The 144,179-nt window shown below is 42.6% G+C and overlaps 2 protein-coding genes and 1 non-coding gene across 13 annotated transcripts in view; 2 read left to right on the forward strand and 1 right to left on the reverse strand.

Moving 5' to 3' along the window:
- Nucleotides 1-558: 558 nt before the first annotated feature.
- Nucleotides 559-97,545, forward strand: LOC129011221 (phospholipid-transporting ATPase IB-like). The gene is made up of 13 exons (XM_063650989.1): nt 559-823; nt 960-1,104; nt 57,168-57,267; nt 57,732-57,830; nt 59,121-59,166; nt 60,126-60,166; nt 64,828-64,901; nt 67,132-67,201; nt 68,740-68,867; nt 70,111-70,222; nt 78,166-78,331; nt 80,628-80,755; nt 96,415-97,545. Exons 1-13 carry the CDS (start codon nt 559-561, stop codon nt 96,502-96,504), a joined length of 1,464 nt encoding a protein of 487 aa, XP_063507059.1. The 3' UTR covers nt 96,505-97,545.
- Nucleotides 44,829-44,935, forward strand: LOC129011968 (U6 spliceosomal RNA). Its single transcript, XR_008493484.2, has one exon. It is a non-coding gene; the product is annotated as a U6 spliceosomal RNA (small nuclear RNA).
- Nucleotides 97,546-126,062: 28,517 nt separating the features above from the next.
- The window catches only part of LOC129011396 (nuclear pore complex-interacting protein family member B4-like), a 21,675-nt gene continuing 3,558 nt past the window's right edge, over nt 126,063-144,179 (reverse strand). For 2 of the 11 annotated variants that reach the window (XM_054446250.2, XM_054446249.2), the window contains exons 2-10: nt 140,151-140,279; nt 136,665-136,764; nt 136,363-136,501; nt 132,206-132,266; nt 132,061-132,096; nt 131,924-131,985; nt 131,712-131,806; nt 130,473-130,543; nt 126,063-128,706 (exon numbers count right to left, since the gene is read on the reverse strand). In XM_054446250.2, coding sequence (XP_054302225.1) covers nt 127,210-128,706; nt 130,473-130,543; nt 131,712-131,806; nt 131,924-131,985; nt 132,061-132,096; nt 132,206-132,266; nt 136,363-136,501; nt 136,665-136,764; nt 140,151-140,279 — 2,190 coding nt within the window. In that variant the 3' untranslated portion in view covers nt 126,063-127,209. Of the gene's footprint in view, nt 128,707-130,472; nt 130,547-131,711; nt 131,807-131,923; nt 132,097-132,205; nt 132,267-136,362; nt 136,502-136,664; nt 136,765-140,150; nt 140,280-144,179 lie in introns of all 11 variants that reach the window. The other 9 variants (XM_054446247.2, XM_054446248.2, XM_054446256.2 and 6 more) reach the window with 6 other exon arrangements.

A 144,179-nucleotide genomic window follows, 5' to 3' on the forward strand; every position in this document is an offset into this window, starting at 1 on the left:
TCAAGCTGGGCAGCCCCTTCTAACAAGGGATGCTGCCTTGGAGTTGGAGATGAGGTTAAGATCTATGTGCGGGTACCAGTTTCAGTAATAACTGGATCCTTCTCTAGGTCTAGGCTGGAATGTCTCAAGTGAAGGTTATTGGGGGGCAGGGGTTTGGGTCCACCCAAAAAGTCTTGACCCATAGGACTGAAATCAAATCTTGAGCTAGGCTGGCTTGCCACGTAACCACTGAAACAGTAATTTAAGCAATAAAACGAAAGCTCGCGCGCTGGTCCAGAGCTGGGGTTGGGACAGCTACTGCACTCAGGTCTCCAGGTGCATGTAGGGAGAAGAGCGGCGGATCCCTTGCAGACAATGGTGGGAGCGAGCTCTTCACCCTGGGGTCTGGGAAGCCCATTTTTAGCGCCCAGAGGTGTGCTTTCGCCATCTCCTTCTGCGGTGGCTGCTTGCAGGGCGCATTCCCATTGCTGCTGTCTCTGTTCCTAAGGAAGATCAAAGGATCCCAGAAAACCCAGTTCCAGAGCTCAGTTCCCGGGACTAGAGGGTACGCTCGGCCAGATGGCTGGGGGTGCCGCTGGCCTTGGCGACCCCGCCGTCCCCGCGCGGTCGCCCTCCCCAGCCCGGCAAGCAGCTTGGGCGTCCAGCCCGGCCCAGTCCCTGCAGGGAGGGAGCGCAGGAGCTGGGGGCCGCTCTCCCGGGGCGGGGCTTGCTCCACAAGCGCCGGGGGCGGCGCGGGGCGTGGACGTGGGCGTGGGAGGGGCCGGGGGCGGGGCCGGCCGTGGCTGCGGCGGGGGCGGCGGCGGCGTCTCCAGTGGGAGCCAAGGTACGTAGGCGGCGCCCGCCTCACCCGAGCATCCTTCCCCGCCGGTGGCCGCCCGCCCGCGGCCCGCGCTCGCAGCCTCCCGCCTGGCGGTTGACTTCTTTGTGTCGTATTCTCTGCCTGCACCCTGTCTCTGCAGGACCTGTTCGTTCTTCTTTGGGCTATAAGAAGGCAGAGGATGAGATGTCCCGGGCCACGTCTGTTGGAGACCAGCTGGAGGCACCCGCCCGCACCATTTACCTCAACCAACCGCATCTCAACAAATTCCGCGACAACCAGATCAGGTAGGAGAAGGCGGCCGCTCGCGCGGAAGGCGGTGGAGTCACAGCTGGGAAGGGGCTCGTCCTCGTGCGCGGGGCTTGGCCGCGCACCGGGCCGGCCCCCATCCATCTCCCCCAGAGCCTTCGCCTGCCCCCTCCCCACCCCACTAGCCCGCGGTGCAGCCCCGCGCTTCCAGTAGGGTCATGCGAATGCAGCCCTCACCGTCCTCTCCTGCGCATCCGTTCTGCGCCCAGCCTGCCTCTGAGCCCTGAGAAGTTTTCACTCTAATGTCACCGACAAAAATGAGGTCTCTGCTCTTTTCATCCCTGGGCTTCCTTCCCGGAACCCCCTTCTAGCCTTGTTTTAAGCCAGTTGATAGCCCTCTTTAGCAATTTTTAGACCATACTATGGGGGACGTGCTTCATAAGGGAATCCCACAAGTCACAAGGACTCACATTCAGTTCTCAGTGGTCCACAATTGTTAAGAGGTCTTCATTTGCTGGGAAATTTTGCCCAGAGTTAGCAGAAAGATGGACAGAAGCTAGCGTTTAAATGTCTACTTTTGCTGGCCGCTATGTCACACACCCTAACTATAGCAGCTTAGTGAATCTTCATAACCTCTTGAAGCAGGCCAGGAGACTGGAATATAGAGATGCTAAATAATGTACGTATCGTCATACAGCTCCTAAATGGCAGGGCTGGAAATTGAACCCAGCCCATCTGACTACTAAGGGTAAAATTTTTTTCTGCTGTGCAAAGCTAGTTCTTTAGCACGGGTGTTCGTACATTTTCAAATTTCATTAAACTTTCAGGCTTAAACAACTTTGTATCTGGGAGAGACTTCAGAGGATGTAGTTCTGTGAGCTGCTCAGAACACCATGCTTGGGTATAGAGAAGTTCAGTGATTTATCAGGTTACACATAGATTATTGACAAACCTGAGTTCCAATCCAGTGTTCTTTTTTGGAAGACAAAAACTTTGTTGTTATATGTTTAAGTATTCCACTACTGCACTAACACTTGTACAAATGACTTAGCCTGACATCTTCATTTAGAAAGGTCAGGCTGTTGGACATTATTGGGGTATAATAATGGTGCATATTATATGGAGGTGGAATTTTCACTTATTAAAGGAGTGTTAGATTATGCAGCTTTATTTTGGGTTTTAAGAATGACAGTTGGGCATATTTTATACTTAAAAGTGTAACTTGGAAGAATAGCTGAGTCCCCATTTCAGAATGTGTGGGCTTCGTTTAAGATACAGAGCATCAGCCACAGTGAGTTACCACTTCACAAACTAGGGTGGCTCCAATCAAAAAGACAAATAACAAGTATTGGCAATGATTTAGAGAACTTGGTACCCTCATGCATTGCTGATGGGGATGAAAAACGATGGAGCTGCTTTGGAAAACAGTAAAAATGATGGAGCTGCCTTGGGAAACAGTTTGATAGTTCTTCAAAAGGTTCAATGTAAAGTTACCATATGACCTAGCCATTCTACTCCTGGGTATATCTCCCCAAGAGAAATGAAAACCTACCTCCACACAAAAACTTGTACACATATATTTCACAGCAGCATTATTATGAATAGCCCCAAAGTAGAAATAATCTAAATGTCCATCAGCTGATGAATGAATAAATAAGATGAAGTATATCCATACAGTGGAATATTATTGGGCCATAAAAAGGAATGAAATATTGACACATTCTACAACATGGATGAGACTTGAAAGCATTATGCTAAGTGGAAGAAGCCAGTCACAAAAGGCCTCACAGTACATGATTCCATTTATATGAAGTATCCAGAAGAGGCAAATTTATAGAGTTATGAGGTAGATTAGTGGTTCCTGGGGCTGAGGAAGAGAGAAAAGGTTGGAGGGAAATGGGGAATGACTGTGAATGTGGATGGGGTTTCATTTGGGGTGATGGTTGCACAACTGTGAATTTACCTAAACCATTTGGAATCCTGCACTGCTCATGTAGTTCCATTTCTTCACACCTTCTCATATGTGTTTCTATTGAATTGCTTTCAAAAAGATGATTTTCTAAAAGATATGTACTGTATAAGGATATGGGATTTGAAGAGCTACTTTTCTTTTTAAACTTTAGCGTGTTTTCAAGTTGTATTTTTGCTTAATTTCTATTAATTCCTTTAATTTTGTTATCCATTTGTGCATGCTTAAGACTGGGAGAAAAAAAATAGAGGCCTTTGTTTTTCTCTAAATTCTTTTGTTTTAATGGAAGGTAAAGTTTTTTTTTTTTTGGAGATGGAGTCTTGCTCTGTCCCCCAGGCTGGAGTGCAGTGGTATGATCTTGGCTAACTGCACCCTCCGCCTCCTGGGTTCAAGTGATTCTCCTGCTTCAGCCTCCCAGATAGCTGGGATTACAGGCGCCTGCCCAGCTAATTTTTGTATTTTTAGTAGAGACGGGGCTTTGCCATGTTGGCCAGGCTGGTCTCAAACTACTGACCTCAGGCGATCCACCTGCCTCAGCCTCCCAAAATGCTGGAATTACAGGCATGAACCACCATGCCCAGCTGGAAGGTAAAGATTTTTAAGAGCACTGATAATGGAGCTTTACTACCTGTTCTGTAATCAAGACTGAAAGCTGACCCAGACTGATTGTATTATTAGTCAGAGGGATTCCGAGTAGCTGCCTGCTGTGCGGTTTCATCTGTACTGTTTTGAGAGAGGCAGAGTAAGTTGGGGATGTACAGTGGGTTGGTGAGGAATAAAGTAGGCAGTTACCAACTATTGTATTTAAAGCTTTATATAAGTATATAATTGAATTAGTTGAAATACATTAAAATTCATATAATTTCTGAGTTCATGGCTTATACTGTGAGTGTAAGTTTCCGCATGCACTGGATAGGGTCTAAAAAATTAAAATGTGGTCCTTGATGTTCTTTAAAATGGCCTTTGAGTATTTGGTTCGCCTTGACTCTGTGTCTAAATAGGAATTACTAATGGTTATCAGTGACTTGTAGTTCATTAAAAAATTGATTATAGGCCAGATGCAGTGGCTAACACCTGTAATCCCAGCACTTTGGGAGGCCAAGGTGGGTGGATCACTTGAGGCCAGGAGTTTGAGACCAGCCTGGCCAACATGGCAAAACCCCATCTCTACCAAAAATACAAAAATTAGCCAGGCGTGGTGGTGCTTGCCTGTAGTCCCAGCTACTCGAGAGACTGAGGCACAAGAATCGCTTGAGTCCAGGAGGCAGAGATTGCAATGAGCCCAAATCACACCACTGCACTCTAGCCTGGGTGACAGAGCAAGACTCCGTCTCAAAAAAAAAATTGATTGTAAAGCTTCTTAGCATTATGGTTTAAGGATTTTAGAAAACGTCAAGCCATGTTATTTTAGCACTTTAATGTTACCAAACTCAAGTTTTATGACAATATTGATTTTTAAAAATAAGGCCTTTTATCTTGGCCATGAATGTTTGCTAAAAGTTAGTGAAGCTATTCAAAGGAATATTTTTATAAAAGGATAAATAATTTGTTTTTTAATATAATTTTTCTGGAGAAAAGGTTAATGGTTTTGTTAGAGTCAGGGGCATGGAGAGTTTATCCCAGTTCCTTTGCCCCTAAATTGAGCTTTTGGAAAAGAAGGGACCACATGGGATAGATGAGGCTCAGACTAGTCTGCTGACTCAAGGCTGTCTGACTTACCTTGTTGTACCCCTTGGCAGGCCTGTCCTCTCTGGAACAGAGTTCTCTCCCCTACTTTCCTCAACCCTAAGCCAGTTTTGGTTTGAAACCCTCTGGATTATAGCAGTTGCTCTGTGCTTGCCTTTCTGGGCAGCTGGCGTTTGACTAGGAGTGGGAGTTTGAAGCAGAGGAAGGGAGGGCAGTGAGGGGCGGCATGCTATCATTCAGGACAGGAATTCTATGGGCCAAGGTTACTGGAATGGAATTGACGTGACTGAAGAAAGAGGGTGGGTCTGGGAAATGCCTAGAAAGCAGGAGTGAGGTCCCCTCTGGGGTCCACTGTGGCCTTAGCACCCCCAGGGGAATGCACTACATGAGAACTCCAAATTCTGGCCAATTCGTTGAATTTTTGGGAGGGACTGTGCTATGTATATAGATGTCTCACCAAACCTTGTTCTTGTTCTTGACACTGAAAATACCACCAGTGTTTGATCTGAAGTCTGTGGTAGGTTTATTAAGTCTTTCATTATTGAAGTCAATGAATTCAGATTACCATCATGATGGAGAATTATGAAGTAGTCTTTTTCTACTAGGGATTGATTTTCTAGGACCTTAACAATGAGGATAATAACTTCCTTCATCCTCTAGAAATGAATAGTAATTAATGGGATTCAATGTTTATATACATATGTAAGATTATGTATGTGTCCACCTAACAAGATCTCCTTTTCCTGAAGTGTACAATCTTATCTCCTTTCAAATGTTTTAAAGGTTTTAGTGCATAATTCAGCCATCTAAAGTATACAATTCAGTGATTTTTAATATATTCATAGAGTTGTGCAACTATTATCACAGTCAATTTTGGAACATTTTCATCACCTCCAAAAGAAATATTATACTCTAGCTATCATCTCCCATCCCTTCCTCCACCCACCCCTAAGGAACCACAAATTTACTTTGTATTTCTGTAGATTTCCCTGGACATTTTGTATAAATAGCCTCATATCCTTTTAAGTTAAATATTAAATACTTACAAAAGCTCACTATTTAGAGGAAACTGGTGGTGAATTTTTAATTTTATATATCTAAATTTTCAAAAATGTTTAAAGTTATAATGTTTTTTTCCCCCAGAAAAATCTTGAAATAATGTGCTGATCAAAGGAATGAGCAATACTTATGTCATCACTATCAGACATATGTAATCTTTCTATGTGATTATCAGCATACCATTTGAAATAGTGAATTTCAAAGCCATAAGGCAGTTTTCTTCAATATTTGAAATGAGATCTTCAAAGCTAGTTAGGAATGTTTACAGTTACTCAGTTTTGAATGACTCATTCATTTCAGGTGGGCGTTTTAGCTAGCAAAAACTTCATTACAGTGATAACTCGAGCTTTGTCAAGTTACTGCATTTCTTCAGGTTGGTTTGCCTTAAAGGAAAATTACTTCATATAAATTTTTGATACATTTTTGTTGGCTTTGCCAAGGTAAATTTTAAATAGAATATTACCTTTACAGGGCCGGGCGCGGTGGCTCACGCCTGTAATCCCAGCACTTTGGGAGGCCGAGGTGGGCAGATCACGAGGTCAGGAGATCGAGACTGTCCTGGCTAACACGGTGAAACCCCGTCTCTACTAAAAATACAAAAAATTAGCTGGGCGTGGTGGTGGGCGCCTGTAGTCCCAGCTACTCGGGACGCTGAGGCAGGAGAATGGCGTGAACCCGGGAGGCGGAGCTTGCAGTGAGCCGAGATCGTGCCACTGCACTCCAGCCTGGGCGACAGAGCAAGACTCTGTCTCAAAAAAAAAAAAAAAAGAATATTACCTTTACAGAAAAAGGAATTGAGCACTGTATGCTAGATTGGTACAGTATCATTGTTTATAATATTAATGCTGAGATCCTAATTTTTTTTAACCTTGTTTTTTGGTTGTTTTGTTTTAACTTATATTTTAGGTTCGGGGTGTGTGTTCAGGTTTGTTATATAGGTAAACTCATGTCATAGGGGTTTGTTGTACAGATTATTTCATCACCCAGATACTAAGCCTAGTACTCAATAGTTATCATTATTATTATTATTATCTGAGACATAGTCTCACTCTGTCGCCCAGCCTGGAGTGCAGTGGTGCAATCTCAGCTCACTGCAACCTCTGCCTCCTGGGTTCAAGCCTCAGCCTCCTGAGTAGCTAGGATTGCAGGCATGTGCCACCATGCCTGGCTAATTTTTGTATTTTTAGTAGAGATGGGGTTTCACCATGTTCGCCAGGCTGGTCTCAAACTCCTGACCTCAGGTGATCCACCCGCCTTGGCCTCCCAAAGTGCTGAGATTACAGGTGTGAGCCACTGTGCCCGGCCTCAGTAGTTGTTTTTTCTGCACCTCTTCCTTCTCCCACCCTCCACCCTCAAGTAGGCCTCAGTGTCTGTTGTTTCCTTCTTTGTGTTCGTGAGTTCTCATCATTTAGCTCCCTCTTGTAAGTGAGAATGTGCGGTATTTGATTTTCTGTTCCTGTTAGTTTGCTAAGGATAACGGTCTCCCCCTCATTCCATGTTCCCACAAAAGACATGATCTCATTCTTTTTTATGGCTGCATAGTATTCCATAGTGTATATGTACATTTTCTTTATCCAGTCTGTTGTTGATGGACATTTAGGTTGATTCCATGTCATTGCTATTGTGAATAGTGCTTCAGTGAGCATTCGAGTCCATATGCCTTTATGGTAGTAGGACTTATGTTCCTCTTGGTGTATACCCAGTAATAGGATTGCTGAGTTGAATGGTAGTTCGGTTATTAGCTCTTTGAAAAACTTCCAAACTGCTTTTCACCATAGTTGAACTAATTTACGCTCTCACCAACAGTGTTTAATTGTTCCCTTTTCTCTGCAACCTCACCAGCGTATGTTATATTTTGGCTTTTTAAATAGCCATGGTGGTGGTGTGAGATAGTATCTCATTGTGGTTTTAATTTGCGTTTCTCTAATGATTAGTGATAGTGAGCATTTTTTTCATATGTTTGTTGGCGGCATGTGTGTCTTCTTTAGAAAAGTGTTTGTTCATATCTTTTGTCCACTTTTTAATGTGGTTGTTAGTATTTTGTTCCTATAAATTTGTTTCAGTTCCTTATAGGTGCTGGATATTAGACCTTTGTCAGATGCATAGTTTGCATGTATTTTCTCCCATTCTGCAGGTTGTCTGTTCACTCTGTTGATAGTTTATTTTGCTGTGCAGAAGCCCTTAAGTTTAATTAGATGGGATCATAATTCTAAAAGAATATTTTTGTCTTAAAGAATAAAAAGAACAAAATAATCTTCAATAACCAATTTGTCCATGAATAGTGGGGAGAGATTATATATGTGGTACTAGATCCAATGTCATTGAGTACTGTGAGGATGAAGAATTCTCCTCTAAATGTTTTAATGCTACAGAATTTATGTAGGATCTGGTCTTAATGCACAAGCTGCTTACAATTTAGCAAACAAGCAATACCAGCATCCTAGCTAGAATCATAACTTTTTTTTTTTTTGAGATGGAGTCTCACTCTATTGGCCAGGCTAGAGTGCAGTGGCGTGAACTCCACTCACTGCAAACCTCTGCCTCCTGGGTTCAAGCGATTCTCCTGCCCCTCAGACTCTCGAGTAGCTGGGATTATAGGCACCCGCCACCACGGCCAGCTAATTTTTGAATTTTTGGTAGAGAACGGGGTTTCACCACGTGGGCCAGGTGGTCTTGAACTCCTGACCTCAAGTGATCCATCTGCCCTGGCCTCCCAAAGTGCTGGGATTATAGGCATCAGCCATGACGCCTGGCAGAATCATAACTTTTTTTGGTTTATGTAAAGATCATTATCTTAAAAACCAAGGTTACATAATCTCTGATTTGAGACTGCTGTCTTTATCAAGTTTGGCAAAGGTAAAAGTATTCCTTATCAAGAGTAATTGCTGATGTTGAAAACAATCTCAAGATTTTCCTTCTGGGTGTGCTGCTTTTTGTTTAGAAGCAGATATACTTGGTTAATTTCCAAGCCAGGCACTGTATTTTCTGAACGTGAATGGCACAACAATCCTGAGTTCTTATTTTCGATGTACCAGCAGCAATTAATGCCATAGAAGAGTCTTGTAATGAGAACTGTTATCAGCTTTACACCCCTGGACAAGTCTTTTGAGGAATCCTGCAGACGAAAATATTGGAATTGGGGGAGCTTTGGCATAGTACATTCCAGGTAACCATTGAATGTGTGAGCTTTCTTGAAGAGTATTTTTAGAAACAGAAAAGCCTGTCAGCATTGGGCCAGTTTTATATTTGGTGTTTCTAAGGAAACGGCAAATGTCTAAGAGGACAGACTTTCATGGTGATTTCTTTATCAAGTTGACCCCTGTGTGGGTGGATAATGGAGCCCAGTTTGAATTTGACCAAAAAAACATCTGTGCCATTCCCCCTGTTTAAAGTAGGTAAAGGCATTTGGTTTGAGAATTTTGGTCAGTAATTTATTTCTCCTCTCTCCTCTTCCCAAATTCTGTTAACTCTTATTGTCTGCTGTGAACTTGGAAGCATTGATGATTCTTTGATTAAAAAGAATTAAGCATCAGGATTTGTGAGACAAATTAAAATTCAACCAGAATTGGAAGAGACCCAAGACGTGACAAGTAAGTACTGTGTTGGTCCCTGAATTGGATTCTGGAACAGAAAAGATACATTGGTGGAAAAACTGGTGAATCTTGAATAAAGTCTGTAATTGGATTGGTGTTGTGCCAGTATTACTTTCTTAGTTTTGAGAATTGTGCTGTGGTGATGTAAGATGCTAACATTGTGGGGAAACTGGGTGAAGGATAGATGTCAACTCTATTATTTTTGCAACTCTTCTATAAGTATACAATTTTTGGCCAAGTGTGGTGGCTCACACCTGTAATCCCAGCACTTTGGGAGGCCAAGGCAGGCAGATCACCTGAGGTCAGGAGTTCCAGACCAGCCTGGCGAACATGCTGAAACCCCATCTCTACTAAAAATACAAAAGTTAGCCAGGCGCGGTGGCGGGTGCCTGTAATCCCAGCTACTCAGGAGGCTGAGGATGGAGAATCGCTTGAACCCAGGAGGCGGAGGTTGCAATCAGCAGAGATCGCACCATTGCGCTCCAGCCTGGGTGAAGAGAGTGAAACTCCATCTCAAAAAAGAAATAAGTATACTATTTTCTCAAAATTAAACAAATCTTAAAATCAACTAGAAGTATCTGAGAATAGGAACAAAATGCTAAACTCTTGTTTTTCTGTTGAGTACTTTAGTAAATGTTTGGGTCTTTAATTGGAAACAGACATGATTTTGAAGGGAGGATGGTCAGAGGAAAAAAGGATCAATATCTTCATATGTTTGTTGTAATGAGTAGATGGGAAAACCCTTGCTCTCGGGGCATCAAAGAACATTCCCTATGCTCACAAACAGCACCAAGGGTTTGTTTGCATAATGTCTGATCTAGTTGCTTAAATTGAAAAAGTAGGTAGCTGTTTCTGCTCAGTTTAGTCATGTGAACTTCTGTGTCCTTATCCAGAAAGTTGCATCTAAGTGTTTGTTCTACTACTTATAGCTGAGTCACTCAACAGACAGCAAAAGCTTACTCAGAAATGCTAATCAGCAACCCTTTCAAGAGGAACAATGCTTAGAGAGAACAAAAGGAGAGGTCTGACCATTGTGGGGATGTAGGGATGTTTAACAAAGAAATTTCCTGAAATCCATGAGGTTGGGTTTGGTCATTCAAATGCTGACCCATTCTTTTCTCTTAAATGAAAGCCAGCTCTTCAAAACTGAAATCACAGGTTTTAAGCCTTTACTATTTTCTATTAGATGTCATTAAAAATGATTTGGGTTGAGTTTGGGATGGTGTTAGTCACTCTGATGGATTATTCTATGTATCTTCAGTCTATGTATAACGTATACCATATGAAAGGCTTTTGGAGAGTGTTGGCAGGTTTCAGCTTAGAAAAGACTTCGGCTTGAGAGTGGACCTAACTCTCATGTAAGTTCTCTGTCTATATCAGTGGTCTCCAAAACTTTTTCATTGGATGTCCCATTTGTAACACTTTTTTTTTTTTTTTCTTTTTGGAGTCTTGCTGTGTCGCCAGGCTGGAGTGTAGTGGCGTGATCTCGGCTCACTGCAACCTCTGCCTCCTGGGTTCAAGTGATTCCCCTGCCTCAGCCTCCCAAGTAGCTGGGACTACAGGCACGTGCCACCATGCCCGGCTAATTTTTTGTATTTTAGTAGAGACAGGGTTTCACCATTTTGGCCAGGATGGTCTCGATCTCCTGACCCCATGATCTGCCCTCCTCGGCCTCCCAAAGTGCTGGGGTTACAGGCATGAGCCACCACACTCAGCCCATAAAATTTTTTAGCGTGAACCTTTGATATGTATATTTAAAACATTCGTATACATGTGCTATCATTGTTAGTTATTATCTGAAGACCCAGTATGTATTTACCAAGATTCTCCGTTAAGAGTTGTGGATGTAAGTACATATTGTTCACAGTCTTCTCTATTATTTTGAATGCTTTTGGCCGATTTGTCAGATTTGATTAAATTACCCTAATGTTTAACCTAGTAAAATGGTTTTAAAGAGCTTTTACTAGGAATGTGTCAATTCTGCTGCTTTTTATTCTCTTGTAATTGCATTATTAATAAGTATAATTTCCAATTTGTGGTTTTGTTGTATGATTCTTAAGCCATTTTTTTCTTTTGGGAGGGTTAATTTAGTTTAAATTAGATAAAGTGATCCATGACTCCACCTAGCTGGGACCTGGAAATTGAAATGTGTAGTAGTAAGGAGAGAGACAGACAGGGAGGGTACCACTGTTATCCCTGTATTAGCTCAGGCTGCCATAGCAAAATACGTAGACCAGTGGGCATAAGCAGGTGTTCATCTTCTCATAGTTCTAGAGGCTGGAAGTCCAAGATCAGGGTGCCAGCATGATCCGGTTCTGGTGTGGGCTCTCCCCTGGCTTGCAGATAGCTGTCTTCTTGCTATGTCCTCCCAGAACAGAGAGAGTGAGCAAGAGCAAGAGCAAGAGCGAGAGTGAGGGAGTGACAGAGTGAGAGCTCTCTGTCTCTAATAAGGGCACTAATCCCATCTTGAGGGTCCCACCCTCATGACCTCATCTGATCCTAATTATCTGCAAAAGGGCCCAACAGTGGCATCCCATCACATTGGGGGTTAGGGCTTCAACATATGAATTTTAGGAAGGACACAGTTCAGTCCATAGCACCACCCACCCTTCCCATTTAAGGAGGTTCCTCTCCAGCCACATTACGTAGAATTATGTTGGGACACCAGTGTCAGTGCATTTAATAAATGTTTCTGAAAGCTTATTTTTTGGAGGTATATATAAATATAAGCTCTGATAGTGTCTTCCCAAACCCCACTTGGGAGCTACCTGCTTTAAATTCAGTTGATTAGGGCCCGCCTTAGAGGAAAGCCATCTGGTCAGACCCAGTCTTTTACTTTAGGCCCTAGGAACTCTGAGACTGATCGTGATCAGTACTATTCATAATCGTATATTTGGTATATGTGAGGTAAGCATTGCAGTCCCTCTCTGTCAAGAATTGGGGGTGCGTGGTTAGTGGCAGCACTGCAGGAAAAGTAGAAGGATGGGGCAAAGCTGCTGGTAGAGACCAATAAGCTGGGCCTGAAAGATGAGTAGGAGTCAGCCTGGAAACTTGGGTGAGGCTTGGTGGGGAGGGCAGGCCAGACATGGGGAACCCCATGTGCAGAGGTGCAGAAGAGTGTAATGGCCAGGTGTGTGTCTTTCCAGAAAAGATGTGGAAGAAGAAAGTGATGTGGTTTGGCTCTGGGTCCCTACCCAAATCTCATCTTGAATTGTAGCTCCCATAATTCCCATGTGTTGTGGGAGGGACCTGGTGGGAGATGATTGGTTTCCCCCATACTGTTCTTGTGGCAGTGAATAAATCTTATGAGAGCTGATGGTTTTATCAGGGGTTCCAGTTTTGCATCTTCCTCATTCTCTCTTTGCCTGCTGCCGTCCGTGTAAGACGGGACTTGCTCCTCCTTGCCTTCCACCATGATTGTGAGGCTTCCTCAGCCATGTGGAACTGTAATCCAATTAAATCTCTTTCTTTTGTAAATTGCCCAGTCTGGGGTATGTCTTTATCAGCAGCGTGAAAACGGACTAATACAGAAGGGGGATGATGGACAAAGTGCTGTGAAAGGCCAGGCTACTGGAGACGGGCTGCTGTAGTCGGGAAAAGCTTTTATGGGCCAAGTGACAAAGGCATAGTACTTGGGTTTGATGTGCACAGCCACCTGCTCTGCATTTAGAATAAGCACATGAGGCTGCCGTCATTGCCCAGGAAGAGGTACAGGGCTATACTGCTGCAGGAGAAGAGAAGCACTTGGGATGGTTAGCAGTGGAGCTGTAAGTGGACAGAGCACTAGGCAAGTGTAATTTCCAGGTTCCAGTGTTAGTGACGGAGAAGGTGTTGATGCTATTTCTTGTGTTTCTGAGTTTTGTTTTGAACTATTTTGAACTGTGGATTGGGGCAAGGTGATTGACCTCAGAATAGCAGAAAGCCCCTTTCACCCCAGTATGAGACCACCCCAGAGGAGCAGAGATACACATGTAGGGGGTGATCTCTGTTGGTTGCGTCATGATGGAGCTCCTTCCTCCAGCAAGGTGGGGGCAACACTGGCTCTCTTGGAGAGACACCAAACTTTTGACAGATCTTTCCCTACCTCTAGATCTGTTTGGTTTCAAGATACTGCAGTTAGTAAACTGGAAGTAGAATAATGTCATAGCTTATAGCATGATGAGAATTAGATGAGAACAGCTGGGCACAGTGGCTCATGCCTGTAATCCCAGCACTTTGGGAGGCCAAGGCAGGAAGATTGTTTGAGGCCAGGAGTTTGAAACCAGCCTGGGCAACATAGTGAGACCCTATCTCTACAAGAAAAAAATAATTAGATGAGAATGTACCTGTTTAAGGCCACACTGTATAAGAGCTCACAGACTCACACAGAGTTGCTCATTGACACTAGTTATCTGGTTATTACGGATGTTGTTCTTCTTTGCCACTCATTTTGCTTTCTAATTCTTTGATAACCAAAACAATCAATTATAAGCTGTAACTTGGGGAAAAGGGAAGTGGACTTGTGTATTACTCTGCCCAAGAGTTACACATTGCCAAGGGGAGAAATGTGCAGGCTGAAGAATCACAAGGTACGTTTTGGGCATTAGGGTCTTTTGTACATATATGTTTTCTAGCCTGTAACTGCTAGGGACAAGCAGGCTGGACTGCGAGCATAAGACGAGTCTAAAACGTGTTTGAGAGTGTGCATGTGTGGATTGGTGTTAAATCAAGAAACTGGCTTCTCCTTTTGGTGTCGTGAAAGAACACAGTTGCATATAAATTCACATTAAATTCACTGACACCTCCTCCTGCAAACAAACACCAAGATTCTTTACCATAGAATGGTTAAAACGTTAAACTTGGTCCACATGTGTGACTAGAGTTGTACTGAATTGTGACTATAAAGTCTGCATCTGTATCTTTCTACCCTCCCTCCTTTTTTCCCTTCCATCTTGTTTGAGACCATCAACTTTTTGGCTCTGTGGGGCTCTGCTTTGAATATCTCTGAGGAACTTGGCACTGTGCATAATATGGAAACTGAATACTTAACTGTAGATTCAATGATATAAAGGAATATTTTTTATTTATTTATTTTTAAAAATTTTTTTCTTTTTTTGAGACAGAGTCTCGCCGTTGCCCAGGCTGGAGTGCAGTGGCGTGATCTTGGCTTACTGCAACCTCGCACTCCCAGGTTCAGGTGATTCTCCTGCCTCAGCTTCCTGTGTAGCTGGGACTGCAGGCACCCACCAGCAGGCCTGGCTAATTTTTTTTGTGTTTTTAGTAGAGATGGGATTTCGCTATGTTGGCCAGGCTAGTCTCGAACTCCTGACCTCAAGTGATCCGCTTGCCTCAGCCTCCCAAAGTGTTGGGATTACAGGCATGAGCCACTGCACCCGGCAGGAATATTCTTTAAATTATTGAATAAAAAATATGACTCTTTTGTTTTTATTCCAGTGAAAGGTGGAAGTTTTGAAAGTATTGCTGTCTAGCATATGAAACATGTTACCAAGCTCTGATAGTTTAAAAATAGAGCTCTTTATTTTAAAACAGTAAGGCCATTTGCTGAATAGTGTCACAATTATTTCTCTAATACTCAGCTTTGTTAAAACTGCCTCATAGTCATTTTTTACTGTTACCTTTACAAATTAGAATGCATTAACCGTTCTAACATCGATGTACCAGAGTAAATTGAATAATTTCACATAATGACGATGCCTTGGTAAGGCAGAAACGTGAACTTCTCTCAGTATCACTGTTTTGACTGTCAGCTGTCATGCAGTTTCAACACTACACCTATTTCAACAAAGTTTTGTTCACTGTATAAGATTAGACATAGCAGAGGAAGTAATTTTAAGTACAGGATAGTGCATGTGTGTGTGTGTGTGTTGGGGAGGTACCACCATTATTCTCTGTACATGGGTTAGTCATATTTGTAAGCCAAACATTGTGGACATTGGAAAGTCAAAAAACTCCAAGACAGAAAATAACATAAGGGAAGATTTCTTTTCGTACTTTTACCAGCCTCCTTCCACTGCTTGTCTAAATGTGTACACACATAGGCGCATGCCATATATTTTAACGCTTATAATTCACTGGGCCTACACATGAACATCTGTCTTCCTGGGGGACACACCATTTCACCTGGAAACCATTCTAGTCCACAGTGAGCTGGTGTTGAAAGTTCTTCCTCTGAATCGAGGCTTCCTGTGAGTCCCAGACAATGGTTCTAGACTGTGGCCAACACATAAGCGGCAGTCGACCCATAACAACTGCAAACATGTTTAATCACTATAACAAAACGTTAATTCTCACATTATATTTGAGTTAGTATTGGACTGTCAGGAATTTAGTAGTTCTCTTCATGTTTAGTTTGATAGTCACAGACCCATTTATAGAGATGACTCTTCAGGGCTGTCCCAGGGAGCATATGTGGCCTCTTCATATGTTGTTGGGTCTTCTATCACATCGTTGGGAAAGAGTGAATTTTCTTATTTCACCAATTGACAACATTGCTCCTATACTCAACAAAAATTTAAATGAGGGTCGGAAAAGCTTTCAATTTTTTGCCCCTAAAATTGTACCCCCAAACTCCAATACTCCATATTAGTATGTACGAACTCTAAGGAAATGCTGAGAAAGCTGGGGACTATCTGTTACCTGCTGACAGTCTTTTCCTGTGTCTAGTTCACTTTCTGAGGTCCTTCTATGTCTAGTTTTATGGTCCCTTTGCTAGTATTTTGTATGGATGGTTGATGGGTGCAATGTGCAATGCAGTATTCCAAACATTTTTTTTTTATCATGTGTCATGCACTTAAGTAGACAAGAAGCTATTCTCAATTCAGTGCTGGTGTTTGCTATAGAGTTAAATACTTTTTTTATAGAAATCAACCTGTGATATTTTTAAAGATTTAGAATAGTAGATTATAAGACATTTAACTGACTTGGATTTTAAACCATAGTACTTTTTATATAAATAGTTTAAAGATATTGATTTAGCATTCTTCACAGCCAAGTATGTTTTCTTATATACCCTGAAGATAAATTGATTATGCGTCATTTTTTTGAACTATTATGTTAAGGGGCATGATGAATTTTGATATTTTGAGATACTACCATTAGAAAAAAATGAAGACGTCAGAATATGTAGTCCTTTAAAAGAAACTTATGTGCTGCTTACTGTTTGAAATACATTGAATATTTTAAAATTAGGACAGCATCAACATGGCTGCACATATACCCGTGGAATAATTGTTACAACAAATAGAGGCTGAGCGTGGTAGCTCACACCTGTAATTCCATCACTTTGGGAGGCTGAGGCAGGTGCTTCGCCTGAGCTCAGGAGTTCGAGACCAGCGGAGGGCAGCATGGTGAAACCCCATCTCTATCAAAAGTGCAAAAAATTAGCTGAGCATGGTGATGCATGCCTGTGGTCCCAGCTACTTGGGAAGCTGAGGTGGAGGATCGCTTGAGCCTGGGAGGTGGAGGTTAAAGTGAGCTGAGATTGCACCGCCGCACTCCAGCCTGTATGATGGAGCAAAACCCTGTCTCAATTAAAAATATTAATAGTAATAATATAACGAATAGAGCTGTGGTTGAGTTCTGCAGAAGTGATGAGCTAAGATGTATGATCTGCTTAGTAAGACTTGAAAGACAGTCTCTAACTAAAAAGGTGAATTGTTTTGTAAAACCTTTTTGCCAAGGTTTATGTTCTCCGTAAAATTCTCAAATACAATTTTGCGGAGTCTTTGCAGAATGATGTCAGTGGTAGTATTTACTTGTGCTTTCCAGTTCTCGTTCTTGGCATGTTTGTATTCCACAGGCTGTCATGTACCTCTCATTTCCTGTTTTGTGCATATAAAGGTAACTTGGTTGGCGAATCCATGATATATAGATCAGGTATTTTAGTTTTAGCCTTACATTGCATAAGAAAAATCTAGGTTCATTTCGTCTGGGGCAGGCTCTGATTTCTGTTTGCAGCCAGCACTCCTGGGGATTTTGTTGAAGATGGTCCTCATTTGTCACCCTCATGCAACAATGTATAGTTCATAGGAATTTTTTGAAGATTAAATGAGTTAATATGCATGAGGCACTTTAAACAGCACCTCACTGAGTGATTTATAAATTTTGCGTTGCTGTTGTTGCATTTTAGATAGTGTGTTTGACAATAACTCTCCCATCAATTTTGGAATGTACCACTTGGGTTTTACAAAAAAAAAAACAACAGGTTTTGACTTGCATTAGTAGAGATTAAAAGGTAAGGTGCATATCGAATAGGAAGAATGCGTTTTAGGAACAAACTAGAAATGTTTTCTTTTTGCACTAACCTGATTTTGAAGATTAATTCTAGTTTGCCTGAGGTTATCATGGAGAACTTTAAATTATTAAACATGTAATGGAAAAAACTTGCAGTGTAATCTTTCTCTTTCTTTTTTATTTTTTTTGTAATAGCCTGAGTGGGAGGGTAATTAGCTATAGTATAAGGAACAAAACATAACAAGTACACGAGTCTTGGCTCTACCAGGGACCAACTGAATGACCTTAGGTCAAGTACATGATTTCGCTGAGCCTGACTTTCCTTGTTTGTTTGATGGAAACACACTTCCCTAGAAAGCATGTCGGGAAGCTAAATGAGATTTCAGATGCAAAAATGCCTAGGACACAGTACAGTGGCCGTAGACATCATATATCCCATCCTGTTTGACAGGTTGGGTAGGCTTGTTGCTCTTTTTTCTTTCTTTTTTCTCTTTTTTTGTGGTAAAATACACAACATGAAATTTATCTTCTTTATTATATTTAAGTATACGAGTCAGTAGTGTTAAGGATAGTCACACTGGTGTGCAACCAGTCTCCAGAAAGCTTTTCATCTTGCAAAACTGAAACTCTGTCCCTGTTAAACAACTCCCTGTTCTTCCTGCCCCTGCCCCTGAGAATCACCATTCTACTTTCTGTCCCTGTGTATTTGACTTCTCCAGGTCCCTCATGTAATAGTCTTATTGCTCGTTGATATAGTAATTACAACTTTACCATTACAAGGAGTCTTGCCTGGGCATGGTGGCTCATGCCTGTAATCCCAGCACTCTGGGAGGCTGAGGTGGGAGGATTGCTTGAGCTCAGGAGTTTGAGACCAGGGCAACATGGCAAAACCCTTTCTTTATGAAAAATACAAAAATTAGCCAGATGTGGTGGCATGCGCCTGTAGTCCCAGCTACTTGGGAGGTGGAGGTTGCAGTGAGCCAAAATCATGCCACTGCACTCCAGCCTGGGCATCAGAGCCATACCCGTCTCAAGAAGAAAAAAACCAAAAGGAGTCTTAGTACTCTATCACACGGTCATTTTTGGTGGTGTTTTTGTCCTTTTTCTATGCTTTATCTCATGTCTTGCTGTGTACCACAGTAAGCACCACTTTTTAAAAAATAGGTATAAACGTTTAAAGGAAATTCAGATGACTCCCCCACCCCCCACCCCCCATTTTTGCTGTCTGGTTGACTTTACCATTTGCATCTTTCCCTGACAACCCTGGCTAGGTTGGGATACACCAGGACCAGGGTACAGAGTCATAGTGCCCAGGAGGATGCTTGGTGGGGTGGGTATAGATTTTAAACCAGATCTACTTTTTTGTTGAGTGGATCATTTTCATGGCACTGGTGCTGGTTCAGTCTCTCTTGTCTCCACCTGTAACAGGGTTTCCCTTTCACCTTCCCGATTGCTGGTGGTTATCGTTCTAAAACAGCCAAGGCACTGTGATTCTCCCTGTTGAGGGACCATCGCTACTTCTCTTTTGTCTCCAGTAAGATACACAAGGCCACTCTCGTTCTATTCCCGGCTTACCGCACCATCTCCCCAGGCTCCTCTTCCTGTGTCTGGCTGCAGCCTTTAATCATGGCACTTTCCCTGGAACACTGTCTCCTAACCTACTCAAGTTTGTCCTCCTGGAGGGCCCTGTTTTTCAGGCTCAGGTCGCATCTCTGTAAGCAAGCATTTTCTTCCTCATCCTGCATCTCCACCGTTTGCAGGCGGAGGCAACCCCTCTGTGCCGCAGCATTTCTCAGACTCTTTTGCTCTGGAACTTAGCATGCTGCACCACATCTATTTTTATCCATCTCTGACTCTCCTACTCTGCTGTGTCATCCTTGATGACAAAGTCTGTCTGTTTCCCCTCGCATCCTCCCCAGCACGACGCACAATTCCTGCCAATGGGAAGTGGAAAACCTTTGCTGAAGGACTGCGCTCTGCAAGCGAAGGTCAGAATTGAACAGAAAATGCGAATTGGCTTAATGTGTTGTTCTCAGATATCCCTTCACACTTAATTGCTTATTGAACAAAGTAGAACCTCCATGGTGATGTGCAGTTACTTATGCCTCGGAAATTGATGTATTGTGTAGTGTTGATATTGTACTTTCATATGTAAACTACTCCTAAAAGGGGGCTGCCGAGGTAAATGCTTTTAATGCCAATTTCTTCAGACTTGGCAGATGGATGTCTGCCCTCAAATGGAGGTACATTTGGGATTTAATGTGACAGCTGGCATCCTTAGTCATTTATGTTGGTCAAGGTTTAAAACTTGTGTGTCAGACAAATTCATTTGTAGTAGCTAGTGTATACTGTCTTGGTGCTTGGTGTTGCGGCACAGTGGTAGAAAATCGAGGGCTCTGCCTGCAAGGTTACTCCTTAGCTTTTCGGGTATATTTGAGCAAGGGAAGTGTAGTAGAACACACATGTTGAACGATCCATTTCCATGGCTAAGTTCGTGGCCCCTTTTTCCTCCCTGCTCTCTGGCTCATGTCCTTAGCCTCTTAAAGAAGAGCTACGGGAGAGAAACTCTGAGCAGCCTCCTGACCTGTTTTTCCTGAGCCATAAGGTGGGTGCTTCACTCTTCATAGGGCTGCCACCGTATAGCTTTAATTCCCACAGCACTTTCCTTAGAAGCTCTCCTCGCAGAGCACACCACGGACGGACCAGGAGCCGGGGCTCCCACACCTGAGGCTGCAGTCCTCCAGGAGCCTCAGATGTGAGGCAGAGCCAGTCCCAGCTGGCATCTCCATGGCACAGATAAGGACACACACCAGAGAGAGTTACATAACTTGCCTGAGTTCGTACAGTCGGTGAGCATCACAGGCTGTGTGGGATGCATTGGGGAGTGATCTGCCTGAGGTGCAGGCAATAAGAAGGTCCACACAATTAAACCCACTAAAAGTCCATCTGCTTTTAATCATCCCCATGTACCAGCAGTAACATTCTCTTCCCTGCAAAAGCCTTCATTTGGACTAAATTCTAAATAATTGCCATGACTACTATTTAGTTGTTGTTGTTGTTGTTTTTTTTTTTTTTTAGAGCGGAGGTCTTACTCTGTGGGCCAGGCTGGAGTGCAGTGGTACAATCATAGTTCATTACAGCCTCAGATTCTCCCACCTCAGCCTCGCAAGTAGCTGGGAATATAGGCACACGTCACCATGCGTGACTAATTAAAAAAAAATTTAGAGACAGGGTCTTGCTGTGTTGCTGTGTTGCCCAGGCTGGTCTCAAACTCCTGCCCCTAAGTGATCCTCCCACCTCAGCCTCCCAAGTTGCTGGGATTACAGTCACAAGCCTGGCTACTTTTAAAGATTTCACATATGTATATAGCAGATATAGTGTGTATATATATAAAATATACACATATTCTTCAATGTAGCACATATTTATTTTATTTACGTTTTCTTTTTTTTTAAAGTGCTGTTGGACTTGATTTATTTCTTTTAAGTGACCATTATATTCTACATGGAAATTCATTAGGAGCACTCCCAGTTAACCCTCTGTCTCCATTGCCCACAACCAACTGAACTGTATGTGTGCATTTTGAGAGCAAGGTCCTAAGAGTTAGGACAGCTCCGGAGTTCCCTTTGGACACAGTGCTCTCCAGGAGCCCCATGGTGCTACATATTCTGGAGTTAGTTAGTTTATGTACTTATTTATGATTATTTCGTAGAGATGGGGTCTCGCTATGTTGCCCAGGCTGGTCTTGAACTCCTGGCCTCAAGTGATCCTTCCAGCAGAGACTCTCAAAGTGCCGGGATTACAAGTGTGAGTCACCATGCCCAGTGCTTGAGTTTAAATAATAGCGATGAAATAGTGACAGTACAGCGTTTATAAACACTAAGAAAGTAGAACTTGAGTGACTTCGATTCTGTCATTTTATGTGACCACGTGGGGGTTTTTACATCTAACATTTAAGACAGCAAAACAGAATATGAACTGCAGGGTATGATATTTTGTTTGGTAAGCTCACATTTTAGTTTGGTAAATTTTTCCTAGATTCTTAAAATTGAAATTCATTCATAATTATTCATTGTTTTAAAATTGAAGACCAAGTCAAGAAAAGAAAATGTGACATTAGTGGTATGATTTAGTAGATGTTTATACCTTTGACAGAGCATTGGTTTTGTTAAATTTCACTTATTAGTTACTTGCCAATTAATGACATAAATATTGTATCAGTCTGTAACCAAAGGATCAAAATTCAAGTTGTTACATAGATAGATATGAAAACCATTGAATAAATACTTGTGCTTTTTTCTCTTTTTTTTGGACTGTAAAAATTTTTATTATTTTATTTACTGGCATGATTAGATGCAGTTTTATTTTTTTGTTTTTGAGACGGAGTCTCACTCTGTTTTCCAGGCTGGAGTGCCGTAGTGTGATTTCGGCTCACTGCAACCTTTGCCTCCTGGGTTCAAGCGATTCTCCTGCCTCAGCCTCCCAAGTAACTGGGTTTACAGGCACCTGCCACCATGCCTGGCTAATTTTTGTATTTTTGTAGAGATGGGGTTTCACCATGTTGGCCAGGCTGGTCTTGAACTCCTGACTTCAGGTGATCCACCCGCCTCAGCCTCCCAGAGTGCTGGGATTACAGGCATGAGCCACCGTGCCTGGCCTAGATGCAAGTTCAATAAAGACTATTTTTGCTGTTTGTTTCTTTTTTGGTCAATTTTATGTTCTTTATAGTTATCACTGAAAGAAATTTTGCCACATAGAGAAGGGGGTTGCTTACAAAAAAAATTCTCTTGGTGTGAAACACACTGGGGACATCACCGCCCTCAGCCATCATCACAAGATGCCCAGCCTTGACCCCGTCTGGACCCTCCCACTGTTTCTAACCTTTGAGTGCAGCTCCTCCCACCCTGTGTAGTCGTGTTTCTGTAGATGTAGCACTGTGTCTTACAAGCCCTCAGTTTCCTACTGTGTGAAGGGAAGGGCTTTAATGAGAGTTTTCAAGGTTTCCCTCAATTCTGAAATCCTGTGGTTGAATGGACCCTAAGCTGTGCTCTGATCGTGGTGGGGAAAGTGTTTCCATTACCTGTTGGCTCATTATTACAGTGACCGCAGCCCCTGCTGTTTGAAGTGTCTGAGGCAGGTGGGGCCCAGTTTCCTTTGGCAAAAGAAGAAACTGGCAAGACATGGAGGTGGTCCAAGGATGTGGGGTCCATTCCCTGTTGCTCCAGTGCCTGCACGAGGAGCGAGGGACTTATTCCAGGTTTCCCTTTGTGCTTGGAAGGAAGATGTATTCTCCATAGGCTCCAAAATTCATTTGTTTAGACATTTTAATTACATTTTTTGAATCTGTATTTTTAGCCTGTCCAATTAGTCAGTTTGATAATAGCATCAATCTCCTGTTACAGCTTTCTTGGTCCATTTGCTTGTGAATGTTGTTTTACATGTTTTCATGTAAAACATAATTTACATTTTGAGTAAAATTTAATTTTATGTAAAATAAAGTGTACCACACTGGTGGTAATGTGGCTGTAATTTTTACTCTGGCCTTATGCTCATTAATTATTTCTGTCTTAAACTTGGTGGTGATGTTACTATTTTAGCCTTTCCTTTCTTTTTGCTCATGTTTGTGTTATATGACTACTCATAACTTTGTTTTTAATTTTTTGAAGTTACATAAGAAAATCCCCACAGAGATCCTTTTTCATTTGATGGGGACGCTTAAACCATTTGTTGGTGTAACTTTTTGGTAGGATATTTTTTGTTTTATGCTTCTTATTTTTGCTTCCTTGGTGTTTTCTCAACTCTTTGGCTTGGTTGAGAAAGCTCATTGTGGGATTACTAAACATACGCAGGAACCGGAAGTGAAGACATCAGTTGTCATCACGTTGATCTTGCAGAGTCTGTGGACATTCAGGTAGGTGTATCCAGAGAAGTTAAATATGTTGGTCTAGACAGAGCTTGTGGTAGACATCCAAGCTGGGGGTGAATTTGATAACCCATTTGATGAGTACACTGGTGCTAATTTCAGCCATACATGGAAAAGATGGTTCAGTGCATTGAATAAAGACCAAAGGCAGAAAACCTCAGGGATGATCTCTGTTTCAGGGTCAGGAAAAGGAATGTGGAGGGGAGGTTGCACAGGGGCCTTGGGAGGTGTAGGGGCTAACCAGGAAAGGAGGGCTGCCAGTAGGTGAGCTCAGGTGCAATGTTAATTGATTTGGGCAAGAATAAGAGAGACTTCTTTGTCAATAGGGTGGAAAGAGCTTTGGGAGTCGGTTTGTGTGTGTGGGTGTCAAGGTGAATCACGTCCACTCTAAAGCTTCAGTGTACCCCATGAAATGGGGAGGAGGCAGAGTGCTCAAAGTGAAGGGGCTGGGGTAGGGTGGAGAGTTTGAGGAGAGAGAAGGGTTAGAAGAGCCAGGGTGGTGCATGGGAGAGGGAGCTGTCCAAGGTCTGTGGCAATGAGAACCTAGGTGACATCAGAAAACACATGTGGGTCAATGTCTGTTAAGGGACCCACTTAGAATTGCTGTGTTGAATAATGTACTTCTGTTTCTTAATCCTTTGGTGATTAAAAAAATTACAAGGAAAAGATCAGTCTGGGTCTGCTGCATTTAATTGTGTGTATAGTAGATGTAATCTCCAAGGCGGGCGGTGGGGGTAGTTGGAGGGATCGCTTTGACCTTTCTGCCACTGCAGAGACTCCTGCTGCCAACTCTGCTGCCAATATTGAAACATTCATAAATATCTTATTAGGTTTCCTGGGAACAAAGCCATGCTGCAAAGTGTATGAAAGCCTGTTTGGCAGGGATGAAGGTAGGAAGGATTATATGAAAAGAGAGGAGACTGTGGGGACACAGCCCGCTTTTCTGTTTGTTTGCCTGCTTGTTTGTTTTTATGAGGGGCAGGCTCTGTGGTATCTGCATCTATATTTTAGAAGTGCTTTGCTGTTGTTCTGATATTCACAGGGCCATCATCTGTGTTTAAAAAACTGAAAACATAAGGATAAAAACTGATTTGAAGCTTCTGACATTTTTATAATTGTTTTCAAACGCAGTTAACAGCATCTTCCCTTTTACTGTTTTGGACACCTTCTGTCCGAATCCTTCTAGCTGTGAGCGAATTCGACTTTGTAATAATTTCTTTTTTCACAGTGATGTCAGCAAAATCACACAGACCTAGGGGTCTAGCCCGGAGCTTTGCAATATCCTTCTAGTTCCCTGGAGGCCCTCTGCTGGCTAGCAGCCCTTGGGTGACAGCTTGCTTTCTCTTCACATCTCTTGCCTCTCAAATCTGTTTAAGATTCTGCTTCTTAAACTGTCTGAATTAGGTGTCTCTGCAGATTTCCCTGTGGCCAACTACCTCCCAAACCAAACACCTATGTAAGCCCACCTTGGTTGTTGTTCCTGAGCACGTTGAGGACATTTGGGCAAACGCAACAAGAACAGGAAGTCGACAACGTTCCAGTTATAACCTCCTGCTGCTGTCCTTCCAGGGTGGGGCTGGACTTCTTCCAACCCACTTTACCACCTGTCTTTGTTCAGGAAAGGCCAGAGTGTGCCATTGCCTTGGAAATGGCCTGTGTAAGAGGCTGAGAAGGGGTTTGAATGAGTCCAAGAAGCAGCAGAATTGGATCTGGAAGGGTTGATGAGGACTGGGTGAGGTGTTGTGGGGTTGTGAGTCTTGTGTGGAAAGAGCTGGAAAGCACAGATGGAGGTGGAGGGACCCTTTCTTACCTTTTCTCTGCTCTCTCTTCCCACCTATCTGGTTTTTTGGTTTTATTTTTGCTTTTTAAGAGACAGAGTCTTGCTCTGTTACCCAGGCTGGAGTGCAGTGGCATGATCATAGCTCATTGCAGGCTCCAACTCCTGGCTTCAAGCCCTCCTCCTGCTTCAGCCTCCCAAGAAGCTGGGACCACAGGCATGCACCACCATGCATGCCTTCCTTTTTTTTTTTTTTTTTTTTTTTAAGAGATGGGGTCTCACTGTGTTGCCCAGTCTGGTCTCAAACTCCTGACTTCAGGAGATCCTCTTGCCTTGGCCTCTGAAATTGCTGGGATTATAGACATGAGCCACTGCTCTAGACCCCTGTCTATTTTTATAGCTTAAAGTCACTTTTGTACTTCCCATGGCTGTTCTGACAGTTTCATACTGTGTATACCTTGATCTGAGCTGTACACCTCAAGCTGCTTGGTTTGAATATATTTCATCTTTCTGGATTAAAACCCTTTGAACAAAGAGAACAGGATTCTTGTTCATCTTTATACAGGCAGCACTAACTGAGCAGTTTATCCACCAGAACTGTCATCACTGGGGCTCATGCACATTCAGGCTGGATGCTCCAACACTAGATGTTCCCCGTGAAACACCCGAGGGTAACCTGGCTGTATTGTCTGACTTCTTTGAAAGGTGCTGTCCTGTGGAAGGAGTGAGGGTGTGGGCTTTCTTTGCTTGACTATTTTATCAAGTTTAATTGTAGGAAGCCATTCCTGCAATTGATGACTTTATGTAATTATGTAATTAAAATGAATCATTGTTGAAGAGGAGACTGGGTGGGAAAAAAAGGATTGGGAGCATCTTGGCACATGGAAGCAGCTCTTGGGAAACTGAGAGTCTCACACCCCTGGCTCATGTGCCACCTCCAGCTTGGATGTTAGACCACCTGATCATTTTCCTATTGTGTCTGGCTTATTTTGAACCCCTGCATGAAATCTACATTGAAGAGGAGAGAGTACTTTCTTTCTTTTCACATTATAGTTAATTGCTGAAAGAAACAGTTTAGTTAGGAAATTTGAAAAAAATAAATAGTGACTTAATCTAAATGGGCCTCGATTTCCTCACTGGCAAAAAGGAGTGGATATTTGAAGGCTAAATAAAGGATGCAGAAAAACAAAATACATGTGAACAAACACATGATGAGCGTAGTGCCCAGAACACTTCGGGTTTTCAGGAAATGTTGTCTTCCTTATCAGTAAATTGAAAGGTAACAGGGCTTGATGATTATCAGGTGCTCTGATCTCTAATAGCCCAGGATTTTAAAGAAAAGTCCTGTTTACTAGAGAAACACTTTGTTCTCTTAGAGAGGCACAGGTGGAGTTGACCTTTGTATGCAGGTCACATTTTGGATTAATGCATTGCTGTGCTTTTGTACTAGAGTATTTAATATTCTTATTAAAATATCAGGAGGAAATGGGAAATCTCAGTATTATAATCTGCTTGCATGGGTTGATGTGTTAATTCAGCCCTTTGGATGTAAAGCTGCTCTGGGCATGGCTTATGTTTGGCTGGCACAGTGCTGAAGTGTTGAGACCATCGTGCTAATGAGACCAAGGTGCAGGGTCTGACTCCCTCGGCAGGCTGCGGGGCCCTCAGAGGACCAGTCACCTCCTGCAGGTGCGTGTTCTTCATGTGAACAGGTGGTGGGGCGTCCACAATATGTGATGTATCATGATCAACACAGGTTAATCACCTGATTTGAGAAATTCTTTGAAGTTTGAGGTGGGCCATTAGTAGTATCAAAAACAGAAGGAATATTATGTGTGATTAAAGTCGTGAAAGGAGCTATTATTTCTGTGAAATTTGTAGGCTTCATATTTTACTCCAACACATTTTAGACTGAGTTAAACACAGAGTAGTTTTTAGGTTTAATTTAACCATTCAAAAGAATGGTTAGTTTTAGGACTGATTGCCTATTAAATTCCTGACTATTGAGGGAAATAAAACGTTTAATAGCTGAATGAAAATTGAGTTTGCACTATCTAATTTGGTTTAGATAACACTTTTTCAGATTTCAGGGGAAAATAAAGGCTGTTTTAATGTATGAATGCGCATGAATGTTTATTTGATTCTGCAGTGTTAGTTTATTTTTCTGTTAATGGGAGAATTTGAAGGTGTTTTAAGCCAACCTAAGCAAATATCTATCATTTAGACCACTGCTTTTTCCTAGTGTATCTCCCTCTTGAAGATAACTATTTAAAAATAGGATTTTCAGCCGGGCACGGTGGCTCACGCCTGTAATTGCAGCACTTTGGGAGGCCGAGGCAGGCGGATCACGAGGTCAGGAGATCGAGACCATCTGGCTAACACGGTGAAACCCCGTCTCTACTAAAAATACAAAAAATATATATATATATTAGCCGGGCATGGTGGCGGGTGCCTGTAGTCCCAGCTACTTGGGAGGCTGAGGCAGGAGAATGGCATGAACCCGGGAGGCAGAGGTTGCAGTGAGCCGAGATCGCGCCACTGCACTCCAGCCTGGGCAACAGAGAGAGAGACTCCGTCTCAAAATAATAATAATAATAATAATAATAATAAAAGTAAGATTTTCATTGTCTAGCACTTGTTCATTATAATTGTTGCCTGTCTCACCTGATCCGTATGCTGTATACCCATATATGTGGACACACGTGCTCCAGATATGAGTTGAAAATTTTGGGCACCCAATACGGGGCAGGTGTCATGCTCGTTGTTAGGATTTAATGGTCAATAGGGTGAGACTTGCAGTGCTGGAGACATGAACAGGTGCTCATACTATGAATGATGCATATTTGTGAGGAAAACATCAGTATCAAGGCAGTAAATACAGCAGCAATATTTGTGTGCCTGCTTGGATTTTCACATAGTGGATTCTCACTAATAGAATTTGATATTTCACCTTTAAAATTTCTCATGATAGAAATAAATCAGTAAGCTCTGCCTTATAAAGGGACTCGAGTCCTTCCATGATCACCCATTCTACAGAATGCTTGTTTTACATGTGCACATCTATTTCTGGTTGTCACAAATTCTCCAATGATACTACACATTCAGTCTGTCAGACGTGGAGTCTACCTTTTTCTTGCTACTGATGATGTGCTTAACAGGTAAGCTCGTCTTTTTGGTCATGGAATTGGCCAATGTGGATAATCCTGTTAATACCCTACCTCCACCAAGCTCATAGGATGATATTAGATAGCATGAATCTAGTCTGAAAAGTTTTTTTTTTAACACCCTGCAGATGTATTCAAGTAAAAATGAAGGTAGGGGTTTAAATAATATTAGGAAGAGCTAACATTTGTTGAGAACATACTATGTCCCCAATGCCATTATAAACATTTTATTTCTATTAACTCAATATTTGACTTCCGTTTTGCAGATGATGAAAGTGAAGCATGGACTGATTAAATAACAAGCCTGGGGCTCATGGCAGACCCAAGAGTGCAGTGGCAGAGCTCATGCTTTAGCCACTGTGCTTCATCTTCGGTGGCAGGATACTGAGTCCTGTACCCGGAGACTGTTTATATACAGAATAGTGCTAATGTGTTTTCCTAATCAGTACATAGGAGGAAATGGACACTTTGGTTAAGGAAAGTAAAACCGAGATTCCTTATATTTGACAATAAAATAGAATCTCCGTGTGGCAGGGGATAACTGCCCCCAAGATCCATTCTCTGTCCTGAGCCCATTGTTGCCCTATATTCTGGCCTAATTACCTGTTAGTACTCCCTCAGGCCAACTATGGGCCCAGACCCTAGTGTATAGTAACCCTCACTAAATTGAGTGCAGCATTTAAGGAAGACTTGGCAAAGGTGAATGTGTTACTCACAGAAACAAACCTAGAGGGAGGTGAGTCTTGAGTGTGACTTGCAGGTAGAGCTATATATAAGACCCTACTTCACAAATAATGCCTAGTTCTGAATCTGTATCCGGTGGAATGTTTCAGAACATGAGATCTGGAGCCAGACACACTTGGCCCTGATGACACAGACACCTTGGTGAACCATGTGTTGTCATGTTTGGGGGGTTGAATCTTGGTTTAGCTATTGCCTAGCTACGTGAGCCTGGGCCGGTCAGCACCTTCTTCGAGAGCGTTTCCACCTCTGTAAGTTGGTGCTTATCTAGCAGATTTGTTTAAAGGTCAATTGCCTGACATATATTAATTACCAGGTTGGATGCCAATAATTTCTCGTTGGGGACATCATATTCTATTCATTCAGGAATGGTGTGGCTATTACCTCAAACTCTGCCAAGACACGTACTGGTTCTCCTCTCCAGTGTACTCTTTTATTTAATATTTGTGGAGTACTTACCTGAGCTGGTTCAGTTAGGAAAACAGACAGTAAACACAAGAACTAGATAACTTCAGATTATAATAAGGGCTGTTAAAATAAACAGGAGACATAAGGAAAAGTTGGGATAGGGTGGGGGAAGACCAACGGGCAACTCACTGTGGAAGTGATGATGTGTTAAGGTGTGAGAAAGAGGAGGTAGAGCAGGGTGGGAGGAAGATACCAGGCAGAGAAGACAGCAAGGGCAGAGGACAGCTATGCTACCCTCTAGTCCTAGGGTAGCACAGCTGAAACTCCCCAAACATGACAACCCCACAGTTCACCAAGGCGTGTGTGTCATGGGGGAAGAGTAGATTATTTCCTCATAAATCCTTCATTTTATAGTTACCAAAGTGCCCTCCATAAATGTATTGCCTGCTCCCTTCTTATCTTGAAGTATGGTATAGATCACTAAGATTCCTGTTTCCCTGGACTTGGAAGGAAGGCACAATAGGGTGAGCGAGGTGCCACACAAGTTATTAGAAACTGCTGGGGAGAGAGGGCTCTTGTTTGCCCTAGAGAATTCAAGTGAACTCAATTATGTTATTGTAGAGCTTTTCTGAAGGTGTAATTGAAACATTCAGGTGTAACATCATAGGATATGCAGGTAAGATTTGTCTCATTAAAATAACACCTTTAAACTTACTGAAGGTTTTAAATGTCTTAGTCAATTAAAACAATGCATTAGTGTTACACTGCAGACATGGATTAACTCCATAATATTGTGTGGAGTGCTCATACAGTGTTAGAGAAATGAACTAAAGTGAAATGAAATTAAAGCAGAATATAAAGACCATGAGATTAATAACAGTGGTAAACTGAGGCCCAATATATAATTTTTTTTTTGAGACAGGGTCTCACTTGTTGCCCAGTCTGGAGTGCAGTGGTGCGATCTTGGCTTACCACAACCTCCACGGCTCAGGTGATCCTCCCACCTCAGCCTCCCGAGTAGCTGGGACCACAGGCATGCATCACCACACTCGACTAATTTTTTTTGTCCTTTTTGTAGAGGTGGGGTTTTGCCACATTGCACCAGCTGTCCTCAAACTCCTGGACTCAAGTGATCCACCTGCCCTAGCCTCTCAAAGTGCTGGGATTACAGGCATGAGCCACCTGGCACCAATATATATAATTTTAAGTTAAAACTTGTTTGTGTATTTTTACATTTTTGAGGCATGTAAATATATTCCCTGTGCATTTTTTTATTTGTACGCCTTATGTATTTTTTCACTTTTGAAAAACTAAACCTGAATGCCTGTCTTCTTCAACCCATGTTTGTATTTCTTTGACATACTTGACTTCTACTCGATGATGTAATACTATTTTAGAAGTATGGTTGGGCAGAAAGCGGGAGGCATGAAAGAGATGCAGAGGTCATGTGTTTAAAAATGTACCTGGGATTGGTTTTAATCAAGGATGGTAAGACCTGCAGACACAGAAAGGAGCATCATCAAGAAGTTTGTACTCACAGTTCCCTAGAAACAGGAGGCTGGCACACCACCCAGGGCCACACACGGAAGCTCCAGGTGGCTTAGGAAGCGTGGACAGTGGCCTTCCCTGTGGTTTCCATGAGAAGGGCAAGGCGGGATGAGCAGGTTTAGAATTGGCTGGTACGGATAATTTCAGTGAGCTCTGGACATAAGGGCTTCTCTGGTTGTCTGGCATCTGGCTCTGGAATGATCAGGGCAGGCTTGATGAGTGAGAGTTTCTTAAGGGAGGCAGCTGGGAGGCACAGCACAGACTGGATTGTTTGGTTTGCATGTGAAAGACATATTCCCTGGCAAGTTGTTTGCTATTTCTAGGAATTAGCCCTAGAAGGGGCAGTGCCCTCCCAGGGTCAGTGAAGCCCCAGGGGCCAGAGTGTAGGGTAGGGAAAATAAGAAAACATAGTTATTACACTATAATATGTTATGGGAAGTCTTCTGTTATTTATAATCAAATGCAGACAAGACACACATCCATGGTTAACTTGTAATGGAAGGTAGCATAAAGCTCAATGCTGAAGGGCGAGGTAATTTTCCCAGACTTCAGGGAAGGGAGGGTTTGTCCCCTGGAGCTCTGAGGAGATGTCTTAGTGGATGGTAGAACAGCCCAGGTTTTCCAGAAATGAGTAGGACTAGAAGAAAGGAGGGTGAGTTCAGGACACAGAAAGACATGCGTGTCTGAAGCAGAGGTTTGCACTGGAGGGGGAGGAACCATTGGAAAGACATGCGTGGAAGCAAATGTTGAACCCTTTAATTACAGGCTGGGGAGCTCAAGAGAGGCATTATGAATTTATTAACAATGCAAGTTCAGATCCCATACCCTGTCTTCGCTTCCTAACTCTTAGTTAGAAAGCAACCCTCTGAAGTAATGTCAAGTGCCTCAAAAATAAATTCTCAAATGCTGGCTATGATTTGGATCACGGGGTGTGTGGCATGTCAGACAGCAGTCATGTGTCATTGTGGATAGATTCAGGCAATTAGGAGGTGTGATGTGGTGAGGATTTCCAATAAGCCATGATGGCACTGGCAATGAAAAAGGAGAAATAAACGGGAGCTATTTGGCTATGTAGTTTAATTCAGAAAAATCCTCATTGAGCCTCATTATAACCTCATCATCATGTCATTGGGAAAATGAATTTACTGTCAAGTATTGAAGCTTAGAATGCTGCCAGTGGGCATATGTTCATTTCTTCTGTGGAGGGTGTCCATTATTGTCATCTGATTCCCACAGGGTACTAGAACCCAACGAAAATGATTTAGAGTCTGGGGTAGGGCAAACAGGAGTGTGAAGCATGCCTCTGTCACTTGCTTTTTGGGTGATACAGGGCAAGTTAACTTTTTAAGCTGCTAATAGTAAGCTACAAATAGTAACTGCTATGATAATATTCAGAAGAACAGTGGTAGCAGGTGGATCCTCTACCTAGAACACTGACGAATTCACTCCTACTTGTCCTTTGGACTCAGATATGACTGTGTGCGCGTGTCGTATCACCTGCTTGTTATGGCTGTCGTGCTTGGCACTGCACGGTGTCATGGTCTGTGTGCCGTGCTCTAGACTGACACACCTGGAGGCTGGCATTGTGTGGGTTCTGGTTTCTAGTCTGTAGGTATGGTGGGTGTTTCATGGATGTTGTTTTGCTATGTATTTTAAGAGGCATTGTCAAACCCGAGTGGTGGTTTTGTTTATTAGCTTGAGAAGAGACCACTTGGGGAAGACTTGACCGAGCTTTTGGGCATTGAGAGCTGTCCAGGTGAGAGTGCTGTCGTGGAGGTGTCCAAGCGGGGGCAGAATGTCCAGGACTAGGCAGGTGGGATCAGTGTGCTGCTTGGGTGGAAGCGCCTCTCTGATATTGGGTCTAGAAGAGACATGAGCTGCCACTTGGCTTCGCTCCTCACCCCTCACTGTATAGTTGAAACAGGGACTTACGCAAAGTTGTGTGATGAGTTGGTGACTGCTGGTTGCCCTGTGCAGCATCGAGACCTAGTCCAAGTCTCCTTCTGTGGAAATGGGTACTGGTTGAGAAGAAATCAATGACATACCCAAGCAGAGAAGCCTATTAGAGAGCTGAATGAAAAGGGAAATGGCCCTACTATTCGTGAGGTTGGAAAGGGTGGTCAGCATGCTGACAAGGAACAAAGCCATGAAGCGGCGTTCATACAGAACTTTCCAGCTGCAGAAGTTGTGCTGAGATGGGAATTTGCATTCTGGGTGAGACGCTTGGCACTGGTGCTACCCTTGGGCATTTGGAGGATCCAAATCCACAAGAACTCAGCCTCCATTTGCACATGGGGCCAGGACAAGACCTCATGTGCTCAGTAGAAAGAAATAACTCCTTCTTGGAAGGAGTAAGATGTTGGAAAAATAATTAAACACTCTGTATATTTTCTCTTGTGGATCTTTCAGTTTGATTAGGTGCCATATACTCTGATGCTGAAAAGGATAGTCATACAGTCATTTGTGAAGAAAATTAAGGTCCTTGGGTTAAAAAAACAAGCCACAGGATAAAGCCTGAATCCTTAATGGCAAGTTTGGTGTGGCATGTGACTCTGAGCCTGTTGCCGGCATTCGGTAGGTAGAGGCATAAAGATGTGTGTGCACACACACTGGGTGCAAGATAGCAGCTCAGAGCCAAACAAGGTATGTAGATCTTTAAATAAAACTTCTCCAGTAGGATTTGGAGATTGTCCTTTGCTAATGGTTATCCAAATGTTTACAAGCACTGTAAAGTAACATTCTATGTCTGAACTCCTCGAGCTGCAAGAGATGATTCTGTCATGTACACGGGTATGCAGTGCACTGGAGAGCACGTTGGAAGGAATCTAGTGGGGGCTTGCAGTCCACTTCCCTCTGCCTCATTCCAGTGGAAAGTTGCACATTGGTATTTTTGTGCCCCACTACCCTGCTACCCCAGTTCAGTTTTGCATTGAATACCGTTAGTATTCAGTATTGTCTATATAAATGGTATGAGGATTAGGTATTATGTTGATAGAATTATTTGTGGATTGGTAATTGGTATAGGATTTTGAAGAGATAGAACTGATTGGTACCCTATTATTTTAAAATCGTTTTTCATCTAACATCTATTTCGTATGTTTTTTTCAGAAGTTGTAGTTAGATTGTTTATTGAGAACAATTTTTAAAAATCCTTTCCTTTTTTTTTTTTTTTAAAAAAAAAAAAGTATACAGTTCTCAGACAGAGTCACTTTATAGTGTGATGGGAAAGGTCACATATAATGATCTATGGTCCCCTTGCTAGTGAGTGCATACCCCTAAACCAGGCTGTTGTTCTCATTACTTCTAAATCTTTGCTTGGGTCAGCGGGCTTGAGGCCATCGGATGCTATTAACTTTGGTTTGTATTCTCAGAATTGTATTTTTTTAGTGAGAATTTACAGTTATTGTTTAGTTGTTGGGGAAATTACTGCTCTTACCTGTCTTCCTCTTTCTTATGTGAGATATCTTGATAGTAGTCACTTTACCAAAAATAGTGTATGTGTTGGTTTTAGAATTATTGGATTGAATGGGTCTGAAATTGCTTTGACTCCAGTCTCAAGTTTGCTGATGATAAAACTTCTATTAGACTTGTTAAGTAGGATTTGTTTTTTCGGGGGGGGGGTGGTGGTCACAACTCATTGGAAATACCTGTTAATCAGTCTCTCTCTCTCTCTCTCTCTCTCTCAAGAGATCTATTGACATATACCCTTTATTCTTCCAGTTTCTTTTCTCAAAACCACATAAACCCCCTTGATTTATTTTTCCTTTTATAAGACCATTATTTTCTTTCTTGCTTTTCATATAACCTTAATGTCTGATATTAGTTTTAAAGTCTGATTAGTAAAATCATTTTGTGTTTTATAACTGTTATACGTGTTAAAGTCACCTTCACATGTATAATTTAACTTCATAGACTTCTTAAAACACGACCTGATATAAGTGCCTTCACTTTTTATCACATCCTCAACCCTTTATATTTTTTATTCTCAGTGTATCTGACCTAGAGACTCTATCTCTCTAGAGATATTATAGTTCTGAATCTGTATCCAGAAAGACATACACATCCCTGTTTCGCTCCGCAGGTCTGGTGGACATTACCAGGAGAGCCTGCTCACTTATTTCCCTTTCAAAACTGTTGCCAGCTGGCTACCATGTTGATGTCTCTACATGACTTAACATTATTATTATATACAATATATGCTATATCATATTCTATGATAATATTAAATATTAATGAGGTATTATTAATATCTGACATATTCTTGCCTTCCTTTATATTCTCCTATACAGGCATTCTTTCTTGCTCTAGAATTATAAATTAACTGCAACTTCGCAAGATCTGTGATAGAGAAAGGAAAATGATGGCCTCCACTGCAGAGTGTAGAGCTAGAGGTGTGGAAAGGTCAAGCAGCTTCTCCAAGCTGACACTGGGATTACAAACCAGCTTTCTGTGTCCCCGACCAGGCTTTGGTTATTCTGAGGAAATTGGATCTAACAAGTGTTTGGTTACAGCTTCCTATAAAGACCGTTATGTTTAGCTTTGTTGAAAATCCAATTTTATATTTCTCCTAGATAATACCGAATGATGAGAGAGCTCTTCCGCTCTCCCTGCTGAAAGTTGTTGATTTTCTAGTTGAGCGGGGCTCATTTGAGGGGAGCTGACGGATTTTTAGCTCCTGATTCTAGGTCATTCATTTCTATGGATGCTATAATGGGTACATGCTTTTTTTGTCATGCCTCAGACACAAACCATTAATATTTCTGCTCTTTCCTATTTATGCAAGGTATAGAATAGTCCCAGTTTGACTCCCTTACAGGGGTGGATTAGGGCCAAATGTACCATCTGGCCGACCTCCCGTATGGGAACCAGGAGGCCATGTCTTGGACATTTGCTTATTTCAGAAAAAGCCATCAAGGCAGATATTGCCCACCAATTTTGTTCCAGATGTGCCCAGTTGGAAACCCTTGAAACTAGAAACATTCATGAGATAGAGTTCTGGCCAATGAGACAGGAGCTGAGGGCATCTGAGGAAGCCCCACTTCCCGTATTGAGGTGCCTAGTTCTCTGTTTCTCCTCGTGTGGAACACGGCTGTGGATCTGAAGGGGAGCAGCATCTGTGACACTGTGACGCTATAATCCCAAAATGCTGGGATTATAGGTGTGAGCCACCATGCCTGGCCTGAAGGTTATTTTATACAATATTTTCAATAATTTTGTACATAAAACAAAGTTTGTGTACATTGAACCATCAGAAAGCAGAGGTGTCATGTCAGTGCTCAAAAAGGTTTGGATTTTAGAGCAGTTCAAATTTCAGATTTTTGGATTAGGGATATTTAACCTGCGTGTGTATATATACAGTACAGTATATATATATATATATGTGTATATATATATATATATCTTATTTTACATATAAAACTTATAAATAGGAAACTAAATGTGAGTGTGTATATCTGTATATCTATATATCTCTATATAAATTTTGGTAAGGAATAATACTGTGTAGAGGGAGATATTACCTTACCAAGAGTCAGAACAGGTATAAAACTACTGTAAATCAATTGGTTGGGAATTGACATAGAACTAAATATATGCCAATATATTGAAGAGTGATATCTCAGTTAAGTGGAGTGGATAATTGTGCTGGTACCATTCTTCGTGTGTGTGTGTGTGTGTGTGTTTTGCTGTTGTTGTTTTTTTGAGAAGGAGTTTTGTTCTGTTACCCAGGCTGGAGTGTAGTGGTGCGATCTTGGCTCACTGCAGCCTCTGCCTCCCAGGTTCCAGTGATTCTCCTGCTCCAGCCTCCTGGGTAGCTGGGATTACAGGCATGTGCCACCATGCCCGGCTAATTTTTGTATTTTTAGTAGAGACAGAGTTTCACCATGTTGGCCAGGCTGGTCACGAACTCCTGACCTGAGGTGATCCTCCCTCCTTGGCCTCCCAAAGTGCTAGGATTACAGGTGTCAGCCACTGCACCCGGCTATGCTGGTACCATTTTTAAATAAGTGGCTATGTGTCAGGATGAACACAGAACTGAACTCTATCCTTTATCACATGTGAAAATAAATTCTGATTGCAGAAATTAAAGACTGACATAAAAAAGTCAGTAAAGACAATCTTAGCCATTACATATATGATGAGGTTGGTGAAGAACTTCTTAATACTAAACCAAGGTGCTATAAATATTTTGGAACATTTCCAATGTCCAGGACCTCTTTGTATGTCAAAGGTGCCATTAAAAACTTGCTATACAAATGAATAGTCTAGAAAACTACTAAATGTAAACTACATAATATAAAATAGAGTTAACAGACAATTCCAAGAGGCTTTTCAAAGGGACACTGGAAAGATCAACAAACCAGTAGGAAAATGGGCAAAGTATATGAGGAGATGATATGGCTCACAAATGTATGAAAATATATTTAACTTGATTAGCAGTCAAGGAAATGCAAATTAATGTGACAGTGATGTCTTACTTGACATAAGACTGAGTACTGTAAAAAAAAAAAAACTGTTAATATCTGTTGCTGGCAGGAATATGCATGCAAATAATACACCAACACATTGCTGGTTGGAATGTGAAGTTTGAAAATCCTTTTAGCATGTTGTCTACTATATATTAAAATTTATGCTCCTCTAGGAACAGAAACAAGACATTAGGTAGGAACTTAGGAAATCTGAATGCAGTGTGGACTTTAGTTTAATTTTTAACAACCACGTGACCCTTAGACTCATTAATTCCACTTCAGGCAATCGATCTCCTAGAATTAAACTCACCAGTATTCATGGACATATGAACATGGGTCTTTATTGTGACATGTCTCATAGCATACAAAGCCTGGAAATAAAGTAAATGCTTATCATAGAAGAATGGCTGAATAAATTATGGAATATTATATCACCATTAAAAAGGATGAATTAGAATTATACAATTGGGTTGCAAGGATTTTGCAATATTATTGAGAAAGAAAAAAAATTCAGAAAATGGCATAATGTCTAATACTTGTGGAACTTTGGCAACCCTCTGATTGTGAATATGTGTGTTGAGACATCTATGTAAGATTGTATAAACTTGGAGAAAAGTTTGGAAACATATATAGGTTGTTATTAAAACAACCATGTGTAAATCACTTACATATTTGTATTAGATGATGCATATATCCACAGAAGCAGATTTTCTGGGAGCTAATGGTATTTACGCTTCAGAACGTCTGCCCCAGGGCCCCAGGGAGGACCCTACCAATGTAGACATGGCCAATTATTTTTGCATAATTTAATAGACTTGAGCCTTGCTTGGGGTAAGAACACAGTGTCTTTTCACCCAAACTTCCACCCTCTCGCCCTTCTTCTGTTAGGAGGCATGTTTTGGGGACCTGGGTAAGGGAAAGTTGAGTTGGAAATAATAGAGATGTATTTACATGGTGTGCAGTCACTTTTGTGAACAGGTAAATTTTTAGCTCTCCCAGCATAGAAATAAGGACCAGAAATATTCTTCCTGGCCACCTCTGCACCTGAGGTTATGATATGGTGTAGCATTTCTAGAAGTATCAAAATATCAGTGTGGTATATTATGCTTGAAGTATGTGAGTCATATTGGAGAGACAGTGTTTGAAATGTGTGGAGCCAGAAGCTAGATTTTAAGTTTCACTTATGAAGGAAATTTCATGGCAATTCCTCTAAATTTGACAACCATCATAAAAATTTACATGACATATATTGATAAGTTGTGGAGCTGAAAGAAGCTTTACCAAAAGATCAATTAAAAATAATTGATCAATTATAGCTAGAGGAAAAATAAATTATCTGTTCTTTCTATACAAACTATTTACAAAACTTTCTAAGAAACTATCCACACAAATAAAATTAAAAATATGGAGGGGAAAGTATTATAGACTGTTAATATTAATATTATAGTATTTAATAAAAATAGTATGTTTTCTGAATAACATGATGTATTTTTCAGCCTTCATGAATTTGTAATATGTTGTGTTTTCTTCATTATAAGTAAACTTCACTTCTGTGCCCAATTTTGTTTTCGTAATACTGTATTTTTCTTAAAGCAAGATTCCCAAATTGTATACGTGTTGTATACAAATTGCATCCAGTCCCCACAAAATTTAATATTCTCCTTCTCTGATTTCTGGGTAAACTAATGAGTAAATTAAATGAAAAGATGACTAAACATTTTAGAATTGCTTAGGAATGAATACTAGTACTTTGTGTTTTTATATTAAATGGATATAAGTGAATATGCAAGAACCAAATGCAATACGGCTATTACAGTTCTTCCTTAGACATCGGTTCTCTGAAGATTCTTATTAGATAATTGATAAAGAACTTGAACTTCATCTGGCACACGCCCCAAATGTTGTTTACTTTGCAGAAAACACTGCTATGCTGGCTGGCCAGTAGAGGGCACTGTGTTGTTGGTGTGAGTTGTACAACGAGCGTTCAACCTGCAAGGCGTGGAGAGGTGGTTAAGATAATAAATATTTTATGTGACCAGCCTAGAGCTCACAGTACAAGACAAGAAATTTCTTTCTCTCTCTGACTCCCTGCCTTTGTCTGTCCCCGTCTCTCTGTCTCTAACACACTCTCTGTCTCTCTCACAAACACACACACACACACACACACACACACACACAGAATGTTGAAATAAATGGATGGATTACAGATTGTACACTTTGGGTAGACATGAATAGAGAAAAGCTTGTTAAAGAAGATGACCCCTTGGGCTATTGGCTCAGAAAAGGAGAAGGATGTGGTTTGATGAAAAGAAGAAAGAAAGATGTTCTAGGAATTTGGCAGAGGATGAAAGGAAGCAAGAGAACTTAATAAGAGCAAATACTTTTTAGAATAAAGTGATTTCTATTTAAAGGGGGAGAACTGGACTGTTCGATTTCCCTGTGGGGTGAGTTTTAGGGTAAAGACTCCTGTGCTGAAAGCCAGCCTGCTCATCTCAAAGGAATACATACAAATGTTGCACTCTGAGTGCTGTACTCATGTTTGTTTCTTGTTAGACTCTTACGGGGCAGATGACAGTTTCCCCTTCTTTTATCCATGATCTAGGTGTCAATTGCCGCTGGCAAAAGGAAGTGATCGTGGGGAGTGATATCAGATATGAGCAGTTACTAGCTCTTTTGTGGTGGAAGCAGTATAGAAACAAACTGGGTCTTTAGTCTGATTTCATGTTCTAAAAAAAAGCTCCTTATGTATGACCAGTCCTAAACTTAGCTAAAATAATCAGCTGTCCCTTGACAGTTATATCTGGATACTACTTTTTTATATTAAAGTATTATTACAACAACACATGTAGGTAGTTAAAAGTTCAAATAGTTTAGAAGTTGCTTCTCGTGAAAATCAATACTCTTCTGCCCCTCTCTCCCATCCCAGTCCTGTTCCACCAAAGGCAACTACTTTCAACTCTGTGGGTTTTTCATTCTTTGGAGGTTTCTACCATATTTCAAAATTAAGTTTAGAAATGTGGTTTTCTCGACATTGTGAAATACAGTTTAGAAATGATCTCTCTGAACTCTCTTATAGATGCAGATTTCAGTTATTTACTTCAGGTCCAAGTAGTGAGGCAGTATATCATGTTTGCCTCTTTTCTAGTATAACTTGCTTTTCCTGCCTTGTTCTTCTCCTTAAATAATTTTTTTGCATATTAATTTTTATCGTTTCCGTTAGATCAATACACATTTATATTATATAACCTCTCTATATATTTTAAAATGAATATCCCAGAATAATCTCTTGGTTTTACCCCTTCCCCTCCACACCCCGCCATCTTCTTGCCAGATAAACTGGCTGCCTTGTAGATGTGTTGCTGTAAAGTGGTCATCCCAGAACTTTCTCACTGCTTTCTTGAGTTGTATTCCCTGATATTTAGACACTGTCGGGGAGTGGGGTGGGGGGTTGCTTTCTTGATTACTGTTTTGTATTGTTGAAGAACGTCTTGCAGTAAGAGGCTTCCTAGAAAAGCTTATGTGAAAAGTAGATTTGAGTGTCTGATAGCTTGGCTGGGTATAGAAATCTAAAGTGTCACTTTAGTGGTCTGTGTTGCTATTAAGAGGCTCAATTTCATCTTGATTTTTTTCTCTTTATAAATAGGCTCTTTTTAATATCTTTATGGTTTAGAAATAGCTAGCATTCTATAATGAAAAATATTTAGTATTCTATAATGAAAAATTTTGGTATGTGTCTCATTGTTTTGGGTACTTGGTGTACCCTTTCAATCAGAAATCTTTGTTCTTAGAGTTCTAGCAACTTTTTCTGTATAACTTGTTAATATTATCTTTCTCTGGTTTCTGTGGAACTCTTAATAGTCTTGTATTTTGGTCTTGTATTTGTACTATTAAGTCTCTTTTATTTTGCATCTTGTGTTTTTGGTTTTACTTTTTGGGAAATTTGCTTAGCTTTATTCTTCACTTCCTTTTTTTTTGCAATATTTTAGTTAGGCTAGCATACTTTCAATTGCCAATAGCTATTTTATTCCGTTTCCTTTTTAGAAATACCATCTTATTCTTGTTTCATGTGAATGTGTTATCATCTTATGACTCTGAGGATATTAGCATTAGCATTACTCCAAACTCTAAAATATTCTTTTAAAGTTTGCTGTACTGTTTCCTCAGGTCTCCCCTTTCTTCTGTATTCATTTAAAGTCTCTTTTTCGTGGTGGAGGCTTTCTACACATATTTGGTAATTTTTCAAAGAGGAAGTGTAGCAGGATGATGGGGTGCTCTGTGAGTGCAGGCCAGATAGCAAGACTCACTTCTCGGTGAAGGACTTTTAGACATGAGTGTATGAGGTTTGTATGGGTGCCCTGGGAATACTCCTTGGCTGTGGGTGTAGCAGCCTGGCTGTGTAAGATTTTGGTGTAACCAGAAGAAGGGGGCTTGTGAGAGAGGAACCATGTTTCTTTTATGAAGCCTTTTGCTTTGAACTCTTTATAGTTTATCTTGTGTGGTTCCTCCAGACTCCTAGCCCTGATTTCCTGTGTGAGCTCCTCTGTGTATGGACTTCAAATACCTCCTTTTGCTTTCTATGCTTGCCGCAGACCCTTTTCCATCATTGGTGTCTCATGAGTCTCCTGAACTCTGCAGGCTGAAACTGTTCCCCTCCTGTCCACAGGCTCCCCTGTCTCCAATGCACTGGGCTTGTGCCTGCCTCTGCCCTGCCTAATATATGATTGTGATAGTCAAGTTAATGTGTCAACTCGACAGGGCTATGGGGTGCCCAAGCATCCGGTTGAACATTATTCTGAGTGTCTGAGAGGGCATTTCTGGATGAGGTTAGCATCTGTATCAGTAGAGTGAGGAAAGCAGGTGGCCTTCCTAGTGTGGGCGGCCCCATCAAACAGTTGAAGTCCTGACCAGAACAACCCTCTGCCGAGTAAGAGGTAGCTCCTCCTGCCCGACAAGCTTCAAACTGGCACATTAGCTTTTCCCGCCTTCAGGGCTACTGAAGCAAAGTCTCTTCCTGAGTTTCCAACCCGCCGGCCTTTGGACTGGAACCATACCATTGGCCCTCTTGCCCATTCCCACTGCTGGTGTTGGGGTTTGCCAGACTCCATAGTTGTGTGAGCCAATTCCTTATCATAAATATGTCACCTAGTGGCTCTGTTTCTTTGACACAATGACACTTATTACAACTGCATTATTATTTTAAGAATGGATTGACATATCTTCTGAGATACCATTTGTGAAGGTAGAGCCCGTTCTTCCTGCCTCGCAGGCCAGGGCCCTTGCTTAGGCGGCAGCCCCTCTTGTGGGCTTCTCTCTCGCTGCAGCTCATACTCGGAAGGCGTCTTGGAGGCACGTTCAACTTGTCTGGCGAAAGCAGAAAGAAGTCTATTTTAGAAAAAAGACAACCCCACATCTTAGCTAATGATTCAATTCCTAGTTGTGTGTGTGTGTGTGTGTTTTAAACTGACTGCATATTTTTACATTCCTTTCTAGTATGGTAGTGGTGTCCCTGTAGGCAGAAGCGGTAAATGTGTTTACATTTTACAATTGTCGTCTGAAGCTAGGCAGCCTTTAGATCGGGTCTTTACTGCTGTTAGAATCCTGCACATAACAGACCTATTTAACTCATGTCTCTATGTTGGATTTCAGTTAGACACCTACAGGGATGGGTCCACTTGATGAAAATGTGAGCTGTACACTTTGGTTTTGTGCACTTTGCTCTATATGCGTGATAAACATAAAAATGTCAGTTAGAATTAAACGCTTGAATAAAGTTTGACAATTATGTGAGAAATCCAGAAAGATAGAATAATATAGCTCGCCCCAGATTTTTAACTCTACAACATGAGGGACGGATAGATATGGCTTTCTACCCAGACCTAAATCAAACATTTGTGTTTTCCATACTAGAAATCTCTGTGTACCAATCATCTCAGCTCCCGATGTTCTCCCAGCTTGACTACTTCGGTTTAGCTTTCCATCCAGATGTTTGATGTTGTAGTTCCTGAACCTGTCTCCTTGGGAAGTGTCTTTTCTGACAAGGTATGTCCTCCCCAAGAGCCAGTGCACCCTTGACTGAGGGCAGAGGCGTTTGGGACCTGAAAAGGATGGGTTTAGGCCCTTGCATTTGGATAACTCGATCTCAGGGTGGCTGCTGCTCCTTACTTGGTTTGCAGCATGCCAACACTTAGGACAGCCTTAAACCTTTCCTTGTAGTAGGGATTATTTCCCTCTGTTTGGAAAGAATATACTGAGTTCTGAATGAAAGGCCAAATGTGGTATACTTAAATGCAATACGTTTTAGTATTAGAGTTTCACACACTGACCTGTTGCATTTCTTTTGGGGCAATGGCTGCATGGGGCCTGAATTGTAATGATTCCTGTACTTGTTGAGGCCAGATATTTTTATAACAAATAGTTGTTGTTTCTTTTAATTGAAAATTGAGAAGAATCTCATTAAAAATGATCCTTCCCTTGCAGTGCAAAATTAAATAAATCTCATAACTCATTTTTTTTTGTTTTTGTACCATAAAGTTCACATCATTTTTTCTTTCTTTTTTTTTTTTTTTTTTGAGATGGAGTTTCACTCTCTCGCCCAGGCTGAAGTGCAGTGGAGCAATCTCAGCTCACTGCAACCTCCGCTTTCTGGGTTCAAGAGATTCTCCCGCCTCAGCCTTCCAGGTAGCTCGGATTACAGGTGCCTGCTACCACGCTCAGCTAATTTTTGTATTTTATTTATTTATTTATTTATTTATTTTGAGACGGAGTCTTGCTCTGTCACCCAGGCTGGAGTGCAGTGGCACGACCTCGGCTCACTGAAAGCTCCGCCTCCTGGGTTCACGCCATTCTCTTGCCTCAGCCTCCCAAGTAGCTGCGACTACAGGCGCCCGCCACCACGCCCGGCTAATTTTTTGTATTTTTAGTAGAGACGGAGTTTCACCATGGTCTCGATCTCCTGACCTCGTGATCCGCCTGCCTCGGCCTCCCAAAGTACTGGGATTACAGGCGTGAGCCACCATGCCTGGCCAATTTTTGTATTTTTAATAGAGACAGGGTTTCACCATGTTGGTCAGGCTGGCATCGAACTGCTGACCTCAAGCAATCCACCCACCTCGCCCTCCCAAAGTTCTGGGATTACAGGCATGAGCCACCGTGCCTGGCCACATTTTTTTTTTTTTTTTTCATAAAGCACCTGGGCATGCTTACTTTGGCAGCACACAGACTACAATTGGAATGATACAGAGAAAGTTAGGATGATCCCTCCGCAAGGATGACACACACATTCATGAAGTGTTCTATGTTTTTAAAGTTAAAAGAAAGAAAGAATAAATCACCTGGGTAAAACCTGCTTTTCAATAATGTCACATTTAATTATATTAGCCATAAATATCTGATGTCTTGCATTTGGAATTGGTTATCTAAGAGTTGTTCTCACTAGAAGATCTTCCTGGCAGCATGCTCAGTGGTCAAAATGTTATCTTCTCCTCAGCTCATGTTTCCATTTAGGTGTTGAGATAAAGTGTTTCATGTCCATAGTTATTTATTGAATAATGCATTGAGTAATAGAACAGATTTGGAAATCTGATAGGAGCAGGACAGTTGCACTATTTAATAGGAATTATAGGTAGACTCTAATTTATGAACTTACCTTCAAAGGTGTATTGTAAGTTGATTGGTCAGCAGTCAACTTCTATTTCACTCCTTGGATGTGTTTTGTGACAGATAGTCTAAAAGAGCCTATGTGAGCCATAATAAAGGGCTGTATAGAGTTATAACACTAATACCTCTCCTGGTCCAATTACTACATTCTGGGAACAGGCTATGAGATAAAGCAGTATCTGACACCCATTTTTCCTGCTGTAGGCTAAGAATTAGGAACATGTTTAAAATATAAATGGCAGTGTTTTAAAATGAACTTATTGACCTTTTATTTGTAACTGGTGAGATTTCAGTAGTTTAGCATTAATAAAATGAAGTGAAAATTTCTTGTAAGGTGCTCATATGTTACCACTGACAGGCTCTATTTATCAGTGGGAATTCTTGTATTTAAGGTTATTTCCAGAATACAATTTGGGAGGGATGGTTGGCAAAGCCTCAGGAATTGATGCCAGATGTGGAAGGCCATGGGCTTTGCCATCCATTGGAATGTCCTCTGGGGTGGCTCCCAGGTATGCAATGATGTCCATCAAGAGAAATGGCAGAGGGCCACTGGGGAGGGCTTTTGAATTTGGTGGTGTTGCTCTTGTTCTTTCCCTTGATTGGTTGAATGCACTGCTAAGGAATCAGTGAATTAAACTGCTTAATGTTTAGTGTTATCATCTTGTCCTCAACTTCCAATCATCTAGAACTCCTTGCTGAGTGACTATTTGGGAGGAGGAAGGTGAATGATATCCTATTGGGAGCCTGCTAGGATGGAAGGCTTCCAGAACATGGTCATGGAATGCTGGCCCTGTTCACAAAGTCAGCTTCCAGTGGGGAGGCTTAAAGCCTCCTTTATTCTTTCAGTAAATATTGAATGCTTACTGTATGTTGGGAAGATATAAGAAATTTGTTTTTCCATGGAAAGCAGTAGAATAAGGCAATTGTTTTTAACTGTCTTTACACCTTAACATGGATTTACTGTTTCCATTTTGGTGATGAGTGTTAAGCTTTAGCTTAATTTCTGTGTTTCTGGAGGCTTGCTTGAAGGGGAAGTTACACTTTGAGCAGCTACTGAACTTTGCCTCTTTTAGATCGGTCTCTGGAGAAGAGCTGTCAACTTCAATTTTTCTCATAGCTGGAAAATCAGACTCTGGCGTTGTCTGTGGGTTCTTGCTTTCTGCCACATTTCTGGAGGTCAGACTCCTGTGGTGCCTTGTGATTTGTGAGGATCAGGTAGACCCAGATCCATATTTTGCCAGACCCTATTTTCTAATGGATTGTTTCCCGTATGCGCCTAATTATGAGTTATGGAGTGGAGCGTGTCCAACATACATGTAACAAGATCCACCCCGTGAGTCGGGCTCCTCAGAGGAGCGTTTGCGAATAGATATTATTGTCAGGTTTTGTCCTCTCCTGGGAAGCCTCCAGATCTTCCCATCTCTCGAAAGGAAAAAGGCCAGTGTGTCAACATGAGTGACAAGGCCAATGCGTTGGCCCTTTGCCATGTTCATTTCAGTTCTCTTCATACTTCTCCACCTCTGTTTGCCCAAATTGGGCTCTTTACTGTCCCTCCTACAGGTGGAGCAACAGGAGCTCTCCCACCTGGGCGTTTCTGCACTTGCTGTCCCCTCCCTCTGCAAAGCTCTTCCCCTGTGTATCTGTGAGACTTGCTCCTGCTCCTTCACCTCCTTTAGGGCTTAGTTCACAGGTCACCTTCTCAGTGAAACTTTCCCTCGCCACTCTGTTGAAAATAATCCTTCTCCCAGCCCCAGCCAGTGTACCCTTCTGTATCCTGCTTCCCTGATCTGTTTTCCTCTGCAGTGTTCATCACCATCTATGCTGGTATGTGTTCTATTTTTTTTTTTTAATCTCGTTTCTCCTCTAGAGTGCAATTTCCTTGAGGGTGTGCGTTTTTGACCACCTGGTTCCCTTCAGTATCTCCAGGGCCTGGCACACTGCCCTAGTGCATAATTAGGGCTGAGGAAGTATCTATTGCACATGATGGATGGATGGATGGATGGATGGGTGGATGGATGGATGGATGGATTTTTGATAAATCCCAGTCATCTTCCTGTCACCCAGTTTCAGAAAACACTGGCCTCATGTTTAGAGGAAGACTGAGTGAATCATAGAGAAATGTTCCTGTTTGTTCCTGGTCACTTATCTCCAGCACCCAAGCTCTAAGGTCTTCGGTTTCCATGCAGCTAAAGCCCCTCCTTGCTGTGACTAGCCAGGAGGACAGTGATGCTGGCACATGCATTTCATCCCATGAGTAGGAATGTCTTTAGGGGAGGGGTGGCTTATTTACTTGGGTGAATAAACTCTCCTGTTGGAAAGTTCTGTCATTCACCCATTTACCCCTGGAGATGTTTTTCCCCTGGCAGAGTGAATGGTAAAACATCTCCCATCTTATTACATTTTTAAAAAGTTGCTACATAATAGTTGTATTAACACATATTTTAAAGGTACATGTGATAATTTGATACATTCATATAATGTGTAAGGGTCAAATCAAGGTAATTGGGCTATCCAATGCCTTAAATCTCTTCTAGATATTTTGAAGTGTACAACAGATTATTGTAAACTATAGTCACCCTGCTGATCTTTCAAATACCAGCTCTTATTTTCTCTACCTAACTGTGTATTTGTACCCATTAATCAACCTCTCTTCATCTCTTCCTCCGTGCTACCACTCCTAGCCTCTGGTAACCACCAGTCTGCCCTCTCTCTTCATGAGATCCACTTTTCTGGCTCTCACATATGAGTGAGAACATGTGATATTAGTCTTTTTATGCCTGGCTTATTTCACTTAATATAATGACCTCCAGTTCCATTTATGTTGCTGCAAATGACAGAATCTCATTCATTTTTTGTGGCTGAATAAGTACTCCATTGTGTATATATGACACATTTTCTTTATCCATTCATTCACTGATGGCCACTTAGGTTGATTCTATATTTTGGCTATTGTAAATATTCTGAATAGTGCTGCAATAAATATGACAGTGCAGACAGATATCTCTTTGACATATTGATTTTCTTTCTTTTGGATCTATAGCCAGCAGTGAAATTGCTGGATTATATGGCATTCCTATTTTTAGTTTGTTTTTTTTTTTTGGGGATAGAGTCTTGCTCTGTCTCCCAGGCTGGAGTGCAGTGGCACGATCTCGGCTCACTGCAAGCTCCACCTCTCAGGTTCCACACCATTCTCCTGCCTCAGTCTCCCAAGTAGCTGGGACTACAGGTGCCCGCCACCACGCCTGGCTAATTTTTTTTGTGTATATATATATATATATTTTTTTTTTTTTAGTAGAGATGAGGTTTCACCATGTTAGCCAGGATGGTCCCGATCTCCTGACCTCGTGATTTACCCACCTCGGCCTCCCAAAGTGTTGGGATCACGGGCATGAGCCACCGTGCTGGCCCTATTTTTAATTTTTTGAGGAACCTCCATGCTGTTTTCTATACTGGCTGTACTAATTTACTTTCCCACCATCAGTGTACAAGGCTTCTGCTTTTTGCATATCCTTGCCAACATTCAATCTTTCCTGTCTTTTTTATAATAGCCATTTACACTGCAGTGAGATGATATCTCATTATGGTTTTGATTTACATTTTTCTGATAATTAGTTATGTTGCGCATTTTCCTGTTGGCCATTTGTATGTCTCTTTTGAGAAATGTCTATTCAGATATTTTATGCGTTTTTAAAACATATTATTTTATTTATTTATTTATTTTTGCTGTTGAGTTGTTTGAGATCCTTATTATATTCTGGTTATATTCTCCTTATATATCCCTTGTCAGATGGATAGCTTGTAAGTATTTTCTCCCATTCTCTGGGTTGTCTCTTTGTTGATGTTTTCTTCATTCTGCAGAAGGTTTTTAGCTTGATGTAAAAACCTTGCTTTTAAGGTCTTATACAAAAAAATCTTTGTCTAGACCAATGTCCTGGAGTATTTCCCCAATGTCTTATTTTAATAATTCCCAGTTTCAGGTCTTAGATTTGAGCCTTTAATCTATTTTTATTTGATTTTTGTATAATGAGAGATAGGGGTCTACATTTATTCTTTGATATGTAATTACCAGTTTTCCCAGCATCATTTATTGAAGAAACTGTCCTTTCCCCACTGTATGTTCTTAGCGACTTTGTTAAAATGAATTGACTATAAATGCATGGCTTTATATCTGGGTTCTCTCTATTTCTTTTTTTTTTAAGAGATAGGGGTCTCACAATGTTGCTGATCTCAAACTCCAGGCTTCAAGTGGTTCTCCCACCTTGGCCTCCCAATGACTTCTCTATTCTGTTCCATTGGTCTGTGTGTCTATTTTTATGCCAGTACCATGCTGATTTGATTACTACAGCTTTGTAGTGTGTTTTGAAGTCAGGTAGTGTAATGCCTCCAGCTTTGTTCTTTTTGCTCGGGATTGCTTTGGCTATTCAAGATTTGTGGTTCCATATAAACTTTTTCTGTTTCTGTGAAGAATATCATTGGTATTTTTATAGGGATTATATTGAATCTGTAATTTGCTTTGGGTAGTGTTGTCACTTGAATAATATTAATTCTAATCCATGAGCATGGAATATCTTTCCATTCTTTGGTGTCCTCTTCAATTTATTTCATCAGTGTATTAATAGTTTTTCTTATATAGATCTTTCACTTCTCTGGTGAAATTGATTCCTAGGTATTTTACGTTCTTTGTAGCTATTGTAAATGAGATTGTTTTCTTGATTTCTTTTTTCAGATTGTTTGCTGTTGGCATATAGAAATGCTACTGATTTTTATATGTTGATTTTGTATCCTGCAACTTACAATCATGTCCTTTGTGAACAAGGCTAATTTGACTTTTTCCTTTCCAGTTTGGATGCCCTTTATTTATTTCTCTTGCCTAATTTCACTATCCAGGACTTCCAATACTATGTTTAATAACAGTGGTGAAAGTGGGCATCCTTATCATGTTCCAGATCTTAGAGGAAAGGCTTTCAATTTTTCCCAATTGAGTATGATGTTGGTTGTGGGTTTGTCATGTATGGCCATTATTATTTTGAAGTACGTTCCATCTATATCTAGTTTGTTGAGGATCTTTATCATAAAGAGATATTGAATTTTGTCAAATACTTTTTTCAGCGTCTACTAAAATGATCACATGGTTTTTGTTCTTGGTTCTGTTAATGTCATATATCACATTTATAGATTTGTATATGTTGAACCATCCTTACATCCCTGAGAAGAATTCCACTTGATCATGGTGAATGATCTTTTTAATATGTTGGTGAATTCATTTTGCTAGTATTTGGTTAAGAATTTTTGCATCTACTAGCTGGGCATGGTGGCTCATGCCTGTAATCCCAGCACTTTGGGAGGCCAAGGTGGATGAATCACTTGAGGTCAGGAGTTCAAGACCAGCTTGGCCAACATGGTGAAACCCCATCTCTACTAAAAATACAAAAAGATAGCCAGGCGTAGTGGCACATGCCTGTAATCCCAGTTACTCTGGAGGCTGAGACTACCTTGAACCCAAGAGGCGCAAGTTGTGGTGAGCTGAGATCACAGTACTGCCCTCCAGCCTGGGCAACAGGGCTAGACTCTGTCTCAAAAAAAAAAAAAAAAAAAAAAAGAATTTTTTTATCTATGTTCATCAGTGATATTGGCCTATAATTTTCTTGCCTGGTTTTATTATCAGGGTAATGCTGGCCTCATAGAATGAGTTTGGAAGTATTCCGTGATCTTCAATTTTTTCTCAAGGCTTTAGGGGAACTTTTTTTTTTTTTTTTTTGAGCCAGAGTTTCACTCTCATTGCCCAGGCTGGAGTGCAGTGCCGCAATCTTGGCTCACGGCAACCTTGACTTCTGGGGCTTAGATTCTTCCACCTCAGCAATGTCCTGAGTAGCTAAGACTTCAGGTACACACCACCTTGCCTGGCTAGGTATTAGTTCTTCTTTAAATGTTTCATAGAAATCAGCAGTGAAACCATCTGGTCCTGGACTTTTCTTTAATGGGAGGCTTCTTATTATGGCTTTGATTTAGTTACTTGTTATTGATTGGTTGAGGTTTTCTGTCTCTTTACGGTTCAGTCTTGGTAGGTTTTATGTGCCCGAGAATTTTTTCATTTCTTCTTGGTTTCCAATTTGTTGGTGCATAATTGTTCATAGTAGTCTCTAATGATTTTTTTTTTTTTGTATTTCTGTGGTCTTAGTTTTTATGTTGCATTTTCATTCCTGGTTTTATTTGAGTCTTCTCTTTTCTTCCTAGTTAGCTAAGGGTTTGCCAATTTTGCTTATCTTTTCAAAAATTCAAGTTTTTGTTTCATTGATCTTTTGTACTTTTTTTAGTCTCAATTTTATTTCTGCTCTTACCTTTATTATTTCTTTTCTTCTACTAATTTTGGGTTTCATTTGTTCTTGTTTTTCTGATCTCTTAAGGTGCTTTATTAAGTTATTTGAAGTCTTTCTACTTTTTTGATGTAGGTGTTTATTACTACAAACTTTCCCTCTTACCATTGCTTTTGCTGTATCCCATAGATTTTGGTATGTTATATTTCCATATCCATTTGTTTCAAGAAATTTAAAATTTTCCTTCTTAATTTCTTCATTGACCTATCAGTTGTTGAGGAACATATTATTTAATTTCCATGGGTTTGTGTAGTTTCCAGGGTTCTTATTGTTATTGATTTCTAGTTTATTTCATTGTGGTCAGAAAAAAATAGTTGATATGATTTCTACCTTTTTGAATGTGCTGGGACTTGATTTATAGCCTAAGATATGGTCTATTCTAAAGAATGTTCTGTATACCAATGAAAAGAACATGCATTCTGTAGCAGTTGGGTGAAATATTCTGTAAATGTGAGTTAGTCTTGTTTTGTCTAGTATACAATTTAACTCCGGTGTTCCTTTGCTGATTTTCTGTCTAGATGATCTGTCCATTACTGACAGTGGGAAGCTGAGGTCCCCTACTACTATTGTATTGCAGTCTATCTCTTGCTTTAGATATATTAATATTTGCTTTATATTTTTGGGTGCTCTGGTGTTGAGTGCATAGATATTTATAATTGCCTTTATCATTATAAAATGACCTTCTTTGTCTTTGACTTGTAGTCTGTTTTGTGTAGTATAAGAATAGACAATCCTACTATTTTTTGGTTTTCACTTGCATGGAATATCTTCTTCCATCTCTTTCATTCTATGTGTGTCTGTATAGGTGATATCAGTTTCTTGTAGGCAGCATATAGCTGAGTCTTGTTTCTTTATCCATTCAGCTATATATATTTTTTAATTAGAGAATTAAGTTCATTTACATGCAGCATTATCATTGATAAGTAAGGACTTACTACTGCCATTTTTCTGCTTGTTTTCTCATTGTTTGGTAACTTCCTTCCTTCTTGCCTTCCTTCTTTCAGTCCTTCTTTTCTTTTTTCCATCTTCCTTTGTGGTTAAGTGATTTTCTCAGGTAATAGGTTTTAATTTGTTGTTTTTTATTTTTAGTGTATCTATTATAGGTTTTTGCATTGTGGTCATCACAAGGCTTGCAAAAACATCTTGTAGATATAACAAGTTATTTTTAAAGAGATGACAACTTATCTTAGATCACAGAAAGGAATAGAAACAATAAACTAAAAAAACCTCTGTGTTTTAACTCCATCTCCCCTACATATTGATTTTTTTGTTACTTCAATTTGGATATATTTATACTGCCTATTTCTTAGCAGGTTGCTGTATGTGTTTTTGTTTTTGATAGATTTGTCTTTTGGGCTTCATACTAGAGTTATGAGTGGATTGCACACCACAATTACAGTATTAGAGTATTCTGGGTATGTCTATATGCTTAATTTTACTCGTGGATTTTATACCTTCAAATGTTTTCTATTTGCATGTTAGTGTTTTTTTTTTCTTTCAAATTGAAGAACCTCTTTTGGTATTTCTTGTAAGATGGATCTGGTGATGGTAAATTCTCTCAGCTTTTGTTTTTCTGGGAAAGCCTTTATTTCTCCTTCATAGTTGAAGGACAGCTTTGCTGGATACAGTATTCTTGGATGAAAATTTTTTTCTTTTAGCACTTTGAAAATTTTGTTCCACTCCCTTCTGGCCTGTTTGGTTTCCATTGATAAGTCTGTTGCCAGATGAATTGGAGGTTCTTTATACGTTATTTGCTTCTTTTCTTTTGCTGCTTTTAGGATCCTCTTTGTCTTTGATCTTTGAGAATGTGATTATTACATGCCTTCGGGAAGTCTTATTTGGGTCAGATCTGTTTGTTGTTCTCTGACATTCCTGTACCTGGATGTTTATCTCTTTCTCAAGTTTTGGAAAGTTTTCTGTTATTTTTTTGAGTAAGCTTTCTACTCCTTGCTCTTGTTTAACTCCCTCTTGAACACCAGTGATTCTTAGACTTTGTCTTTTGAGGTAATTTCCTTTATCTTGTTGACAATCTTTGTTCCTTTTTATTCTTTTTTCTTCTCTGTGTATTTTCAAATTGCCTGTCTTTGAGCTCATTTATTCTTACTTCTGCTTGATTCATTCTCCTACTGACAGCCTCTAATGAGTTTTTCAGTTCCTCAAATACATTTCTCAGTTTGAAGATTTCTGTTTGTTTTTATTATTATTTCAATCTCTTCATGAAATTTCTCTGATACATTTTTGAGTTGCTTTTCTGTGTTATCTTGAAAATCACTGAGTTCCCTTAAAACTGCTATTTTGAATTCTTGTTCAGAGAGCTCACATATCAACATCTTGTTAGGGTTAGTCACTGGATCCTTGCTTCACTTGTTCAGGGAAGTCATGGTTCCCTGTTTGCTGCTGTCACTTATGAATGTATGTATATATGTTTGCATTGGAGAATTAGTTATTTCAGTCTTCTCTGTCTGGATTCTTTTGTTTTTTATTGGATATGTTTGCTTAGAGATTCATTGTAATTTACCTGTTGAATTTCTTTCTTTTCCCATTAGGTCACTGCCTCCTTTTCAGCATTAGATGGTGCCTTAAGCCCAGGTTTGTCTCCACTCTAATAAACGATTGGAGCACTGCCCATCCCAAATAGAAATGGTGCCAAAGGGGATAGCCTAGCAGTGTGGGAAGGTGAATTAGGGGTTTGTGCTCAGGGGACCTGTGGGATGAACCTCCTACAGCATGGTGCTGCTAAGCAGACACTCCAATTTGGTATCTCTTTTGGCCAACTTATAGAGCAAAGTTTCCAGAGTTGGGGATAGTAGTCCTGCCTCCTCACTTTGGCTCTGGCTGTCCCCAGGGATATTTCTTCCTTCAGGCACTCCCCATGCTTCTTGTGAGTTGAGGTAGGAACAGGTATCCTGCCAGGGAACTCAAGATGATGGGGAAGCTGCCTGTCACCTTGATTTCCCTTTTTCCAGTGTTAAACTAAGAGTCGGGGGAGATTTTCCACATGTTTGGTGCCGGCAGATTGGGGAGAGGGGTGTCTTGGCTGTGGATGTCCCCTTCTCTTACCATCTACTTGGAGCTTTTTTACTTCTCTGTGGCACTGAGAACTGTCTCATCCTCATATTTTAGTTTTGGAATATTTGTGGTGATAACCTTAGTGCTGTAAATTTGGTTTTTGTTTTCTGTGTGGGGAATGAAGCCAGCTTGCTTCCATGCCACCATTTTGGAACCAGAAACCTCATTGTATTACACCTTATAGTGCTCTGCTGAATTAAATTCAAATAGGAAGTTTGAACAAATTTACCTCCTCAGCAATTATCCTAAATCCCTGCTACTCAAAGTGTGGTCATTGTACCAGTAGCATTGAACTCACCTGGGAACTTGTTAGAAATGTGGAATCTCAGGCCCACCCCAGACCTACTGAATCAGAATCTGCATTTTAATAAGCTCTCCAGGAGACTGGTGTGTTCGAGAAGTACTGTCCTGCAATATTCTGGTAGACTCATTTTGATAGGTGCTGCCTTTAGCTGTTTGTAGTGTTATATCTTTAATTCTGTAACATGACAGCTAATGGCTATATATTTTGGCAATTATTTTAATGCCACACAATAACCTTTTCCTGGATGAATGTTAATTTCTCTGAATTATTGATCATGCTTACTCTATCTCAGGATGCAAGCATCTGGGCTCATTTTTCTAGTTCTAGTAGAGTAAAAGTTAGCATGCATTTCCCTCTACACTTCTACCCTCTTAAATTTCATTTCTTGCCACAAGCAAGATTCCTTTCCTCCTCAACTCTCCATCTTCATGGTTCTCAGGGATATGTAGGTCCTTAAGCACAGTCAGCATTTTGCTCAAGTGGAAAACGTTCATATATAGCTGGGGTAATGTGCCAACTGTGTGCATGTGTATCTGGTTTATACAGATGGAATCTCAGGTTCAAATTTTATAATCAAGCTATCTTGCAAGATAGTTTCTACACTCTTATTTTACAGTATGTGAACTTTCTTTTTGTTTTTTGCTGACAAATGTTGATTGCTTTATTTCAGTGGTCAGGATTGCTATAGAGGTATGCATGATATTCCATTTGATTTTGTCCTCTAAGCCATAGTTAAGAAGACTTTGTATTGTGAGCTATCACATACATGAGTTTTGTGTATTTTCCCTACTTTTTAATGAGCTTAATGTCAGCTGTTGATTCTGGCCAAATTTCACAGTGACATCCTGTTACGCCACAGGTCCATGTAAACAAGGAGGAGATCCATGTCAGCAAATTTCTAGCTAATTCAGGGATAGTCTTTCAAGTTATATATTGTTTAAGTTTTGACTCTTTAAAAAGTGGTCTTTGTATAATATCACATACATTTTTAGCACCTTAGGTAGAAGGTGTATACATATGTATACATATGTAGTGTGCTGCATGTAGTGTGCTGCACCCATTAACTCATCATTTATATTAGGTGTATCTCCTAATGCTATCCCTCCCCCCTTCCCCCACCCCACAATAGGCCCCAGTGTGTGATGTTCCCCTTCCTGTGTCCATGTGTTCTCATTGTTCAATTCCCACCTATGAGTGAGAACATGCGGTGTTTGGTTTTCTGTCCTTGCTATAGTTTGCTCAGAATGATGAAAACCTGCTGGATAATCTTGCTACAATATATTATAATTAAGAATAGGCTCAGAGTGATGTCTTCAGAGGGTGAGCTAGGAATCATATAGGTACTTTTATGGTGCAAACTTGAATGAAACGTGTGAGCAGCCACAGCTGGTTTGGTTCATTTTGCCTTTGGGTTATTTCACTGTTCACTCACTATCTGCTATGTGCTAGGAACATATGGAATTGAAGTAAACATTCTTGTTGTTCCCATAATCTGTTCTGGGGATAGATAAAATACTAAGCAAAGCATTACACGTATATGATATAGGTGTAAACACTGTACTGTAGGCTTGCATGAGGAATGTCATTATAAATTTGACCAGACTTACTGAAAGATGTAAGATTGGGTGGAAAGAAGGACACTTTAGTCATGGAGAGACAGGTAGGGTGTAAGGGAGAGGATGTCCTAGGTGGAAGCAAAAGTGTGAGCAAACATGATCAAATAAAGGGTGTGTGGAAGGAATGGAATTTATTTGGGTGTGGTTGAAGCATGAAACGTCTGTGGTGGGTACCCAGAGGGAACATCGAATTGTTATTCACATGCCTGCTGTTCATAGCATATAGCTCCTAGAAGGTGGGTAGATGTCTCTGCTTATGTTGTGTGAAAATTAAAGAAGCACATGTATATCTTCCAATGTGGAAAACAAAGACCACATTGGAAGATTTTCTCATCGGGGCGCCATTTTACAAACTAAAGCTCTTTAGGAGAAGAGACACAGCAATTTCCTTGTCTCGAGTTTTGAAACATTTTTTTTTTAAACCATTTGTAAAACTTTCTAAACTTCTTGTCTTGTTTTTGTGTTTTAGAGTTTAAATCTATAACTGATAGTATTATTTTTCTTTGCACTTACAGTACGGCCAAGTACAGCGTGTTGACATTTCTACCTCCATTCTTGTATGAGCAGATTAGAAGAGCTGCTAATGCCTTCTTTCTCTTCATTGCCTTATTACAGGTAATGGTTTTTTAACAGTTCCTTGGAATTCACTTTAATTACATGTAAAATGAGATTTTGCTAAAAGTTCCTTAACTGCTAAAGTGTTATAATCTTGGAATATAGTTTGTTTCCCTCCTCCAGTCATTGTTTGATAGAGTGAACAAGCCTGACTTTGTATACAGGGAGATTTCTTTTGGTATGGCCTTAAGGATGATTGCAGTGACTGAAAGAGGCATTGAAAAGTGGCCTTAGGGCCATACTTTTAAGCCTTTTTCTGTTCCAAACACATAACCAATGTTGGATAAAATTTTTAAAAATATGTAAAATATATAGCTAGTTTTTAAAGTAAGGTAATTATTTTTGAGTAACAGAAATGGAACAGAACTGCAAAAGTGTGAACCGTGCGTGACTGCCATAATTTTCTGTTCATGGAGAGGATTTTTAATGTGCCAACTTCCTACTTGTGGTCTCTTATCTTCCAGCAAATTCCAGATGTATCTCCAACAGGAAGATATACCACCCTGGTGCCATTGATCATTATTTTAACAATTGCAGGCATCAAAGAGATTGTAGAAGATTTTGTAAGTTTTTGCTTTTGGATAATGAAATCATTGTATGCAGTAGATAATAACTTATGTGTTGCCTCGGGTGATATACTCAAGGCAGGAAATTGGGCTATAGTTTAACCAGCCTCTTTAGATGCCTGATGGTATTTTTGCGGGGAGGGAATGTATACTCAGAGTGTCCTAAATACCTGTACAGTGACACTAAACAGTTCAAACTTTGTTTTCAAATATTAGGTCTCTGGAGGCCCATTGATTTTTATCACTGATGTTCCTTATAGCCTGCTTTAGAGCTTGCCAATTTGGGCAGCAAATGAAGGATTGCTATGTTGTCTAGGATGGCAGCATTGTCTCGCTCTGCCTGAGGCAACTTTACAAGAATCTTCTCCCCTCACAATCATCCTAGTGTATCTCCATGTTCACTGGCTTCAACAACTATATTCCTTTTCCCTCTCTTTCTTGCTCTGTCTCCCCATATATATTTGTGTGTATGTGTGTGTGTGTATATATATATATGTTTGCGTGTGCTGTCTCTCTGTCTCTGGATCTTCCTCTCCTCCCTTACATACACACACACCTTGATTTCACAAACATATATGCATCTTTCTGGGAATAGGTATGTAAATAAATATAATACAAGTTAAGCATCCCTAAATCCAAAAACCCCAAATCTGAAATGCTTCAAAATCCAAAACTTTTTACATGCCGACATGATGCCACAAGTGGAAAACTCCACACCTGACCTCATGTGATGGCTGCACAAAATTATTATAAACACTGTATGAAGTTACCTTCAGGTTATGTGCATAAAGTGAATATGAAACATAAATAAATTTCATGTTTAGACTTCGGTCCCATCCTGGAGATACCTCATTGGGTATATGCAAATACTCCAAGATCTGAAACAATCTGAAATATGAAACACTTCTGGTCCTGAGCATGTCAGATAAGGGATCTTCAACCTGTACACGTCAAAGCGAATTTACTTTATCAGTAAAATGAAGTTGGCTGTTTTTTGCTGGGTTTATCACACTGAATAATCATTTCAGTCTGATCTAAAGCAAGGAGTAAAAAGTTTTGTACTTCCAAGTGCTAGAACCAAAATAAAATAATTGAAACTGGAGGAGACCACTTCTAAACTTAGGGAGTGCTGATAGATCACAAAATTATCTAACTGAATTTTACAGCATGAGCATTATTGGCAGTTAGTTTCCTTGTCCCCTGTAATTTCCTGATTGTTTTGTTTGCTATTTCAATTATTCATGTGGAACTTTTGAATGTTAGAACTTTTTTTTCTTTCTGTAACAGAAGCGACACAAGGCAGACAATGCAGTTAACAAAAAGAAAACAATAGGTAAGCTCCCAGGTTGAATCACTTTTTCCAGTGGAAAACTTAAGAATAAGGCCTGCATTTAAGGAATTTTAAATAAGTAGTGAATGGTATTGAGATAAATTGGCAAGATGATCTATAAAATACTTTAAAGAAATAGTAAAATAACAAAAAAATTGAACGTAATTTTAGTTCTAATAATTAAGTTTGAACAGCATTTGTGCATTTTAGAATGTTAGAAAAGGTTGTAATTTTCAGGAACTAGACAGTTTTTATGTCCATAAAAAGTCTAAGCATTCACGTCCTTCATTTATAATCTCTCCTTACTTCCCTCTTTTAGTTTTCATTGTTTTATTTCTACAACATCAATTTTTTGTTTGTTTGTTTAATTTTTTGAGACAGGGTCTCACTCCTGTTGCCCAGGCTGGAGTGCAGTGGCATGATCATGGCTCACTGTAGCTTTGACCTCCCAGGCTCAGGTGATCCTCCCACCTCAGGCTCTTGAGTAGCTGGGGCTACAGGCACGCACCACCACCCCCGACTAATTTTTGTATTTTTGGTAAAGATAGGTTTCACCTTGTTGCCCAGGCTAGTCTCAAACTTCTGGGCTCAAGCAATCTGCCTGCCTTGGCTTCCCAAAGTGTTAGGATTACAGGTATGAGCCACTGCGCCCAGCTGTTCAGTTTTTTTTAAATTGTGGAACAGCAGGCTTTTTTTTTCTTCTGGACTGAAAATAAGTAGATTTCACTTACATACATACATAAACATTTATGTGTATGCATTAATGTATATATGTTACAGAGGTACGTACCATACATTGGTGTTCCATTTTGAGGTAGGGGTGCTGATGTTATGCCATCGTGGCTAAAGATAGGGTATGTTAGAATTAATAAATGGAATTCTAAAAGAAAGCTTTTGGATTTTAGGAAGCTGATTCAATTTATTACCAGTATTAACGAATATTTTATTTTTCTCTTTTTCAGTGTTAAGAAATGGTATGTGGCATACCATTATGTGGAAAGAGGTAAAAACTAATTTTAAAGATGTACCAGTACTATTGGTTTGAAGACGTGTAATGAATTGCTGGTCTTGATTGCAGTATAAAGTTTGTGTTAGTCATAGTAGAGTTTTCTATGAGGTCTACTGAGACCTGATGCATGTTTATTCTGTCCCTTGCCCCTTCTAGTAAGGGCCCAATGTGTCACTTCAAGCTATGAACTTCATTGCTCCTGATTGACATTTCTGAAATCTCAAAGTATTTTCTAGTTTCTAAATCCAATTTGAGAAACATTTTCCCTGGTCCTCTGTTGTCTTAACCTAAGTTAAAGTTTATTTTTGTTTTTAGCATTTGTGATTCTCACTTTTAACATTTTTGGGTGGAAAGGTCATTAACTACAGAGTGGTGGAAAGGGGGTAAGAAACCACCCCGTTTCTTTCTGTTCTAGCACAGCAGTTAGCTGCTCTTAATAGTAGCAAGGAAAGCTTTGCTTCCACGTCCCTGGAAGTATGAGGTTTAGAAGTTTGAAGAATGGTGTGGTTTTTTGGTTGTTTATGGTGATGAGTAGAAAATTTAGAAGAGATCTGCCATACCATCTAGGTATTTTATATCTGATAAAATTAGCTTTTTAAATGAGTGTTTTAGCTGGACCTTCTTAATGGACACAAGATGTGTTGGGGGATGACTCTCATTAGTCCAGCATTCAAAGCTGATTAATATGATTTTAAAAGAAAACGGCTTTTTAGAAGGGTAACTTGAAATAGCTTTTCTTGCTAAACATTTAGTAAACAATGTTTTTAAATGCCTCTTGCAGTCTTTTACATCTGAAAAATGCCCGTGATATGGTAACTGCAGCATTTGCTTTAGTTTTCGTTTTACTTTACTTTGTTTTAGGAGAATCCGCCACCCTTTAAAGAAATTTCTCCTTTACAGTGTTTTACAGTAACGCCTTAACCTTTGCCGCAATCTTAAAGTCCTATGCTGCAAACGTTCATCAACTGCACATTTGGAAAGGTCATGGTTCTTGGTCAGGAGGTTGGGAATTCTTGACTCACAGTGGGAGAAATGGTCCCAATGCTGAAGGAATTCAGGGGTTCTCCCAGTGGGAAATTGCCCCTCTATTTCTCTAGGGTGCCTCTTGTTACTCACTCCCCAGAAAGGTATCAGTATCAGCTAGAGTGAAGAATGATTTGGATTCAGAGGGCCTGACGTTACTTGAAACAGCAGAAAATGGAGTGATGGTCTCTGATTGATGGTCTTCTGTGGTCCAGGAGCTGACGGCTTTGCAGACTCCTAAAACTCATGACTGTTTCCATTGTTCATTTGGGAGAAAAACAACAATAACAAAGAAACACCGGTTATATACTGTACCACACGCATTTTTATTTCCATTTAAAATGTATTTACTTGGTTTATTTCAGTGGAGCTCCTGGCATGTGCCAGGGATTGTACTAGGCATGGGAAGAATGAAGCGCAGCGCTTCCCTGAAGGAGTTTCAAACTTCAGTGGGCATCCCAGTCACCGTCCACAGGGCTGCTAGAACCCAGATGGCTGGGTCCACTCCCAGGCTATCTGATTCACTGGGTCTCAGGTGGGGGCCCTAGAATTTGCACGTTTAAGCAAATTATTAGTTGAGGCTGATGCCGATGGTGTAGGGAGCACTCTCAAGAACCACAGTTGTCCTGGGAGAGAGAGGCAACTAACCTAATACAGTGCAGTTGCTGAGCTTTGTGTAGGAGAAAGCTTCCACTTTGGGAAGAACTGGGAGGGGCCACCTACCTAGACCCAGTGGTTCAGATCAGGAAAGTCTGCCCTCCAGAGATGCTCTATTGCTCTCTTGAAGGGTGAATCGGGGGTAACTAGCTGCGGAACTGTGAGTAGTTCAGTGTGAGGATGAGAATACAGGAGAGGGCAGAGATGTCAGGCAAGGGGAAGCTGGCTGTCCTTAAGGTCCCCAAAATGATAATAATCTAATCTGAAGTGCTGAAGCTCAGATCTGCTGTCCCCTGGGCTGTAGCTGAGTCACTGGTGAGCGCCAAGAGGCAGCTCTCAGGTGGATCTCGGTGGCTTTGATTGACTTCGAGAAGATCTTTCAGCTACTTCTTCAAAATTAAGAGACTTGAGGAACTCTCTGAGGCTAGAGTGGATTCAGGGATCTGGAGAATTTCTGTTCCCACTGTACTAATTCTTTGAGGGAGTATTGCACACACAAGGAACAATCATGTAAGAACATTAAAACCATTTCCAGGCCGGGCACGCTCATGCCTGCAATCCTAGCACTGTGGGAGGCTGAGGCGGCTGGATCACTTTAGCTCAAGTAGCTCAAGATCAGCCTGGGCAACATGGCCAAAACCCATCTCTACAAAAAAATACAAAAATCAGCCGGGCGTGGTGGTGCATGTCTGTAATCCCAGCTACTCAGGAGGATGAGGTGGGAGGATCACTTGAGGGTGGGAGGTGGAGGTTGCAGTGAGCCTTGATCGCGCCACTGCACTCCAGCCTGGGTGACAGAGCGAGACCCTGTCTCAAAAACAGAAAACAAATAACCAAAAAAAAAATTTTTTTTTTCAAGCAAAATCCAAGTAAGTCGTTTCTTATGTACACAAAACTTCTCAGTACTTGGTTACTGGGATAGGAATGTTTCTTTATTTAGAGAGTAAAGATGAGAGAAAGCCATAATTTCTCTTCTCCTCCCACTTTGAATTTAAAAAAATCCACTGCCTTTTTTAATTTGAAAACATGACAAATTTTCTTGTCTAGTGTTTTTTCTTTACTAATTACTTCTTCTGATTTTTATATGTAATTAAACTATTCATATGAAATAGTTTTAATTTAATTTTATTCTTTTTAGATGGAGTCTCGCTCTGTTGCCCAGGCTGGAGTGCAGTGGTGCCATCTTGGCTCACTGCAACCTCTGCCTCCTGGGTTCAAGTGATTCTCCTGCCTCAGCCTCCCAAGTAGCTGGGACTACAGGTACCCACCACCACGCCCCGTTAATTTTTTTTTTTTTTTTTTAGTGAGTTGGGAATTTCACCGTGTTGGCCAGGCTGGTCTTGAACTCCTGACCTCAAGTGATCTGCCTGCTTTGGCCTCCCAAAGTGTTGGGATTATAGGCATGAGCCACTGCACCTGGCCAAAATATTTTTTACTTTTAAAAAACACTTTCAATTCACATAACATCCATTGCTTTTGTACTGGTGGTTGTTAAAACAGCTTTGTGGCATTTTCCCCAGACACTTTAATAAACAACGTAAAGCACCAATAGGATACTTTTCAGTAGATTTACCTTTTTCCCAACAGAAAATTAAACATGGGCACCTGCTAGCTTATAAGATCCGGCAGTTTTTCACAAGTATCGTATCACTTGAAATTCCTGGTTTCTAAGAGAACAGTAACATGGTTAGAATAGGAAATAGAAAGCATAAATGCCCACTTTGAACTTTGCAATTATTACTGTACTAGGAATGGTCTTCTGGTATCATCAGAGAATTCTAATGTCCTTGACCTTCACACTCATGATGTCCTTTCAATTATACTCCCACTGATGGAGACTGACATTTATATGGCCCTGTTTTATGCCAGGTGCCATGTATACTTCCTTAGTCACTGCGTTCACCTTACAAGGCCGGTGGCACTGTTTTCCTGTTTCAGACGTGAGACGCTGGGGCGCTGAGAGGCGAAGCAGCTTGCCGAGATCACAAAGCTAGTACACGGCTATAAAGCTAGGATTGGAGTTAGGCTTGCCTGATTTGAAAGCCCCCGTTCTTTCCACCCTAGTGCTTTCTGCGATGTTACTGAAAGGATCTGTGGACACTTGGCCATGGTGCCATTTTGGAGACTACAGCCCTTTTCCTTGGCTTGAGATCTTCTGTCTAGTGGAGTCTGTTCCCCAAGGTGCTCTCTGACTTTGGCCATGATCCTTTTTCTGGGAATTTCTTGAGGCTGTACAAATCTTCTCCATTTTATGTGGTATATTTCCAGGGGGACTTTTAGGTGCACTTTTCATGGGTGAATTTACTGTTGCCTTTTAATCAGAGGATTGGCCTTCTGTGCAGCTTGCCCAGTTTTGAATCCTGGTTCTAACACTCAGTGGCTGTATTACTGTGATCAAGTTATTTTGTTTTCTGCACCTCAATTTGTGAAACAGAGAAAAATTTATGTGTGTTAACTCAGTTGATATCCTTGTAGTCACTCTATGAAATATGTGCCTTTATCCTCATTATATAGATGAGGAAACTGAGGCACACAGAGTTTACATAACGTTCATCGTTACACAGCTCATCAGGGGTGCAGTGGGGATTGAGCCCAGGCATTAGGCTGGCTCTGGTGGTGTGTGCATGACCCTTCTACCCTACTGTGTGCAGCTATGGAAATGCTCAAGTATTTGTAAATGGATGGATAACTGTAAGAAAACGAGATCTTTGTAGCTGTTCTGACTTAGCCCTTTTCTCCCTCTCCCTTTCCTTTTTTATTAAACATCATTGCAAAAAAAGGCAACATTACCAGTGTCTGCATGGAAGCACTTTCCTTTTGTTCTTGTCAAGGAAAATAATTTGGGCTTCTCCATCTTAAACTTCATGGCTTAGTTATATAATAATTTTTTCTCCAAATATTTAAGCACCTTTTTCACCATGTGTGTTTTGTTTCTTTTCTTTCGTGCCCCTCTGTCCTCGTCCCTGTCTCTCTAGGTGGCAGTGGGAGACATTGTGAAGGTCGTCAATGGGCAGTATCTTCCAGCAGATGTGGTCCTGCTGTCCTCCAGGTTAGCTGTGCTAGTGGGCACCTTTTTTGCAATCAATGTTAAGAACAATAAAATATTAAGCAGCGCCTGGGGCAATCTTGAGCAGCCTCTTCCCTTCTACCATCTTCTCTCTGTCCCATTCTTCCATTTCTTGTCATTTGCCTTCTCCTGCCGTGACCCTTGGTTTCTTTCTCACATTCATTCCTTTGTGCTTTTTCTGAACTCTTTTATGTGTATTGACTCCACTTACTCTCCTGGCTATTTGGGGGGTTTTTCTTATTTATAGGGATACTGAGTCAAGAGCAGTGGAGTGGTCCATTCATTAATGTCAGGTTGCAGAATATCTGAGATTTCAGAATCTGTATCCTGATGGGCCCTGCCAGCAGTCTGTCCTGCAGAACCCAGTGCTACACGTTGATAGCTGTTCAAGAACCACAGGTGTTTTCTCAGCGTAATCGTGACCAGCAGATGGTGTTTGCTCTTCATCCACCCATGTTTTGCCCCTTTTCTGTCCAAGTATCATTTTCACATTCTCTAGGTAGTTTTATTCTAGGAAGGAATCATCACTCAGTGCAGTTCTTGACTTTTTTTGGGCTTGGTACACGAAAGTACATAGCTAGGAAAGAAAACTAAAATTAGGGCAAGAATTGACATCTATTCTTGAATTCAAGATTAAATTGTATGACGTTAGGACTATAACTTCCTATATTTATACACTGTTGGGAATCATAGATATGCATGCTGTTTGCATTTTCTTTGATTGCAGACAGCGTTTCTTGTATTGAAGTTAATCACTCATTGGATTTTAAGCCTAAGCATTAATTTTCTGCTTGAGATAATAGATTTAAAAATAGGACTCCAGGCCTATGGAGGGGGAAAAAGAACCAATAACACAGGGCAAGATTTATGTTTGTCCATATTGATTGACAACAAAGAAACTCTTAGAAATATTAAAATATTGATCACTTGATAGTTCAGGCTTTAAGTCTTGGCTGTGACCCTAGAAAATTGAGTGTGTGTGTGTGTGTGTGTGTGTGTGTGTTGTTTTGGAGACAAGGTCTTACTCTGTCACCCAGGCTGGAGTGCAGTGGCTCAATCATAGCTCACTGTAAGTTCAAACTCCTGGGCTCAAGTGATCCTCCCATCTCAGCCTCCTGAGTAGCTGGGACTACAGGTGCATGCCACCATGCCTGGCTAATTTTTAAAATTTTTTTGTAGAGGCTAATTTTTAAAATTTTTTTGTAGATGTTGCCCAAGCTGGTTCTGGAACTCCTGGCCTCAAGCAATCCTCCCGCCTCGGCGTCTCAAAGTGCTGGGGTTACAAGCGTGAGCCACAGTGCCCAGCCAGTTTTTTTTTTTAACTTGGTCTTAATACCGGATTGCTTTAGCTGACGTCATGTTTCCAGCGTGCTCATTATTAGTGTCTGAGTATGTGCTGTGTGCCGAACAACGTGTTGAGGAGGTTGTCCCACTTAATCTTCCCAATAACCCTGGATAGCCTTCCTTTGTACATGACAAGATTGAGATACGGAGAGACTAAACAATTTGCCAAGGCCATATAGCCCATAAAGGTAGTGCTAGGGGATTTTTACCTAAACTAGTGGTTTTTTAGTTGGAAGAGTCAGGGGGCGGTTAATCACTAACTGTGTGAACTTAGCTAAACTCAAAGATTAGAAATAGGATTATAATATCTGTTATGCTTATTTTTATTCTTCGAGTTTTCTGTCCTTAATGCTAGGTGTTTTGATTAGAAAGTTGGCCTTGAGATTGTAAAAATGGCAGAGAATTAAAGCCTTGCCAAGCCTGTGCCTCGATCCTTCAACTCCTCTGGCTGTTGTTTTCTTCAAAAAATGTGTGTTTCTACTGGCCATGCCTTGGGCAGCCTTTTTGGTCAGGCCCAGCCCCAGACTTGAAGGACTGCCTGAACCCAGTAGTTGGGTCTGAGTGGGGACATCACATGTTTCCCCTTCTCTTTCATCTTCAGTTCATTCCTGTCTTCTTGAGGTTCAGCAGTCATTATGTGGGGCTTACAAAGGCAGATCATCTGGGCAAATCACTCTCTACTGGTGCTGAGTCCCAAAGATGAGTGTGTGTTTCCTTTTTCATCCACTACTCTACTATCGTGGTTATTTATAACAATTTATTTTGAAGGGCCAATCAGCAGACACAGATTCCATAATAGAGATTTTCTAAGCTGTGAACTTGTGGAAAGGACCTTATGAAACTTGGCTCTTTTTTTCTCTCTCCTTAGTGAACCTCAGGCAATGTGTTATGTTGAAACAGCTAATCTGGATGGGGAGACGAACCTTAAAATACGTCAGGTAAAGTCACCTCTGATGACTTGTGTTGTTACGGTAGACACAACTGCAAATGTGGTCCCCACATATCTTTTTCTAGAGAAATAAAATATTCAGCCACAAAGGGTTATGCCTTAGCCCTAATGGAATCTGTGGGAAGAATATGCCATTTATGATGAGGGAGAATGTATCTGGAAAAAGCAGGCTGCAGCAAACTCTAGGTCATGCAGGGTGCCAGGCCTTCATATAGCATCTTATTGTGCTCTCTGCTGTGATGCTGGAGAGAGGGGACATCTTGATGAAGCTGAGTGGCTGGGAAGGACACAGCTTAGCGGACAAATGGAGCAGAAAAGCTCCAGGTACCCCAGTTTACATCATTGTTGTAATAAAGATTCTAATCCTAGAGGGTGATATAATTAGACACAAAACTTCCATGCCTTAAAGAAAACTATTCTTACCATATATTTAATTCTAGGATGAAGAATAGTCTTTTTTGTTTTTTTTGGTTTTTTTTTTTTTTTTTTTGAGATGGAGCCTTGCTCTGTTGCCCAGGCTGGAGTGCAGTGATGCGATCTCGGCTCACTACAACCTCTGCCTCCCGGGTTCAGGCGATTCTCCCACCTTAGCCTCCCGAGTAGCTGGGACTACAGGTGCATGCTACTACACCTGGCTTAATTTTTATATTTTTAAAGTAGAGATGGGGTTTCACCATGTTGGCCAGGCTGGTCTCAAACTCCTGAACTCGAGTTATCTGCTTGCTTTGGCCTCCCAAAGTGCTGGGATTACAGGCATGAGTCACTGCACCCGGCCAAGAATGAAGAATGGTCTTTAACATATAAACATTTTAAGCATTTTGACACTTAAAAAAATTTTTGCTGCTTAAAGTTGAATTCAGCAATTCTGTCCGTATTCTTTCTTTTCTACTGTAGATATTTGCTTTAGACTTTTTTTCCATTAAAAGAACAGTTACAGCCTGGGCAACATAGCAAGACCCTATCTCTACAAAAAACTTAAAAAATAGCTGGGCATGATGGCACATACCTGTAGTCCCAGCTACTTAGGAGGCTGAGGTGGGAGGATCACTTGAGCTCAGGATTTTGAGGCTTCAGTGAACCATGATTGCACCACTGCACTCCAGCCTGGAGGACGGAGTAAGACCCTGTCTCTTAAAGAAAAAGTGAAGAGCGCTAGATAATGTAAAATATTGAAGGGCTACTCTATTCTATCTTTATGACCAGTGTTAGAGTACAGCTAGTGGATTATGCTTGCTGTAAGGTGCTGGGGTATGTTAATTATTACTTATGCACGGATGTTTCCAGTACAGTGGTGGAATCTTAACTTTTAGCTTCATTACATTCTTTTGCCACTTTCGCATTAGATCGTTGTGGGAAAAGCTACTGGAAAAGTCTGCCTTGAGGGGCTGACAGTTTGACTTGTTAGCCCCCCAAATTATTGTACTAGAGATGCCTTATTTTTCCTTTTGATTAACCATAGGGATGCTGAATGGTGTCCCTAAGCACAGAAGATTGTGTTTGACTTCCTCTTTTGGTTTAATCTTTCAGGGTTTGAGTCACACTGCTGACATGCAAACACGTGAAGTTCTGATGAAGTTATCTGGAACTATAGAGTGTGAAGGGCCCAACCGCCACCTCTATGACTTCACTGGAAACTTGAACTTAGATGGGAAAAGGTATTATATGCCTTTTCTTCACTGTCTTTTAAACTATGTGACTAAGAATTACTGGAGCTTTGGAAAATATGTTTGTTTCCTAGTTTTGTAATATTTTAAAACAGTGAAATTTCATACCCTTTCAATTAATTTAAAGCCTTCCTTAGATTTAAGAAAAAAACCCTGAGCCCAAGGGCCTCAGATGAGGCTCAAAGCATGTGGCATATTCTTTCTGTGCCTACTCTCTGCCAGGCAGGAGAAATGGTTTTAGCTGCATAAAATTGTCCAGAAAAGCAGAGGAGAGTTATCTGAGGTGTATACAAGCTAATACACTTGTTACAGAAATGTGTGCGTGTGTATGTTTTTTTTTTTTTTTTGCTAACCTACTTCTAAGAAGCATTTGTTTGTTTTTAGAAAGTTGAATGAAATGAACACTTATTCTTCCTTTAGAATATTCAGTGCCCTCCTGTCTATATTCTGTTATCTTTGTTCTTCTGGCATTTATTATGTTGTTCTGGAGTTGTCTTTTGTTCTGATGTTGGAGAGCAGTTTCTACCTTCTGGCCATGTTTGTCTTGAGCCTCTTGCCAATGCCCCCTCCAACCCTGTAACCCAGCCTCTTGCAATGTCCTTTATATTTTGACGACCCAAGGCTTGGAAGGACCTGATCATAGGAATCAACCCAAATTATTATAAATATGACAACTAAGTGTGACTGCTTCTTGGTTTCATTTAGCATACATAGCTATACTACAGGCTCCCCATTTTGAATTTCTAAATTGTCACTCAGGTCTTTATTTACTCATTAAGTCATCCTTAAAAAAATTCATATAATAGGTTGCTGCTTTTTAAAATTTTACTCCTTTCTAATAGTCTGTAAAATACACTAGATTTATTTTACAAATAACAATAATAATAATACTTCCAATAATAATACTTACTACAAATGAGTAAGCTTCGGTTGTTATTTTAGCAACTTCCTTTCTGGGTATTTTCATAACAGGATCATGAGAGATATAATCCCCTGTAACATTTTATAGAAAAAGCATTTTTTTCTGTAGTGATGAGTGTAAAATAAAGCTTTCTGTGGGTTCTTTTGGGGTAGATTAAGCCAATGGTAACCTTTGTTGTCTGTGTTTCTCAGTGAAGTAGTTCAAATTGGAGGAAAGGGAACATTTGATTTATTGTGGGTTCGTGTTTAAGGGAAAAACTCATGCTTATTTTCCAGACTATCATTAAATATCATTGTTGTTTTTTATTTTTAGCCTTTTTGCCCTTGGGCCTGACCAGATCTTATTAAGAGGCACACAGCTTAGAAATACTCAGTGGGTCTTTGGCATAGTTGTTTATACTGGACATGACACCAAACTCATGCAGGTAAAACATTTCTATGCTGATTTCAGTCTTTTTTTTCTTTCTGCTTTTATTGACTAGAAGGTGGAAAATGCAGATGTTGCATTTAGGAAGTTCAAGTTTGTCTATGAACCTAAATTTGGAAAGAACTGCCTTTATTTTAGTTCCTTAGGTAGTTTTTTCTAGATTTCTGTTCTGTTATCTGATATTTGTTACCGTATGCCTGAACTACAAATGGCCTTTGTTTTCTGGATTAGGGGAACAATCAATTCTAACTTATTCTATCTTCTGGACTTAAGCGGGAATTAGTTCTAACTTTTAAATTTCTCTTTCTACTTCTCCTCTTTATCCCATTAATTAGGATTTTATAACAAATTATCTTATTTAACTGAACTTTAGACACTTTAAAATCAGTTATTTTTGAACTGTTTAGTTTTCATAGACTGAAGAAAAAAGTGAAGTTAAAATGATTTTGCTCTTTTTCCTGTTAATGTTTTTTAAATAATTGTTTGTGAATTTATAAGTCACATTGCTATTATGACATATTTTGCCAGACAGCTTTTGAAATTCTACAGAAATCAGTGTGCCTGTATGTCATTTCTTACATTTGTTTGGTATCACTTGGCATCTTATTTTTGCTAATGGTGGCTATTAATGAGAATTGGATTTTCAGCTTGTCTGTTCTTTTGTATAACTTCTAAAATGCACATTTGGCTGTATTTCTTGATTTAAAAATATTTAGTGACCACGTACCAAGTCTAGTGCTAGACCACATGGTTGCAATAGTGAAAGGCCCAGGCTTATCCTCAGGGAGCCAGTCAGGCTAAGGAGTAATATAGAATGACAAAATAGAGAGAGAGAGATACTGGAATGTGTGTCATTACTAAGTGCTGTCAGTGTCTATAGGAGGGTCATTCAACCTAGGCTGGAAGCCAGTCGACTACATGCTAAGAATGATTCCCCTGGCAGAAGCACATTTTAGATATTGAGCTAGGGAAAGGAGACTGTTGTGTTGGTCTCCTCTTTGAGGTCAAATGATAGTCAGATGAAAGAGGTAAGTATTAGAGGAGTTGAAGCAGTAGACCTTGGTGGCCATCCCAGCTAGTAAACACATTGGAGACAGAGAGGAGAGATGGGATTAGAAGGGTTGAGAGACTCCCTGAAGTTGAAGAGGATTGTTGGAGTTGCTGAGTGACAGGCTGATCAGTGGGTGGAGTCTCGTCTTTGTATTTCTGGGGTAGAGAGTTTCTAGCATGGGAGACCTGGGAGTGACCCGTGCGAGTAGGAAGACAAAGGCAGAGCTGTTGAAGGCCATTCGACGTTGACAAGTAAGGAACTGAGAGATTAAGGCATTTGATGGGCCAGCGCTGTGATTTTGAAGATACCATAATGGTGAGGCTGGGCCAGAGAGGAATGCCATGAGCCAGTTGTCAAGTCTTCAGTGAGTGACAGGGAGCAACCGAGAGGTCGGTGGCCTGGCTACAGGGGAGGGACAGAAGGTAGTGTAGCCAAAAGGCGTGAATTTTATGAGTGAGTTTTTTTTTTTTTTTTTAACATGGCATCCAAGGAATAAAGGTCCAGAAGTATTACCAGGTCTTGAATATACATCCAGTAATGCTACCTTCAGAGGCCAAAGGATGCAGATGTCTACTGGCGCACCCTCTGCTTGGGGGTACTCAAGGGAGTTGTGTCCTTGACTGTGTGAGGCAAGGAGGAGAGAGCTCTTGAGGGAGTGGGAGTACAGAGGGAAGTTCAGGAGCTGGAAAGGTAGGGGCCCAGGTGCAGTGGCCTGTTGCAGAGCTTGTGTGTTGAAGCAAGGTGGGAGGGCTCCATGGCAGCTAGAAAAATGAAGAGTTGGTGAATGCTGAGAGGCAGGTCTTGGGTGGATCAGGATTATTTAGTGTATCTGAGGTGTGCCTTATCCATCCCCCCTGCTAGGTCCTTATCCATTCACAAGGGCTGACTGCAATGCTGTAAGTTTATTGTTTCTGAGCAGCCTGCATATGAAGACTTTATCTTGATGAATAGTTTAGTGCTCTAGCCATGCAAGAACTCAGGAGGCTGAGATGGGTGGATCACTTGGGACCAGGAGTTTGAGACCAGCCTGGGTGACATAGTGAGACCCCATTTCAAAAAAAAAAAAATAGTTTAGTACCCTGCCACCTAGAAAGTATCCTTTAACTCCCATAGTGCAGTGTCAGTAACCCTTGTTGAACGCTTTGGGAGCTCCACTAACCACAAATCACTACTTCTGGCTTTTGTTTTTTTTTTTTTTTTTTGAGACAGGGTCTGGCTTTGTTGCCCAGGCTGGAGTGTGGTGGTGAACTCTTGGCTCACTGCAACCTCAGCCTCCCAGGCTCAAGCCATCCTCCCACCTCAGCCTCCTGAGTAGCTGGGACTGTAGTCACACGCCACCATGCCCGGCTAATTTTTGTATTTTTTGTAGAGACGGGGTTTCACCATGTTGCCCAGGCTGGTCTTGAACTTCTGAACTCAAGCGATCCACCCACCTCGGCTTCCCAAAGTGTTGGGATTACAGGCATGAGCCACAGTTCCCAGCCTACTTCTGTTTTTTATGATGAAGTGGCAGACAGATCATGGGTAGCTAGCTCACATTTGGTCAAGGCCCCAAAACTAGTTTTAAGATTGTGCATATTATAAATTTAAGCACTTTCCAATGTTTCTTATACACTGGGTTTTTTTTTTTTTTTTTTTTTTTTTACAGATTGTAATATTGTTTTTCTAGAGCATACATTGGTAATATAGCTTTTGCTCTAGAAAACCAATATTACATGAGTTAATTAAACTATCCTTTAAAACGCTCCAGTCTTCTCTTCAGTGAGTAAGGCATGCACTGAGTTTGCATTATGTGAGTGTGAGAGGCACTTTTCCTTGCCCCTAGGTGTGAGAAACCTCTTTGCAAGGCTTCTTGCTTGTTGACTGCTCACGTGTAAAATGATGGAAAACCCCAGAAACATCTGTGCTAGACCTGCTGTGCCTTTAGGGCTGAAACAACAGGTAAAAATAATGAGCTTTCAAAAGGAATATAACACACATAGCTGGAAGCCATCCTGTTTGTGAAATAACATTGTTTGTCTGTGCTTGTGCTGCTTGACCACAGAGAGGAGACTCAATTGCTGTCGGGTTCTTCTACCTTTTTTTTTTTTTTTTTAAAGTCTCTCACCTCAATGCTTTTTGCCCTTCAAGGTTCCTTCAGTTCATGTTTAGTTTACTTGCTTGTAGAAATATTTATGTCTATTATTTCTATTGGTTGATTTAATGGGAAAAAGAGAGATTATCACACTAATTACAGCAAACATAATTACAAGAAATCATGCACTATTCTGAGTGATGCACATGTATCAACTCATGATTCCTCACAACGGCTGGGTAGTGTGTGCTCATTTTACAGATGAGGAGGCTTGCGGCATAGAGTGTCCTAGTAACCCAAGCTTACAAAACCAGTAGGATTCAAAACACAGCCAGTCCGGCCAGGGGCAGTGGCTCACGCCTGTAATCCCAGCACTCTGGGAGGCCGAGGCGGGTGGATCACTTGAGGTCAGGAGTTTGAGACCAGCCTGGCCAACATGGTGAAACCCCATCTCTACTAAAACTACAAAAATTAGCTGAGCATGGTGATGCACGCCTGTAATCCCAGCTACTCAGGAGGCTGAGGCAGGAGAATTGCCTGAACCCAGGAGGCAGAAGTTGCAGTGAGCCAAGATTGTGCTGCTGCCCTCCAGCCTGGGTGACAGAGCCAGACTCCGTCTCAAAATAAATAAATTAATTAATTAAAAATAAAAAAAAAGAACAAATAAACAAAACACAGGCAGTCAAACTCCAGAGTCAATGTAACCCAGGGGTCCCCAAGCCCCAAGCCACATACTGGTGCCAGTCTGTGGCTGTGAAGAACCAGGCCCTACAGCAGGAGGAGAGAGCCAAGCAAGCTAGTGAAGCTTCATCTGTATTTACAACAGCTCCTCATCCCTCACATTACTGCCTGAGCTCCGCCTCCTGTCAATCAGCGGTGGCATTAGATTCTCATAGGAGCGTGAACTCAGTTGTGAACTGCGCATACAACGGATGTAGGTTGCTCATTCCTTATGAGAATCTAATGCCCAGTGATCTGCCACTGTCTCCCATCACCCGCAGATGGGACTGTCTAGTTGCAGGAAAACAAGGTCAGGGCTCCCACTGATTCTACGTTATGGTGAGTTGTATAATTATTTCATTACACACTACAATGTAAGAGTAATAGAATTAAAGTACACAATAAATGTAATGCACTTGAGTCACCCCAAAACCATCCCCACCCAAGTCTGTGGAAAAATTGTCTTCCACGAAACCATTACCTGGTGCCAAAAAGGTTAGGCACAGCTGCTCTAACTAGAATTCCATGGCCTGTTTTCTCAGGAGGGAATAAAATATCTAAGATACAGGTCTGATTTCAGCTTTTTCAAAATCTGACATTTTGACCTGTTTCTATTTATAAGTCCATTACACTGAAGTAGCTGGGTTCTTTAAGAATTTAATGGAAGAATTTATAATGCCTGTAGGAATTTAACATTAAAAGCTCATCATTGGGCCTGGTGTGGTGGCTCACACCTGTAATCCTAGCACATTGGGAGGCCGAGGTGGGCAGATTGCCTGACCTCAGGAGTTCAGGACCACCCTGGGCAACATGGTGAGACCCCTGTCTCTACTAAAAATACAAAAAATTAGCTGGGCGTGGTGGTGTGCACCTGTGGTTCCAGCTACTATGGAGGCTGAGGCACAAGAATCACTTGAACCTGGGAGTCGGAGGTTGCAGTAAACCAAGATCATGCCACTGCACTCCAGCCCAGGTGACAGAGTGAGACTCTGTCTCCAAAAAACAAACAAACAAACAAACAAAACAAAAGAAAACTCATCATTGATCATTGCAAGTAAAAATGTTCAGGGGGTGGGAGTCAGTAGGCCAAGGTTGGCTTTCCACAAAGTGCACATGTTGAAGTTTGAAGTTTTGGGATTGTTCCTCCTCTGTTAGATGAAAGATAAAGTTTTCTAATCCTCCTAATTGGCCAGAATTCAGCCACTGAAAAAGATCAGAAGTCAATAACAAATGGGGTATAGAAATGAGGTTTATGATAATTTTTTTCCTGCCTGTACATTTAGTGAATATTTATTAAGAATGATGAGATCATGCTTAGTTTTTAAGAGTTAGGATGACCAGTCCTGGACCTGGCCTGCTGGCCCTTACGATGAGGCCAGACCTGGATGTGTCGTCTCAGTTGTCCTTGATACAGTATTTGATTGATGATAAGCTGGCCTTTACTAATGGATTTCCATTTAGACTCCTGAGGATTTTTAAGTCCATAAAGGATGAATAATTTAGAGAAATAAAGTAAAAGGGAAAAAAATGGAAATAAAGGAAAAAGCTGCTGTGTTGTTTAGATATTTAAAGGACTTAGCTTTTCAAAATCACCAGTACAATCCCCCAACTCCTCTGCCCCCAAAGAAAACTGTGGGGAAATAGTATTTTTGGTTTGCCAATAGAATTCAAATAACAATTTCAGTGATGTGGTATAAATTTTTCTTGGAGCTTAGGAGTGAATTGCCTTATGTTTTCATCTCAGTTTTATTTTCACATTGTGACTTTATTTGTATTCTTATCTTTGGAGACATTTTCATCCTAGCTCTTTTAATGATCAGATCAATGGAGACTAGTGAAGGAGAATGCTGACTTAAGTTTGGCACAAGGTACCATTTTTATGGTTAGTGCCTTACAAACTCTCAGATTATCCAAACTTGGCAAATCGGTGTTGTCTCTTAAAAGTCCGGGCCCAGCCGGGCATGGTGGCTCACGCCTGTAATCCTCCCACTTTGGGAGGCCAAGACGGGCAGATCACGAGGTCAGGAGATTGAGACCATCCTGGCTAACATGGTGAAACCCCATCTCTACTAAAAATACAAAAAAATTAGTCAGGCATGGTGGCACACACTTGTAATCCCAGCTACTCGGGAGGCTGAGGCAGGAGAATCACTTGAATCCAGGAGGCAGAGGTTGCAGTGAGCTGAGATCATGCCACTGCACTCCAGCCTGGGCAACACAGTGAGACTCTGTCTGAAAAAAAAAAGCCTGGGCCCATGACTCATGGAAGGAGACCTGCAGGCTGACACTCCTGTGTGAGCCTCTCCCTGTCCAATTCCTGACTTCTGATTTAAGTCAGGAATTATTTCACCTCCAGGAATGGATTACAAATAATTCCCCTGTGGCTTTCCCCTCTTCAGTGTCTCCTTCCCCCACCTGCTGTTATTACTGTACTGGTTTCCTCTGGCTGCTGGGACAGATTTCCACAGTTTTAGTGACTTAAAAAAACATGAGTTATTATGCTGCAGTTCTATAGGTGAGAAGTCTACTATGAGTGGTAGACTCCCTACACTAAAACTCGAGATGTTGGCTGCTCTTTTCTGCAGGCTTCAGAGGGGACTCTGATCATTTCTCTGTCTCCACCTCTCCCTCTGAGCACAATTCGGAAAGGTTCTCCCTTTTGATGACCCTTGTGGTTAGATTGGGTCCATTTGGGTAATCCAGAATAATCTCTCCCTGTCTCACAGTTGTTAATTTAATTTAATCCCATCCGCAAAGTCCCTTTTGCTGTATAAAATAGCACACTCAGGCCAGGCATGGTGGCTCACGCCTGTAATCCCAGCACTTTGGGAGGCCGAGGAGGGTGGATCACCTGAGGTCAGGAGTTTGAGACCAGCCTGGCCAACATGGTGAAACCCCATCTCTACTAAAAATACAAAAAATTAGCCGGGCGTGATGGTGGGCGCCTGTAGTCCCAGCTACTTGGGAGGCGAGGCACGAGAATTGCTTGAACCCGGGCGGAGGTTGCAGTGAGCTGAGATCACGCCACTGGACTCCAGCCTGGGCGAGAGAGTGAGACTCCATCTCAAAAAATAAAATAACATACTTGCAGTGCCCCACAAGTAGGATGTGGGCATTACTGGTTGGGCGGAGGGGTAGTCATTAGTTTGCCCACCATAAGTACCTTCAGATATTTTTTAATAAAATGACTTCAGGTGCATAACTGCCTTGCTCAGACAGTTCTGTTGACTTTCCCATGGCTGAGAGGATCTAGTCCCAAATGTTCCACCTGAACTGGAGTGATTCTTGAATCCAGCTTTAATGAATCTTTCTATACTCTCCTGCTAACACTGGCCTCGGCTCCAGCTGGGCTGGTTTCCCCCCAGCAGTGAGAAGGCAGGTGCTAAGCCTGTGATAAGGTTGCCGTTCTCCTTCCATTTCTCCTTTGCTGTCTCCATCATTCAGGATGCCACTCAGCTTTCTCCTGCCCAGGCCCTTCCTGACTCTTCCTGGTCCTGCTTCTTGTTCACAGTTCTCCAAATGAACTTTTTATCCATCCACTTATTTTGAAACCCATTAATGTTCTGTTTTGCATTATTGATATGTATGTGTTTGTGTATGTCTTTTTTATTCCTCAAATTCTGAGCTCCAGGAGGAAAAATATGTGCTTTAGAAATATCTCTGTATATTTATTGTAGAGCTGTGCTATTACCGTGAAGGTCTTCTCTAGATTTTTATGGTATGGAATGTCTAAGTTTCTCTTGGATTATGAGTGTTCTGATTTCTTTGAAACTGGACTATATTTAGAACCTGTTGTGTTCTAAGATAAGGAGAGTGACAATTTTATGCTAAGATATAATCATAAGAAGGACAGAATGAATCATGTAATGTTGGAATGTGTTCTTTAAACTGGTAGAGTGTGTCATCTTTCTTCATTACTTAAAACTAGCTATTGATTCAGGAGCATGGTACACTTTTGAATTGCATTGATTATTTGGCAAAAAAAATAGTCTTTTACTTGTTGGTTGTTAAATATGGTTGTTTTACCTCCTTCCCCCCAACCCCTTGCCCCAAATCTGTTCTGTGACCCTTACTGACTTTCAATGCTGTTGTGTAGAATTCAACCAAAGCACCTCTCAAGAGATCAAACGTTGAGAAGGTGACTAACGTGCAGATCCTGGTGTTGTTTGTCATCCTCTTGGTCATGGCCTTGGTGAGCTCGGCGGGGGCCCTGTACTGGAACAGGTCTCACGGCGAAAAGAACTGGTACATCAAGAAGATGGGTAAGTGTCGGGGTGAGTTGCTTGTTCCAGTGGAAGAAAACCATTCTTGATACGTTCTTGCAGGCATGGTTGATGTGTGGTGTCCCTGCCGTCCTTCTGTTCCCTTTGGTTACTGTACATAATGCCAGCTTCTCAAGGAGAATTGAGATTAGGATCATGTGATCAAGCGAAGATGGGAACATTTGGGAATTGTTTTATACTCAAATAGTTATTTTTAAACTCTTTGTTAAAGTATTTTCTTAGTGGTTGCCCTAGGAATTACAATGTATTTCCCAATTTATCCAAATCTACTTTTGATTAATACTAACAATTCTAGTCAAACACAGAAATGTCACTCCAGTGTACCTCCATTTCATCTCCTGCTTGGTGCTGTCATTGTTACATTCCATTTATCTGTGTTGTCAGCTCCAAAATACAGTGTTATAATAATCTGTGTCTCTTAAAGAAGCTAAAGGAAAAAAGAAAAAAAGTATATTGATAGTGTTTTTTGTTGTTGTCGTTGTTGTTTTGAGATGGAGTCTTGCTCTGTCGCCCAGGCTGGAGTGCAGTGGCGTGATCTCGGCTCACTGCACCCTCCACCTTCTGGGTTCAAGCAATTCTCCTGCCTCAGCCTCCTGAGTAGCTGGGACTACAGGTATGTGCTAACATGCCTGGCTAATTTTTGTATATTTAGTAGAGACGGGGTTTTACCATGCTGGACAGGCTAGCCTCGAACTCCTGACCTCAGGCAATCCACCCGCCTTGGCCTCCCGAAGTGCTAGGATTACAGGCGTGAGTCACCACGCCTGGCCAGGGTTGTTTTATATTAACATATTTACTTACCATTTCCAGGTCTTGCTCTTCATTTCTTCCTTTGGATTTAACAGCAGTGTCATTTCTTTGCTTCATGTATCTTCATTCTCTCCTCACTCCTTTGCACTGTCGTATATGTTACAAGTATATAAGTTCAACAATGCAATTTTATGATGCTTTTAGCAATTGCTTTTTTAAAATTGAGAATATATAATTATACTATCTTTTATAAATCCTACAGAATTATTACTAGTGTCCTTTGTTTATGTGGATTTTAATTACTGTCTGGTATCTCTTTCATCCTGGAGAACTTCTTTAGTATTTCTTGTATTTGTAATTGTCAGGTAGATATTTGTTTGTACCTTAGAGATATTTGTAACTATTGGAACTTAGAGATCCTATGTAGAAACTCCTTAATTCTACAGGAGAACAGGAGAGCAAAGTAATATGTCAGGAAGAAAAGCAACCAACAGGAAAAGTGGAAGGGTTGGTAGTGAGTAGGAAGTGAAGGGATTGTGGAAAGGTAAAATTACTGGCCAGCATATGCCTGCTCCCCCTGTACGTTCCCTGCTTCTTGTCTTTCCATCACAGCCACGCTTCAGAACTCTAAATCGGAATCAGACTACCACCATTTGATGTAATTTCCTGGGAAAAAACCTAATAACTATGGTTTGGAGCCATTACAAATTCTCAATCTCCCTCCAATCCTAGCCTTCTGCTATCTTTATTCTCATTCTGGTTCCCTTCACAGACAGCTTTAATATCAGTTAAACCCTGTTGCAGCCTTCTCCTTAAGCCTCTTGCTGAGTTAAGAAGATCTCACTACTTTACCCTTCAAGCAGAAGATCATGGCTGTCAAGGAAAGAACTTTCCCTTTGATACCCCCGGACCTTGTCCCCCTCTCCCTCCCCCATTCTCTGTTCCTCCTGGAGCTGATGCTTCCTCTGCTGTGGATTTCATCCCCTAGGGTCCTGTTCCATCCTTAGGGATCTTGTTCCCTCCAGATAACCCTTCTCTTATCTTTAGTTGGGCTCAAGCCTTCTCTCTCTTGGTCTGCTTCTCTTGTTCACACTTTTGTCCATCTTTCCAGCTCTTTGGAGTATCCCCAATATACATGTTACCTTAGTGAGCTTGTAAGTGTTCCTTACAACCATTTCAAAGGCCTGTCTTCTTTTCTACATTCTTTAAAGTTTGCTTCTTTTCTCTGTTCTTCAAAACTTGAAACCAGCATTTCTTCTTCTGGATTGCCTTCAATGACCATACTTTCCCATTAGAAAGCCTTCTGTGTTGGTTCCCGCTACGTCTTGTGAGCCTCTCTTTAGTAGACGCATCCTGCTGTGCAGTTGCATTGTGGGGCCTGTGTGCCTCCTACAGAAAGCAGCCTTTGAACTCACAGTTCCTGACATACAGGAGGTGCTCAATAACTATTTTAACATGAATCTCTAAATGAGCCAATAGACTTTGGTTGTGAACACCTTTCAGATACTCTGGTTTCCTTCCACAGACACCACCTCAGATAATTTTGGATACAACCTGCTGACGTTCATCATCTTATACAACAATCTTATTCCCATCAGTCTGCTGGTGACTCTTGAGGTTGTGAAGTATACCCAAGCCCTTTTCATAAACTGGGTGAGTATTAAAGCGAGTTGAATCACTATTTTCCAATGCTATTTCAGAGCCTTTGGCATTTAATTGAGTGCTCAAAAAAGAACTATATTCGGGGGGAGGAGCCAAGATGGCCGAATAGGAACAGCTCCGGTCTACAGCTCCCCGCGTGAGCGACGCAGAAGACGGGTGATTTCTGCATTTCCATCTGAGGTACCGTGTTCATCTCACTAGGGAGTAGCAGACAGTGGGCGCAGGTCAGTGGGCGCAGGTCAGTGGGTGAGTGCACCGCGCGCCAGCCAAAGCAGGGGCGAGGCATTGCCTCACTCGGGAAGCGCAAGGGGTCAGGGAGTTCCCTTTCCAGGGGTGACAGACGGCACCTGGAAAATCGGGCCACTCCCACCCAAATACTGTGCTTTTCCGACGGGCTTAGGAAACGGTGCCCCAGGAGATTATAGCCCGCATCTGGCTCAGACGGTCCTACGCCCACGGGGTCTCCCTGTTTGCTAGCACAGCAGTCTGAGATCAAACAGCAAGTCGGCAGCGAGGCTGGGGGAGGGGCGCCCGCCATTGCCCAGGCTCACTTAGGTAAACAAAGCAGCCGGGAAGCTTGAACTGGGTGGAGCCCACCACAGCTCAAGGAGGCCTGCCTGCCTCTGTAGGCTCCACCTCTGGGGGCAGGGCACAGACAAACAAAAAGACAGCAGTAACCTCTGCAGACTTAAATGTCCCTGTCTGACAGCTTTGAGGAGAGCAGTGGTTCTCCCAGCACACAGCTGGAGATCTGAGAACGGGCAGACTGCCTCTTCAAGTGGGTCCCTGACCCCTGACCCCCAAGCAGCCTAACTGGGAGGCACCCCCCAGCAGGGGCAGACTGACACCTCACACGGCCGGCCAGGTACTCCAACACACCTGCAGCTGAAGATCCTGTCTGTTAGAAGGAAAACTAACAGAAAGGACATCCACACCAAAAACCCATCTGTACATCACCATCATCAAAGACCAAAAGTAGATAAAACCACAAAGATGGGGAAAAAACAGAGCAGAAAAACTGGAAACTCTAAAAACCAGAGTACCTCTCCTCCTCCAAAGGAACGCAGTTCCTCACCAGCAACGGAACAAAGCTGGACGAAGAATGACTTTGACGAGCTGAGAGAAGAAGGCTTCAGACGATCAAATTACTCCGAGCTACGGGAGGATATTCAAACCAAAGGCAAAGAAGTTGAAAACCTTGAAAAAAAATTTAGAAGATTGTATAACTAGAATAACCAATACAGAGAAGTGCTTAAAGGAGCTGATGGAGCTGAAAACCAAGGCTCGAGAACTACGTGAAGAATGCAGAAGCCTCAGGAGCCCATGCGATCAAATGGAAGAAAGGGTGTCAGCCCTGGAAGATGAAATGAATGAAATGAAGCAAGAAGGGAAGTTTAGAGAGAAAAGAATAGAAAGAAACGAGCAAAGCCTCCAAGAAATGTGGGGCTGTGTGAAAAGACCAAATCTACGTCTGATTGGTGTACCTGAAAGTGAAGGGGAGAATGGAAACAAGTTGGAAAACACTCTGCAGGATATTATCCAGGAGAACTTCCCCAATCTAGCAAGGCAGGCCAACATTCAGATTCAGGAAATACAGAGAACGCCACAAAGATACTCCTCGAGAAGAGCAACTCCAAGACACATAATTGTCAGATTCACCAAAGTTGAAATGAAGGAAAAAATGTTAAGGGCAGCCAGAGAGAAAGGTTGGGTTACCATCAAAGGGAAGCCCATCAGACTAACAGCGGATCTCTCGGCAGAAACCCTACAAGCCAGAAGAGAGTGGGGGCCAATATTCAACATTCTTAAAGAAAAGAATTTTCAATCCAGAATTTCATATCCAGCCAAACTAAGCTTCATAAGTGAAGGAGAAATAAAATCCTTTACAGACAAGCAAATGCTGAGAGATTTTGTCACCACCAGATCTGCCCTAAAAGAGCTCCTGAAGGAAGCTCTAAACATGGAAAGGCACAACCAGTACCAGCCACTGCAAAATCATGCCAAAATGTAAAGACCATCGAGACTAGGAAGAGACTGCATCAACTAATGAGCAAAATAACCAGCTAACATCATAATGACAGGATCAAATTCACACATAACAATATTAAGTTTAAATGTAAATGGACTAAATGCTCCAATTAAAAGACACAGACTGGCAAATTGGATAAAGACTCAAGACCCATCAGTGTGCTGTATTCAGGAAACCCATCTCACGTGCAGAGACACACATAGGCTCAAAATAAAAGGATGGAGGAAGATCTACCAAGAAAATGGAAAACAAAAAAAGGCAGGGGGTGCAATCCTAGTCTCTGATAAAACAGACTTTAAACCAACAAAGACCAAAAGAGACAAAGAAGGCCATTACATAATGGTAAAGGGATTAATTCAACAAGAAGAGCTAACTATCCTAAATATATATGCACCCAATACAGGAGCACCCAGATTCATAAAGCAAGTCCTGAGTGACCTACAAAGAGACTTAGACTCCCACACATTAATAATGGGAGACTTTAACACCCCACTGTCAACATTAGACAGATCAACGAGACAGAAAGTCAACAAGGATACCCAGGAATTGAACTCAGCTCTGCACCAAGCAGACCTAATAGACATCTACAGAACTCTCCACCCCAAATCAACAGAATATACATTTTTTTCAGCACCACACCACACCTATTCCAAAATTGACCACATACTTGGAAGTAAAGCTCTCCTCAGTAAATGTAAAAGAACAGAAATTATAACAAACTATCTCTCAGATCACAGTGCAATCAAGCTAGAACTCAGGATTAAGAATCTCACTCAAAACCACTCAACTACATGGAAACTGAACAACCTGCTCCTGAATGACTACTGGGTACATAACGAAATGAAGGCAGAAATAAAGATGTTCTTTGAAACCAACGAGAACCAAGACACAACATACCAGAATCTCTGGGATGCATTCAAAGCAGTGTGTAGAGGGAAATTTATAGCACTAAATGCCCACAAGAGAAAGCAGGAAAGATCCAAAATTGACACCCTAACATCACAATTAAAAGAACTAGAAAAGCAAGAGCAAACACATTCAAAAGCTAGCAGAAGGCAAGAAATAACTAAAATCAGAGCAGAACTGAAGGAAATAGAGACACAAAAAACCCTTCAAAAAATTAATGAATCCAGGAGCTGGCTTTTTGAAAGGATCAACAAAATTGATAGACTGCTAGCAAGATTAATAAAGAAAAAAAGAGAGAAGAATCAAATAGACGCAATAAAAAATGATAAAGGGGATATCACCACCGATCCCACAGAAATACAAACTACCATCAGAGAATATTACAAACACCTCTATGCAAATAAACTAGAAAATCTAGAAGAAATGGATAAATTCCTCAACACATACACCCTCCCAAGACTAAACCAGGAAGAAGTTGAATCTCTGAATAGACCAATAACAGGAGCTGAAATTGTGGCAATAATCAATAGCTTACCAACCAAAAAAAGTCCAGGACCAGATGGGTTCACAGCCGAATTCTACCAGAGGTGCAAGGAGGAGCTGGTACCATTCCTTCTGAAACTATTCCAATCAATAGAAAAAGAGGGAATCCTCCCTAACTCATTTTATGAGGCCAGCATCATCCTGATACCAAAGCCGGGCAGAGACACAACAAAAAAAGAGAATTTTAGACCAATATCCTTGATGAACATTGATGCAAAAATCCTCAATAAAATACTGGCAAACAGAATCCAGCAGCACATGAAAAAGCTTATCCACCATGATCAAGTGGGCTTCATCCCTGGGATGCAAGGCTGGTTCAATATACGCAAATCAATCAATGTAATCCAGCATATAAACAGAACCAAAGACAAAAACCACATGATTATCTCAATAGATGCAGAAAAGGCCTTTGACAAAATTCAACAACCCTTCATGCTAAAAACTCTCAATAAATTAGGTACTGATGGGACGTATCTCAAAATAATAAGAGCTATCTATGACAAACCCACAGCCAATATCATACTGAATGGGCAAAAACTGGAAGCATTCCCTTTGAAAACTGGCACAAGACAGGGATGCCCTCTCTCACCACTCCTATTCAACATAGTGTTGGAAGTTCTGGCCAGGGCAATCAGGCAGGAGAAGGAAATAAAGGGTATTCAATTAGGAAAAAAGGAAGTCAAATTGTCCCTGTTTGCAGACGACATGATTGTATATCTAGAAAACCCCATTGTCTCAGCCCAAAATCTCCTTAAGCTGATAAGCAACTTCAGCAAAGTCTCAGGATACAAAATCAATGTACAAAAATCACAAGCATTCTTATACATCAATAACAGACAAACAGAGAGCCAAATCATGAGTGAACTCCCATTCACAATTGCTTCAAAGAGAATAAAATACCTAGGAATCCAACTTACAAGGGATGTGAAGGACCTCTTCAAGGAGAACTACAAACCACTGCTCAAGGAAATAAAAGAGGATACAAAGAAATGGAAGAACATTCCATGCTCATGGGTAGGAAGAATCAATATCGTGAAAATGGCCATCCTTCCCAAGGTAATTTACAGATTCAATGCCATCCCCATCAAGCTACCAATGACTTTCTTCACAGAATTGGAAAAAACTACTTTAAAGTTCATATGGAACCAAAAAAGAGCCCGCATCGCCAAGTCAATCCTAAGCCAAAAGAACAAAGCTGGAGGCATCACACTACCTGACTTCAAACTATACTACAAGGCTACAGTAACCAAAACAGCATGATACTGGTACCAAAACAGAGATATAGATCAATGGAACAGAACAGAGCCGTCAGAAATAATGTCACATATCTACAACTATCTGATCTTTGACAAACCTGAGAAAAACAAGAAATAGGGAAAGGATTCCCTATTTAATAAATGGTGCTGGGAAAACTGGCTAGCCATATGGAGAAAGCTGAAACTGGATCCCTTCCTTACACCTCATACAAAAATCAATTCAAGATGGATTAAAGAGTTAAATGTTAGACCTAAAACCATAAAAACCCTAGAAGAAAACCTAGGCATTACCATTCAGGACATAGGCATGGGCAAGGACTTCATGTCTAAAACACCAAAAGCAATGGCAACAAAAGCCAAAATTGACAAATGGGATCTAATTAAACTAAAGAGCTTCTGCACAGCAAAGGAAACTACCATCAGAGTGAACAGGCAACCTACAAAATGGGAGAAAATTTTCGCAACCTACTCATCTGAAAAAGGGCTAATATCCAGAATCTACAATGAACTCCAACAAATTTACAAGAAAAAAACAAACAACCCCATCAAAAAGTGGGCGAAGGACATGAACAGACACTTCTCAAAAGAAGACATTTATGCAGCCAAAAAACACATGAAAAAATGCTCACCATCACTGGCCATCAGAGAAATGCAAATCAAAACCACAATGAGATACCATCTCACACCAGTTAGAATGGCAATCATTAAAAAGTCAGGAAACAACAGGTGCTGGAGAGGATGTGGAGAAATAGGAACACTTTTACACTGTTGGTGGGACTGTAAACTAGTTCAACCCTTGTGGAAGTCAGTGTGGCGATTCCTCAGGGATCTGGAACTAGAAATTCCATTCAACCCAGCCATCCCATTACTGGGTATATACCCAAAGGACTATAAATCATGCTGCTATAAAGACACATGCACACGTATGTTTATTGCGGCATTATTCACAATAGCAAAGACTTGGAACCAACCCAAATGTCCAACAATGATAGACTGGATTAAGAAAATGTGGCACATATACACCATGGAATACTATGCAGCCATCAAAAATGATGAGTTCATGTCCTTTGTAGGGACATGGATGAAATTGGAAAGCATCATTCTCAGTAAACTATCACAAGAACAAAAAACCAAACACCTCATATTCTCACTCATAGGTGGGAATTGAACAATGAGAACACATGGACACAGGAAGGGGAACATCACACTTCGGGGACTGTTGTGGGGTGGGGGGAGGGGGGAGGGATAGCATTGGGAGATATACCTAATGCTAGATGACGAGTTAGTGGGTGCAGCGCACCAGCATGGCACATGTATACATATGTAACTTACCTGCACATTGCGCACATGTACCATAAAACCTAAAGTATAATAATAAAAAATAATAATAAAAAATAAAAAAATAATAATAATAAAAAGAAAAAAAAAAAAGAACTATATTCATTTACCGTTAGGTCCAGGGGCTTAAACTGGCCATACAAAGAACTGGCCAGGGATCACCAGTGAGGGTGTTTTTGGGGAATGGAAGGGCAGTGGTACCTATTCAAGGGGTTGTTGTGAGGATTGGTCAGAGAATGGGGTGGAATGCTGAGCCGGTGCCTGTCATCTGGCTGCACCTGCTATTCACGCTTTTAACATCTAATTAGGGCTGAAGAAAAGGCCTCTTGGGTGTGTTTACTATAGTGGTCACTCGCATATGAAAATTCATTGTGATAGTCAACTTGGATTTGATTGTAAGGGTGGAGATAAGATTTTTGAAGGACTGCCATGGCTCTTAAGCGGTGGACTTCAGCAGCCAGTATTTGTAGACCATGCACTTTGATGTGCATTTTTATTTGATCTTCACAGCAATCCCGTCAGCAAGGTCAGAATCGTGAGTTAGTCTAGGTTGTGAAATGATTATCTTGAAATCAAATCATATATATATAAATATAAATCGTGTGTGTGTATGTATATATATATGCGTGTGTATATGTGTGTGTATATATATATTTCTTTTTTGAGATGAAGTCTTGTGCTGTCACCCAGGCTGGAGTGAAGTGATGTGATCTCAGCTCACTGCAACCTCCATCTCTTGGGTTCAAGCGATTCTCATGTCAGCCTCTCTGAGTAGCTGGGATTACAGACATGCACCACCATGGCTGGCTAATTTCTGTATTTTGAGTAAAGACAGGGTTTCACCATGTTGGCCAGGCTGGTCTCGAACTCCTGACTTCAAGTGATCTGCCCACCTCGGCCTCCCAAAATGCTGGGATTACAGGCATGAGCCACTGTGCCCAGCCAATTTTCTGTATATTAATTCTATGCTTCCCCTCAAATCACTGGGCTTCTCTATCCTAGTTGCCACTGTTTTTCACCCAAAATTTAAAATTAGCATTTCTTTTCTTTTCTTGTTTCTTTTCTTTTCTTTTCTTTTTGAGACAGTCTCGCTCTGTCGCCTAGGCTGGAGTGCAGTGGCGCTATCTCAGCTCACTGCAAGCTCCGCCCCCCAGGTTCATGCTGTATATAATCTTTTGGGATTTTCTTTTTCACTTATATTTACAACTAGGGTTTAGAATTTCAAACCCAGTTGTGGTCCCCTAGAGAAGAATGGAGGTGGAAGTGGGGTGAGGGGAGATGTCCTAAGGCTACAAGATGGACATCACCTTTCACCTTGGTTCACACCCCTACAGAGGCATCCTCGTTGCACTTTGAATAAAATCCAGCTCCCACCTTGACGGCCTCACTGACCTTTTCTTTCCCTGCACTCCCCCTCCTCACTATGCCCAGCAAGGGGCTTCTCCTGCCATCCCCAGAACATTCCCTGTGAGCTCTTGCCGTCAAGCCTGGGCTGGCTATCCCAGTCGACCTGCTCTTAAGTTTCAGCTTCAACGTCACTGCCTCCACAGCCTTTCATGGCCATCCAACCTGAAATAGCCCCTCTGTCACAGTGCACTGCTTTATTTTGGTTACAGCACCCCCGGTGTATTTTATTTATTATCTGTCTTCCACCTTTGCAAGAAAAAAGTCTGGTCTATGTCAAACTGTATATCTAGTGGGGAGTTTTAAAAGACTGTTCTACAGACCTGTGGGGGTCTCCCAAACTCCTTCAGGGATTTGTAAGGTCAAATCATTTTCATACTATTAAGACTTTATTTGCCCCTCTTTGTTGTATTGACACTTATACCTTTGGTGCAAAAGCAACAGTGGGTAAAACTGCGGGTGCCTTAGCCGGGATCAAGGTAGTGGCATCAGCTTATACTGGTAGTCACTGCATTTTCTTTACCATCTCACACTTGCAGGGAAAAAAGCAATAATTTGTTTCATCCATTAAAGCTGGAAAAAAAGATAATATTTAAAAAGTCATTAAAAAGCACTAAAAATTATTACCGTTACTAAGTTTCAACCCTTGAGTATGTCTTTTTTATATTCTGTGTGACTCAGTGGGAAACACACACAGAGAACCCATGGTACACACTGAAGCACAAGGTTTTCCCAATGAAATGTGCATCTGAGATTCAACTGTGAGCTGAACCAGCAACTCTTTTTCATGGAACGTTATCTTTACATGAAAGAAGTGCTGACAGACCAAAGATGGCAGAGATAATAAATGCAGTGAGCCTGACGGTTCAAGAACTGACAGTATTTTTGGCCAATGATAAAATTCAAGCAAATTTGGAAAATTCTCAGCGTTGGAAAATGTGTCTACATATTTCCCAGTACTTAAGGCATTCCTGATAGGATTGGTGATGACACTAATGAATGTGGTTTTTTTATCTTAGATAATGAAATGTGTCAACGCTCAAAAGAGTTACATAACTCAGTGAACCAATAGTTCTAATTGAATGATGCATGATTTCACACAATCATGCAAGAGTAAGACTAATGGATTTCAATGTAACAAGTGAAAAATTATATCAGTCATTGATATAATTTCAGATTTCACAATGCAACTAACTTTTAAAAAACTACTACTGGTCCAGTTTTGGTAGAATGTCAAAGAATGAATAGGCACGATTTTCTCCAAAGGCTATTAACACACTTTTTCCTTTTCTAACAAAATATCTGGGGTAACCGAAACAACTTAGAGCATCAGATTGAATACAGAAGCTGATATAAGAAGCTAGCTGTCTTCTTAGACCAGACCCGACAAAAGATTTGCAAAAACGTAAATCAATGCCGTTCCTTTCATAAAAGTTTTTATAGCTATTTTTCATAAAATTATATTAGGTTAACATACAATGGTTTTATTATTGAAGTGTTTAAATAAATTAATAAAATCTTTTAAAATGTTTTACTTAAAACATTTAACTTTATTTTTTTTTAAAGAGACAGGTTTCACTATGTCACCCAGGCTGGAGTGTAGTGGTATAATCACAGCTCACTGCAGCCTTGACCTCCTAGGCTCAACCAATCCTTTCACCTCAGCCTCCTGAGTGACTGGTACTACAGGCGTGTGCTACCATGTTCAGCTAATTAAAAAATTTTTTTTTTATTGATATGGGGGTCTTGCTATGTCGCCCAGGCTGGTCTTGAACTCCTAGCCTCAAGCAGTTCTTCTGCCTCCACCTCCCAAAGTTCTGGGATTATAGGCATGAGCTACTATGCCCAGCCAAAACATTTAAACATTTATATACAGTTTTAATTTTTAATATGGTCAATATCAGTAGATATAACCCCAAATAAACAAAAACTCTCTGGGGTCCTCAATAATTTTTAAGAATGTAAAGGGGATCTTGAGGCTATTTAAATTTAATAATCTTGAGACTATTATGAATGGAAAGGGGATCTAGAAAACTAGTGGTCTGAGAATGCTGCTGTAGTGCCTAGTGCATGCTAGGTACTCACTAAGTGCTGAGTGAATGTTGTAAAGACACATTCTCTTTAACATTTGTCTGCCTTCTGAAGCTTCTGTCTTTCAAAACATCTCCAATTAACATCTGGAAAACTGATCTGTTTGTTTTATTTTCTTGGGAGCCATAGTGCTTTAACTGTGGTTCATACATGTTCGAGTAGCGCTGCTTAGATGAAGACCTAATGACTAGAGTGCAAGCCCCAGAACTCAGACGTTACCCTCAGAATCACTGTGTCTCCAACTATTTTTTATCCTTTCCTTTTTCTTAAGTGCCTACATCAAGATAAAAATTTAAAACTAGTTTGCAGTGTGTTTCATGCAATTGCTTTTATTTTAACTGTTGGTATTGCAGCAGTGTTGTTTTTTTTTTTTTTTTTTTTTACTGTTAAGCATTGTGAATGCAGGGTGATCTAGCTGCACTGCATACCAAACAGGAGCCTAAACCACCATTTAAACAGTGGTTTTTAATAGGAAAGCACAGGCCAAGTTTTAAAAGTGACTCTTAAGTGTCCTTCTGGAAGACAATAGACGTGGTTATAACAATTTCTGTGGTAAAATAGAGAGTCCACAACGGGTTTGTGTCACACTAAACGGAAGCCACATTGGAAGCTGTCTCATGTTTAAGCAAACACTATGCTTTACAAGATTATTTTTGAATGGGCTGCAATATGTAAAATCAACTACAAGCTTTCAGATGAGCTGAATGATGCTACAGAACCTGAACTTGGAACTACCTTGTCTTGGTAAGATGTACATTCTCTCTGTTAGTGTCACATCAATGACAAATTGGTGACAGCCACAGCTCTTAGCTGGCCACATCCCCAGAACTTCTGGTAAAGTCCACATAAAGCTCATCTTTGTGTGAGGCCCCAGAGATTTGAGGCCTCACGAGGGCATTGAGTTGTGCCCTCGCAACTGCCTTGCCTGAGTTTTCTGAAAAAAGGTCTCCTGCTTTCAAAATTCCACGTTAGCATCTAAGTGCTATCTTTCAGCTACAGCGGGCAGCTCTTTTCTTTTCTTTCCTTCTTCCTTTCTTTTCTTTTCTTTCCTTCTTCCTTTCTTTTCTTTTCTTTCTTTCTTTCTTTCTTTCTTCCTTTCTTTCTTTCTTCTCTTTCTTTCTCTTCTTTCTTTCTCTTTTGCTTCCTTTCTCTCTTTCTTTCCTTTCTTTTTCTTTCTTCTTTCTTCTTTTTTCTTTTTCTGAGACATGATCTTGCCTCACTCTGTCACCCAGGCTGTAGTGCAGTGGTGTGATGACAGCTCACTGCAGCCTTGACAATTCAGCTCAAGAGATCCCCCCACCTCAGCCTCCCAAGTAGCTGGGACCATAGGTGTGTGCCTCCAGGCCCAGCTAATTTTTAAGTTTTTTGTAGAGAGGGGATCTCATCTTGTTGCCGGGGCTGGTCTTGAACTCCTGGGCTCAAGCCGTCCTCTTGCCTCAGCCTCCCAAAGTGCTGGGATTATAGGCATGAGCCACTGCACCCAGTCAGGCAGGCTTTACTTCAGATGAGCATAACTAAATCAGTAGGAGAGGGAGTGAGATGAGAGGTGAATCTCAGATGGTGACTATGATATGAATTGTGATTTTTTCTGCATAAGCTGCAAGCACTCAGGCTCAAAATGGGATTAGAAACATTCCCGCCATCTTCCATAGGAAGACTGGTGAGACACAGTGGCTCAGAAGAACCAAAGATTCAGTATTAGCAGGAAGATGCTAGATAACATTTCCCTGTTTTGCAACACATCTAACCTGAATTTAATAAATCAGGATTAAATAAAAGCATTTTCTTTTCAGATCCAAAATATGAAGCCACACAGCCTTGGGCTGAGAGTCAGATTTCACAAGCTGAGCAGGAACAGGCCCCATCTTCCATTAGCTACTCAGTTAGTCAAGGAGAACTGGAGCTACACATTGGGAGGGAAAAGGGCCACATATTTTCTGGTTCAATTAGGGAAAAGAGGCTTTGTTTAAAAAAAAAAAAAAATGAGCTTGCATTCTGAATTGCCAGGCTTGAATTTGATATTTCAAATGTCTCTTGTGTGTATATCTAAGTTACGGCCTGTTTCACCTAGTTTACTGTTGAACAGTGGCATCGTCTGAAAATAGGGAAGTTGTTGAAAAGCTATAAGCAAAAATGCCACCAACACTTGTATCACAGGAAATCTTCAAAGAGTGTATACTGTAACAAGTTCCTGATAGTCATTCACTTACTGAACAACTGCTTACCAAGATCCTACCATGGACCCAGTTGGGGGTGGGGGGGCACTGAGAACTAGCAAAATGGACTTAGTGCCTGCCCTTGGGAAGTTTTCAGTCTAGCATGGAAGGATTAAGTACCTTATTACATAATTAATACAAAAATAAAATGGCCCTTTAATAGCTGATACTGGCCAGGCAGGGTGGCTCACACCTGTAATCCCAGCACTTTGGGAGGCTGAGGCAGGAGGATCTCTTGAGGTCAGGAGTTCAAGACCAACCTCGCCAACATGGTGAAACCTCATCTTTACTAAAAATACAAAAATTAGCCAGGCGTGGTGGTACACGCTTGTAATCCCATTACTGGGGAGGCTGAGGTGTGAGAATCACTTGAACCTGGGAGATGGAGGTTGCAGTGAGCAGAAATCGCATCACTGCACTCCAGCCTGGGTGACAGAGTGAGACTCCGGCTCAAAAAAAAAAATAGCCGATACCTTCTCATTTTCATGACTTTGCAACATGAGGGAAGTAGGGCGTGATAGAAGAAGCACTGTTGCACTCTTAAGAGGCATTTACTAGAGTTATGAGGAAAGCCAGCTCCTTGATGGATAATGGACTTAGGCAGTGCTCATCAATGGCTATGGAATGTATTAGGTAAAAAGCTGATGGGGGAATTTTATAATTATATATATTCAGTTAACAACACCTGAATCTATTGATCAATCTCAATAGCATGAAAGGAGAGACATGTGGAAGTAAGTAGAGGCACCACTCATGAAGTAGTCTTGCCAAAACCCAAACCAAATGAACTTAAATCTGATCAATCCTCTAGATTCAGCTACTAGTTTTCAGGAAATACAGAGGACAGAAGAACATGTTAAATGACACCATGGGGATACAACTGGCAAAATTCCAAACATGGGAAATTGCACAGGGCCAACAACCCAGTTTCTTCAAAAACAACAGAATGACCAGAGAGGGGGTTGTGAGAGAGATATACATAGACACACACACATACACATATGTACATATGTATGTTTCTATCCACAGTTCCTGGCTCATAACTCCCATGACCTTTGTTACACTCTTTTGTTACAACTTTGGGGGCACTTTAGGTCTCAGAAGCAGGCCTCAGAAAACAGAATCTCTTTCTGACCTTCTCCTACCTTCTTTTCCCCTGCTCCTTTTTGTCCCCAATGCAGGACTCTAATCTTCCCCACGTTTCTCTGATCTACCTTGTCTGACGGTAGGTCCTAAGTTCCCCATTTCTGAAGGGGCCCTGCCTCATCCCAGGAGGAAGGAATGCTGTACAGAGAGACCAAGAAGAATCTGAAGAGACAGGACTTGCTGGGTTCCCCACTCAGTCTATTAGTATTAGATCATACCCTTTTTGTCCAAACACATATCTACATGGTTGTCCATGCTTCAAAATGCCTATCCAATGAAGTCTCCATACAAGCTTTAGGAGAACAGTGTATAGAGAGCCTCCAGAGAGCTGAGCATGTGGAGGCTCCTGGAGGGTAGTGCACCCAGGAAGGGCATGGAAGCCCCATTCCCCCTCCCCCATATTTTTCCCTCTGCACTTCTTCATCTGTATCCTTTGTTATATCCTTCATAATAAATCGGTAGATGTCGGCACATGTTTCTGAGTTCTGTGAGCTGCTCTAGCAAATTAATCAAACCCAAGGAGGGAGTTGTGGGTTCCCTGAATTATAGCTGGCTGAGGCTTGTGAAAGCATCTTAAGTGGAAGCAGTCTGGTGAGATGGAGCCCTCAACCTGTGGGCTCTCCAGGTAGACAGTGTCAGAACTGAATTGGAGGACACCTGCTGGTGTCTGCTGCAGAACTGATTCCTTGCTTGTTGGTGAGGAGAAATCCCTGCACATCTAGCCACAGAAGTCTTCTGTGTTGATTGTTGTGGAATGAGAGCAGAGGAACAACATTTCGGGATTTGTTTTCTTTTTTTCCAGCTCAGGGGAATGGGTCCCCCCATCATCCATTTCCCTGAGCTGGAAAAAAACAAACAAGACCCCCAAGAGAAATATTAACCAAATGTAAGTGTGGGCCTTCTTTGGATCTAGATTAAACCAATTAATTTTTTTAAGCATGAGACAAACATGGAAAACAAGAAAATCTGAGGACTCTATATGTAATAATTAAAGACATTTTTTAGGTAGTGATAGCAATATTGTGGTTATGTTCTTTAAAAGTGTCTTTATCCTGCTATAGGTATACTATATGAGTATTTATTGATGAAATGACATCCCAAATTAGTTTCAAAAGAATAGCTGGAAAAATAAGCACATGAAAAATGCTCAATATTACTGGCCATCAGGGAAATGCAAATCAAAATTAGAATGAGGTAGCACTTTGTACCAACAAGGATGGCTATAAAAAAAAGAGATAATAACAAGTGTTGGTGAGGATGTGGAGAAATTTGAACCCTCATACACTCTAGTACAAATGTACAACGCTGTGGCCACTTTGGAAAACAGTTTGGTAATTCCTTAAATGGTTAAACACAGTTATCATGTGTAACTCAGCAATTGCACTCCTAGGTGTACACCCAAGAGAAATTAAAATGAGTCTACAGAAAAACACATATAAATGTTCATAGCAGAATTATAAATGGCCAAAATGTGAAAGCAGTCCAAATGTCCATCAAATAATGAATGGATAAGTATGGCTTATTCATACAATAAACTACTACACCACAATATAAAGAAATGACATATTGATACACGCTGTAATATAAATGAACCTTGACATCATTATGCTGAGTAAAAGAAACCAGTCACAAGACACCACATATTATATGATTCCTTATATATGAATGTCCAGAACAGGTAAGTTGTAGAAACAGAAAGTAGATCAGGGTTTCCTAGGGCTGCGGTGTCAGGAAAAAGGAGACTGGGGGCAGTGGCAGGGAAAGGACGGTGATTGCTAAGGGGTCTTGGGTTTCTTTTGGGGGTAATGAAAACATTTTAAAATCAGCCGTGGTGATGAATGCACAACTCTGTGACTATACGAAAAGCCAGTGAATTGTATGCTTTGAAAAAAGCACGCTGGGGAGGGTGTGGGCAGGGGTACAGGTGAAATATAACATGCCATGTGTTGAAAGTTTTTAAATGTGTAGGCTTTATCATCAGACCCCCCGGATCAAATCCTCACTCTCAAACTTATGAGCCGTGTGACCTTGGGCAAGATATTTAACGAGTTTGAACCTTAGTTCCCTCAAATGTAACATGAGGATAGTGATATAGGCGTGCACAAGTTAAATGAAGTTGATATATTTAATGCACATAGAACAGTGCCCTGCACATGTAAAATGTCCACTGGACATCAAGTTGTTTTTATTTTTCTATTTTTGAGACAAAATCTCACTCTGTCGCCCAGGCTAGAGTGCAGTGGCGTGATCTCGGCTCACTGCAAACTCTACCTCTTGGGTTCAAGCGACTCTCCCATCTCAGCCTCCCCAGCAGCTGGGATTACAGGTGCCCACCACCACACCCAGCTAATTTTTGTATTTTTAGTAGACACAGGGTTTTACCATGTTAGCCAGAGTGGTCTTGAGCTCCTGACCTCAGGTGATCCACCCACTTCGGCCTCCCAAAGTGTTGGGATTACAGGCATGAGCCACCACATCCGGCCAGATGTGAAGTTTTGTTACTCTCATCTGCTTGCTTTGGCTCGGCTCCTTCAGGAGTGCCCATTTCTTCAGCATCTCCCTCAGAACCACAGTCGTGAGGGACACCTAGTAAGGGCTCACAAAAGTCTTCCTTTGTTGGCTCTGACCTTTTTAGTGTTTATGATGCTCCTTACCAAGGCATTATCTTCAAAAGGTTCTGTTTTTTGTGACTTAGTAAGTTTGTTTTCTCTTTGATTTTAGGCTATAGATGAAAATGTAGGAGCAGCAGCAAGAGATGGAAGAAGGAGACCAACTGAGCCACATTCATGGACTCTGTGCCAGAGGGCCTGACTCCTCCATCCCAGGGCCACACATATGGGGACAGCAAAGGATAATAAATCCCACGGATTGTCCTTCCAGACCCCTCCCATTGGTGATGCCATTGAAGACTGGCTCAACCTGGAGGCAGCTGCATGCTGTTCCTGACATTACCAGACCTGCCCACTCTCCCCTGGATCCCAACATCGCCATCTGCCTGGGTCCTCACTCTTGCAACCCAAGGAGGGCCTCCTAAATTAGGAAAGTGCTTTGGCTCCTTGTCAATAACAAAGGATCTTTTTGAACCTCATCAGTGGAAGCACAGCTCAACACACACATGCTCACACACACACACACAATGGCGTGTTTAGATGCTCACATGTGCTTTCTGCACAGGGCTACATCATTTTCTCCCCTTCAAGTTTGCTCCCAAACAGATTTATTTTCTAATTTTTATTTTGTTGTACTGTATGTATCAACTGCACAAGGCAATCAGCCAAAGAGAGATTTAAACATATGGACTAAATTTCATGTCTTTGGAAAACATGGTAGAGCAAGACAGCAATATGCTCTTCCACTCTGCTCTCTGGGGCTGCCACTTGGCTGGGGAGGGGCCATGTTACACCTGGGCCAAATCATCCCGGGGCTCCCGCTCAAAGCACCACCCTCATGTCTGCAACAGCCTGTGCAAATATGCAAAGCCCTCTTTGAAAGCTCTGCGGTGCTGCTTAGTGGTGTTCTTTGCACCTTGAGCAACGCTCACTCACATGCAAGACCTGCCCATGGACATACCAGGATTAGCAAAGCAATCCATAGCCCTGAATTTCTGTGGGTGCCTGCATTTGCTGTGCTACAAGGGGAAGAGATTGTCATTTACAGTGAAAAATAAAGGTGGTGTTAATTAAATTTATATTTCTAAGTGTCAACGTCTCCAGACCTCTATTCCTTTTGTAAGGTGAGCAAGTATGTCTTACAAAAGAATGAGCCAGAAATGAACTTCATTTTACTGTTATAATATCCAGAATTCACACATTTTTAAGCATTTGCTAAAATAAATAGTGTTTTTACAATTGACTTGCATAGGCTCTTTGTATTCCTCTGGTTTGGAAACTGAAATAGAACTGTGTACTGTATTACTTTGCCCAGATACAACATTGACACTGATGTTTTACAACCAAAATGCTACCACCTCTAGGTACATAGTGTAACCTGACAGACACTGTGTATAACTTGCCTTCTTCCCTGTCAGATGTATCCATTTCCAGGCCAAGTTGAAGAGAGTAAAATTTAAAGACAAAATCACTAATCAGCGGCTCCACCATAATGCCAAATTGCCAGGACCATTAAAGGTTTGTGATTGCACCCTGAAGGCAAAGGTCAGGATAAGCTAGGGCACACACTGTACATTGCAACATAGCTCTTTCTCTTACTTCCAGAAACCTTATCAGATGGAAGGATCACAATGGTGACAGTGAAAGTTCTACAGGTAAGCTTTTTGTACACTCCATTTTACATACAGGTAGGTGCATCTACTGTGTGAGCTTCAGGACTAAGCATTAGTTACAGGTTCCTCTGTGCATGCCTGACTGTGTGTCTGTGTGACCGCAGCAGCTGCAGAGCAGTGATTTGGCAGTGTGAGTGCAGGAGCTCCCTAGGCCAAGCCATTCAGGATTACAAAGCAAGGACGGCAAGGACTGGGACAGGTGGGCAGGGAGCTGGAAGACAGGTGCTGCAGCAGAAAGACTGCGGGCTTTATGATCAGACGTGCCTTAGTTGGAAGCTTGGCTCTGCCGCTTTCCAGCTTTGTGAGTAGGGGAGTGAATTCACTTCTCCTAGTCCTACGTGTCTCACATGAGAAACAGGAACCGTCTACATTTCCGAGTTGCCGAGGAGATGGAAAGTGAACAGCAGGTGCACAGTAGGGGTAACGGTGGTTGTAAAAGGTGGGTGCAGAAGCCGTGGAGGTCCATGCCACGTATCCAGCCCTACCCACTCCATCATGGACACCTGCCACTCACAAGAGACTGGGAGGTCTGGAAACCAGAAGGGTCCTGGACGGGCTGATGGCTTATCTCAAGGGATAGCTCAACCTGAAGGCATTGAGTGGCCTGATTTATTTTTGTAATGAAGTAACTCAGGTTTTTAAATCTAAATTATACACTACATTATGTTACTCTATGGAGCCACTAACATCACTTGTGATGTCAGGAATGGCTGTCATAGTGAGGATGGGAAGGAGAAGGAGGGAAAGAAGAAGGGGGAAGTAGCTACTTCAGCTGTTCTGGATATTTTGTTTTGGTCCCTTTTTAATATTTAAAATAATCTGGTAAAGTGAACGCTTTAAAAATATGTATTGCCTTTGTTTTAAATATTATGTAATTAAGTTTATATAATTACTTTTTAATAAACTTTTTATTTTAGAAGCTTTAGATTTACAGAAAAATTGTACAAAATTTACAATACTTCAGAGTCCTCATATTCCCCCCACCCAGGTTCCCCTGATATTAACATCACACATTAGCCTGGTACACGAGTATGTTAGTCACAAGGAGTGAACCAATGTCACTGCATTATTTTCACCAGCATCCACACTTTATTCAGATTTCCTTACTTTTCCCCTGCTGTCCTCTTCCTGTCCAGGATCCCACACTGCAATTAGTTGCCATGCCTCCTCGGAATCCCTTGGCTCTGACACTTTCTCAGACTTCTCTTGTTTAGGGTGGCATTGACTACTTTGAGGAGCATTTGTCAGGAATGTTGCATAATGGCCCTCCATTGATGTGTCTGACTTTTCCCCTCATGATTAGAAAGGGGTTACGGGATTCTTTTCTGTGGAAGATCACAGAGATTGAGTACCATTCTCATCACACTATATCAAGGGGACATGCTGTCAGCATGGCTTCACTCTCGACGTTGGCTTTGGTCACGTGGCAGAAGTGGTGATCATTAGCTTCCTCCACCGTGAAGTTATTCTCCTTCCTCCCTTTCCAACCCATCCTCTGGAAGGAAGCTGCTACGTACAGCCCACACCAAAGGGTGGAGAGTTATGTTCCACCTCGCTGAGGGAAGAGCATGAATTACTTGGAATTCCTCTGCATGGAAGATTTCTCCATTCATTCATTCATTTGGGATTCATTTATATCGGTATAAACAAATGGATTTTTATTTTGTACCTTGTGTTGTAATCCAACACCCCATTGTTTATTTTGCTTCTTACATGTTCCAGCTCTGGCTGTTGAAACTCTTTCAGTTGGGTCCTGTTCCCCTTTGACATCCCCCCACCCCCCAACATTGTGGCCTTTTTTGAGCCCTTTCTTATTTTCTGGCATTATATATATATATATATATATTTTTTTTTTTTTTTTTTTTTTGAGGCCGAGTCTCACTGTCGCCCAGGCTAGAATGCAGTGGTGCGACCTCGGCTCACTGCAGGCTCCGCCCCCCGGGGTTCATGCCATTCTCCTGCCTCAGCCTCACAAGTAGCTGGGACTACAGGTGCCCGCCACCACACCCGGCTAATTTGGCATTATATTATTATTACATTAATTATTGGCTCATGTATTTCCTGGCCCAGTTCTAGAATCAATCAAGTCTCCAAGAAGACTTGTAGACTTGCTTTTTAAGCTGTTAGCAGCTTTCAGTCCAGGGCTGTTTGTTCTCCACCATTGAAGTAATACCCTTCTGAGTATCGTACCCAAAGTTTATCCTCCTGTGGCTGCTGGGAGCACAAACTATTCCCTAATGCACATGAGCTCAGAGACTTTTCTGCCTGTCCTTTCTGGAGTTCTTTCCGCAGCTGCCATGGGAGCCCCTATGCTCACACACATGTGTCCATCAGTGCCCAGCTGAGGACTGGGGCATCCTCTCCGGAATTCCAGAGCTCTCTCTCTGGGCAGCTCTTGCCCGTCTGGCACTCTGCGTTGAGAGTTACAGCTGCTTTGGTGTCCCAGATTCCTATCTCTGTCTCATGAATTTAGAGACTCCTGGGCTTTGTGTGGGGTCCCCTCCCCATGCTGTGGCCTAGGAAGCCCCCAAGGCCGTGAGCGGGGGAAGCTGCAGGGCTCACCTCCACTGCTCTCCCTCTCAGGGACCACCGTCCTGCACGACTCTATGTCCAATGTCTGAAAACCCTTGTTGCATTTATTTTGCCTAGTTTTTTGTTGTTTAAGATAGGAAGGTAAATCTAGTCCTTATGACTCTATCTTGGCCTGAGTAGAACTTCTAATTGACCCCAACATTTACCAAACAAAGGGTCCCATTTAGCAAGGAGATTGACTTTCCTGGGATGCTAAGTAGTCTCGTCATAGTCAGTGACCCACAGTGAATCACCTGACCAAGGGAGGGACGCAGCTTGGACAGTGCAGCTGCGCTCATCTGTCTCTGTCACATATGAGGTTGCTGGTGGTGCAAAATGGGAATGGATTAGACTGAGAGGCTCTGAAAGCCAAAGGCCTTCCTACTTGCTCTACAGGACCATCAGAAGGTGGCTGCAGGGAGGACTGCTGGGCAGGTCCAACCACTCTTCTCAGGAGACAAGGGCCTGCACTGGTCAGCAGCCATCACCACCATTTTAATGAAAATGGCCCATAGAAGTGGTATGCATGGTGGCACAAGTGGCCTCAAGAGCCCAGGAGATTGATTGGTTTCACAGGAGTTCCCCTCATCCTGGGCAAGCTAAGAAGTGCTGCTTAATATGAGCACTCACCAAGAGCTTGAAAACCCACTTGGCTAGCAAGGGTGGAAGGTGGAGAAAAGGGCTGCAAATGACCCCCTGGACCTCTGCTCAGCATCTTTCCTTCAGCTCCACTACATCAGAATCACACACACACACATACCCCACAACCCCCCCACATGCATACTCACACACATACACACATCCCCCACAACCCCCCCACATGCACACTCACACACATACACACACACCTCACAACCCCCCCACATGCACACTCACATACCCACCCACACACACACACACACATATCCTCTTGGAACATCAACAGGGGACCATAATTTTCTTCTTGGTCTCAATTTCATTGTCTTCAGATCTTAGAAACTTTCCTTCTAAAACAATGAGGCAGGCTTTAAAGATTTGCAAACAACACTTTTTTTTTTTAATCCAGGAATCTTATACTAAATGAAAGAATGCTTTCCACGGGTGAGTGCAAAGGAAATTTTCTTCAGGCAGCTCACTGTATACATCAGAGTTCCTCCAACTGGGAGATTTACCTGTAGTTTGCAACAAGAACCACAAAGCTATCACCAAGTGAGTTAATGAGACCACATTCTCTGTCTTTCAACCAGCTGTGAGGGCAGGTGCAGCTGGGTTGGAGAAGCTGCCAAGGAGTGGCACTGCCCTCCTCTGCTCGGGCCCACCTGCCAGGCCTCAACTATCCTGAGGGTGAGGTCCACTCTCAGCATCTATGGCCTCACCCCCACCTTTGGTCTCATTCCACACCTCCCACCAACCACAAAGCAAGAAAGCCCTTAGAGAAATGAAAATGTTTCTTCTCATTAAAAAGACTCCTAATTAGTGAAGCAACCATAAATGACCATGGAACTCCTTGTTTCAGACATGGAGCTTCTTCAAGACCTGCTTCTTGTCATTCACAACAAGTGAGGAAGTGTTCCATTAAGACAGATGAGGGCCAGCAACCCTGGCTTTCGAGTTAATTAATATATTCATCTTTAAAAAGGGAAAGGGTCTCAGTGATTTGGGAAGATGAGGCAGGATGATCATGTGAGGTTAGGATTTCAAGACCAGCCTGGGCAACATAGTGAGTCCCTGTCTCTACAAAAAATAATTTAAAAATTAGCTGGGTGTGGTGGTACATGCCTGTAGTCCCAGCTACTCAGGAGGCTGAGGTGGGAGAATGGCTTGAGCCCAGGAGGTCACAGCTACAGTGAGCTATGATAGTGCCACTGTACTCCAGTCTGGGCAACAGAGCAAAACTCTCTCTCTAAAAACCATAAAGTGGGGGAAGGGTGTGTGGGGGTGTAGAAGGATTTGAGGGGATTGGCATGAGCTCAGCTTCAGTATGAAGCCTGCTTTGAGTGGTGTGACCAGAGGCTTTACACTCGGTTGGCACTCACAGATCTGTCCTGGATGAAACTGAAGTAGTTTCCATGAGCGAACCCCCTTTTCACCTGATTCCCTTCAGGACATCTGCCTGGAGCCATAGCTGTGGACTCCTACCGCCTAGGGAACCACAGGACAAACTAGAGCTCACTGACCACCTAGGACTTCCTGAGTAATGGTGTGAGCTGGCCCGTGACAGGTCCCCTTGGATCTCACATCCTGATAAGAGAGTAGAATGAAGCCAAAACAAAGAAAAAAGAAAAATCCATCTAATGCAAAATTTAGGATCAACCCATAAGGAAATCTCATCTCCCCGGCAAATCTAAGGAATGAAAATTTCTCACAAAATTAAGCTGCTATTTTCTACAATAACTGGTCATTACCTCCAGGACAATGTTGGTACAAAGGTCTGCTACCCGGCCCTTCTACCACCCAGACAATTCACTGTTCTACAATCACACCACGACTTTGAGGCCCAAATGTTTTCATTCCACCCACAACAGCCCCCCTGACCTGCTCCACCTGGGGGAATTCTTGCTTATTCTCCAAGGTTCAATTCCAATGGCACCTTCCGTGTGAGGCAGTCCCTAAGATCCCATGATATTTGCCACAGCCATAAGGAATTAGTAGCCAAGCCTTTCTTCTCTGGGCTCTCACAGCTGCACCCCACTGCTTGTCCAACTCCTGCCTTCTGTTTTGGACTGTGAGGCCCCCTGATGGCAGGGTCTGAGATTCATCCTGTCTGGGGCCCCGAGGCTACCCAAGGGCTCTGCGAGATGTGCACCAGGGGATGGACACATGGATGGAAGGACGTGGCTGCTCCACAGTGGCAGTGTAGGGCTTCAGGATTTTCAAAGTAGACTGGCATGTGCACTCTGATTTGCCCTTCCTCTCCTGGGGAGGCAGAAAAAGTATTATTCATGCTCCACTCACAAGGACACGAGTGTTGGAAAATGTGGAACAAGAGGGAGCCTGATGCTGCCCGGAGACCTAAACTAGACCCACAGACTTGGGCTGTAGCTTTGGCTTTCCTCCAGGGTATTCTGAGTGACTGTGAGCAAGTCTGTGGGCCTGGGCTGTAAGGAATTACCTACGTTATCTCTGATCCAGTTGCAATCGTCTACACCTCCCCTTAGGCCATGTGTTCCTAAGTGGTGACGCCTGAACTAGCATCAAGGTTTTCAGATGCTTAGCAGCTTGTGAAAGGTCCTGGGGCTACTTCATTCTCAGGTGCTGAATTTGTTTTTCAAATCCATGTAATATTGGAATAATGGCTGGTCCTCAACTGGTAATGAGAAGTTGTTTTTATGGTGAAACCTGCATCGCCAGCACAGCTTGGGGTAGGTCCATGCTGCTAACTCCAGACAGGGATCAACGGGAAACTGCATGGACACATTCATTCCTTTCAGCAAATATGGCAACAAGATGATGATATCCAATAGGTTTCTAATAAAGGAATGCAGGAAAAGCACATACAGAAGAATAGAATTGAGTGAGAACAAGCAAGTGCTTACAGGTTCTGTGCTGATCATGCCTTTGCTAAAACAAAAACAAAACATTTTGGTTCATCAAGGCACACTGGAGAAAGCTGAGCTGCTGCTGCTCAGACTCTATCACAGCTCTGCTGACTGTGACATGGAAACGACAGGAGCCCCATCTACGGATGGAAAGATCGTAATTTCTCAGACCACATCAAAGTCTTACAAAGCCTTGTCTAAATGCTGTTCTGAGTGTTTCATTGAGCAACATTTGGCAAATCTCAAGGCTGGAGATGTAGCAATAGGATTAAAAAAAGGAGGAGTTGCTGAATGCATTTCTCAGTCCAAGCACAAGGAGCAACAACACAGAAAGTTAAAATGAGGCCAGTGATTCGCAGCTGGCTTGCTCGGGGTGGCAGCCAAAGGCCTCCTTCAAAAGCTAATATAGTCTTCCTTGTAGAGAACCCAACAGTCGATGTAGTCATGAGTTTAAAAGAACCTCCCTGGGCTACTGTCAGGACTCCCAGGCAGGGTAAGTAGCACCTGCCAGCCAGGCTCAGTGAGCCTCCGGTCCATAAGAAGTCAGCAATGCTGCCATGGAACGGGGAGGGGCCCTGGAGTAATGGGGATAGCACCAGCCAACTTCAACTTTAGAACTACTGCCCACCAGCCTACTATGTGGGAGAGACATGATGGTGATCAAGACATAGCCCCTGCCCTCAGAGAGCTGTCATCTAACACAAAAGTCCCCAACCCCCAGGCAGTGGACCAGGACCAGTCTGTGTCCTGTTAGGAACATGCCAGGCTGCATGGCAGAAAGTGAGTGCTGGGTGAGTGAGCATAACCACCTGAGCTCTGCCTCCTATCGGACCAGTGGAGGCATTCGATTCTCATAGGAGCGAGAACCCTATTGTGAACTGTGCGGGCAAGGGATCTAGGTTGTGTGCTCCTTATGAGAATCCGATGCCTGATGATCTGAGGTGGAACAGTTTCATCCTGAAACCATCCCTACCCACCCCAACCATGGAAAAATGGTCTTCCATGAAACTGGTCCCTGGTGCCAAAAAGGTTGGGGGCTGCTGCTGTAACAGATGGAGTAAAACAAATATGCCACTGCTGAACACAGAGGACTGAGATAATGATCACCAACGAGGAGAAAATGGCAAAGTGAGATTGAGATTGAGGTTCAGAGGAGGTAGGGAGCACAGGCAACTGGGAAAGAAGGGGTGGCTTTGTGTGTGCGGTTGCACTGGAGATGGGCAAGGAAAGACGGGCATGAGCTCAAAAAGTGGAGATGGGGAGACACGGGGGGGTGAGCTGAGGGATGGGTGCATGGAGGTGTTCAAGAAATGGGAACATGCCAGATGGCTCGAGCAAAGACTATGCAACTAGGCAAACAAGAGGAAATAACACTGGGAATAGATGGGACTAAAAGGGCAGTGAGCCACAGGCGAGGCCCCTGGGTTTCAGTGGGGAGACTGGGGAAGCACTGTGCCCTCTTTAGCGGCCAGGTGTCAAGGCTGTCATTGAAGGGGCTGGCTGCACAGCAAGTTCAGGGTGAATCTAGGTAAGGAGGCAGGCACAGGAAACCAGTTACTGGCACTTACTGAGCGCCTCTTCAGGCCCTCAACCCACCTGTGTGAAGAACCATGGTCTGTGGCTTCAGCAGAATGCAGAGCAGGCCATCTGCCAACTCACGCACTGGAACCGCTCTTCATGGTGCATGCAACTCAGGTCGCACGCCTCCACGCTGTCGCTTAGCAGAGGAATTTTGCCAGCAGCTCACTCTGATTTTCCTCTGAGTATGGAGTCAAGAAGAAACATGGGGGTTTTCTAGTATTTCACTACCTGGGACTATTAAAAGATGGCAATTTCATGGTTTGAACTGTATTTTCCATTTACTTTACGGCTTATTTGGTCAGATTGTAACTTGGACCAACTTTTACAACTATTCATGGTACTGCCACAGTTTTGGTTATTTCTCCACCTTTGATGACAAAACATAGCATTTCTGTAACAAAGCACCGTTATTGTAATTCACTCTGGAAAAACCTAATAGGTTTAGAGAGATGGCTGTGTTTTATGTTAATAATAATAATTTCGATAACTATAATAATGACAGCTCAGACAGCACATAGACATGTACACAAGCATGCCACATGTGTTACCTCATTTATGCCTCACAATCACTCTGAAGTAAGTTCTATTACCACCTCCATTTACAGATGAGGAGACTATTTAATGGAATTCCATAACAGACAACTACCAAAGGCCAGAGTTCAGTGCCTCCGAGTGCAAATAAGTTCAAATTTTCAGATGTTCCTTGTTATACTTCCGATTTGTATTTTCCTTTTTGGGCTGCTTTTATAAAATCATCACACTTGTAGATTCACAATCCACAGGCACAGTAGAAGCTTAATTATTACCACTTGCGTATGTCTTGAGTTCTAGGATTTATGCATTATTTTCACTTTTTTTCGGACATCAATGAACCACTTTGAACTGATCCAATCATTGTTGCAAAGGGAAACCTAGCACATGTATTTATTAACACGTGAATGAGACAAAACACAGTTGCAGAGAATTACACTCTTTTAATTAAATGTTAGCTGAAAAGTGACCAAGACAGTCCTTGTAGCATATGGGCAATATACTTTATCATTACTCTGAAGTGAGTGTTTATGTTATCTCCAAATTCATGTTAAAATCCTAACCCCTGGCTAGGCGCAGTGGCTCACGTCTGCAATCCTAGCACTTTGGGAGCCCTAGATGGGTGGATCCCCTGAGGTCGGGAGTTCGAGACCAGCCTGACCAACATGAAGAAATACTGTCTCTACTAAAAATACAAAATTAGCTGGGTGTGGTGGTGCATGCCTGTAATCCCAGCTACTCGGGAGGCTGAGTCAGGAGAATCACTGGAACCCGGGAGGCGGAGGTTGTGGTGAGCCGAGATCATGCCACTGCACTCCAACCTGGGCAACCAGAGTAAGACTCCATCTGAAAACAAAAGCACACACACACACACAAAAAAAACCTAACCCCCAAGGTGATGGTCTGAGGAGGTGGGTCCTTAGGGAGGTGATTAGGTCAGGAGGGCAGAGCCCTTATGAAGGGATTGGTGTCCTTATAAACAGGCCCTAGAGAGCTGTTGCCCCTGTGACATGTGAAGATGCAGCAAGAAGAAAACCATCTACAAGCAAAGAGGTGGGCCCTCACAGACACCAAATCTGCTGGTGCCTTGACCTCGGCTTTCCCAGGCTCCAGAACTGTGAGGAATATGTTTCTGTTGTTCCAGCCTATGGTGCTTTGTTACAGCAGCCAGCATGGACTAAGATGATCATCATGAAAACTAAGCTGACCAGCGTTGGTATCTCACCCCATCTCCACCACCGTAGGAAGGAGAACCCAGCATTATGTTTCTAAAGCTCACTAAAGGGAGGAGGTGACACAAGAAGCAGGAAGAGGGAGGAAGGAGCTCAGAGAGGGAGGAGAAACAGCTGGATCAGGGGCAGTTTAGGAGGCACAAGCCGGGAAGGCAACAGAGGTTGGAGGATCCTAAGAGAAGGAGAAGCCAGGAACCCAGGCCTGTACAGCATTTTCCAGGGGTGGCAGGGCCTCTGTGGGAGAGCTCTGGGATACAGGGCTGACTGAACATCAAGAGCTGGAGCTTCTGGGGCCCTAGTGAAAAGCCCCCGTGTCCACCTTTTCACAGAAGCAGAGGAGCTGTCTGCCTTGAAGAGACTCTCAGGCCAAGATGGTAGGTTGAGAGGGCATTTTCCCAAATGTTCCCAAGGCCTTCCCCAAATCTGGTCTGTGTGTGGGTGGAGGGAGGAAGAGGTAGTGTGAAGTAGACGAAATCAAATTTAGACAAATAGAAGGTGGCAACACTTCTCACACCCAGAGTTATGGGATAAAATGTATACTTGCTATAAATCTGTTGCTAAGAATACAATGGGATAGCTACAAAAATCACAATTGATCTTATACTTCATATTTCCTCTAAAATTACCAAGCTGCCAGCAGATCCACTAGTTAGCCCACAGAGACCACTAGGGACCCACAAACCTTATTTTCTACAATAATATACTGGATCTTAAGCAACACACAGGCTAGGGCTTTTCAGCACCCAGTGGATAGTAAGCAGTCAGAAGGCACTGAACAGCACTGATTTTGTTTGGTTCTAGTTGTTAAGTTGGTGTCTTCAGAATCACAACAGTGTGAAAATCTCCCATTCCTGGGGCTACCAGAGGTTCATCATTCTTTGGAACCAAAACATATAATCCACAAGGCTTGGAAGCTATATTTGCTTTTGACAAATGTCTGAATTTTACTTAATGAGGATAAAAAAATATTTTGTTTCCATGAAAAGTTTTGCCTATGGAAGTTTTTGAGCTTGAAAATTTCAGACCTAGTTTCACTTTGAAGCAGAAGGCTCCCATAACACTGAAAAGCCGATATCCATAAAATCAAAGCAATGCCTGTGGGAGTTCCCTTCATATGAAATTTCCTGGTATCCCCAAAGGTGAACACAGTGACACACCAGGTAGTACAGGAAAGACAAGTGCCCCTCAAGACCCTGTCCAGGAGCCCTCCAGCCTGGGCCTCCCACCTCATTCTCTTAGTCCTAAACATTTGGGGACATCTCTTAGTCCTAAACATTTCCCACATGAAAGGGAAAGGAAAACCAAAATAAAGTCTTAGTTAGCTATAAAACCCAAGTAACCAGAATCCTTGGATGAGTTTTATTTTGCTGCCTTATTTCATTTTTAGGAAATGTGAGATGAATGTTTTTACAAAATAAAACAAAAACTCCCTAAATATGACTTACGGACAAGTTCCAATCTAGCCTGGAGTTCTTATACCTTTTCAAGTTTACAGTTAGAACTGACCTACACTAATCCATTAAATTAGTGAATTGACTTTCCACCAAATTCTAGAAACATTATGGATTACAGCCCATTAGAAAAACATTTTAATTATCCAAGAAAAATTAAAGCTATATTTTATCTATTCTAAACAGGGCAAAAAGTACATAAATCACTTATGGAAGGATAAGAAGAATAGAAAGTAAAAGTTTAAAAAGGTCGCCTTTTTTAAACATTCAAGAAAAGTGCTACTAGAAATCTGGTTGAGTATATGTAGTTTGCTAAAGGAACACTTTGAAATACTTTGCTTTCTGGTATCCTAGTTAAAAAGCACAAAACAATCTCTAACAGGGAGAAAAATACTAAAATGTGTTTTTCCCTTGCTGTTGCTCATTTGCTTACCCTGAATGAAACATCTTAAAAAGATACATATCATTGGCTGTCAAAGTCCTAGCTTTTGGGATTTTGCACTTTTATAAGCCACACCAAAATTTCAATTTGGTGTCGGGGGCGGGGGTGGTGGGAATGTCAAGAACAGCAGTACAGTAAAACAGAAGTCAGAGAAAGGCTTGACAAAGTTTAAAAATAGCCAATATAAATTTGAAAATGGCATGAGAACACATCTGTAAGTATGCTGCTGTATTTTGTATCTGAAAAGCCACCCATCATTTTCTACCTATGTTATCGCTCCCAAGGTCTATTTTAATAGTTACTGTATGTGTTAATAAAAATGAGTAATGGAAAGCATCAAGACTCTGCCACATGCCACAAGCGGCCCATTAAAGCACAAATAACTTACTAATAAAAAGTTCTCATTAGAATACAGAGAATTCCAATTAGCCTTTTTATTTACTAACATTATCTTAGAGTCGACATAAAGTTAACTGCTTTCTGCTTTTAATTTAGTTCATTCTAATGACTATTTCTCTGCATCTCTAAACAAAAGTCCTGCCAGCACTAGCATTGTCAAGCCTTGATATCGGCACTTAAAACAACGGTTTGTGAGAGAAAACCTGGTATCTGGCATCTGACGTTTCAGCACAATCTTCTATTCTGCACCTCGATGACATCACTGTTGTGTGTGAGTCCTCGGTCCCAATAATAGCCCAGCACAGAGGCGCCAGGGCATGCTTTCATATTCACATTCATATGGACATAACAGGACTCCTGAGTTGCATGTTTCCCCCAGTGACACATGTCCCATGCCTCCAGGCTGTGCATAGGCAATGCAGTGGCAGCCCAGAGGGAGAGGTGATTTACGGTGGCTCAGGCAGACACCACTAATACTGGCTTTTCATGTCTTTGAACAACAGCCTTTGCAGAGATGTGCACACAGGGCCCTAACTCTCTGGGAGCTGCTAGGGGCAGAGCCCAGTAATCCCGACGACTTAGTGGATCCTGTGCCTCCCAAGGATGGTGCCCACGGTGACTGCACACTTGTCACAGACTGGCAGGCCATTTGTCTGCTGCAGCCCACCAAATCCCACAGATCCTTCTGGATACTTTGCAGCAGGCTTTTCATACCTTGAGTCTTATTTAATGTTCGCATGAAAAAGCAACTGCTGTTTGCTGTGCTCATAAAAGTCTTGTTAGAAATTAACATCTTGCATGAATAAAAACATCAAGTAAGTATTTATCTGAGGTGGTTTGGAAAAAACACTCCCGTGGGTAAGGTTTTACAAACATAGGCACTGTAGTGACAGAGGAGTGCTCCCCAAAACGATGGGACTCTGTGAACTGCCAGTGAGCAGCAAAGCGCGGCCCACCTGTGCAGCACAGCATGGCCCATGGGTGCAACCTCATTCCATTAGGAAAGGTAATAAAGAGGTCAAGGATCCTGACTTCTGTCTCCAAAGCCAGGTGTCTCTCAAACATATGTCACTGATCACAAGTGGAGGAGAAGCAGGGAGAGTAACGAAAAGCAGTTGCAGACAGGCACAGTGGCTCATGCCTATAATCCCAGCACTTTGGGAGGCAGAGGTGGGCAGACCACGAGGTCAGGAGTTCAAGATCAGCCTGGCCAACTGGTGAAACGCCGTCTCTACTAAAAACACAAAAATTATCCTGGGCATGGTGGCGTGTGCCTGTAATCCCAGCTACTCGAGAGGCTGAGGCAGGAGAACCTGGGAGGTGGAGGTTGCAGTGAGCTGAGATTGCGCCATTGCACTTCAGCCTGGGCAACAGAGCAAGACTTCTCTCAAAAAAAAAAAAAAGAAAAAAAGAAAAACAGTTGCCACTGCTACTGCAATATATATATCTTTAAAAGCTCCTCAGTTTATAACCCCCAAAGTTAACTCAATGAAACAAGCATATTCTTCCAATTACCCATCATAATATTGATGTTCAATAAGACTAAAACAGTTAAGATACCTAGTACCATAGTAAGCTGTCATCTGGAGGAATCAGGTCTTACATTTTATTAATCAGGAAAACTAAATGTACAATTGAGTAAATGCATGTATTTATGTTTCCGTGCCTTGTAGTCATGGCATTTTCAATGATAAATTTATATGCAGTCATCCTAGACCCTCTCCAGTCATGAGAAGAAGGCGTGTACAATGTCTGGTGACTTCTGGTAATAGGCTAAAACACATTATATAAAAGCATAGGGTGTTCGGGGACTGGAGGTCAGCCTGATATAGTTAGAGTGAAAGATGGCACAGGGAAGGTTTGGGAGCCACACTATGGGTGGTTGGGAGTGTCACCTGAGTTCCCAAACTCCAGAGTTCTCAAATTCTCACCCACAATAGTCACCTGAGAGCTTTAAAAGATCTCGGTGCAAGGCGCCATTCCAGACCTGGAAAGTGGGAATTAGCAGTTTTTAAAGCTTTCCAGATAATTCAACTCTGCTGCCAAATTCGAGACCCAATACTAGGCATAAGTGCTTTTCAAACTTTAATATTTGAAATCTTGACCAGCCTGGCCAGCATGTGAAACCTTGTCTCGACTAAAAATACAAAAAATTAGCCTGGTATGGTAACGTGCACCTGAAGTCTCAGCTACTCAGAAGGCTGAGGCAGAATGGCTTGAACCTGGCAGGCAGGGGTTACAGTGAGCTGAGATCGTGCCACTGCACTCCAGCCTGGGTGACAGAGTGAGACTCCAACAAAAAAGAAAAGAAAAGGGAAGAAAAGAAATCTCCTGTGATCCTGTTAAGATGCAGACTCTGATTCTTCAGTTCTCGGGTGGGGCCCGAGAGGCTGCATTTTAGCAAGACCCCAGCTGATGTTGATACTGTTGGTCTACGGACAAGTTTGAGTTGCAAAACTGTAGAGAATGGGAAACCTCCAAACATTTCTGTGTGAGGGAGTGATGTAACCCAAGCTGAACTCTGCAAAGAATCAAGCATCCCTTAGCAGAAGTAGACTTAAAGGGGAAGGAATGAGGTAGGAGACCATTAAAGAAGTTAATGAGAGAGAACAAGAAATGGGCTTGGAGAAGTCTGAATGATTCCTGGTAGCAGGCTCCCTGCGGAGAAGTAACCCTATCACATTCAACGCCACTCTACAGGGGGCTGTTGCTATGGGGTGGGCTTGTAAAAAGCCCTACCAGGATCCCAAAGACCCTGTGAACTGTAGTCTACTTTGATATACAGTCTTTCCCGGCAGTCTGAGTTACCTGCACAACACAGTGCCTTCCCTCTGCTTCCAGGCACATGGGGGAATTGCCTGTGCCCGCCCCTTAGCAGTTGGCAGGGCACGCAGGTGGTGTGGCTTCGTTCCCTGCAGCCCAGCAGCCCCAGGAACAACTGAGAGAGTAGATCCCCCACAGACCAGCTCTGTGTGTGAGAATGATGCAGAGGGCACCCCACCCACACATGGCCAGAGTGAGAAACACACTTCAGTTGGGTGAATTCACAGAGATTCTCAGGTGATTTGTTACTGCAACACAAGCCTGGCTGACCTTGACTGATACACTAATCAGCTGGACCCACACCCTGTGGGCCTGTTCCAGGAACCTGGCAGAGGTGATCTGAGGCCTGGCAAACCTGCTGGAGAACTGCCCAGATTCCATTTATATGGGGGATATTGCTTGAGGATCTTGATCCTAGTAACCTAATCTCCAGGACCACTGGTGAAACTTGGCAAGACCCCACATGTTAGAAGGGTTGCCTCAGCTCCTGAAGCTTTCCTTGTGATACAGTTTGGATACTGGTCCCTGCCCAAATCTCATGCTGAATTATAATCCCCAATGCTGGAGGTGGGGCCTGGTGGGAACTGTTTGGATCATGGGGGTGGATCCGTCATGGAGCGGTGCTGTTTTCGGGACAGTGAGTTCTCATGAGTTCTGGTGTGTGTGGCTCCTCCCTCCCCCTACTCTCTCTCACTTGCTCCTGCTTTCGCCACGTGACTTGCCTGCAGCCCCTCTGCCTTCCACCACGATTGTAAGCTTCCTGAGGCCTCCCTAGAAGCCGAGCAGATGCCAGCATCATGCTTCCTGTACAGCCTGCAGAACTAAGAGCCAATTAAACCTCTTTCTTTATAAATTATTTAGTCTCAGGTATTTCTTTATAGCAATGCAAGAACAGCCTAATAAACTTTGTGAGTACGATATTTCCTCAATCAGTGCTGTTGGCTGTGGTGCTTTACCTTTTCTTCCCTTGTCCTCCCATATCACAGCGAGTTGGAATCGGATATCTTTATTTAGCTTTCACTTCTGCTGTCTACTTCAACCCATGCTCCATTTTCTATATTGAGTTCTAACTAAAGAGCATGACACAATCTGTCATTAAGAAAATTGAAATAATATTGGATTTTTTAAATTAAAAAAACAAGTGTTGCTTTTAAGTTGAGCATTTAGCTTGATATTCTTTTTAGACCTCTCACTTCATGCCAAACCAAAGAGAGTTCAGAGGGCTCTACTGTCACTCAGCTAAACTTCACCCTGAAATGAGTTATTTGAAGTCTGCAAATGAATGTAAAACAGGTTCTGTGTGAACAAGGTATTAAAATAATGACCTGAAACTTCTTCCAAAGTGAATCATCAATTTTAGTTATACCTCATGATTTTGCCTTTGTTTGTTGAAAGCCATACTTATTCCTCAAGTGAATAATGAGCAATGTCCTAGAAAAATATTCTTCTTGTATCAGACAGGATCAGGAAGTGGAAAGAGTATTGCATTGGATACTTGTTATTTTAAAATTGAATTAATGAAAAAATTAGACCCCAATTTTTCTTTGTAAAATGAAGGAGTAAGAAGTCTTTCATCTCCAAAGTTTTATGCAATGATGGTTTAAGATTCCCTTCAATGGTGGATGAGACTCTATGTTGGCTGGAAATTTGAATATTTTTCAAAAGAATTCTCAGATTCTCTTATACATGGTCAAATTCTCCAGCCATCAGTCTGTTTCCTTTACCTCTTATATAACTCAATTTTAAAAAGACAAAAGTCATTCTAATCAATCATCAGTTCAGCCATCAATTTCCTCTCTTTGCTTAGACATAATCTTGCAATTGCTATCTGTATTTAAATTTGTAGCCTGTTAAAAATAAAGCCCATGTGAGCTTACTGGTATTTTCCAAATTTTGACAATGAATGTGTCACTTTGGTAAATAGAAAAAAAAGGTATTAACATATACAGGGAATTGGATAAGATTTCAGAAACTATCTTTCCAAAAAAACTATTTTCTCCTATTTCTGCTAGGCTGAAGAACTCATCTAGCTAGAGAAACTCACTCCCAAGAGGTTCTATTTGGTTTTGCTAAAATTTTTATTATCTTTACTGCTTATTAAGTCATTGATATCTGTTCTCTATGGTTGGATAAGTTCTATATGTCAACATGGGATGATTTACTTATGCTGCTTCCTGCAAATAGGGCCCTAATAAATGAATGTCTTCTACACTGTATTTTTAGAAATTAGCATTTTATTATAAAAGATGATACATGCTCATGGTAAAAAATTTAAATTGTATGCATATGAACTGCAAAGTAGACAATACCCCCAATTCCAGTCCTCAGTAGATAATAATTGTTAACAATTTCCCTTGTATCTTTATAGATATTTCCTATGCACAAAAGTCTACATGTTTATACAAACAAAAAATGGAATAATTTATAGAATATTGTATACCTTAGTTCTTTCAACATATCTTTGTCTTCTTTACTTAATGGTGTATAGAACAGTTTATAATGGCTACTTAGGGGGCATACCTACTGTGGAATATTTAATTTCATATCTCTACTTGCTACACATGAGATCCAGAGCAAAAATAAAATGAAACAAAACAAAATATATGTGCCATGCCCTATAAAAAACATCTTAGCTGGGTGATACTCAATGAGACAAGCTGCATAAAGTGCTAAAATGAAAAACAAGATTCAAGTAAAAAATAATAATAATAATGGCTACTAGTGTTCGGTAGTATAAACATTCTACAATTTATTTAATCAGTCTTCTATTGATGAAGTTTCTGGCATGGCAATGAATAGAGCAGTGCCCTTATCTTTGAATACCTATATTAAAATATTTGTGGAATAAATAAATGCTGAGTCAAAGAGTATGTGTATTTTCCGTTTTAATATAGAGTTGTACCGATTTGCATGTCCACAGATAATGGAGATGGAGGGTACCTGTTGTCCTGCACACTTGACGGCACTGAACATTATCCACTTCTAAAATCCTTGTCAAAGCTACAGCTGAAAATGTAATTTGCAGCAAATAATTTGTATTTCTCTAATCACGAGCGAAGCTGAGCATCCTGTCCCATGTTCACAGCAGTCTGTATGTCTCGTGCTCACTGACTGTTAAAAAGTTCTTTGTTATGTTTTAAAAATTGGCCTTTTATCACGGCTTGGCAGTCTCCTTCCCCACCCCACTAGTTTGTTATACATCCCTGATCCAAGTTTTGGTGCAGTTTGTTGAGCAGAAGCCTTCGATTTTTATGTGGCTAAATTAATCACTCTTTTCCTTTATGGCTTCTGAGTTTCCCATTAGGTTTACTTTTCCAAGAAAGGAAGAACTGCTTCTAATTTAATCTCTGCAATCAGCTGAGAGTAGTTGGAGAGGCTGGGTCCGTTACTCACATACGGTGTGACCTTCTACAAGTTACTCATCCTCCCAGAACTTCAATTTCCTCATGTGTAAAAGTGGGATAATAAAAGCTCCTTTAAAGGATTATCGTCAAGATGAAATAAAATCATGTGGTTACAAGTGTACAAGTGAGTGCACAGCACACAGGAAGTGTTCAGTAAGTGGTGGCTTTACTTCCCTGAGATTTTAAACCATCATCACTTAACAGCTCCAGCAAATGAGTCACAGATGTGTGGCAAATTCCTGTTTCTCTGGAAGGCAGAGAGAGCACTGGGAATGAGAGCATACCACCCATGGGCCAGTCCCTGGCTTGCTGTGGCACTGCCACAAATGCTGCTGTTGTGTAACTTCCTACAAAGCAGGATTAATTCTTAACATGGTTCTTAAGTCACTTTGGGATCTAAGAGATGTTTCAATCATTCTAGGATTTGAGCTTCTTGAAAAGGCTGAGGACAAATGGCAGTGAAGGCTATGTGAATACACAGTTTGTGGGTAATTGTATGTGTATGAACTGCAAAGTAGACAATACCCCCAATTCCAGTCCTCAGTAGATAATAATTGTTAATGATTTCCCTTGTATCTTTATAGATATTTCCTATATCTATAAAATATCATCACCTTAACTTTCATGAGAATGAAAAAAAGAAATTGCTCAAGAAAAAAAACCAGAATTGAGACAAGAAATAAAAGTGTAAAATATTACATGGCACTTATATATATATATCTGTTTTTTTCTTTTAGAGATGGGGTCTTGCTCTATCACCCAAGCTGTAATGCAATGGTGTGATCATAGCTCACTGCGGACTCGAACTCTTCCAGGGCTCAAACAATCCTCACACCTCAACCTCCCCAGTGACCAGGACTACAGACATGTGCCACCAAGTCTGGCTAATTTTTTTTTTTGTAGAGGTGTGTGTGTGTGGGGAGGGGTCTCACTATGTTACCAGGCTGGTCACAAACTCCTGGCCTGAAGCGATCCTCCTGCCTAGGCCACCAAAGGGCTGGGATTATAGGCATGAGCCACCGCGCCTGGCCATTACGTGTCATTCCACATAGGAGTCCTCCTCTGTCAAATGAGAACTCATAAGCACTACACATTGCTGAGTCCTTTAGAACATAGAGAGAAATACATACATACACCTGGTTAAAGGTTGTGCTGAATATTCACACTTGTTCTCTTATCTGATTCTATTTATCGTGGCTAAACAGGTAAAAAATATAAAAATTCCTTCAAAGAACCCAATTATTTAAAAAGCTTCTTACTTTAACAGAGAATACAGTCAAACTTTAATCAATTTTTATATGACGGAATCTACTTTCCGCATAATTTCTAATCAATGTAACCTTCTATTATTCAGGAAAAAAGGTAGCCTAGATCTAAGGTATCATGATGTAACTGATGCAGAGCGACAGTAGCTTTTTTGGTTGAATTTCAATTTCCAAATAGCTAGAAAACACTCCTTTTGGCTACCTGTTGTTAACTTAGCATCAAGACTACTGCTTAGGTACACTGACCTTAGCTACTACAAGAAATGCTAAGGATTAGCTATATTCCTGTTAACACGTTTTCAGATGTGTTTTCACCGGAGAACTTAGCTTGTTTATTTCCTACAGAAAGCACTACATAGAGCACAGCACAATCTCTCAAATATAGCAGCAATGCTGTCTTCCAACTTACATGATCTTCCAGTGCGGCTTTGACAATCCTCCCTTTGAGAGGCGCAGGCTATGTCCTCTTGCCTTGAAAATGGGTGGGCTTTTATGACTGTTCCCACCAGTAGAGGGCAGTGGAAGTGAGGCTATGTGACTTCTGAGGCTAGGTGACAAAGACAGCAGAGCTTCCACCTGCCGACTCGCACACTTGCTGTAATATAAGGCAGCTAACAATTCAGAGGTCACTGCAATGAGGAAGGCCAGGCCACTTGGAGAGGTCAAATGTTCTCCAGCCATCACCCCAGCAGGTCCCAGCAGACAGCCAGTGTCCAGTGCCAGATGTGTAAGTAAAGACGCCTCATCCCAGCCCAGCCAAGCAGTCACTCCCAGTCTTTGAGTCTTCCCAGACAAGGCCCCAGTATCACAGAATGGAGACAGGGACACATGAGCATAATAAAATCAGTGCTTTATGTCACAAAGTTTTGAGACAGTTTGTTACCTGGCAATAGCCAGATAACACAGCCCTGCACTCTGATTGGCACAGGACTCTCCCGCTGTTCTCTTGTCCCCACGGCTTCTCCATTGCCCTGAAATGCCATAAGAAATTCATCCTGAGACTGAATAAAATGGAATCAAACATTTTCCTACAGACTATTTTTTTTAATAACTTCCTACCCAAATAACCCAAGGATTCAAAATGGTTTGCAGAGCCTCACCATTGTCCTCACTTGATAGGAAATATGTAGACATTCTTTGTTCCCATGGAAAGTGTGAAGAACCTGAATCTGACAAACCACACAGGAGGTAACTTCCTCTTGGCAGAGTTTTCCACAGGTGCTGAATTTCTTTAATTTATTTATTTTTGTGGAGAGGGAGGTGGAAGAGGATAGGCATCAAAAGATGACTACTGGCTCATCATTTCAGTTGGAGGGGTTTCTCTGCAACATTTTCTCTAGCTTTCTCTGCTACACCTTCTCTTAGAGGTATCACTTTTTCCCTGCACTGTCAAGATAACTGTTTGCTGGCTACGGTGGAGCGCCTCTGTGTTTGGAAAGGTGGCAACAGAGGCTGAGGGGCGGGAGGTGCAGTTCCTTTCTGGAGGAGCCATGGGGGTAACCTTCCAAGAGACGTGGCTTCGCGTGAGCTGGAAAACCTTGCATGGATATGCTTATTACTCACTCATTGTTGGCAGGATCCTGTCTGTTCTGTCCACCCCTCCTCACTTGTTCTGTGTGCTGCTAATGAAACAGAACCATGGCAGTGCTCAGGACGGCTTTGGTCGGCTCACCCTTTCTAGTACTGTGACAAGGAGATAAGACAGAAAGCAGAGATGGGAGGAGGGTGAGGGCCAGAGGGAAGATTTGTGGGATGAAGCAGAGAGAGGAGAAGAGCCGATCGCCTTAAGAGGCTGGGCCAGGAGCAGGCTGCAACCAGGCGCTGTGTGGTCTGGTGTAATGGATGGTTGGTCCCTCACGCCACCAGCTGTGACTTCGAGAGGCCTGGGTACCTGCTAGGTCCTCCTTTCTGGGCTTTTCTCGCTCCAGGCCTGGTGGCAGGCAAGGAGTACTGACTGTGCTGTGAATATGAAACATTTCCTTGCTAAGGGAAAGCGAGGGGAGACAAAGCAGGATATGTCAACATCAGAGACAGTGTCTGCCGTCTTCCCCATTCTTATTGGCTATCGGTTGTTTTGAAATACAGGATCTCTCCAGGTGACTAGCATATGTCCTCTCAGCTCTAAAGCAAAGGCACTAGATAAATCCAATAAACAAAGAAAGAGTCTGGGGTAGAGGCTCAATCTATTTCAGGGTTGGCAGGTTGGTGAATTTTCCACTGTAAGATCACACCACTGTTTTCAAGGGATTTAAAATATTACAAGTGATAATAGAGGCTGTGTCTCTAAAGATTTGAACCAATCAAAGTAAATATGGCAGTGTTGTTTTTCTTGTTGTTGTTTTGGTGGGTTTTTTTTGTTTTTTTTTTTTTCTATTTTTTTGGAGACAACCTCTCCCTCTGTCACACAAGCTGGAGTACAGTGGTAGTGGATCACGGCTCACTACAGCCTCAACCTCCTGGGCTCAACCCCCTGGGCTCAAGTGATTCCCTGACCTCAGCCTCCCAGGTAGCTGGGACTACAAGCATACACCACTATGCCTGGCTAATTTTTGTACTTTTTTTTTAGAGATTTTTTTTTAGAGTTTTTCCATGTTGCCCAGGCTGGTCTCAAACTCCTGAGTTCAAGCAGTCTTCCCACCTTGGCCTCCTAAAGTGCTGGGATTACAGGTGTGAGCCACCATGCCTGGCCAAATATGGCATATTTTAAAAGGCTAGAGCAGCAATATAAAAATATGAGCATCTACAAAATGTATTGTCTGCAAACACTTTGGCATCAATTGACCCATCTTAGACAGTCTTCCTTTTCTCTTCACTCATTCATTCAACAAATATTTATAGTACGCTATGTGCAAAGAAACATGAAAGGCACACAAGATTAGTAAGATAGTCTTTTTCCACAAGACATTTACAAAGTGATGGGGAAGTAAGTATGGGTTAAATACATTTAAATATTTAATTTAAACATCGGTTACACTAAGTTAAGAAATGAAGTACAAACATAGTACTATAGGAATCCAAAGCGCAATCATGATCTGTTGGGAGGATCACAGAGTGAGGGGCTATGCGAATTGATGATTGTATAATGGCAGGAGTGGAAAGGGAAAGGATCCTGAGGGCAAGAAGAAATGGGTCTGGCAACAATATTCCATCAGCAAACCCTGGGAGGTAAAGCTGAGTTTCCTTCAATCTCCACATGCCATTGTATAGATGAATGAGGTTTAGTATGTCAAATGTGAAACCCAACAGGTCATCCAAGTGGACATGCCAGCAGGCACCTGGATTGCCTATATCTCGAGGAGGTGTTCAGGCCAGAGGCAAACCTCGTGAGAGCAGAAGTCACGTCTTGTGTTTCTGTGATCTTCCCCACAGAATCCAACAGAGTGTCACAATTGTGCTCAGAGAGGCTGATGTAAGTTGTGAAGGGGACATAACATTTCTTCTCATATTCAATCAACTCTCAAATACAGAAAACTGACCACCTCATCTAGGACCACTTGGTTCTAGTGTTTTCCCTTGTTCCTGCTGTTACTTGGCCTTAGGGTGACTTTCAGATACCTAAACTTCATTTAAGTATGGTATTCTTTTCTCTAAGTTCCAGGAAATTAATTGATAACTTTGTCATAAAAGATGAAAAGGTAGGGTTTTCTTATCCAAGACTCAATGGCATTAACACCAAAAGATTCCCTCATCCATTCCCAAAGGTCCAATAAACAGAAGTCTGGGTTTATTGTGAAAGTGTAATGTACTTTTTTTTTTTTTTTTTTTTGAGATGAAGTCTCACTCTATCGCCCAGGCTGGAGTGCAATGGCACGATCTCGGCTCACTCCAAGCTATGCCTCCCAGGTTCATGTCATTCTCCTGCCTCAGCCTCCTGGGTAGCTGGGACTACAGGCGCCTGCTACCACACCCGGCTAATTTTTTTGTATTTTTAGTAGAGACTGGGTTTCACCGTGTTAGCCAGGATGGTCTTGATCTCCTGATCTCATGATCAGCCTGCCTTGGCCTCCCAAAGTGCTGGGATTACAGGCATAAGCTACCGTGCCCGGCCTTATTTTCTTAAATCTACATGTTTTTATATGTGATTGCTATGGATAATTTACACCATATCACCAGAATACATTTTCACAGCTCATCTCCATGACTGCTTAGTAATTTCTCATGGTTAATCCATTTCCCAGGAATTTCACTCTAAGCTTGCAATGTGCATAGCAATGAGCCGTTAGGAAATTTAAAATAAGTAAGACGTAGGTATTCTTCAAGAGGAGTTTGAAATTTAGAGAAAGAGAAAGGCCTAGAAATGTTTATAACATAAGACATGATAGGCCAAATGCAAAAATGGAGCAAAATGTCTCTTCCCTCAAAAAGTTAAAGTGCTGGCCAGCTTCAGTACAATTTACAAAGCTGTACTTCCACTCACTAATATAAAGTCTACTGGGATGAGGACTGCACATATGGGATTGAGGGGTAAAAGATGAATGTGAATAATGCGTGAGGCTTATTTCCTACTCAAATCCATATCAGCAGATGCTATGTTGGGAATCTTTTTCTCAGAGATGGGGATGGATCTGAATGAATGTTCAGATCCCCAGCCTGTCTCTTCTCAAACAACGAACACCTCTGTGCTAGACGACACCAAGGAACAGCTGGTAGCTACGACCTCAGTAACTGCAGAGCACTGTGCTGGAGCCAGAGGGCTCTCAACTGGGCTGGGTGGGTGCCTGAGACTCTTTTCAAGTGAATCTACATCTCCAGGAATAGTACTGGGCATCAGTCTCCTCTGAAAGCTCCACAGAGAACTTGGATACATATGGAGCATGGGGAAGCCCTGCTCCAGCCTCATGCAATGTGTTTATCTCACTCTATAAAATGCCACTGGTCATCTATGAATCATTCTTCACTCTCACATTTGCCTGCACTGAGATCCAGTCCAGTAGCACCATCAACTTTAAATATATTGTCTAACATTACTGAGCACTTAGAGTATGCCAGGTACTGAACTGAGGGCCTTACATACATTTTCATATATAATCTTCAAAAACCACCTTAGGAGTTAAGTACTATATTGGTTTCCCAATTTATAGATGGAGAAACTGTAACTTGAAGTTAAGTGACTGTGCAGTCACATAGCTATGCAGAATGGAGCTGGGGATGGAAATTCTCTCTGCTCGGCATCCGAGTTTATGCTTCTAATCACTAGGATATAGCAGCTCATTTATATGTATGGAATATTCAGGTTTTTAATGTGCTCTGCATCTATGAACAAAAAGCTAGTTGACACATATTTATCCATAAAATAGAGAAAAATAAAGCATCTACTTGGAAATGATTTACCAAAAGGTTATATATTCAGCATTTATTTTCATAAAATATTTTGCCACTTATCTCTGTCCAATCTCAGCATCCAGACTCTTAGCAGGATACCATTGGCGTTCCCAGATATGGCAGGTTGCAATGTGCTTCATCTAACACTTAAGGAATCAGTGCAGTGAACCTGCTGCATTACAGCACATCTGCAGAAGTAGCCACACTCAGTGTACAAATCGAGCAGGCTCTGAAAAACATGGCACTGCCAAAGTGAAGCTACGGGGATCTTGCTGTCTTCAAAATAAAAGATGATTCTTATGTCGTTCAAGAGAAGATTACTGCCAAAGACAAACTAGTTTTCTGAGCTCTGTCCTCTGATAAGCATGTACTGCAGTCCTGCCACATGAATACTAACCACTAAGGGTAGCTCTAGCTACCTGCCAAGTGCTGTCTTTAGGCTTTCTGTTAATCCTCACACCAACCCCTCATCAGAGCTGAGGAGACTGAGGCACAGCGAGGCTAAGAAACTTGCCCAGGGTTAAGTTAGGAAGTAGCCGGACTGGGGCTGGGGGACCTGGGTGGGAGGAGCTGGCTCTAGCTACCCCCTTCCTACAGACCAGGCTGTGTGACAGGCCTTGGGAGTAGAATGATATCAGAGATGCAGTTCCTAGAGAAGCGGAGAAACACATCCATCACAGTGGAGCTGGAACATGGAGGGCCAGTTGTCTGTTTAAGTCTAAAGGAGCGACATTGTGAAGACTAACCTAAAACTGTTAAGAAAGACTATCAGGAAAAGTTCCCTTTCATAGGTATTAATTCCTGGAAAATGGTCCGAAAGAGCTGATTGCCTATGGCAATGATGTGAATATAGAGAAAGGCATAGAGAAACAGGCAGGTGTGGCCTTAGGATGAAAACAGAACTGAAGGCTGTAATGTCAGGTTGCCTGGGGATCACAGATGAGGCAGCTGGATCCCCACAAAGAATTGCACGCGAAAGAACCTAGCAAGTCTGGAGCTTGGTGGACAATCAAATAAACAGTGATTACTGGATAGGAAACACTTAGAGAAAGAGTCCTGTGATGGAAACAGGTCTGGAGTGATCTGCCCACCTCGGCCTCCCGAGGTGCTGGGATGGCAGACGGAGTCTCGCTCACTCAATGCTCAATGTTGCTCAGGCTGGAGTGCAGTGGCATGATCTCAGCTCGCTACAACCTCCACCTCCCAGCCGCCTGCCTTGGCCTCCTAAAGTGCTAAGATTACAGCCTCTGCCCTGCCGCCACCGAGTCTAGGAAGTGAGGAGCGTCTCTGCCTGGCCGCCCATCGTCTGGGATGTGAGGAGCCCCTCTGCCTGGCTGCCCCGTCTGGGAAGTGAGGAGCGCCTCTGCCCGGCCGCCATCCTGTATAGGAAGTGAGGAGGGTCTCTGCCTGGCTGCCCATCGTCTGGGATGTGAGGAGCGCCTCTGCCCGGCCGCCCCATCGGGGAAGTGAGGAGCACCTCTACCTGGCCGCCCCGTCTGGAAAGTGAGGAGCGCTTCTGCCCGGCTGCCTCCTCTGGGAAGTGAGGAGCACCTCTGCCTGGCCGCCCTGTCGGGGAGAAGAGGAGCGCCTCTGCCTGGCCGCCCAACATCTGGGAAGTGAGGAGCGCCTCTGCCCGGCCGCCCTGTCTGGGAGATGAGGAGTACCTCTGTCTGGCCGCCCTGTCTGGGAGATGAGGAGCACCTCTGTCTGGCCGCCCCATCTGGGAGGTGAGGAGCGCCTCTGCCTGGCCACCACCTCATCTGGGAGGAAGTGAGGAGCACCTCTGCCCGGCCACCCCATCTGGGAGGTGAGGAGCGCCTCTGCCTGGATGCCACCCCGTCTGGGAGGAAGTGAGGAGCGCCTCTGCCCGGCCACCCCATCTGGGAGGTGAGGGGCGTCTCTGCCCGGCCACCCCATCTGGGAAGTGAGGAGCGCCTCTGCCTGGCTGCCACCCCGTCTGGGAGGAAGTGAGGAGCGCCTCTGTCCGGCTGTCCCATCTGGGAAGTGAGGAGCGCCTCTGCCTGGCCGCCCATCGTCTGGGAGGTGAGGAGCACCTCTGCCCGGCCACCCCGTTTGGGAATTGAGGAGCGCCTCTGCCCGGCAGCCCCATCTGGGAAGTGAGGAGCGCCTCTGCCTGGCTGCCACCCTGTCTGGGAGGAAGTGAGGAGCGCCTCTGTCCGGCTGCCCCTTCTGGGAAGTGAGGAGCGCCTCTGCCCGGCCGCCCCGTCTGGGAAGTGAGGAGCGCCTCTGCCCGGCCGCCTATCATCTGGGAGGTGAGGAGCACCTCTGCCCAGCCACCCCGTCTGGGAAGTGAGGAGCGCCTCTGCCCGGCAGCCCCATCTGGGAGGTGAGGAGCGCCTCCGCCTGGCTGCCACCCCATATGGGAGGAAGTGAGGAGCGCCTCTGCCCAGCTGCCCCATCTGGGAAGTGAGGAGCGCCTCTGCCCGGCCGCCCATCGTCTGGGAGGTGAGGAGCGCCTCTGCCCAGCCACCCCGTCTGGGAAGTGAGGACTGCCTCTGCCCGGCAGCCCCATCTGGGAGGTGAGGAGCGCCTCTGCCTGGCTGCCACCCCATCTGGGAGGAAGTGAGGAGCGCCTCTGCCCGGCAGCCCCGTCTGGGAAGTGAGGAGCGCCTCTGCCTGGCTGCCACCCCGTCTGGGAGGAAGTGAGGAGTGCCTCTGCCCGGCCGCCCTGTCTGGGAAGTGAGGAGCGCCTCTGCCCGGCCGCCCCATCTGGGAAGTGAGGAGCGCCTCTGCCCGGCCGCCCCATCTGGGATGTGAGGAGCACCTCTGCCCGGCTGCCCCATCTGGGATGTGAGGAGTGCCTCTACCCGGCCACCCATCATCTGGGATGTGAGGAGCGCCTCTGCCCAGCCTCCCCATCTGGGAAGTGAGGAGCCCCTCTGCCCGGCCGCCCTGTCTGGGAGGTGAGGAGCGCCTCTGCCCAGCCACCCTGTCTGGGAGGTGTACCCAACAGCTCCGAAGAGACAGCGACCATCAGGAGCGGGCCATGAGGACGATGGCGGTTTTGTTGAAGAGAAGGGAGGGAAGTGTGGGGAAAGGAAGGAGAGATCAGATTGTTGCTGTGTCTGTGTAGAAAGAGGTGGGCATAGGAGACTCCATTTTGTTCTGACTAGGAGAAATTCTTCTGCCTTGGGATGCTGTTGATCTATGGCCTTTCCCCCAGCCCCCTGCTCCATGATCTATGGCCTTTCCCCCAGCCCCCTGCTCTCTGAAACAGCTGTGTCAACTCAGGGTTAAATGGATTAAGGGCGGTGCAAGATGTGCTTTGTTAAACAGATGCTTGAAGGCAGCATGCTCTTTAAGAGTCATCACCACTCCCTAATCTCAAGTACCCAGGGACACAAACACTGCAGAAGGCCGCAGGGACCTCTGCCTAGGAAAACCAGAGACCTTTGTTCATGTGTTTATCTCCTGACCTTCTCTCCACTATCATCCTATGACCCTCCCATATCCCCCTCTCCGAAAAACACCCAAGAATCATCAATAAATACTTCATAAAAAAAAAATTTTTCTGGAATTCACATTTTAAAAGTAAAAAACCAAACAGGTGAATTTAACTTTTATTTAACTCAATATATCCAAAATACCAAATATCATTTCAATATATAATAAATATAAAATTACTAGACTATTTTACAGTTTTTGGCCTTATGGCTTTGAAACGTGGTGTGTAATTTAAGCTTATAGCACATCTCAATTTGGACTATCGCATTTCAAGGCTCGGTAGTCACCTGTCATTAATGGCTACTGTATTGGGCATTAAAAGTCTAAGAACTTGTCTTCTGTAGTTTTCCTACATAGGGAGATAATTTCTGGGCAGTCTGTTGTCAGTATATGGCCCTTTGAAAATGATGCCTAGTTGTTATTGATACAGAATAAATTGGCCATTGGGCATTTGGTACAAAAAAAAAAAAAAAAGCTTACTCTATACAGGCATTGGGGGCTAAGCAGTGAAAATAATCTAAGCACCTACACTAAAGGAGTTTATGTCAAAGTGACTGAAATACAAATAAACTAGGAGTTCTAACAGTGAGAAAAGCTTAGGGTTCTGGGAGTGGGGGAGTGATGAAAAAATGCGTATCATATGATAGGTGCACAATCAATACTTAAATGAATTTATGTGTTGTAAAAATGATCAATAAATTGAATCAACAACACACCAGGCCCCTTCCTGCCACAGAATAAAAAAAAAAAAAAAAAAACAACAACAAAACAAAACAAAAAACAGTCAAAACAGTCAGGAGGTTTCTTGAGTCTCCTGATATCATCAGCTCGATGAAATGGTACAGGTCTCAGGTGACACTGGACGGGAGGTGTTTGTCGTCTCAGAAAATCATCAACTGGAGAAGGTGGAACAGGTACCAGAAGACACTCGGGAGGTGTCTTGAGGCTCAGAGAATCATCAACTGGAGAAGGTGGAAGGGGTGCGAAAAAACACTCAGGAGGTTCCTTGGGTCTCCTAAAATCATCAGCTTGAGGAAATGCTACAGGTCCCAGGCGACGCTCAATGGGAGGTGCCTGTGGTGTGAGAAAATCATCAACTGGAGAAGGTGGAAGGGGTACCAGAAGACACTCGGGAAGTGTCTTCAGGCTCAGAGAATCATCAACTGGAGAAGGTGGAAGGGGTGCGGAAAGACACTCGGGAGGTTCCTTGGGTCTCCTAAAATCATCAGCTCAAGGAAATGCTACAGGTCCCAGGCGACGACGCTTGATGGGAGGTGCCTGTGGTGTGAGAAAATCATCAACTGGAGGTGGAAGGGGTACCAGAAGACACTCGGGAGGCGTCTTCAGGCTCAGAGAATCATCAACTGGAGAAGGTGGAAGGCGTGCAAAAAAACAGTCAGGAGGTTCCTTGGGTCTCCTAAAATCATCAGCTCGAGGAAATGCTACAGGTCCCAGGCGACGACGCTTGATGGGAGGTGCCTGTGGTGTGAGAAAATCATCAACTGGAGGTGGAAGGGGTACCAGAAGACACTCGGGAGGTGTCTTCAGGCTCAGAGAATCATCAACTGGAGAAGGTGGAAGGCGTGCAAAAAAACAGTCAGGAGGTTCCTTGGGTCTCCTAAAATCATCAGCTCGAGGAAATGCTACAGGTCCCAGGCGACGACGCTTGATGGGAGGTGCCTGTGGTGTGAGAAAATCATCAACTGGAGGTGGAAGGGGTACCAGAAGACACTCGGGAGGTGTCTTGAGGCTCAGAGAATCATCAACTGGAGAAGGTGGAAGTGGTACGAAAAAACAGTCGGGAGGTTCCTTGGGTCTCCTAAGATCATCAGCTCGAGGAAATGCTACAGGTCCCAGGCGACGACGCTTGATGGGAGGTGCCTGTGGTGTGAGAAAATCATCAACTGGAGGTGGAAGGGGTACCAGAAGACACTCGGGAGGTGTCTTCAGGCTCAGAGAATCATCAACTGGAGAAGGTGGAAGGCATGCAAAAAAACAGTCAGGAGGTTCCTTGGGTCTCCTAAAATCATCAGCTCGAGGAAATGCTACAGGTCCCAGGCGACGACGCTTGATGGGAGGTGCCTGTGGTGTGAGAAAATCATCAACTGGAGAAGGTGGGAGGGGTACCAGAAGACATTCGGGAGGTGTCTTGAGGCTCAGAGAATCATCAACTGGAGAAGGTGGAAGGCGTGCAAAAAAACAGTCAGGAGGTTCCTTGGGTCTCCTAAAATCATCAGCTCGAGGAAATGCTACAGGTCCCAGGCGACGACGCTTGATGGGAGGTGCCTGTGGTGTGAGAAAATCATCAACTGGAGAAGGTGGAAGGGGTACCAGAAGACACTCGGGAGGTGTCTTGAGGCTCAGAGAATCATCAACTGGAGAAGGGGAAATTGGTATGAAAAGACCCTCGGGAGGTGTCTTGAGTCTCGGAAAATCATCAGCTCGAGGAAGTGGATCAGGTCCCAGGGCACACTCGTCTTGAGGTGTCTCTCTTCTCAGAAAATCATCAGTTGTAGAATGTGGTTGAGGTCCTAGTGGACACTGTAGTCGAGAAAGAGTCAGCGGTCTCAGACATCCTTTAACTGATGGACGTGGTTGACCTCTTAGATCACACTGAATAGGAGGAGGTGGCTTGCGGCCTATCCTTTTTCTTAAAGTTTCAGCCGGGAGGTAGGGCCGGTAGCGCAATCCTGAGGAATGATGGTGCTCCACTGCCACCATCCTGACCTGTAGGGCCAAAGGAGGAAATATTCACACATATTCATTTGATGGACAAAATTACCACCACCAACACAGGCTGCATCTTCTGTTGCTGGTGATAGATTTTTGCACCTTTCCACCCTCCAGGTTTCAAAATAGCAGTATCAGTGTCATAATATCACCCTTCCACTGAGTACTGCCCACAGCTGGGGAGTAAAGAAAAGTCATTGGGACACACTGTTGTCTCCACATGCCACTGTGTCTGTTTGCAAATGTAGGCAGGCTGGGGTCCTGCCCCAGGGAAGACAGAGTCATGACAGATTCATAACAGATTAACAAAGAAGCATGTTTGAGACACAGGAGTGTCTATCTCTATCCTCATTCCTCCCTCACAGCCATCACCAGAGCATGTTTCTTGCACCAGGTCAACAGAGAGTAAGAGAGGCATGAAAAGCCCATTGTCCACACATGTTGCAGCTTCTTTTTGGAGAATGTTTTCCAGGCCTTTTATGTTCTGTCTCTGATTCTCAGAACTCTGCAAGGTCAGTGTGACCACCCTGCTCCAAATCTAAGAAAACAGAGGTTTCCAGAGGAAGGAGAAATTGTGCCCAGGGTCACACAGCTTGCAAGAGGCACAGTGGAAGTAGATTCCAGCTCTGCCTGCGGGACCCTCTCATTTCCCCTCTGTTTCCCTTCTTGACAAAGGATCTTCTTCACTCTGGAGGTGCCACCCATGAGAACAAAGAGCTCTGGAGAGATGTGGATTCCTGAAGAGCTTCAGGGGAGCTGGGAGAGGGATTTCTGACAGAACAATCTTACCTCAAGAAGTCAGTTAGACATGGCTGTAATATTTCTTTTCACTCCCAGGTAATACCAAATTGTAAGTGCTCTAGGACATAAAGAATACTTTTTTCCGTGGAAAAATGAGTGAGAATTCTAAACAAAGCAAGTTTGAAAACTGTGTTTCACTTCAAGTGTACAAGTCCCATCATGTGTAATCATAGGACTCGGCAGCTTTTCAAGGTACAGAGGCCACAGAAGAACCAGCTTAGCTGAGCATCATTTAAGGCCTTCATTTGGAATTGTCCCTGTAGGTAATAAGTTACATTCACTCTTCACTAATTTACAGTCAGGGCCTATTTGCTATTACAAATATGGAACCTCTGACACTTAGAATATTAGATCAGGGGCCCCATTGGGTGGGTATGAAGGTGTTTTTGCACAACACGGTTACCAACAGGGATGGGACTGTGATGAACTATGGAATTGGCCTTGTCAAAGAGCATTCAAAATTGCACAAAGCACAAATTAATGTTAGATTAATGCGTTTTCACTATTTTCACTTCTGGGAATACAGCAGATATTTCAAACGTTAATCACCTACATTATAGCAGAATGCAAACAAAATCACAGCAAAAGAAAATCCCACATATTTCAGAAATGAGACCCCACAACATCTTGGGTAAGGTGGATCAGTCAGAGTTCACCGCGCCATGAGACCTACAGTACTGGAGGTCAGTGGTGCCTCCTCGTGTTATTTCTGGAAACAGAACAGTAAAAGCCCTTCAGCCCTCAGTCCCTGAGCTTTTATGGATTCTGGAGGTGCCACCAACGATGATCAGCTGGGAATGGAGAAGCCTGAAAGCTCATGGAGAAGATTTTGCTTCTCAAGAAGTCGAGACAGAAAAGACACCACAGAACCCATAGAGCAGAGGCCAGGCCAGGAGAGGGCGTTGTTGGAAAAGACCAAAGTGTCCTGATATAAGAAGAGTGAAAACGTCCCCAGCATTTACCTTTGTCTTCTCTGTGTTTTCAGCTGGGACGCCGTTGCTGTTCCTCATGGGAACCGAATGAGGTCCTGAATCTGCTAAGGGCCAGAGAAGGGAATGGGGCTAAATCTGGCTTGCATGTTCTGTGCAGAATAAGAAACCCTCCACACCCTCCGCTGCCATCTCACTCTCTGCCACACAGGTCCCTTACCAGAGGCACAGGGTTTATTGACCACATGCCTCAGAGGACTCTGGAGCCCTCTGGAGCCTCATCCTTGAGGAAGATACCACAGAGCCCTGGTCCAGGGGTATTCTTAACTCTCAACAGGCTGTGAACAGGTCGGGCTCTAACCAGCTGGAAATGAGCTCTAAATCAGTACATATCAGAGGAAATCACTCATCATGTGAGCACAGACTCAAAATTAAAATAGGAACAGCCATGGTTGGAAGAATATCAATAAACCCTGGACAGGAACAGCACTCCTCCTCTTCTTCAAGCCATAGGGACATTTAAAATTCTGTGGATTCATAGTTAATCTAACTTTCATACCTGGCCAGGTATTATCAATACTTATGAACAGAAATGGACATAAAGAGATGAACAGTCATGAGAAAAGGTAAGAGCTACAGAAATTAACTGGAAAGTTTTAGGGTTACACTTGAAATGTTAGAGGAGTAGGATTACATAGAAATTTAACTTACTAATGGAGTTATATAGTTGGCAATAAACAACTTAAACAAAAAGAATGAAGGAAGTTCCAAAAAGTGTAAATAAATGCTTCTTTTCTTAAAGCAGATCTCAAGCTACAATATTGATCCGTGAAGACACGGCCAGAAAATCTCTGCTCTCATCAGCACATGTGGCTCCCATTCTAAAGTGCTATTGTTGTTTTCTCAAGTGAAAGAAAAATAAATCCTTCACACTGAGTCAAGGTGGAAACGGGAGCTGGCCCATCTGCCTTCTAGGTTCATCTCCTCAGTTAAAAGTAACCAAGACATCAGGGTGGGGCAACGTCCACAGTCAGTGGAGCGGCCTGAGCTCCACCATTCACAGGGGACTAGCCAAGAGCCATTCAGCTTGGGCACCTGAGAAAAATAGGGTCCTGCCACCCAGCGAGACAACTGTTCTCTTTATAAGTGCTTGGAATTGTTTCCAGGAAACATAACAATCACTCCACCCGAGCCCTCATCCCCAAAAGGAGAAGCAAGGTGTGTGGATTGTGCAGCAGAAATTAAGCAGCTGCCTTCACAGCAAGCTCCTACCCATCGAGAAAGGGTTCTCTAGGCCCAGTCGTCCCTGGACTGGCTCCTGACTCATGTGTCTCTCTGGGACTCTCTTCTTTTGCCTCATTTGACACCTAGAAGACAGAGAAAGAATTGACTTGAAGAATTAAAACACCAAGTTCTTTACTAGATGCTCAAAGCTTTATCTCAAAACAAAAACATCCTTTAAAATGTCCATCACAATGACCTACCTGTGCTGCTTGTAGGCAGCCTTCCTCTCTGCCTTCCCCCTTTGCAAGGCTTGAGCACAGAGCTGTGGGGAGAAAAATACATCCATGTCCTGACCTGGCAGACTATGTCCAAAAGCAAGGAAAACAAACAAACTTACTGAGTTGGCAAGAGGCTTTCTTGCAGAAGGGGTGATCTGAAAAAGCCAACACATGAGAAATTGAATGTTGAGAGAGTCTAAGGGCCATGGCATCATCTGCATCAGCACTGAACTATCGTGCAACTGCGGGGAGGAAGCTCCTTACTTTGCATCTGTAGTAGTCCTCTGCCCGCCACCGCAACTCTTGCATGCGTTGAAACAGTTTCCTATGGATTACAATCACTTTCATCAGATAAAGCACCACTTTCAGGATGATTTTAAATAATCTGCCATGTTTCTGTTATCCTCACAACTGTACCCTTACACAATCTATCTATACCTAGAAAACGTATTTCAGATGGCTATAAGAGTACAGTCTGAGCCGGTCGCGGTGGCTGACGCCTGTAATCCCAGCACTATGGGAGGCCGAGGCCGGTGGATCACGAGGTCAGGAGATTGAGAACATCGTGGCTAATACGGTGAAACCCCATCTCTACTAAAAATAAAAAAATTAGCCGGGCATGGTGGCAGGCACCTGTCATCCCAGCTACTCGGGAGGCTGAGGCAGGGGAATCACTTGAACCTGGGAGGCGGAGGTTACAGTGAGCCAAGATCACATCATTGCACTCCAGGCTGGGTGACAGAGCGAGACTCCACCTCAGAAAAAATAACAAAAACAAAAACAAAAACAGTACAGTCTGATCCAAACTGTTGCTGTATTGATTCCTCCTCTTTTGCTTACTGCCTGCTGACTTCTGAGTTGACAATTTCCTTCCCCATTCTCAGTATATCCCTAATTCATCCTTCATTGAGCATCTTTTATCATAAAGCTCTATTCTCTTTGTATTAATATCCTTGCCGTGTTTCACAGGGCAGAAACAGCTGGGCTTATAAACAGGCATAGTCCTTTTGAAGGATGTGGTTGATCCTACAACAACACACTTTCCTAAGGATGACAACAACTCACTCCACCCCTAGAATGGCTGGTAACCGAGTTTCCACACAGTCTAGCTGGCAATGGGGTCAGGAGACGTTTTGCTACTTCACATCTTTTGGTCACTGGTAAATCTTAAGGTACTTTGTTTTCTGTTTTGTCAACTCTCTCTCTCTCTCTCTCTGGATATGTCTTCTGACCATTTGTTTCTATTTCTGCATTTACTGGGTCTAAACATTCTACAAAGGTTAAAAACAACATTCCAATGGGGGTTTCCCAAGGGGGGGTTCCCAAGAGGGGGTGTTTCCCAAGAGGGTGGGGTTCAGTTTCTGAACTCAAGGTAGGTATGTATTTCTTTCATCTCCAATTTCCCATTCTCCTCTGCCTCTGATAGCTGCCTCTCATTTTCTGCTTGCTCACATTCTTTCATGTTTTGTTTCCTGAGATTAGAAGGGAGGGAAATGCACACACAAGATCCACCAGCCCATGTGGGATTCCCTCTGCCCTTCTGGCATCCGAAGGCTGTGATTCAAAGATCCCCCCTGCAACCTTCCCATAAATGAACCAACTGATTCTCACAACCAAAGGAAGAATTGACACCTCCCATTGAGGGACAAAGAAAAATCACACTCTGGCCTGCTGGCAAGTCACCTGTCATTTCCAGCTCATCTTCATAGTTCTATAGTTAGTCCTATTCTTTAGTAAATAAAGACTATTAAAAGCTTCTATGAGGTGCACTATGTGTGTCTCTGGGGTCAGTCTTGTTCTTGACACAGCGAAAGCTCATTTTAGTTCAGTGTGAAAAACCAGACCTCACCAACTCATCACAGCTAACTCCATCGGAAGCAGAGGATTGCTCCTCATCTGACTCCTCCTGTGGGAGGCCTGATTCTCAGTCAGAGGCTGATGCCGGAACTGAGACCATCAGCCATAGAGAGATCCTTCCAGAATATGGTGTCATTAACCCTGCAGTTCACTACTGCACTTTGCCATGATTCAGGACTGGAACTCTTGTCGTCGTCTTTAAAGATCCTGGTTGAGAGAAAAGGCAACCTGAATGCTGGGCACATCTATTGAATTAGAAATGATCGGAATGGCTCCTAAGTCAGGGTGTTATGTCCTGAAAATAGATGACAACTGCAAACCATCCACCCTGGTGTTGACTGACTGTAACAAGGTTCCGTTCACAGAGAGTGAGGGCAGAAAAAGGAAATGACCTAAAAAGGCAAGCTTGCTGTGTTGCCCTCACACCACTTGATTCATGGTCCTGATCCTAAGGACCTCACCTGATACTTGGTTTTATAGGAAGGATGTGTAAAATTCCCAGAATGCTAGGAGACAGGGACAAAAACACTTCAAAGAGAAAGTTAATAAACTTGTTTCTGACCACAGGGCATCCTTCAGCACATGCTCTCTGGAGTGGCCTCAAACAAGGAGTGTGTGGTGAGGTGCTGAGAATGCAATGGGAGCAGGGTCCTGTCCCCACGCTAAATGAGCTCACAGATTAATGCAAATGAGAAGCCAGTGAGGACCTCACTACTCCTGCTGTGCACTTGGGAACTACAAACACAAAACCTGACTCTGGAGGGAAGCTAAGGAAGCATTCTAATCTTGAGTTGGCATAAGTGCATCTGAAGCTTCCGATCTCCAATGAGAACAATGGGGAACACCAAACAGAATATAAAACCCATGATTAAATACATGAAATTGCTAACATGGCAGTAAACAGACATGAGGTCAAGATGGAGAAGGAAACCCAGGACGAAAGACATCCTCACATTTGGAACCCATTTCCCTGAGTTTCATTGCTGAATTCCAGAAGGGACTACTGAGATGCAAAGAAGCAGAGCAGCTTTTGCACACATGCATGCGATTAGATGAAAACCAAGTGGATTGAGGGTCTGCCAATGAAAGCGACCCGTACTGAAGTCCACTGGCTCTGGTTGAGACCCAGAAGAGTCACACATCAGAACAGAGGTGGATAGGAAATACCTGGCCTTTGTAGGGACTGAGTCTGCACTGACGACCTCAATTGCAGCCTGTATGGAGGACCCCTGACCATCCCCCAGAAGTAGACTCCCATCTCTTCTGCAGCAAGATAACATGCTACTAGGCCTCAATTCATTGCTAAATATTTTTTAACAAGTATCTCACATTTAACAAAAAAAAGATCAGTCATATGGCAGCAAAATACAATGTAATATGACCAAAACGTGAAAGACTGTGAAAATGAATCTGGAGGTGACCCAAGCATTGAATTCAACAATCCAGGCTGGGTGCGGTGGCTCACGCTGGGAGGCTGAGGCAGGCGGATCACCTGAGGTAAGGAGTTCAAGACTAGCCTGGCCAACATGGTGAACCCCTGTCTCTACTAAAAATACAAAAATTGGGCTGGGCACAGTGGCTCACGCCTGTAATCCCAGCACATTGGGAGCCCAAGGTGTGTGGATCATGACGTCAGGAGTTCTAGACCAGCCTGGCCAATATGGTGAAACCCCGCCTCTACTAAAAATACAAAAATTATCCAGGCATGGTGGCATATGCCTGTAGTCCCAGCTACTCAAGAGGCTAAGGGATAAGAATCGCTTGAACCTGGGAGGCGGAGGTTGCAGTGAGCCAAGATCACCCCACTGCACTCTAGCCTGGGTGACAGAGTGAGACTCTGTCTCAAAAAAAAAAAAAAAAATTGGCTGAGTGTGGTGGCACACACCTGTAATCCAAGCTACTTGGGAGGCTGAGGCAGAATTGCTTCAACCTGAGAGGCAGAGGTTGCAGTGAGCCAAGATTGCACCATAGCACTCCAGCCTGGGCAACAGAGCGGGACTCTATCTCAAAATTAAAAAAAAAAAAAAAAGGCTGGGTGTGGTGGCTCACACCTCTAATCCCAGCACTTTGGGAGGCTGAGGCAAGTGGATCACCTGAGGTCAGAAGTTCGAGACCAGCCTGAACAACATGGCAAAACCCCATCTCTAGTAAAAATACAAAAATTAGCTGGATGTGGTGGTGGGCTCCTGTAATCCCAGCTACTTGGGAGGCTGAGGCAGGAGAATTGCTTGAACCCGAAAGGCAGTGAGCTGAGATTGTGCCATTGCACTACAGCCTGGGCAACAAGAGCAAAGCTCCGTCTCAGGAAAAAAAAAAAAAAGAGAGAAAGGAAAACCAATGCCAGTACTAGCACCTCCTCTTCCCCCGAAAAAATTACAAACAAGAATGTAGGAAGGGAAAGGAATTATACAGATTAAACTAATCAAGCAGAAAGGACAAACTCAATTTTGAACCCACTGAATTTGCCACAAATATTGTAGAAAATATTCTCAAGGACTTTACAGTTGTCTACTTTGATTGGCACATGGTTCATACAACAGTATTTGTGTCAATGCACATCTTACTTTTTTTTGGCAGTCTTCCTATGTCCATTGATTTTGTAATGACTGTTGACATTCCTTGTCACCTTATGGACTTCAGCTCGAACTTTGGCTTCCATATGTCTCTGTGAAGTAAAGAGATCTTCCAGGCCAATTTTAATTCCTGGAAAGGAAGAAACCCTTTTCTTTGTGTGCATACAAATGGACCTCGGCCCTTGGTGAAAGTGAGGAGAGGAGAAGGTGAGAAACCTGAGGGCAAGAAGCTGTTCTTTCCCTTTCCAGGGCAAACTCATTTCCACACTATGGGGACTCCAACAGAGCCATACCTTCCTGGCTATGGCTATTGGACCTCCAGGCTTTCCGCTGTACATCCGTGGATCCGTCATGTACATTTTGTGACTTTAAGACAGTCTTGAGGAAAGACACCTAGGAAATAATAATTTAAGAATGATGGCTGGGCACGCTGGCTCATGCCTATAATCCCAGCACGTTGGGAGGCGGAGGCGGGTGGACCACGGGGTCAGGAGTTCAAGACCAGCCTGGCCAAGATGGTGAAACCCCGTCTCTACTAAAAATACCAAAATTAGCCGGGCATGGCAGCGGGCGCCTGTAATCCGAGCTACTCAGGAGGCTGAGACAGAGAACCATTTAAAGCCGGGAGGCGGAGGTTGCAGTGAGCCGAGATCACCAAGAGGTGGTGCATGCCTGTAATCCCAACTAGTCGGGAGGCTAAGGCAGGAGAATCACTTGAACCCAGGAGGAAAATGTTGTAGTGAGCTGAGATTGTGCCATTGCCCTCCAAACTGGGCAACAAGATTGAAACTCTGTCTCAAAAAAAAAAAAAAAAAAAAAAGCCAGGTGCGGTAGCTCACGCCTGTAATCCCAGCACTTTGGGAGGCTGAGGCAGGTGAATCACAAGGTCAAGAGATGGTGACCATCCTGGCCAACATGGTGAAACTCCGTCTCTACTAAAAATGCAAAAATTAGCTGAGCATGGTGGTGCATGCCTGTAGTCCCAGCTACTCGGGAGGCTGAGGCAGGAGAACTGCTTGAACCTGGGAAGCAGAGGTTGCAGTGAGCCAAGATCACACCACTGCACTCCAGCCTGGTGACAGAGTGAGACTCCGTCTCAAAAAAAAAAAAAAAAAAAGACATGAATATACTTCACACAACTGAACTGTACACTTCAACACGGTTAGATGGTAATTATCATGTTATAAGTATTTTACCACAGGTTAACATGTTTCACAACTTGAAAAGGAAGTAATTACCTTCAGCTCTCCGAGTTCTAGAATTTGTAACATTTCACCCCCTGCTCCTTCCTGATCTGCACTGGAGCATCTTCCTTCTATCCCTGCTCTACTCAGAGTCCACTTTCCCTTCCCTCACATCAGCTTCATTGAGGCTGGTTTGAACCTAACGCAAAACATTCTCAATAACGACTGAATTCCTACCAAGATTTCCATATTATCACAGTATGCTTTTAATCTTCTAAGATATTAAATATTTGTTCTCATCATAGCTAAAATGCAATGAAAATCTCATCTCAGATGTGGGTCAGATACCTATGAATCTCCTGAGGTAGTCATTGAAATAACTTTTTTTCTTTTTTTGAGACGGAGTGTCACTCTCACCCATGCTGAAGTGCAGTGGCACTACCTTGGCTCACGGCAACCTCCACCTCCCAGATTCAAGCGGTTCTTGTGCCTCAGCCTCCCAAGTAGCTGGGATTACGGGTGCCCGCTACCATGCCTGGCTAATTTTTGTCTTTTTAGTAGAGATGGGGTTTCACCATGTTGGCCCCTTTGGTCTTGAACTCCTGACCTCAAGTGATCCACCTGCCTCAGCCTCCCAAAGTGCTGGGATTACAGGCATGAGCCACCACACCTGGCCTGAAATAATATCTTTCAAATTCTTTGCAGAATTTGTTCTTTTCTGATTTCTGCACATAGGATAAAAAACAAAACATGTACTAGGATTTCGAGAGAAGCATGGGTAATCTAAAAAGATGAAAGAGCAACCACATCTATCCCACAGTTACTGCTAGATTTCATAGGAAAGGTAGCTGGCCCAGTTTGGAGCTAGGAGGAATGTCAAACACATGAAGAAATGAGAAGCAAGGAAATGCCATCATGCATGAATGCTTCATGGCACCCATGATGTCCCTGCTTAGGAGGTAGTGGTATAGATGACTAGATGATAAGGACAAAGATGAGAAGGTGTGAAGTTGTCCAAGTCCAACAGCTCAACTGAACTTTCCTAAATGGAATTTTTTTAAAGTGGTAAATTTAAAAACTTCCCCCAGCTCACGTGGTGGTTCACGCTTGTAATCCCAGCACTTTGGGAGGCTGAGGCGGGCGGATCATTTGAGGTCGTGTTTTGAGACTAGCCTGGCCAACATGGTAAAACCCCGACTCTACTAAAAATACAAAAATTAGCTGGGCATGGTGGTGGGCACCTGTAATCCCAGCTACTTGAGAGGCTGAGGCAGGGGAATCACTTGAAGCCAGGAGGTGGAGGTTGCAGTGAGCCAAGATCACACCATTATACTCCAGCCTGGGCAACACAGGGAGACTCGTCTTGGGGCTGGGAAAAAAAAAAAAAATCTTCCTCCAATTTATACCAAAAATTCCCTCTTCAGGACTAAGTGGCATAGAGAATGTTAAACGTTCCTCGATATCTTCATAACTCATATATTTTCTGTTTTCTACATATCTTGAAAGGCAGTGCCAAATGACGTGTAATTATCTAGGTGGTAAAACTGAAACATACTTCCTCTTCCCTTGAATATAAAAAAGCATTGTGGTATTAGTTCTTTTATCTTGGATCATTGTTCAGAAGGAGGTTCAGCCCCCAGACAACCACATTTTTACTGCCATGAATGGCAAGAGAAAATGTAGAGCTCAACTTACCCAACAGAAAAAAGGCTCAAAAGACAAATTATGGCACAACTTAGCAGCCAAATTCTTACCAAGTACAGACTTTTGACATACTGATCTCTCTCCAGTTGCAACTGGGAACATGCACCTTGAATGATGTCATTCAAAGTTACCCTGCCCAGACACACTTTTCATTGATTCTCTGGAGGGCAGTTCTAAGAGATTCTCTGGGGCTTTCTCTGCATCATGAGATGCAGTGCAGTTCTGCCCTTCACCTTCTGGCAGTTTGTCACCTCATCCCTATGACCTCAGAGGAACTTGGTCTCAGGCCAATTGTTTGTTCCTTGAGCTCTTCCATTTCCCCTAAAAATCATTTGCTGCCCCTCTAAATGGCCTACATCTCCATCTATCTCCCTCTTCCCTCAGAAGAGGGTGCTCTTTAAGCATCAACCATCCAGCCCTTCTAGCAGTCTCATTTTTCAGCTGGTTCCCATGTTTATGCCTGTTCTATGTTTTTCTTCTCCTGTTAAGCTGTCTGTTGTCAGCTCATTTCTGCAGTGAATCTTCAGAGAGGAGACTGGAAGCTTTCCTTCCACCCTTATGGTAGAACTATAGAGCGGAAGAGTTTAGAAAGAATTTCCTATTTAAGTGATGAAACCTCATACTCCATTTCTGATAAATAACACTAAGGTTAAAAAAAGTTATTTTTGACCAAAAGCTCTGTTGACATTTTATTAAACAAACACCAACCTATTTAATTTTCATAATGTAAATGGCAGATATTTTCATAATTCTTATGCTAATAAATCATTTCCCTGATTTTTTGGGTAAAACCACATATTCAGAATGAAGTCCAGAAACGTGAATTGTTTTAAATAATTTCTTCTTATTTTTGATTACAAGTATACCTCTACAGAAAGTTAGTATACTCACACAAAGGCTAGTTTTCCAGAGGAAAATAGCAAGTGTAGAAATTCCCAGAAACACAATAATGATAACTATCCAAGGAATTCCACAAAAGTCAGTCCCAGGATGAAAATGATCAGGTGGAGAATTGATAACCTGGAATAATAATAGTTGAAATAATGAAAAGGTCAATGACACTGACAATATTTCACTCAGAAAGAATCATCCTTAGAAACCGTCAACCTCCTCCAAAAGGTAACCACATCCCTCAGATATCACCGTGGGATTCCATTGCTACAAAAAAGAACAGAAGTTAGAAGTCTCGTGTTTTTCAGATGGCTGGTAGTGTTTTTAGGCATTGCAAATGTTGGGTGTCATCTTTCTTGGTATAAAGCAGGGATATCCAATCTTTTGGCTTCCCTGGCTATATTAAAAGAAGCAAAGTTGTCTTGAGCCACACATAACATACTAACATACACTAACACTAACAATAGCTGATGATCTAAAAAAATCTCCCTTTTTTTTTTTTTTTTTTTGGAGACAGTGTTCCGCTCCGCTCAGTCGTCCAGGCTGGAGTGCAGTGGTGCAATCTCGGCTCACTGCAACCTCCAGCTCCTGGGCTCAAGCCATTCTCCTCCCTCAGCCTCCCGAGTAGCTGAGATTACAGGTCTCTGCCACCATGCCCGACTAATTTTTGTATTTTTAGTAGAGATGAGGTTTCACCATGTTGGCCAGGCTGGTCTCAAACTCCTGACAGGTGATCTGCCTGCCTCAGCCTCCCAAACTGCTGGAGGGAATACAGGTGTGAGCCACCGTGCCCAGCCATTTTTTTGCTTTTGTTTTTGTTTGTTGTTTGTTTTTGAGATGGGGTCTCACTCTGTCACCCAGGCTGGAGTGCAGTGGTGTGCTCTCGGCTCATTGCAACCTCTGCCTCTCAGGTTCAAGTGATTCTCCTGCCTCAGCCTCCTGAGTAGCTGGGAGTACAGGTGTCTGACAGTGCACTCAGCAAATTTTTGTATTTTTTGTGGAGATGGGGTTTTGCCATGTTGGCCAGGGTGGTCTCAAACTCCTGACCTCAGGTAATCTGCCCGCCTCAGCCTCCCAAAGTGCTGGGATTACAGGCAAGAGCCACTGCGCCTGGCCAAAATCTCATAATGTTTTAAGAAAGTTTACAAATTTGTGTTGAACTGCATTCAAAACTGTCCTGGGCCACATGCAGCCCATCACTCATGGGTAAGACAAGCTAAGTATAAAGTAATTATCTTATCTTTTCTTTTCTGTTTTGAGACAAAGTCTTGCTCTGTTACCCAGGCTAGATTGCAGTGGCATGATCTCAGGTCACTGCAACCTCTGCCTCCTGGGTTCAAGCGATTCTCCTGCCTCAGCCTACTGAGTAACTGGGATTACAGTTGCCTGCCACCGTGCTTGGCTAATTTTTGTATTTTTAGTAGAGACAGGGTTTCACCATCTTGGCCAGGCTGGTCTCCAACTCCTGACCTCTTGATCTACCTGCCTGGGCCTCCCAAAGTGCTGGGAATACAGGTGTGAGCCACTGGGCCTGGCCAGTAGTTATCTTTTCTTTAAAGTTATTTACTTGTTTTTTAAATTGATGTGTAACATTGGATGCATTTATTATATATCACATGATAAAAGAATCCCTCTAAATAATACTTCCCTCTTGGATTATGTGAATCTTTGTCATTTAAAGCTCAGCATAACTAAAAAAAAAAAAAGAAAAAAAAATGAAGGGATTACTTCATTCACAAATAAGTATCAAATTTTAGTGCTTAAAAATTAACAAGGTGGGCCAGGCGCAGTGGCTCATGCTTGTAATCCCAGCAATTTGGGAAGCCGAGGTGGGTGGATCATGAGATCAGGAGATTGAGACCATCCTGGCTAACACGGTGAAACCCCATCTCTACTAAAAATACAAAAAATTAGCAGGGCCTGGTGGCACGTGCCTATAGTTCTAGCTATTCAGGAGGCTGAGGCAGAAGAATCACTTGAACCGGGGAGGCAGAGGTTGCAGTGAGCCGAGATCACACCACTGCACTTCAGCCTGGGTGACAGAGTGAGACTCCATCTCAAAAAAAAAAAAAAAAAATTACCATGGAGATCATGAAAATGGCACGAATAGTGTGGGATTTCTCTAAGATTGTTGATATTAATTCCATTAGACTCTTATGTGAGTGAAGACGAAGACTTCCCCTGAATAAGTTCAGACAGTTTGTGATAGCGTTTCTACATCGATTCCTCAGGATTTAAATATATATTTTTGAAAACATCTCAATTTTAAATGTTTCTTTCAAGATGGTGAATTAAACAGAGATAGCCCTTCAACAGGTTGAACTCAGCATATGCTGAGTGTGAAATGCAAGTGATGGAGTTAGAGAACCATACAACAATGGTAATGATTCAGAAACATGGTGTTGAGCAGAATAAGGCAGACACAAAAGAGTACCTATGGCATGGCATGCATCTGTATACGCGAAATTCCAGAATAAACAAGCTAACCCATGATAAGAAAGAGACTGGCCGGGAAGAGTGAGAGTTCACTTTCTGGGGTGACATAATAGTTAGATCTTGGCTGGGCACGGTGGTTTACGCCTGTAATCCCAACGCTTTGGGAGGCGGAGGCGGGCAGATCACCTGAGGTCAGGAGTTCAAAACCAGCCTGACCAACATGGAGAAACCCTATCTCTACTAAAAATACAAAATTAGCTGGGCGTGGTGGCACACGGCTGTAATCCCAGCCACTCGGGAGGCTGAGGCAGGAGAATTACTCGAACCTGGGAAGCAGAGGTTGCGGTGACCTGATATTGTGCCACTGCACTCCAATGGGCAACAAGGGATATTGTGCCATTGCACTCCAGCCTGGGCAACAAGGGAGAAACTCTGTCTCAAAAATAATAATAAAATAAAAATAAAAATAAAAATAATAAAAGTAAAATAATGTAGATCTTGAACGGGGGTTGGTTTATGCTGGGGTATGTATTTCCAAAGTTAGTAAACTTACACTTAAGGTTATATATTTTGGCCGGGAGCGGTGGCTCACGCCTGTAATCCCACCACTTTGGGAGACTGAGGCAGGCGGATCACGAGGTCGAGAGATGGAGACTATCCTGGCGAACATGGTGAAACCCCGTCTATACTAAAACTACAAAAATTAGCCAGGCGTGGTGGTCTGCGCTTGTAATCCCAGCTACTCAGGAGGCTGAGGCAGGACAATTGCTTGAACCCTGGAAGCAGAGGTTGCAGTGAGCCGAGATCCTGCCACTGCACTCCAGCCTGGGTGACAGAGTGAGACTCTGTCTTAAAAAAAAAAAAAAAAAAAAAAAAAAAAAGTCAAACCAGATGACACAAATCAAATGATATTTCACTTTGTTTTGGTCCATTTTGTTTTTTTGAGACAAGAGTGCAGCGGGGCCATCTCAGCTAACTGCAACTGCCAGCTCTTAGGCCCAAGCGATCCTCCCACCTCAGCCTCTCCGGTAACTGGGATAACAGGTACGCACCACCAGGCCCGACTAATCTTTTTTGGAATTTTTTGTAGAGATGGGGTTTTGCTATGATGCCCTGGCTAGTCTTCAACTCCTGGACTCAAGTGATCTGCCCACCTCGGCCCCCTAAAGTGCTGGGATTACAGGCCTGAGCTGTGTAATTTCATGCCACGTGACACAGCCCGGTAACAAGGAAGAAACCCCGCGGGTCCAGCGTCTACTCTCGTAGGTGGGGTGATGGCTGATAAATCCCAGCAGGAGGAGCCAAAAGAGCAGCCACCACACCGGCATGTCCTGGTCCTCTCAGGGCGCCCTGAGGCGGCCAGGACAGAGGCGGGGGTGGCTTAGGGCGGGGGGAGGGAAGGGGATGGGGACGGGGAGGTGGAGGGAAGGGGGAGGGGAGGGAAGGGAAGGGAAAGGAGGAGAAGGGGGCTGTTGGGCACCTGGAGGTGGAAGAGGAGGAGGAGGAGGAGGAGAAAGGGGTCTGGGAAAGGATCCGGTTCAAATTAAGTTCTCAAGCGCTGGTGGAAGGTTTAGCTACAGGTCACGGAGAAAG

Source organism: Pongo pygmaeus, chromosome 14, assembly GCF_028885625.2.
Source record: "Pongo pygmaeus isolate AG05252 chromosome 14, NHGRI_mPonPyg2-v2.0_pri, whole genome shotgun sequence".
Classification (NCBI taxonomy): domain Eukaryota; kingdom Metazoa; phylum Chordata; class Mammalia; order Primates; family Hominidae; genus Pongo; species Pongo pygmaeus.

Excerpts from the sequence above, each read along its gene's own strand:
- LOC129011221 (XM_063650989.1), top strand. The coding sequence starts at position 559 with ATGGCTGGGGGTGCCGCTGGCCTTGGCGACCCCGCCGTCCCCGCGCGG. Across the intron at positions 1,105-57,167 it reads TTCCGCGACAACCAGATCAG|TACGGCCAAGTACAGCGTGT; the intron begins GTAGGAGAAGGC and ends TTGCACTTACAG. Across the intron at positions 68,868-70,110 it reads TTGAACTTAGATGGGAAAAG|CCTTTTTGCCCTTGGGCCTG; the intron begins GTATTATATGCC and ends TTTTATTTTTAG.